Genomic DNA, 110,398 nt, shown 5'->3' with positions numbered 1-110,398 from the left:
TTAAATCTTGTTGGTTGGGTTTTAGACTTTTTAACTGACAGATCTCAGTGTGTGAGAGTAAACGGTTGTTTTTCCAAACAGCTGATCTCTTCTACTGGCTCACCACAAGGTTGTTGTCTCTCTCCTCTACTGTATATTTTGTACACTAATGACTGTCGCAGTACACAGGCCAACAGGCATTTCATCAAATACGCAGATGACACAGTCATTGTAAGCCTCCTTCATGGTGAAGAGGATTCCCATGGGCCTGTTGTGGATGAGTTTGTTTCATGGTGTGATCAGTCCTTCTTACTGATCAACACCTTGAAAACCAAGGACATGGTTATTGACTTCAGGAAGTCATCCCCCCATCCTGCGCTAACAGTGGTAAATGGTGCAGCCATTGAACTGGTGGACAGTTATAAGTATTTGGGGGTTGTTCTTGATAAGACTCTGTCCTTTGAGTCACATCTTGCTGCTACAGTGAAAAAGGTTCAACAAAGACTGTACTTTTTAAGGAGGTTGAGAGGTTTTAATGTTTCATCTGAAATGATGACTCTTTTTTATAAAAGTTTTATTGAATCTGTTTTAACTTTCTGTATCATTGCTTGGTACGGTAATATGTCCCTGAACAATAAGTCCAGACTTAACAACCTGGTTAAAGTGGCTGGCAAGATTTCAGGGAGGTCTCAGGTCCAGCTTGTGGACTTTTATAACAGGCAGGTGCTGAGGAAGGCAACCTCTGTCCTGTTGTGTTCAGATCATCCTCTCTTTAATGATTTTCAACTGCTTCCATCAGGTCGTCGTTATAAAGTGCCTGCAGTGAAGACAAAGAGACATAGATTGTCTTTTATACCTAGTGCTATTATCATAGTTAATAACACTAAACCATAAGTGTTGTTGCCATTGCACATTGCACTTTTTTGATGAAAAATCTAGGTTGTTTTATCAGGCTTATATTATATTATTTTGGTGAGTGTATGTGATGTGTTGGTTGTCTGTTTGTTTGTTTGTTTGTACGGACATACTGCAAATCAATTTCCCGTTAGGGACAATAAAGTTACCATTGAACCATTGAACCATTTCTAAGCTTGTTATGAACAGAACAGCGTGCTGCAATAATACAAGACCTCAGTAAGCCATGGAGCATTAAATAAAATTTAATCTTTCTTATTGCAGTCACAATCTTTTTTTTTTTTGTTATTAAAATGTTTTTTTTAATCTAATGATGCATATATTTTTGATTTACTACATTCAACAGTCTAGCCATTTGTTTTTCTGATATTTAGTCATGTCACATTAGAGTCAGAGTTTTTCCTGATGTTGACCATGACTCAAAAATCTCAGTATGAACCAGATCAGGGATTTAGAGACATGTTACACCCCTGTTAGTGTATGATTCTGAGCTCGAGTTACAAATCACCATCATCACTCCAACAGCTGAATCCTGCATCACCGGCATTGCAGTTAATACTGTTTTAACAACTTTATTTACTCAAAAAAGGACAAAATGCACAGCTATCTGTCTAAGGGGCAGGGATAGATCAGTAGGTAAAGTGGTTGCCCCATGATCAGAAGGTTGGGGGTTCAAATCCATTGAACAGCTACCCTGAGGTACCCCTCAGCAAGGTACCGTCTCTACACACTGCTCCCTGGGCGCTGCACTATTGAATAGTAATAATACACATTATTATTAATAAAGCAACACGTGTTCGTTACCTTTATAATGTGCGGCCCAATCATGGTTAGTACTATCACCGTCCATAGTTCTATCCCAGGTAAAATCCTCAGGCTGTTCGTTCCTTAACCCTTTAAACTCTGAACCATGAAATAATTTACAGAATATTCTTTCTTTCTTTTTTTTAATGGACTCTTTAGTGAACCTTCTGATGGAATAGAAATTTGCATATACGAGTTTTAATTTCATTTAATCTTGTAATATATTTCTTTAAAATGTATCATGCAATTTATTTATATTTATTTATTAGTCTTTTTTTGAGGGGGAGGGGGGTCACTGATGATGTGGACAACTCAAAAAGTCACAAAAACTCATTTATCAAATATGACACACTTGACTGGTTATTTTGATAAGTTGGACTCAGCTAATTTGGACTCAATAACTACTGGTGTAATGTACAGTAAACCTGTAAACCTGTATTTGAATTATTGATATATTTCTTTTCTTTTCTTTTTTGTGAAATCATAAAAAAATACATCTGAAATTGTTTGATTGAGTTACTAATCCTCTAAAATGTCGGGTTACAAAACATCTGCAGACTGCTGATGGGACCAAACGAGGGGGAAGAAAAGGAGGGTGAGCCGGAGAGAGTTGAAGATGTGGGGCGGTGGTGGTGATGGTGGTGAAGAGGTTGTCATGGTAACCACTTCTCCTGCTGCTGGGGGTGATGATGTAACACTGCCCATAGCTGGGTCTCTTTTCTTGTCCTTGTCCTCCCTACCTACGCTCTCACACATGCCTGCATGTGTGCGACGTGGAGGAGACACGCAGGGACAAAGCCAGTGTCCACTGACTCTACGCGACCCATTAACACTAAACGGCCCCTTTGAGCTAAAACCTGCTGCAGCTTAATCTCTCTCTCTTTTTTTTAATGAACAGATTACAGTTACCTTTTCTGTCTTTTTCAGAACAACAGATGCTTGTAGTTTCAAAAGAATCCACTGCTCTTAAGATAAAACAGCCCTCTCCTCCCTTTGGTCTCCCATAATCGCTGCTCCCCGCCGTACAGATCACATCATCAAAGCTGCGTGTGTGTGCACTCCTTGCATCATTAGACGACAAAAGGTAGAAAACCTCCGCATGGCAGTTAAAAGGATGTTGTAGTAACCCACAGTGCAGCCGATGCAGAGGATGATTCCTGCCACTTGAGGGCGTCGATCAGCTGCTGTGCTCAAAGGCAAAGAACAAAAACAACAGCTGGATTAAACACTTTATTCATAGAAATGTACCACAGGTTGGAAATATACATCAGTCGAAAACAAGGCGTAAATAAGGATTAAGGTCATCCTTTAACATCTTCACAGGAACTAGTACGTGTGACATTTTGGCCCAAACACAAACCATCAACACAACTGCATTCATACATCTGTTTAAAAAGCACATCTGGGATTCAATTTGACATTTTCAATTATGTTTTGTTTTCTCTCATACATAAAAAAAATCAGAACATTTTAATGTCTGCTGTATTTTTGTGCTGTGCTTTGTGATCCCATTCCCATCATTCACACCCAAAAAGCAGCAGTTTGTGATTGTCTTCATCTGTACAATAGCATAGTTTGAAGCCAGAGAGTTTGTTTTCTTCTTCTTCTTCTTCTTCAGGCTGCAGCTTCATATCTCTGGCTAAACAGCACCTCCACCACCTTGGGGTCAGCCAGGGTGGAGAGGTCCCCGAGGTCCTTGTCGTTGCGAGCAATCTGTCTGAGGATTCGCCTCATGATCTTTCCTGAAGTGGATGAGGACACGATGTTACACAGGAGGCAAGTAGAGGAAGATGATGCCGATTTATAAAGGTGTTGGACTGTTACCTGAGCGAGTTTTTGGGAGCGCTGGGGCATTCTGGATGAAGTCTGGTGTAGCGATTGGTCCAATTTTTTCTCTCACTGAGAAGAGAATGTAGAAAATAGAAAAAAAAATTAATGAAAAAAAATAAACAAAAGGCTGTTTTTATTTTGGAGCATTTCCTTAGCTTTTTTCTCAATTGCATGCAAGTGGGGCGATCGTGGCTGTGGGGCGATTGTGGCTCAAGAGTTGGCAGTTCGTCTTGTAATCGGAAGGTTGCCGATTCGAGCCCCGGCTCCGACAGTCTCGTTCGTTGTGTCCTTGGGCAAGATACTTCACCCATTGCCTACTGGTGGTGGTCAGAGGGCCTGGTGGCGCCAGTGTCCGGCAGCCTTGCCTCTGTCAGTGTGCCCCAGGGCAGCTGTGGCTACAATGTAGCTTGCCATCACCAGTGGATGGATGACTGAATGTAGTGTAAAGTGCTTTGGGGTCCATAGGACTAAGTAAAGCACTATAAAAATACAGGCCATGTACCATATAATAAAATAACTTACCCTGTAACATAAACAGTTGGCTGTAAATGAACTGCATATGAACTTTCATATTTGGCTATTTCAAAGCCAAATAATGAAAGTATTAAAGTACGATGTTCTGTTGGTGCAGAAACAGGAAGCATAAAAACGTTGGGGAAACCCATGTATTATACCCCCAAAGGGTATTTTTTTAGTTTTTCGGTTTGTTTTAACTGTTGTTAATTTTTCAAGAACATATGGAACATGCTTGAAAAATATGAAATTTTACAGCATGTAGTCGACTTCGATGTCCTGAGTGATTTAGATACTATAATAAAGACACTTTAACCTTTTGACAAGAGTGTATCCCTTACTGTTGGTCTTTCTTGATAAAGAAGTAAAAATAATAATAAGAATTAGACCAGACAATGTTTTTTTTTTCCACAACTGGGCAAGTTTTCTTAAGCTGTATTAATTTTCAGTCCTGTAAAAAACTGAGTACATCCTTACTGCTTCCATAGCAATTAAGTGGGTAAGTAGCATTTAATTACCATCTCATTGACCACCTCAATAAAAGCAAATTCACCCCAAGGCTAGCAAAAACAACCAAAGAGCTGCATGTCAGAGAGTCCAGGCCTCGATTAATATGTCAAATGTTGAATGTTCTGACTGTACAGTTAGAAAAAGACTGAATAGGTATACCTTTGGTTAAGAGGAATAGCGGGAGAAAGCCTCTTCTATCAAAAAGAACATGGAAGAACAGCTTATGTTAGGAAAGTTGCATCTTAACAAATGTTCTTTGGACAAATGAAACCAAAGTGGAGATGTTTGTCCAAAGTGTACAAACCCCACATTGGGCAAAAAAACACAGCACAAACACCTCACACGAACTGTCAAGTGGAGATGATCTGGGCTGGTTTTGCAGTCACAGGACCTGGGCACCTTGCAGTTTCTTAGTCCACCAAGAACTCTTTTTGTATATCAGGCCATCTGTCCAAAAGCTGAACATTTGGCTAAAATTGTCCAAGCACACCAGCAAATCCACAACAGAGTGGCTGAAAAAGAGAAGAATCAAGGTGCAAAGATCGGGTCAAAGTCCAGACTTAAACCTGATTGAAAGGCTGTGGCGGGACCATAAGAGGGCAACAAAACCTCAATGAACTGACACAACGCTGTAAAGAAGAGTGGGCCAGGGTTCTTCCCAAAGGGATGAGAGATTGATAAAGTCTTACAAAAAACAACTATGTCAAGTTACTGCACAGTTACTGCTTAGTTTTTCACAGGACTGAATCCAGCAGAAGTTGTATTCGTATTTAATTTAACATTTTATTTTAGATCAAATGCAAAACAAGAGACCACTGATACACAAAGATGCATGAATTTTAGTGGACTTTCCCTTTAACGCTAATCAAAGGTCTCACCCAGTCTCTTGAGCTCATCCACCAGCGTGTGACTGAACTCCCTGCTGTCTTTGAGGGTGACAAAGCAGTAGAGGGACTCTCCCTTCACCTTGTGAGGTCGACTCACCACCGCAGCCTCCGCCACAGCCGCGTGCTCCGTCAGAGCCGCCTCAACCTCCGCTGTGCTCATCAGGTGGCCTGAGGGGGGAAAAAAAGATATACAAGGCCATTGCAGAGATGAATAGCACAATTTCCTGGAGAGGCTAATAAATAAAAATGTACTGAGAATATTTAAAGTTATTTATGTCAAATTAGATAACAGCCTTAAAATAAGTTCTGAGGGACAGCACCGTACCTGACACATTCAGCATGTCGTCTATTCTCCCTGTGATCCAGTAATAGCCGTCCTTATCTCGCCTGCAGCCTGAGAGAGGACAAAACAAAACTTTATATGGGGTCTCGTGGTTCACTTTGGTGCTTTAGTGAGAAATTGTTCATGTTGAGAACTAAAACTCTATCCTGAGTAATATTCAGTCTGGGAGTGATAGCCAGCTAGGGCTGATTCTTGGATCTCACCATCTCCAGTCACATAAAAGCCTGGGAATTTCTTGAAGTAGGTATTTTCGAAGCGCTCATGGTTCTTGAACACAGTGCGCATTATTCCAGGCCACGGCCTCCTAAATACCTGAAAGAGAGGTGTTACTGCCATTGCTATTTTGAAATTTTATTTGCATCCATACACTGACGAGTTCAACAACAAAAAAATACACTACTTCTAATTTTTTATATAATTATTTAAACTATTTTTAAATAAAATAAACGTCACATCCAGGAAAAATACTTCCAGAAAGCATAAGAAGGTGAAGAATGTAAATGAAAATTTAAAAAATCTAAAAGTATTTGATTACATTTAGATAATAAACATGCCGCTGGTTCATTGGCCAACATTAACAGTGAAACATCGTTTTCGTCTTCCTCTCCTTTTTACCACACATGTATTCGTTGTTGCTCGATACGATCACTGTGACAGAGAGAAATGAGGCTGTGTTGAATTGAAACTTACCAGATAACCCTCAGCTTCACCTTCCAGCTCCTCTCCGTGCTCGTTGAGGATGGTCGGCTCCACCCCAAAGAAAGGGAAAGTCTGAAATATGAGTTTTGGATTTAATGTGAGATAACTGTTTTGTTTCATTTAATAACTCCCCTGCAGCTGCAGCGTTTCTTCCAGATCATTATCTGGATCATAATAAGAAGAACCAGGCTGCACATCCTGCCCTGCTTTTGTTAAATCATGCTCGCCATTTTCATGCGCACAGGGAAAAACCCTTGCATACCAGCACGACTTGAACTAATGACAGTCCTCACATGAAGGTATGTTTTAGATTTAGAAATGTCAGCGTGGAAGAACTGTTATCACTTACAGCAGAGCCTGGTTTCAGCGGTGTAGCAGCAGGTAGAGGAGTCAAGACATGACCTCCCTAAGGAGAAAACAAACATAAAACATCACAGCAACAAAGAGGTAATAAAGCAAAACATTTGATATGCCTTGTAAGAATATAATCAATCAGTGGTGTATCTATGGGTGGGCTGGGATGCCTGTTGCCCACCTATGAAAAAGAAAGCAAACAAAAAAAACAATCCCAGTCATGGCTTTTTTTTAAATGTCATTGATTATCAAAAGGACTACTTTCCTATTGGGCATTTTAAAGGTTTTAGTATATGCTCACTACAATTCAATTAAAATTATTAATACCTTTAATTCTTCTACTACTACAAGACTTTATATACTGTAGTTTAACTGTTGTATTTCAATATTGTGGGAGCAGTGTTTTTCTCTTATGTTACTTCCATGTTAGTTTCCAATAATTTAATTCAATTTTATTTATATAGCAGCAAACCACAACAGCAGTCACCTCAAGGTGTTTTATATTGTAAAGTAAAGACCTTACAGTGATATAAAGGAAAACCCCAACATTCAAATGATCTGCTACAAGTAAGCACTTGGCGACAGTGGAAAGGAAAAAATCCCTTTTAACAGGAAGAATATGTGACTGGTTTGGGAAAATCCCGCATTGAGGTACTATATATTTTTATCGTTTTATCCCTATTGACACATACCTAGCATCATCTTAGAATCTAAACACCTACACATCCTGAGAAGAGCTATCCCAGCTCATCATACAGAAGTTGTTTCAGACCCTGCAGTTCTTCTGAAGCGATACGCCTGAGTACGACTTCCTAATAACACCTCTGTAGTCAGTTTCTTGTTTCTTACCGTTTCTGTTTGCCAGAAGGTATCAACGATGGGACATCTGCTTTGACCAACCACTTCATAGTACCACTGCCACGCCTCTGGATTGATGGGTTCACCCACAGTACCCAGAATTCTCAGGCTGGAGAGGTCATACCTGATAAATCAAAAGATTTCCCTTAGATTACATCATTGCGTGGTATTTATCATGCTCTTTGTAGCTCAAAGTCTAAACTTTCTTACTGACAACAAAGAAGGAAACTATCTCACCTTCAAACTACAACTTCAGTGCTCTATGTTGTTTTTGCCTTACCATAATGTTGATACTGTGCTCTGTTTAAATAGTGAATTAAAATCTGACTTCGGTGAGACTTTGCATTTTTAAGCTTTCATAGCTGATAATTTTAATTTTTCATAATTGTCTATAATGACTCATTTTTTATGTATTGTTGAGAATGTTTGTCTAAGTAAGATTCTTTTAAATTCTCTTGACAAATAGACTATTATTTAATTATACTAAATATTTTCTATCTACAGTTCTACCAAACTTGTAATTAGTGATTTGGAATATTTCTTTTTGTCGCTACTGTGCCAACACTGTGCTCCGATTAATTATTAATTTTGAAAAATATTCTTATTAGTGCTGAGAGCTAGATGAGAGGATTGACCCTCCCTTCTATACTCAAATATGCAGCTCCAGTAACTAGAAGGTTAGCTTAGCTTCACACAAAGACTGAAAGCAACTCCTAAGCTATGCTAACTGGCTGCAAAGCTAGCATAGACATTAATCCTTATTAATGTAAACATAGTATATTAACAAACATGATTTTAAATATTATTAAATATGTTAACTCTCGTGAACTAAACAAAATAAATTAAGCCTTTATTTTATCACTACTTAGTAAATATTAAAAATGTGCTCATACTAATGCTTGGCTAATAGAGTAGTAGTTAAGGCATTAGCTTAGCAAGCAAAAGGTCGCTAGTGGGATTCCACTTGTGGGCATCAGGAATAAAATTGCCAAATTAAATGTGGTGGTACCTATTGTGGGAACTCTTTGTGACAAGGCAGCAGCTGAAAGTATCACACAGTTAATATTAATAATGCTAAATTATGATAAATTAATAATCTGAAAGAGGTCTTTTGTTGTCAATGCTTACAATAAGTACTTGGCTAAGATGTTAAACTTAGCTTTAACTTAGTACAAATATGACAGTCTATCAATAGTCAGATTAAAGCCCTTGAAGTTTTTGTCATAATACTCAAGTTAGATTTGCTTAGTTAAAATATTTGGTTAAAATAAACCATTTGTTTGTTGTTTGTCTCTTTGTTCAGAGAAAAATAATCTATTTAAACACTCAGTGTCTTCTGTTTTTATCCTGTAGTTTATAAGAAGAGGTTTCAATTATTCCCATATTGGGTCATAGCTCTAAATCTGAAAACACACTAACCAAATTGTTATATAAGAAGTGAGCAAGTTGACGGAGGTCTTTCCAAATCAAGAGAGGCACCACATCAACTGCACCACCTCCCCAGTAAAACTGTGGCGTTAAAGCCAAAATATCTTGGAGCTAACGCTGTTTGTAATTATCTATTTAACTGAGCTGCAGCAGATGATGTGTCCACATACTTCTGTAGTGGCTCACGTCCATACTTCATCAGCAGGCGGATGGCTGTAGGAGCTGTATAAAACTTGGTCACTTTGTACTTCTCAATTACTTCCCAGAACCGGCCAACATGAGGGTGAACAGGGATACCTTCAAACTGCAAAAACATGCAGACACATGCACACGGAGGTTTGGTTTTCCATTTTTTGTTTAATGTTCTATACATGTGACACCTTGCTGATTTGACTCACTAGGACGCTCGTAGCACCGTTTGCAAGTGGACCGTAGGTGATGTAGGAGTGTCCGGTGATCCAGCCAATGTCGGCTGTACACCAGTACACATCATCGTGGTGATGATCGAAAACGTACTTGAAGGTCATCGATGTGTAGAGCAGATATCCAGCAACAGTGTGGAGAACACCCTGTTTCAAGTGAGCAAAAAAATAATAAATAGGTCAACAAGGAGACAGAAGACAGCAAAAATAAGGGATCTGTTAATGTTGGCAGAAGAGACGTGTATGGAGGTGTGTTTCTATGCATATTAGTCAAGTTCTGTTTACACGCTCTCATAGTGGGAAGTGCCCATAAGGTAAACCATAACATTTTAAAGTTAAAGTTTATGTCTTGAGTGAAAGAAACATGTCTGTGTAAAAGAAAAATCCATAAATTCTGTGTTTTCTATAACAACACACACATGCACACACACAAATAGAATACACAAATACAACAGTGGAGCTTGCAGATAACTTTCAAGGATTACATTTGTGCCTCTCAGCAACAGAAAACCATTAATTCTCACTATTTCATGGCAGATTATGTAAACGCTGGCCCAGTTAAAGTCATTACAGGCTTATCATAGTAATAAATAGATTCTGCGATTTGTGTAAATGATAAGATTTCCCTCATGCCTCTTGCTGTGTTTGTGGAAAAAAACCTGCCTGCATGTGAACGTCTGCCTCACCTTGGGTTTGCCGGTGGAGCCGCTGGTGTAGAGGATAAAGAGCGGGTCCTCTGCATCCAGCCACTCTGGCTCACACTCCTCAGAGGAGTCCCTCATGGCCTCATCCCACCAAACATCACACTGTGAGTCCCAGGGGGTCTGAATGCACCACAACAGGAGGGAACAAATCAAACTCATAAACCGGATCATTACAGCTGCTTGCCAAGCACACCAGCAGGAGTGCAACATGCCAATTTCAACTCTAATTTAGAATGCCCTGAGGAGCTAAAGGCTAAATATTTGGAAAAATATGACAGAACCAATATTTTTGGTTCTGAAATATATTTTTCCCCCTGTAGTTATTCAAATAAAGACATAAATATGTATATAGAATCGTTTTACAATGTAACAAATATGTGTTTGTCACTGTGTGTTCATTTTTCGAGCTGACAAACCTGTAGTTTGTTGCATGCACCTCCACTTTTTGTCTTCAGTGCATGGTGCTTGATGACGAGGCATTTGGTGACACTAGCTGACCCTCTAAAAGAGAAAAAAAAAGAAAAGCAGTGAAAGGTAGTAAAAGCATAAAGTCTTTGCCTAATGGATACTGAGTGCATGCATGCTGCTCTGCTTTCCAAGGATTTGCAAATACTGGACTGGGGTCACATCTTGGTTCTTGTAGGTCGAGCGCCTGAAGTCCCATGAGATGAAATATTTTGTCATGTGTCCACAAGTTATTTATCAAGAAAAAAAGTTTATTTTTGGAAGTAATTACTGCTGTTTACTCCTTGTAGACTTAACGCAGTTCTTTCCTATATTAGGTCACTGTGAACAGCACAAATCTTGTATGTATACTTTGTGCACAAGATTAAAAAGCATACATTATATAATTTCAGGGGATCCATAGATGGGGGACCCACATACACATAAATGAACATATATACGTTCCTGAGCTTTATGTTTTTTTCTCATGTTTCTCAACTCTGTATTAGTATCACCATAACAGTAACTTAAGTAAATAAATTAAATACTGTGATTTGATGGTAATTATAACAGGGGTTAGGGTTGGTATGAAAATTTGACATAAAATGAGTTTTTTCACATATGGCTTAAAAGTTACCTCTAACCACATCTGTACCCCAGATACTCCCATAATCCTTCCCAGCATGCTTTGCTTCTCAGCTAACATTCCTCGTAGTCATGTTGCTATAGCAGATGAGCAGCTTGGGCTTCCCTGATAAAGGTGCTCCATGTTGCCCGGCAACCTCGTTAATGTAAAAGCCTTGCTGTATGATTCTTTAACATCTCTGATATCAGCTGACTGCTCTGTGTGCGTGCGTCTGTGTGTGTGCAGTGACTCATATTCCAGGGGCTGACTTCCATTACCAGCTGCAGCCAGTGTAACTAAGGGTGGTTACTGAAATCTGGGAAAGTGTAGGCTTTGTAAGCAGGAGCTACCTTTCCCGGCACTTCTCCAGAGCCTCGGTTGCAATCTGCTTCAGGTTGATCAGTTTCTCTCCTCTGTAAACACCATCTGACAGGAGACAGAGGGAGGAACAGGTAGAGGCAGAGAGCTATGATGAAGAAGTAAAAGTAAACAGCAGGGAGTCATCTTTGCAGCTTCTGGCAAAACAAAACATCTCATTGGTGCTGCCATTTGGCACACATATTTTAAACAGACACATTAGGAGCTACTGAATGAGTGAGGACCACAAAAGAACAATGTACACATCAAGCACAGTTAATCAGTGTTTAGAATAGAGATTGGTGGGTTTTGTTTTTGATCGTTTTTAATTTTGTGCTGAGTCCTGCTTTTAAAACCAAAAACAAAGCTATGTTTGTTCCTTTGTATATCTTCATATAACCAGATAGTGAAACTCTTAACATCAAGAGCTTCTTTTGCAGGAATATCTTGGATTAACTTAGGCAGCATTAACCTAATATGTTCTGTTTGACACAGAGAAAACTCAAACAGAAAGGCCCTGCAAAGGCGTAAACTTAAGATTGTCTTGCAGAGTGGTAACAGTGCTTACTAGTCAGCTACATCATAATCTGATGTGTGCAAATGGATAAAATGTACAGTTTATCCTTCTGCCACAACTTGGGAACCCAGGGACAGGACAAACACTTGGCTGCCTGAAGACCTACCTGCTGTCACCAGTACACTACTCTGGGCATCTACAATCCTTTCACACAGAGACTCACAGGAGAAACCTGCAAACTGAACATGCAAAGAGAAAAACAGAGGATGTTAGATAACAGAAACAATCATTTCAGGAGCATTTTCACGATTTCTTAAAGAAAGCACTTTTGAATTCTTTGTTTTCTAGTGAGAATAGGGACCAGGTGAAAGAGCAACTGGAGAGGAAGAGGTGAAGAAGCCAGGAGTAGATGCAGTAAAGCTGGATGAGTTTATATACCTGGGCTGCTTTGAATCGGATCATCCGAAGCACGATGGAGGTGAAGAAAAGAGTGCAGGCAGGATGGAGACGGCATGAGTTGTTACAGAGTAAAAGAAGATGGGGGCATTGACAAAAACACATGAGGGATAGAGGATATATTGGATAAAAAGGATGCTGAACATGAAGCTACCAGGCATTAAGAAAAGAGGAAGATCAAAGAAGAGGGCCATGGGTGTAGTGAGAGAAAACATGGAGGCAGATGATCCACTTTGGCAACCCCTAAATGGAGACCAAACGAAGAAGAATTCCTGGTTTTACCTCCAAATAAAGTTGTTTTGATAATCTTAATGAAGAACTGGCTAAATAACTACATTTTAAGGCACTTGCAGCAGGTGTGAATAAGGTTTTTACACAAAATCATCCAACCAACATAGAGCAACATTTAATGTATATTTGGAGCTGTGTTTGTAGCAATTCATTCACACTGGCTGTAGCGTCGTGTTTCAGCTGTACCAGATCTTGAGGGAAATAACTGGCTCTTGATCTGCCAAATTCTCCACTTTGATGCCTATCAGCTACTCAATAACTGTGTATGTTGCCTGTTTGGGACTGACTAGGTAGGAAAGGATGGGTGCTGAGAGAGTGTTTTTGCAACTTGTTTCAATATAGCAGCTTTAAATGCTTTTTATTTAGTGTGTGTAAGTTATTTTAACTAACATGAGAAATAGATCATAATTATTAGGAAACATCATTTACAAATTTAAAACTGAGTCAGAACCCTTGAGCCAGACTAGCAGATATTGCTGAGTACTGAGCCAACATATTCCTTTTTTTTAAAGGCTGGAAGTTGTAAGAAGTGTGGAGCCTTCTAAAATCCAAAACTAAGCTGTTATGTCTCTGATATTACACCGTGATGGAGTATGCTGCTCCTTCTCATCATCATTTACAGATTTAGAAACCTTGTTGAATTTTACATAACAAAGCAGACAGACATTAACTGCTCTTTTCTATGACTGTCATTCACATAGAATCCAGACAGGAGGTCTGGATATCTGGACAAGGTTAATGGTTCACAGAGCATAAAGTTTCAGTGTTGATGAAGCATTATGAATCCGGTCACTAAGGATTCTGGACTCAGCAAAATGTCACTGCATGATTGGCATTGGCTCTCCTGCAAGTTTCCATGGACCAATCCTTTTTGCTCATTCATGATTAATATTAGCAGTCATGGGATAATCTAAAAGGCTGGCGCTGTCCCAAAGATTGTTATGTTGCCATGCCAAGTGTTGTTCCTGTCGAAAGTAAATTAATCAGATCAAAACTGAGAGTTGTACAACAATGACTAAGCAAAGACAAGGTCACTTATATCTAACTCTGCCAGCCTTTGCGAGTTATAAAAAGCGCCCACTTTGGAGTCACATTCTAGAGTTATTTTAAGCAGAGCTACTAACCTTTGCATGGAAGAGCAAGGTTAAATATCTAAAAGTGTTGGCTTGCTTGCAGAATTGCAGTGACTCTAGTGCCTTCTCAAACTGGAAACAGCCAGCAACTGTCTGACCTATATACTAAGTGCAGGTGCTGCTGGTGCTGTGTTCATGTAGAAGACAGCTGATAAACTACTGGAGCAGAGCAGTCTGCACTAACAGAAGCAACAGCTCGGGTTCAGACAATGTTTTCTTGTGGAAATCAGAGCAGCAAGAACCAGCAGCCTACTTCCTGACAGTCTGCAAAAATGCACCATGCAGATGGCACATATGATATTAGAGAATGCTGGACAGGAAAAAAAAAAAGACTTTTCAGTTTTGTAAAATTGTTGCATATGGTGCATAGTCATAATAGTACTTACCACAATAGAGTGAACAGCACCTATCCTGGCACAGGCCAGCATTGTGTACACAAGCTCTGGGATCATCGGTAGGTAGATAGACACTCTGTCTCCCTTTTTCACACCTTAATAATATATATATATATACATATAAAACAAGTTACTGCCACTCTGTATCTCTGAAACTAAGTTTGTCAGCAAAATCTGTAAAGCTATACTTCTGTATTATAATCATGGACTAAATAATTATGGACTAATCATGGACATGACCATAAGCTCAGGTTCTCACCCATTTGCTTCAGCACGTTAGCACAGCGGCAGACATGGCTCAGCAGCTGGCTGTAGGTGATGGCCATTTGATGATCAGGTGAGTTTCCCTCCCTGATAAGACAGCACACAAGAGAGAAACTTTCAAATGTATAAATGTAGTACAAAACCTGTCTGTGATTCTACAGAGGTCTCTTCGTCTGTTTTGGTAAACGATTGCACACAAAAGTACTTTCCCACTTTCCCCAACAGTGTTGTCCGGTGAGTTCTTTGAGTTCACAGTAGAGATAACCTGTTCCTGTTTTTGCTAAGTCTATATTAGGCTTGGATGTTTGTCAGGATAGTTATTAGGAAAACAATTTGGCACACTTGAAGGGGCAGCAGAAAGCATGGTACCAAGCCAAATGGGAATGATGAAATAAATGACTGCACAGATGAAATTCTGCAACTGATAAATGACTTCAAGTTGTGATAGCAAATGTTGTAACTCAGCTCTATGTGAAATAGCCTGCATATATGTTGTCAAAGTCTTTATTTATTTTTTGGAAAATGTACAGCAGAGCAAACTAAATTTAGACATGGCGTTCCGCAGGGGTCGATCATGAGACCTCTTTAATTCCAACATTTATATGACTCCACTTGCCAAAATATGAGATAATCAAAATTTCCCATATTTAATCTATACTGATCTATACAAATACTATAGAAGCAGATTACTTTTATATTCATATGTGTTTATTTTTGATTTGTCACTTAAACTTCTTTCACTGCCCCTGATTTTTGTTGAAATGGGACTCTTTGCAGCATTTTTGCTGTTCTATTTTTAAAAAAACATTTTTTTGCATTCTTCTACCACTTTAGACAGTTGTTCAAATTATACTTGGACAAAGCGTGAGCTAAAGTCCCATGAGCGATCGACTGTTGCTCAAAACAAACCATGTGGAAATTGATAACTTGTCACCACAGCTGATAATTATAGTTTCATTACAGAGTGTACTAAAATAGTCACGGCAAACACGTAAGCAGGTATATCATACAAGTGCTTTGTTTTAGTGTAAATAGCATTAATGCTCTCCTACAGGTGATTTCCAGGATGCCAAGTTCCACTGAACCCTTACATTGCTGAGCGTGCAGAACAACCTTCCTGCTTGCTAAGCTTAAACAGCTGACAGAGCAAATAATAACTGTCATAATATAATAGTAAAACATCATAAAGTAGAGGCTTTATTGTAATATGACAAAGGTGTCATCAGCACGCAACTGCAGGTTCAAATCATTTAAATGACTTAAAATTTAAAGCTAGAATAAGTTTAAAAATGTAATGTGTGTACATTCGTCTATCAAGTGAAGTTAGTTGCTCTAGTTAGACTTTTTGTAGTTGATTAATCAAATAGAAATAGATTTTTGCATTATAAAAAAAATAAGAAATTGTTGGACAGATAGTGTATAAAATCTGTAAACTTTTATCTTCTGCTTCTGACACAAAGAAGAAGCACTGCTGTAGTGATGTGCGCTGCCTGTGGTTTCTTTTGGTGTTCTGGGGTCAGCACAGGGGACACAGCAGTTGTTTTTGACTGGAATACTTAGCATAACTCCAGGCAGCGTTTCCCATCATAGCTATTGTTTCCTCTGGGGGCATGCTGGTGCTTACCAGTAATAGGCAACCTTTTCACCAAGGCTCCTCTCCCTCACATGTCTGTCCAAGACATTATAGCACATGTTGGTTTTGGCTCCCTCCATGTATTTCACATAAACGCTCCCTTTCGTCACATCGAAGTTGTATTGCAGCATCGGTGCTGTTGCAGGCTTCTTCCAGAAGAACTCATCAGCAACCTCTTTCCAGAAAGCTAAAACAGAGGATACATTTTATCAGTGTTATGGATGCAGATAAGGCAGATTAGCACAAAGGGATACTGTATGCAGACAGGCTCAAAGAGATATGAATGGCAAGGAAGCGCTGCAAGCACTGCACTAAAAATACAGACAAGTTTGACCTACCTTCTGGATTCTCCAGAGACTTTTGGTACAATGCCAGATATGAGTTAAAGTCAGGCACATGAGCATCCTTCTGCAGGTCATTAAGAGGGTAGTACATTTTGTCCTGAGACTCAGGAACAACCATTTTGGAAGTACAGATGCAGACAGGCCTATATCATTGGAGAGTGAGTCAGAAAATGGTATAATCTGAGTCCCTGCTGGTCTGTCTGAATCCTCCTGGGTGAGGTAAGAACACTACAAGGCCTGTACTGAACCAACACAATTCAGCATGCAGAAAGACCCACCCCTAATCCCTGATCTGCATGCTCTGGCTCAGTCTGCTTAGAGTCAGGGCAGCCAATCAGCTCATGGAGTGGAGCACTCCCACTTTTTCATTGGATGAGCCATCCCTGGCCTGCTGATCACATTATGTTTCTAAGCAAGTGGGTGGTGGAGGAGGACAAGGAGGCGGTCTACCCCCAGCAGGATACATTTGTTTGAAGGGGGGAGGCTGATGGGTGCTGTTGGTGAAAAGAAGAAAATAATAATAATAGAGACGTATGCAACAATTATTCACTTTCAGAGTAAACAAACAAACCCTGCCCAATCCCCAATGCATGTCTGCTGTGAGAGACAGCTCCTGAATCCTTTTAACACTAACATTTAATAAAACTTAGTCTTTTAAAACATAAATTTCTTATGGGAAAGCTCACTGTAAAACCCCTGCTTCCACCCTGCTTTGCTTTAATTCTCTGACATTGCAAACATAGCACAGTTAAAAAATATCCTTAGAGAAAAGAAAACAATATTCCACTGACAAAACACATGTGGAAAACTTAAAAAAACAAACAAAACAAAAACAAATACAGAAATAATAAAAATATTTTATACTCGGTAGAAAATAAGTCATAACAATTTAACCTGAGACAAATTATTATTCGCAATTATATAATGTCTGCTTCTACTTTCAGCTGCTCCCTTTAGGGGTCGCCACAGCGGTTTATCTTCCTCTCACCCTATCCCGCCTATGTCACGTCAACATTCTCCCTGTCCTGCTTCACTGCATCCACGAATCGCTCTGCTGATGCAGTGATTTCCAGTCTTGTTAATCCTGGTCACTCCCAACGAGCATCCTCAACTCTGACACCTCCAGCTCTACCTCCTGTCTTTTTGTTACAAACACCGTCTTCAAAAACTGCAGGTCTCACCACAGTCTTTTTCATTCGTGCACATGTGTTCTATTCTGACTATAATTCATTTTCCCTGGAGTGCATACCTCCACTTCTCCAGGCTTTTCCCACCTGCTACCAACTCTCACTACATCAGAATATACGAAGACTCCTGACCTCTGTCTGTCAACCTGTTCATCACCACAGCAAACAAAAAGAAGCTCAGAGAGATCCCAGACGTAATCCCACTAAATTTATATCAGTATTTTTACTGCAGTATGTTGTCTTTTTAATGAGCACGTTTATTAAAGTAATATTAGATATTACTTAAAAGTTTGTTGTGAAGCATTTTGTATAATTTTGTTTGACCGTTTTTACTGCGTCTTTATTTCTTCTACTCTGTTATTCTGTTATCATATTTTAAATTAAAATGTTCATTATATATTTGCATAATTTTGTTTTTTGAATGTAGAAGAAATTTTCGCAAACATTCAACGTTGACTGACTTTGAGCTCCAACTTGAATCTGGGATCGATTAAGCGCAGAGACGTACAGACGTCACGTCGTGCGTCAGACAGTATGAATCGAACCTGAGCGCGTTTGTGTTGATGTCGGCTACCGCTGTCCCGTTCATTTCCTAACGCACCGGGACCAAACTTCAAGCGACAAGATGTTTCTGTCTGCTGCTGTTCGCTCTGCAGTGTCGCAGGCGGTACGGTTGTGATTTTTTATGGTTCTGGGGAAAGGTTTGGGTGCAATTTTCGATAACTTGGAGAAAAAAAATGCTATGACTCTTCACAAGGGCATGCAGTGGAGGCCGCTCAGCAAAATGACGTTGGGTAACACTAGCATGCTAGCTAAATTAGCTTTCTGCTGTCAAACTTTTAAAAGGCGATCGCTGGAAAGATGTGCAGCGAAAGGAAAACATACCCGCTAGAATGGGTTTTTAGCAGGCTCGTGTACATGCAGTTGACTTTAACTTCACCCTATATAACTGCTTGCATGCCTACTGTAAATTCACAGTATGGGAAAACAGCAATATTAATCACTTAATATTAATCTAGCTGGAAACTTGGATCAGATAACACTGTTTGCAATTTACATAAAACAATGATCTACGTAAAAGTGGCTCAGCACAAGAAGTTGTTTTCTGTATAATAACAGCTTGCAAAAACTTTAGATCCGTTAAATATCAATTATACTGCAAAGTTTCTACTAGCAAAGTAGTAAAACTACACATTTGTTACTGTACATGTACTTAAGCTATCTAAGGTATTCACTATGCAGAATGTCACATTTCACAGTCATACACATTACATCGTACTATCAGATCATAAATATTGATTATATAAGTATAATCACTCCAACATTGCAACTGGGGCTCATTTTAATTGTTTTGTATACAGCTGTGCAGCTTAAACTTTAATAATAAGGCATAATTTGTTACAAGATGTATATTTAATATTATGGTGATGTAGAATTGTTCGCAGCTTAAGATTTCAAGAAAATTCAGTAGTACAAACGTAGTACAATTAATTTCTAAATATAGTGGACTAGAAATAGAAATCTATAGATTTGGGGTTATTTAGTTTTCATATCTTCTTTCAGACTAGTGGGAAACGTTAAAATATACACGAAGAGGTTTATTTTACACAACTTTACCCACCTTTACACTATTGTGTCATACTTTATGTAAATATGATTTCCCAGTAACAAACATTTTAGTTTAGTTCCACTTCATCGCTTTAGAGGAAGATCTCTCAAAATAATTTTTTTCTCATACTAGAAAACAAAAATCTTGACTTTAGGCGCAAACTAGGACTGGGCGATATATCGAGTTTTTTTTAAAATATCGATATATTTTTATACGAGATATAACATGTGACAATATTGTTTATATCGATATAGTATATGTTACGTTATAATTATACTTGTGGAGCCGCAAGTTTGCCTCTCTTTCGTCCACTTTTGTCTCTACGCAACGTTACTCTGCCTCGCTTCTCCTTCACTGAACACAACTCCTCCTCCCCCATCGCTTCACCTGCAGGCTGCGACAAGCTGGACACGGCAAATCTCCATTAACGAGTTACCGCGCATCGCCCCGTGCGTGGGGCTGGACGGCGTCAACGAGCCCAGAGGGGCTGCACAGCCTAAAATCCTTTTATTTTCTCAAAAGTTGACAGCGCACCTTATGTATGTATTCTTGATGACCGCGAACCGATTTTATGTTGTACACGGCGCTCAGCAATCTGTCAAAAAAACAACATAATATTACCGTACTTCGTGTGTATAAGGACCATAAATGGCACTTGTTCAGAGTCATGGTTACAAAGAGGATTTCAAACTCCAGGCTGTCAGTCACGCAGTAGAACTTGGGAATAGAGCAGCTGCGAAATCTGTCTGTCTTTGTTATTATGCTCAGCATCTTTTAGTTTACATTTTGACTGCACAATTGTGAGCTTTTTGTTATGCACAAAAACAACATTGCTTTAGTTTATTTATGGAGCATTATTAATTAATAAATGCTCATAATTTATTTTTGAGTAATTTTTTCATGTACACCTACGCTGTATGTTAATAAAAGTGCCTGTGTGACATCTGGGAAACAGCTTTAACTAAGAACTCTCTTTTTGTTCTTACTTTATGGCTTAAAAAAAGTATCGAGATATATATCTTATATCGCCATCCAGCTAAAAAATATCGAGATATGAATTTTGGGTCATATCGCCCAGCCCTAGCGCATACCTTCCATTTTATTGCTGTATGTATTTTAAAGCTTTATTAATAGTATAGTTGTGTACAAATCAAGGCAGGCGCAGCAGTCACTATAAATTTTACCTTTTACATTGAGCCAGTCAGTCAACAATTACCTACAGTCTTTAGTCTTGCAATCTTTGGGTCATTGATGTGAGATTCATATTTTATTATGTCTAAGTGCATCAGTTCTGTTTAAAATATGACCTGAAGGAGTTTAATCTACAGACTAACATTTAAATTTAAATAAGAGGTTTAGAAAACTAACAGATGATCTTAAATCACAATGTTAATTTGACATCTGCAGTTTCACTCCTTCCAGTTCCTGGTTCATTTTAAACTTTAAACATTTCAAACTTTTTTACTCGAACACCTGTATTAACTTACCAAGGGCACACATATAATTTTAAAATGAAATTTAAATTACATAGAAATTAAGTTAACATTTACTTCAACATTATCCTAGTTTTACATAAAAACCTCATGTTTTTGGTTGCACCACTTGATATTTTTCGGTTTTAGTTATCGCTGAACTAACACAACGTAAACTTGGGTCTTAGTGAATGAACTCCTGCAAGTCATGAATTGGATTCATTATTTTTAACATATGTTATGCACTCAAAAGTATTGCATGTAAGTAGCATGTTTACTGTAAGAAATGTTGGCATTTGAGATCAGTTTGAATTTAGCTCCATGACATCACTAGGTATTTTACCTGTTTTCTTCTGTTTTGCAGGCCAGGAGTCTGCATCAGTCTGCTGTACGTGCTGGAGCTGGTGGCATTTTTGTGGTGAGTGGCACTTTCCGTTCCTCAGTGCACAAAATGTGTAGAAGGTGACAGACAAAAACAGAGAGTACATGCGGATGCTGTACACGCTGATGCTGTACGGGCTTTTTTTATACATTGTGTGAGCTCATCATGGTGGGTTACTATAGATCAGCAGCTCATGGAAAATTTTGTAAATTACAGCAACAATTTGTAGTCATTTCTAATATTATCTATATCTATATTACTGCTAAGTTTAATTGTTACTGTTCATTGTTCAACGCAGTCTAGCTGTTACTATGTCACACTAACATTGTTTTTTTTAGTTACACTGGGGCAGAAGTTGCAATGTTTGTCTATTATTGGAAAATGAATTATTCATGTTAATACATTTTTAGAAGGGTTAAGAAAAAGATTTGCTGATGGGCTTCATAAAACAGGATTAAATAGCAACACCATATCAGCTTTCTTTACTTGGTGTATGCATAAACAAATTTTCACAAGCATGGACTTTAATCACGAAACTTTTAGAAACTGTATTTATCCTCAGCTTGTCTTATTTCAAAAGTGTATTCTGTCTTAGTGAGTGCTGCTCCAAAACCAGGGTTACACAGGTCACGGGAGAAGTGGGAGTCCGATTTGCATGTAACAATTAAGGCAGAACGATGGTCAGAATAATGTCAGAAATGTTTAAATGTAACCATTAATATCAGATACAGACTGACCCATTACAACATTCTCCATCAAACTTACATCACGCCACAAAAATTAAATAAATATACACCAGAGTTTATAGAGCATGGAGGAGCGTTTGTGTTTTTGCACAAAGGTAAAGGCATTCTGGCATGAATTTTCCAACATTATGTCAAAGGTTTTAGAGCTACTCTTTCCATTAGATCCTCAAATATGTTTATTAGGGGATTTTAAAGGTTGGTACCCAATTATGGAAAAAGCCAACAGAAGTTCCTGGAACTGTCTCTATGCATTGTTAGAAAGTGCATAACCATTATGTGGAAGTCCGACTTCCAACTACCTATTTTTAGATGGATCTCAGAGATATATAGATGTGTCCCACTTGAAAACATCACCTACACGCTCAGAAACGACTATAAAACCTTTGTTAAGATTTGGCAGCCTTACCTGGCCTATATGAACACTATACCAACTCCTTTATTCGACTGATAGGATCAAATGCAAAGGTTTTTAGAACTTATAAACCTACTGTCACCAGTGTCAAGTATTGTCCTTATGCTGTATTTTTGTTATCCTGATCTGTTTGGGTGGGTTTGGAGATGTGTTTTGTCCATGCTTCACTAACTTGAAAATTTTGCAAAAAAAAAAAGGCTCAGCCATTAATTGAAGACACAGCTCTGCAGTATGTTTGTGCAGGATTGATCCCAGTGGTGTCTGTTTTCCGAAAGACCTTAATTTATCCAGGGAGGAGCCATTACAGCCACACGAAAACATCTTGTGATAGTTCCATGCAGTGGAAACTCTCCTTGGTTCCATAGTCCCCTGGTAGTAACGTTGTTTTTAACCTGTGCTTGATTTAAAAAAAATAAAAATAAAAAATGCTTATGACACTCTTCTTTAATTAATGCATTGGTTGGCTGCTTTAAATTAAAAAACAAAAAACATTAAATTTCTTTCCCCCTCAATTTTTTTATTGCACAAAGGAGCTTTGCTGCTCACAAGGGGGCAGTGTGTGCAGAAGCAGAAATAATAGTTGTCTGTGTTGAGTCTGTTCTCTCGTTGGGTAGTAGCACCTGTTTCCCTCTGGGCTTACATGATGAACTGTTAATATTTTATCAGATATTGTTTGCAGCTCACAGATCTGTTACTCACGCATGAAAGTGGTAGCTGTTGAGGAAAAATGCAGCCTCAGTAGAAGCTTCACAAGATTTAATACATACACAGATAATTATGTACCGAAGACGGTTATGTGTGTCTGTTATAAATAAAGTTTAATCTACTTTAATGTTATCCTTATTCTTTTTTAGCACAGAGATACTCCTGACAACAACCCTGACACACCTTTTGAGTTCACTGAGGAGAACAAGAAGGTGAGCCTCGCATCTGTGTTGAACAGTATTTTTTTAAGGATGCACTGATGTGGTTTTCATTACCAGTAATAGCAGATAATTGCAAGTATTGATTTTGTGTTATTGTACAAAAGCTGGAATTTCTTTTCAGAAATACCCAAGTTGATTGGCTTGGGATGTCTCTAGCTTTATTTTGTAACTAATTTAGTAGTTTAGTGCCTCTCCACCTTACTACACCAGACACAATGTATTTTCCTGGTATTTTTGTAGAAAAAAAGCTCAACGATAGATGGCCTACCTACTACTGTACAGTACACTACAATTATAGTATCATTTAATTCATGTATGTGAATTATATCAGGACTATTTCACTGTATAAATTGGCCTTATTGTTAAAATAAAAATGGGAAATACAGTCATGGAAAAATATCTTTTTCTGTTCACTGTAGAGGATTGAGGCGATCACTTCAATGTACCCAGAAGGACACAAGCAAGCAGCCACCATCCCCGTGTTGGATTTGGCCCAAAGGCAACATGGATGGCTCCCTATTTCTGCCATGAACAAGGCACAGTCATATTTTTAGTGTTTTCCAGCAGAGTGATGCTCGTCAAGCTTTTCTGACGATAACGAACACATTTTATATAAATTTTGTATTTCAGGTTGCAGAGGTGCTGGAAATCCCTCCAATGAGAGTATATGAAGTAGCAACGTTCTATACGATGTTCCTACGTAAGCCTGTGGGAAAATACTTCATTCAAGTCTGCACGACAACACCCTGCATGCTCTGTAACTCAGAAAGCATCGTGGAGGCCATCCAAAACAAACTCGGTAAGAGTGCTTTTCCATTTTATGCTGAGAAACCAATGAAGAGATGAAAACAGATGAAAACAAACTTTTTTTTTTATTGTGTATGTTTGAGATAAACAGAGACTGAGAACAAATGTATAAATATACAGTTGCCATTGGTATTCAAACAATATCAAGCTGTAGCATCAAACAAGATTGAAATCAAGCAAGGAAACTGTCAACAGACTTGAGCCTACATTCCATTTAATAGAGGACAACGTTTGTTCTTTAAGTCAACCATAGTGAAGTTTTACTCTTCCTTTTAACTCACATATGTGGCTAACAGCTGTGGCACGTAAGGCTTTAGTGCTCGAGTTAAAAATATTTGTTGTTTTAGTAAGACAATCTGTAGAGTGTCAGATGAGACTAGCTGAATATGAAGCGTTTCTCCATTTGGTTCTCCACAGGTATCAAAGTTGGGGAGACTACTCCAGACAAGATGTTCACTGTAATAGAAGTGGAATGCCTGGGTGCCTGTGTGAATGCTCCAATGGTTCAGATCAACGACAACTATTATGTGAGTGCTCGAGTCATCTGTGCAGATGGCTTCCATACTGAACGTTTTAACTAAATTAACCAAATTAGATTAAAGCTCAAACGAGTTTCACAAAGAATGTGTACAGAGAATTTATTGCTCAGCACAGTTTCTGGAGTGCTACTCTCATGTGGAAAACAGTGCAGGTGTGACACAGCCTGCAACATGGAAGACTCTAAAGGAAATTAAGAGCAGGGAGAAAAAAATAGAGAAATAATCAGCTATAACACGAGTGTTTTCTTATTCATTATATTAGTTTGGAAAAATATCAACTTCTTGAACCAAGTGTGATGTCAAAATTTTTCTTTTTGGATTCTTTTGTGGTTAAGCATGTGAAAATAATTCTACCATGGGAAATTTAGTTATTGCAAGCCGAGCTTAAGTGAATTACCCAATTAAAGATGACTGTGAAGGAGGAATCCTTCGCAACACCTCAGCTTGCTGAGGTATCATCATTAGCGAGAAAAGGCACGATGTGTTAATACCAAGAGTACCTTGTGCTGAGGATGGCATTTTCTTATGTGAATAATTAACACTCAAGCCATACACACAGCCTTTGGAGATTAGATTAATTCAGTCATCAATTACACATTTAGTTTTACTCAGGATGACACAGTTTGCAAATAAGAGCTTGAACTTGTGTCGGGTTGTTCAGGGGCTTCTAAATATGAAGGTAGAAGCAGCTTTGGAGCAGCACACAGGCAGTATTAATTAAGCAGACCACCCGATTCAGTCTTTGTACTTACAAACATTGTGAGATTTGAAAAAAATGCCATAATGGTTTTGGGCAAGTCTATATCATTCATTTTTAACACTATGGTTCAGCTCTGCAATATCATAAAGTAACTGTACTGTAAATAAAATAAAATAATTAATTAAAAAAAGCACTATTTGACACTTGTATCCTCTTTAGCACGACTTGAAAAAAAGCTAAATCTGTCAGAGCTGGTTTGAACTTTACTGACAGTTAAAGTCAGAGTTATTATTGGCTATAGTTATTAGTGGCCATAAAAAAACAATTGATTGGAAAACTGGGGATGGGCTGATCATGAAACTCTGGCCCGATACTGATGTTTAAAATAAGCTGAAGACGGTATATGTACTTTTTTTTTTTCTGTTTATCGTTTTTCTGTTGTTGTTTACTTCCTCTTCTTGGTTTCCTCTTGCAGCCAAACCAAAAAAAAATCTTCATTACAAAAATCCTTTCCTGTTTTAAAGTCGATTATCTGTCTGTTATGCTGTATACTTTATAGTCAGGGAAAACTGATATGATACAAGAGATACATATCAGCCACTGATGCCTATAAATATCACTGCAGATGTCAGTATTCTAGTTTTAGTGAACAAGGCTGATATTGGTTCATATTGGTAGGCTCATAGATCTTACTATTGATAAATTGGTGCTGCCCTGCATGTCCTAAAGATCAATAATAAGATATTTTGAAAGTTGGGAAAAGTTGCTGTTGGGTGAAATACAGTCACTGACTGACATGGTCAATCTGACATTGATGTAGTATTTATCCATTTATTCAATTTAGAATAAATCATCATAATTTCCTTTGAATTACAAAGATAGTATTTAAAGTATTCTCCTGTCTTTAGAATATAATAGATCTTCTTACAGATTGGAGGATGTGAAAATCAAAACATGGACCATCAGATGACCAAAAGCTAAGCTGCTCTCATCCCTTATTCTAGGAGGACCTTACACCAAAGGATATTGAGGATATTATTGATGAGCTTAAGGCAGGCAGAGTCCCTCCACCAGGACCCAGGTACGTGCACAATTTGCATAATAGATTCGTATATAATTTTAAAGTCATATGTGAACTGATTGTAGATGAAGACGTTTGTTCTTTTTCTATAGGAGTGGCCGATTCTCCTGTGAGCCTGCAGGCGGACTGACTTCCCTGACAGAGCCTCCTAAAGGACCAGGATTCGGTGTAAGATCGGACCTGTAGACATTTCTGGGCCACTATCTGCTTGCTACAAAGGCAAGCTGTCAGTGAAACTGTTATGGTTAAGTCAGATATATTGTGTAAATAAATTGTTCCTGTACATGTTCTCAAGGTGTCAGTGTCTCACTTACATGGATTCCAACAAGGAAAACAAAACTGGAAACATGAAATGCAGGATTTGTAGCAGTTGTTAGATTTCTAGATACTTCTAAGCAAAGCTGGCTAAAGGACTGGAATAGTAAAGCTTAATACGTCAATGTAGGCCTAAAACTAAATATTTTTTGTGCATATTGTGATACTACATAAATAGTATGTATTTCTGCCTCAGTAAGTTATGTGACAGTTTCCACTGTCATTGCCACTTCAGTGATGGCCACCTATGGAAACCTTATGAAGGGTTTTTACTTAAGTATGAATCACATCCTTTGTACACTCAAATTCATTCAAATATGACATCTCAAAATTACAACATAGCACATGCACAATAAGATGCATATTCCTACCATGTATGCCCCTATGGAAAAATCATGTGATTAAAAGCTCACAGTACAAGCTAAAGCTATTAGATGTTTGTTGAAGTACTACACATGCTAAAACAAAAAGTATAAAGCCTTTTAAATTAACATTAGCTCTACCAAATTCATTTTTGGTCCTTAATATTTTGTTCTGAATTTTACTGGATGTAAATATATTTTAGTGGACCAATTTTAGATGTATTTCAATTACTGTGGATCAGTGACATTTAAATTGTTTATTCATAAAGAAAACCTTTGGTAAACAGTAAATACCACCAGATATGCTGCTACGCATGGTGTAACAAATTATGATTAAATTGTAAAGTTATTTTACTACATGTTACCTCTATTTAGTTCATTTCAAATGTGGTTTATTGACATGGTTTCATTATATTTGGTTCTGGACATACATTTAAGACATTAATAGACACTACCTGATGGTTCTGACAGGAATAATATAAAAATTCTTTCATCTAGTACATCTCCAATTAATATACTCCAAACTAGACTGTGGGTAGTATCATTGTGACTGACTTTATTAACAAAAGAACCACATATTGACCTTAAGATTCAGCCTGCTTAAATACCTTGAAAGTTGATTCATTCAAGACATTACATGATAAACACAGCCCCCTTAGCCTTGAACAACACCCCGCTTCCTACAACTGGTCCTGTCGTTTCATTTTCATCCCATCCCAAGGCCGTTTTCATGTCTAGCCGGTACCCCTCCCCCACTTTCCTCGTACCAATACGCTTTCAACCCAGCTCTTCTCTGCAACATATAACATTATGCACGGTGACGCATGCGCAATGCATGCAACATGATGCAAATGTCACTGCGCAACCAATTCTAAGCTGGCTCACACACTGAATTGGCGGGCTAATAGGTCGACTTAACCAGATCGGCTAATTACTGAAACTGCGGCCTAAAGTCCGCAGCCATGCTCACGACAAAGAAGGAAAACGCCATTCCTCTGTTAACCTCAGCCGTGATCTTCGAGAAAGTTCCCACTGACCGCAGCACAGCAGCGGAAAAGATGACGTCAAGTGCCCATTCCTGTTCTCTCTCTCCCTCTCTCTCCCTCCTTTCGGTTCAAATACACACGCTCAAAAGCCACTTTGAGGTGCTACACACGCCGCTAACGTACAACATGTCTCAGCAAAAAGCGTATTCTTAAAATTAAAGATGCGAATTTACTCACGGCTTCGGTTAAATGAAAGTTAAACCGTTTGACACATACCCATCTACAGTCTATCCAGCAGACGCAGACCTTATAAGCTCGGTGGTGCTCTGGTGGTCACATGATTTCTCCCTACCAATGAGAATGACGCTTGCATGTTTTGCTAGGTTTTTCTCCGAGAGGACGAGCGACGAACGGCTTGGATGTTTTCAAAACCAGCGATGAACGTCACACAGCCGTAGGCTACGGTTAACGTCCAGTATTTAGGAAATTAACTGTTAATATTGCGCAATAGTCACATATAGCGGAACCTGAATGAGTCGGTGGGAACGTGTAACCCCTTTTAAAGGTAAGCGCAAAACGAGGTTTCTTGTTTGACTGCCTCGGATCAGGATGGGTAAAAAAATCCTAGCAATCTGGCTAAGTTGTACTGCAAGCTGGCTAACGTTAAGCTAACTTGACGTAAACTGCGTGCGAAAATGGGAATGTTATGTGTTTGCGTGGGCTTGGTATAGTTGTGCGCCACGTGCGTTACACACATTGAGGACTTATTCTACGCTAACTGAAATTTCCACCCCAGTAACTGCCTTTAGTAGCTCGGTGCTTTCAAAGCGAGGATACAGAGCGCTGATAGGAAAATGTCGGGGCGAAGCAGAGCGAGCTGGGTTAGCTTCAGACAGCCAGACAGCCAACGGGGCTGTGTAGGTCTGGGAACAAGCTCGCTAGCTAGCTTAGATTAAGCGCTGGGGAGGGGGATCGTTGTGAGGGCAGTAAAGGAGCTGCAGTGGGCTTTTGTCTCGGGCTGTGCTGTGCTCCCTGTGTTGACTTTGCTGTTTAATCGCGAAACGTGAACTTGAATTTGCCTTGTCCTGGCCAAGCACTAGCATTAGACAACATATTTACTCACAAGACGAATTTCACCGCCAGATTAATCAACTAACACCACAGCTCGTGTTTATTATCTATGTTCAAGTTGCGAATTTTAGCGCTCAACAACATTACTTTTTGATTATTGGAAGCACGAGCGGCATTAACGTTGGTGGGTGGTGGTTTCTGCAATGATCGAGCCAACGCCACTTCGTTTATTTACAACCAGCGTAGTTTGGCGGGACAGCAGCAGTCAATATGCTGTAAAATGTAGTTATGATTTGTAAATTCTCTCAAGGAACTAGCATAGCTATGAGAAATCCGGAGCTTGCGCCTCCCAGGCAGTGACTGTGACATCTTGGGGGTGTGTTGCCTGATACAAAAGCTGCCTGTCTTTACATGGCTATCTGTGCAGCAACCCGTCTGAATCAACCAAAACGTCAACCTGAAATTGAACATACGTTAAGTTAAAGAGTTTTATTGGATTGCAGCACTTCTACACTGTTAAATGAAGCTTTAAATTTTTTTTTAGAATCAGTCCGAAATTGGTCCTAGTGGCAGTATTTTTAAGTGACATCTGTCTCAAACAAAATACTGTGTATTCGTCTTATACTATTATATTGAATGCAGTATGTAGACAGTGTAATGGTCATATTGTAATGGTGTTTAATTAATCTGTTTTTCATACAGTTAAAAAAAAACAACAGTATTAAATGTAAAATATATTTTTTATGTCTTTGTTAAGGAACAGCACACATAAATACAGTTAACTGGCCAATAATTGTTTCATTTTCAATATTACAAGAAATGTTCATTTTGGGATCATGAAGAAGAATGCTATTTAGCACCACAATTCAAACATGAAGACGTGTCATGATCAGAGATTAACTAATCAAGCAGCTGCTTAAAGGTTACATCAAAAATAAAACCATAAGAAACCAACTGTCAGAAACACATACTCTTATTGTCTCTTTTGGGGGGCTTATTTTAATTTTGGAGACATGAATATTGACTTGAATACTGCTAGTGTTCTAGAAACCTCCATTTAGAATTTGACAGTTACTAAAATAAAACATTATTTGTTACAGTTCAACTGTTGTGCTGACAATTGATTGTAGCATCAGCTTGTGTCTGTGGCCTTTTAGATAACCAAATCTTACAGGAATGCATGAAAATACTCTTAAAACAGGGTGGTCTGTTTGTCATTTCGGTTAAAGTTATATTTAGTAATTTCACTCTTTAGCTGACCTTAAACCAGGAACTGATTAATTAAACTGAATGTGTTAAGATTATAGAAGGTTGTATGACAACAAGCATACTTCCAGTTCACCATGACACATCATAATTGACCTTGCTACTAAGGAACAGCACTTAAATACCTTAAATGGTGAGTCCTCAATGATGAGTAAATTCTTGCGCAATTGTAATTACAATTCCTTTAGAATTAATCTTGTTAAATCATTTTTTAAAACTTCTTAACCTCAGCTGCAATTTAGATAAATCACCAGGACCATGCTGCAATTATTTGCTTATTAACAATGTATTAAGGAGCAAGTTAGGATGTAGTAATACATGATACTTTTTCATATTAATGCTTTGTTAAATGTAGTCCACTGTTAATCTGCTATTCCTTTAGATACATTTTATATAGACAGAACAGTAAATAAAAATGTTATTCATAGACTTAAATTGGCAGTAGATGATTTTTTATCAATAGAACATATCACTCTCATATTAGGGAACATGATTCTTCAGGCATTAAAGTGCTGTCTTCTCCCTTGATTGATTGGTCACTGCTGTTTTGGACTCAATTGTACGTGGTGGGATTAGTAGGCTTTTCATTAGTGTGCTTGTGTCACCTCGAACTTTTGTTTTTTAAATACTCTTTTACTTTCTGTAATGAGTTTGTACTAACATCTCTCTCACTGGCAACTGAGTATCATGTGATGATGATTTGCCTGAGGATGAATGAGACCTCCCACGGCACTAAAGGTTATGACAATACGAGTAGGACACATAATTGACACTGCAGTATATTACCAAGCTCTTTCTTGCAGTGCGTCATGGGTGCCTTTTTTGTGGTGCGATTGAAGAGAAGATGCTTCTTTTTGTTTGAAAGGGTTTTCTTTGTTCACTTCAGTCTTCTGGTAGTTTAGTAGCTGACACTGATGAAGCAAATTAAATGATGGTGTCCAATAATAAATGTCAGTTTTAAGTAACAAAAAGGCACTGCCCTGGCTTTTGTTTATCGTTTTGTTCATTGCAAACATTTATTTAGTTGTATTACTTAATTGGTGATTTTAAAAACACATAGCCTCAGTGTAACGGTGTGATTCTCTACAAAAGATTAGGTTCTTTGGGGCGTATAGGTTTAAGGGTATATTAGGGCTCTCCAGTTAATCAAAATTTACATTCAATCTAATGCTTTAAAATGAGATTAAACAATTAAGGGAATTCCTTCTTTTATCACATCTGTGCACTCATTTGCCCTGTGTTATAAATCCATGGCACCTTTTCCTTTGCTGCGTGTGTATCAAATTCATGCTCCTCTGTTAAAGTTAAGACACAACCTAATGTGCACATCGCCATCGACACAGTCAGCACAAGCACTGGCATATGCTACATTCTAAGCTCTACATAAATTCCCAGCAGAAGCATAAAGTCAGTGTTCTGTCCTTCTATTAACCTCCAGACGTACTCCTTGACATGCTGTACCAGATTTAGATCATCTTTTGGTCAGCACTAATATTAAAACAATTTTAGTTGTCTGAAAACACTTTGGTTTTAACAAGTAGAGAAAGGAGAATTAAATTTGAAAAAAGCTGCTTTCATCTGCTCTCTTATTCACGAGGAATCGCTACAGTGGGTAACTCCAGATGTTGAATTTGGATGAATTTCTTTTTGTACTGGTTGCCCTTCATGACACAACCCCACAGGGATTTGTGTTTCTTCACAGCACTACCGGGGATCTCAGGCTTCTTAGGTGAATGTGTAAAGCACTACTGTGGAGCCACTGGAAAGGAGCATCAAATGCCATTCCCGGCTTTTGTACTGGCAATCTGTGCTTGATGCTTTTGTCTGTGATCTCAATGTGAATTGCCATAATTGAGCAGACTTGGGGTATGGGCTCCATGGACTGGACTTGTTGTGCTGCATCAGATAGAGGATAGATTGCATGGGGATCCAGAGAGTTTGTAGGTCAAGTCAATACTTTGAACTCTTCGGTTTTTGTTGGTTTTTTTTTTTTGTTTGTTTGTTTTACTTTTCATGTTCTTCCAGAGAATACTTATGGTGTGGTGGGATACATTGTCCTGCTGTTAGCTGCTACCAACAGCCATGGTGGCTGCTATTGGAGGTGTTGTGTTACTAATCAGCAATTTCAAAAACAATAAGTTGCTTGTTTGTTTGACTTTTCACCTCAAGATTTTAAATGAATCAGTCCCAAGTGAAATTAAAGATAGCATTAGGGTTTGGTATGTTCTACTGTTAACCTCTGTGCATAGTGTAACAATGGTTGGGTGGGTGGTGGTGTCAGTATGAGATATATATATATATATATATATATATATATATATATATATATATATATATATATATATATATATATATATATATATATATATATATATATATATATATATATATATATATATATTTTATTTTTTTTTTTTTTCATTGTTGACCCGTTAGTGGTTTTGATGTTGGGGTATTAAAATAATTTACATTTTTCAAAATAGCTGCCCAAACAAGTACTTAGGAGTAATAAAAGACTTGCACATGTTGACACACAAACAACACAAAAGGACAAGAGAAAAGCTGTGTAAATACTACTATCCCCTTCAAAGTTTCAGCATGTCACACTCAAACTCATCAAGACATACTCCAATGTCGTGTTTGTTTTGTTGTTATGTCTGCATTGCTGAAGCACCAGTTCACTTTCTTCTGTTTCTGCCTGGCTACCTTTGCTATTGGTGCGGTAAGACAGCTCAACATTTTTCAACTTAAAGTCTTTTTTGTGGGTTTCATTGACCTTTAGATATAATTTAAAATGAAAAACAAACACCTAGAATAATGTGAGGGAGGTAGGGAAAGGTAGGCTTAGTACATTAAAAACATGAATGGTTGCATGTCCTGACCAGTGGGTGTTTTTTGATAGTAAAGTTCCTCTTCAGTCTAATTGCATAAAGTCTGTGGTTGCATGTGGGGGTGAAAAGAGCCCCAGGCTCATGAGGACTCGCATGTCTTGAGAGGCCTGCAAGTTGGCTATGGGGTGAACAGCAGAATCTCAGAGCAAATGGTCAAATGTTACAGTTTGCCAAAAGTGGACCGGGCAATCTGGAGACAAAGGCAATCATTGATTGAAGGATCATTGATCCTTCCACAGGTTGATCTTCAGAAATCTAGCGGGTTTTACTTTCCTGAGATAGATCTTGTCTACCAAAGGCTCCATTTTGGCCATTTTGGTTCATGGTCCACTAAACAGTAAGAGTTTTTAGGGAAGGACTAGAGCAATTCTTCCCCAAATTCCCAACAAGCTGAATTTACATTGTTGTCAAACTGCAAGGTAAATGGGCACATTTCTGCCATTAGATAGCAGGCATTGCCCATTATTCCAGAACCCGTTGAAATTATAATGACATTAACCTCCTAAGACCCGAACTCTTCCACGGCATACATTTTTAATTTCTTTGATATTTGGGCATATTGGGGCCCAATGAATGTAAAAACAAAGAATTAACAGATTTTTTTATTTTTTTTTTTACCTGATTTTTCTTTTTATGAAAAATCAGAGCCACGTATGAGGATATTCATTTAAAATTTTGATAGAACAGTAGCCGTATAATGTCCTCGTAAATGGATATCAGGCCCTTGTAGAGCAAAATTGAGTATTTTGGTCTAAATAACCCAAAATGTGATGTCCACATATGTGGACGGCAGGTCCTAGGAGGTTAATGCACTTTGTCTGCAGTTGCCAGTCTGTCCATCCTTTCCAGTTTGGCTGTTTGGAAAAACAAAGCTCTAACTTCAGTCATGATCACACTGCACCAACCCTACTGGTTGTAATTGCATTGATAGTTCTATTATAGTGTATTTACTCACAGGCATATGACTAACTTTACTTTTAAAAATCTGCTTTTGATAATAAGCTGGCTGACACCTTCATCAAAAATGTCTACCACATGTATGGGGTGAAGAGCCAGTGGGCAGATATCGGTTGACATGTAGCTTGATGACGATCAGTTTCACAAGCCAGCTGGCAAATCTTTTTTTGTTTTTCTTTTTTTTTTATTTAAAATTCAACCAGTTTCCACAAGAGAATATGACCTGTTGTTCTCTGAGAGTGTTTTTGTTAGAACTGGCATATGATATGTTAATTTCCTCTTTCTCATTGATTGGAACTTGTTTGTGTTGCTCTTCCAAAGCTTTTGCTTTCATTTTCACTCATCCTTCTTTCCTTCAGACACTAAATTAGCTTTTATTGCTCGTCTACAAATCCCTTACAGAGTTTGTCTCATGGCGTAGTCAATTGCAGGTGAGACTTTGCCTTAAAGGAGGGGCATGTTAAACAGCTATTCAATTGTGACTCAACTGTCACAACTGTGTATCAATCCATATGTCACTGTGATATGACTTCCTGTAACGATGAAGTGTTTGATCTGCAGAAAAAAAAGTAATGTCATTAAGCAAGTTAAAACTATTTATGTTTAGACAGAGCATTTTGTTTTTGTATTTAACATTGTAGCTTTATGTCATATACTAATAAAGTGATCATCTGAATAATTGCTTCTTGCGGTCGCGCTGTGGTTGAGACATTAATTATAGAGCAGTTTTGGTCAGTTTGAAATATTTTCTCTGGCTGTCTTGGCAATATTTAATGCCAGCATTTATCTTCTGATCACACTCGCATGCATAGTGACAGGTCTGGATTCTCAAAAATCAAATTTTCCTCTTATTTCTGCCAGATCATGGAAATCAGATGGTGGGAAAGAATCTGCAGTCACATCAGTTTTACACGTGCCGTCCAGGCAGATCGTCATAAGAGGCACAGGCAGAAACGTGCTGAGAGCCATGCAGACGCTTGTAAAGAAATGCAGCCCAGTACACAGTTAATACTGAACTGAAAGTCCAGCTACGTCAAATTTTCAGATTTCTTAGATTGTTATTAGACTCCTTCCAATATTTTCTTGCTTAATAATGCAAGCACAAAGAGGGCTTGCTCTAAAAATAACTGGAAAACGTTAGCATGACATCTATAGTATAAAGCCTCTCCAGACAGACTATAAGCTTCTTAGAGAATAGGGTATTGACTAAGGTTCTGTAATGCCTGAGCAATTATGTAAGGGCATACGTTATTCCCTCTTTACAGTGCACTTCTTGAGAAAATTTGTTTGCATTACAGTTGTTCATTTGGATTATTTTTCATACAGTGGAAAGTACATAATACTTATTTCCAGTTTTTATTTTTTTTGTCTCCAGTATTATACAATATTTTGTTTTTGTAATTTGTTTTATTCCTTAACACAATGCCTAACTTGCCATATCAAATGTTTTGTGCGTTATGCATTTTTTGGGTGAGAAGTAATTTAAGAAAGGGGAAAAATAAGAGGCGGCAGATTAAAGGAGTAACATTCACATGGAGGTGGAGGGTTCTGAATGCAGATCGGTGCAATGGAAAATGTCTTAAGCTATTTAGAAGACATTCTCTTAGAGAACAAGAGAGAAAGGTATTAACCCTTCACGGGTTTAGGGTTAAGCCTAGACACAAAGTGATGTCTTAGATTTTATTTATTATTATTTTGGTCCCCTGATTGCAAAATTCTGATGGAACAAAAGCCAAAAATCTCTTGTCTTTAAAGCAGAGAGATTTGGGCTAAGGTCTGAGGTACTAGTTACTGATGACTTGGGCATCACTGAGTGAAGGAAAGTAATGATTTCATATGAGCTTAAGCTTACTAAATGTATTGGTTCATTTCATGTGAAACATAAGCAGTCTGTTTGAGACCTAAACTTGTGCCTTTTGTACTCGAGTCCTTCACATTGAGAGTTTTAGCTTGGCTATCTTTGGTATTTTGGGCCTATATGTTGTCTGCTTGGTCTGATCTTTGCCATATTGCAGCATTTCACAGCAACAAAGAACAATAATGACTTATGGTTGTAATAAAGCTGTTTTACTTTACTAACATTCTGATTGGGGTTCCTCTTTTTTTGTTTTGAGTGCTCACAGCAGGGCCATATCTTTAGGGAAATCCCCCCCAAATAGTCAGTTTTTTTGTTTTTTACTCTTCACTCTTCAGCAAAGTGAACACCACTGCCCACTGAGTATTGATAAATTGCCATTATTGGTCATTGAGGCTACTGTGGCTGCGCTTTAAGCTTTGTGATGGTGAAGATTGGTCAGCTTAGAAGATGGAGTGAAATTTAAAAAGGTTACAACAAATGTGACGGGAAAAGCTCCAAGCACAATAAGCCAAAGAAATTATCTGTTTCCTCTATTTGAGGCAGCTTAAAATTCTGTTCTGTATCACTTTCACTTCAACTTGTCGACTATACTTATTGGGTTGCAGTTCAAAAGGAGAAGCATGAAAGCAAGCAGTGTCATGATGTGATGTGCCTCAAGCTAGACCAGAACCTGCAGTTGGCTCCATCAGCCGAGTATCTGCGTCTTCAAGAGGCCTAGCAAGCGTGCGTTTGTGCATGTGTCTGTGAAGAGGGTGGAGCCTCCTGATTTCACAACATGTGCTGGCCTTTTCCAGCAGCTGAATGTGTGCAAAGTGTTGTTTTTGTTTGGTACGTTGAGCGCATTATCTTTGCGTGTAACGGCTTGATAATCTATTGTACGCTTTTAAAGGCCGACAGTTCGAGAGCCTGTGACCTTCCTGCGTGACTGTGAATGCACCTCATGCGCACAGGAAGGAAGGAACAGACTGGGTTGCAATATTACAATGCTGTAGGTTTTTAAATTATTAAAGAGCTCTTAAAGTTTTATTTTATGAATGAGCAGTGAGAGAGATATCTGTCTGTTGCTAGTTTATTGTGAAAAAAGACAATTTGACAGTGGGTGTGTTCTTTGCATTCTTCATGGACTGCTTTCACTTCACTGATGCCAAAGAAAGCAGTCATATCCTGTTTACTCTGGCTCGGTTTTGTGACCATGCTTTCGGAAGGCTGAGGACCCTCCTGCTGTAAAATAGGTTAATGAGATTTTCATTCACAGGACAATTTCAGTGGATTCCTTTTGGTTGTAGAATAAATCGCGTCACTGAGCTCTTTTTGAGTGGAGAAATGTGATCAGATTGTGCTAATCATTGGCAGTACTCTGCATGCTGCTTTATGCTATCCATGACTGTGCTAGTTTTCATTTTAAATGGGTTTAAAGCTAAGGTGAAAACGGGCTACAATTGAGATCGCTTAGGGTTATTATACAGGAAGTAACCTATCATATTCTCCACTGTATGTTTACATAAAAGTTAGGGTTGCCTTTGATGATGGGTTTTACGTCTTACTAACTGTTTAAAATATTTGAAGCAACGGCAACATAGCAATGTTGGCACTGTTTCTACTCTACCTGAGCACTCAAAGCACTTTATACAACTTGCCTCATTCGCCCATTCATAAAAGCGCTATTGTCTATGCTTTTTCTACATAAGTGCTTTCTGTCTAACATTCACACACATTTATACTCCAGTGGATGCACTGGAGAGCAACTTGGGTTTATTATATTGCACAAGAATATTTGGCATGCAGACTAGAGCAGCCAAGGATCGAACCACAAACCTTCCAATAAGTAGATGACAGCTCTACCTCCTGAGCTACAGCCAGCCCATTAAATTTAAAGGGGTTTTTTGTTATTAAAGTTAATTGCACATGTAGTAATAAGGAAAGACATTTTTATGTGGCAGAACTCATACATTAATCAGTTTCATTTTGTTTTTGTAGACACAATTGAAAACAAACATTTATTGATTAAATAACATGAAACCAAAGCAAAGCATGTGTTCAACATGCTTGTTTGAAGTATAATCAACTGTGGCCCTTTTCATGCACAAAACAGTTTAGAGCAGTTCAGATATGTTTAGAATTAACCTGCTGAAATTGGGCACAGTTGTTGAAATTCTTCATGTTTCTGCATATGATTACAGTAAAGATTAAACAAACTTGGAAGGGGCTGACTTATATACACTAATAAACCACAACATGAAAAATGTAGGCTCCTTTTGTGCCACCCAAACAGACATGGGAACTTTGGCAGATTCTGAAGGACACTCCCAAAGATTTCCTTCTTTTGACCTGCATGCAGCCACCAACTGCTCCAACAAGATTGTGTAATACAGCCCAGACTGCAAACAGAAACCAGAAATCTTGCAGTACAAAAAACCTTTTACCTTGTCTGCAGGTTCTGCATGTTGAAGATATCTGTTAAGATAAGTTCTTACACATTCTGGGGTGGTTCAGTTAGACTTGGATCGTACTCCCACCTTGAGTTTCCCTCAGCAGGTTTTGCAGTTTGGTGGGGCACGTTGTCCAGACAGGGAGGCCTTTTGGTACTGCTCCCATCTGTCTACAACAGCATTAAAATGGTGGAACATGTTAACGTCAGACGCTCAGTATGGCAGTGCATTGGTGATGGTTCATAAATATGTGGAACAACATGCAACGTGGGCTATGCAGTTTTTTTGTTTTTTGTTTTGTTTTTCTGTTCATGCTGTTCATGTACTACAGCTACAGATTAGCCTGTGCTGTACAGAAGGTGGAAGTAATAATAAACAGAACTTCTTCACATTGAAGTGAAACAGAGTGTTAAAAACAGTCGAAGTAGCATCTCTTCTATCTAACGCTAACTTTACAGCCCACAGCAAAGCATCATTGCCATCAAGCTATACACTGTCACCTTTTTGGAGGCCTGCACAAAGGTGCGTTAACATAGGCTCTGTGTTGGTTGATTTTATAGTAACAGAGATGTAAAAGGACGATACAGTACCTTAAATTCCCCATAACACACATGTGAATGCCCAGACCTAAGGTTTCAATGCAGAACATTACATTGAACCAAGGTAATCAATGTTATTTACCTCACCTCTTTGTGGTTTTAATGGTGTGGCTGTGGTGTATTATGGTCCATGGATTTATGTAGTGTTCCAGTATTGACCACTTCATCAAAACACTAAAGCACAGTAATATGAAATCGTGCAGGAGCACTGAGTGCACTGTAATGGACAAATCTAACCAACTGTCCTAAACGCTGTAAAACCTCATGTAATTGTTAAGCTAATTGATCTATTTTAGTACCAAGGTCATCCACTTTCAGTGTAAAATGACAGAGGGAAGGTAAATGGTTAACTCCTTTCAATGAATATCTAATGCTTCTGAGTTTGTGTCCTTTAGCTCCACACAGCCTCACTCTTTAAATGAAACGCTTTAGAATACAAATTGGTATTTAAAAAAAACAAAACATTAATATGCTGCATGTCTTGTGGGGCTTACTGTAAAAAAATATACCAGCTCTGAAAATGGTTGCTGTCTCTGCGTTGTTGATTCAAGGCATCTTGTGTCTTCTTAAGCATTAAGACTATAGTGTTGAAATAAGGAGAAGTTTAAATATTTTACTCAAACAGGCCTTCAGACAATTAACTGATTAACTTCCAGCTATTCAAGAGCAATTTTGGTATTTCATTGTTGACTTAAGAGGTTTAAATCAAAGGTAAAAGGTTGGTGTGCTATGTAATCTGTAGATTCCTCGCAGCATGAAGCTGAAGTTGCTTTTTCAACCTCTCCACACACACTGGTCTCATCTAAGCTTACTCTGGCACTGCAGAGCTGTGGTTTTGGCACTGCGCAGGCAGCCATGTGTCGGGCCTGTGATCGGATCGGCAGCTCATCGAGTTTAATAGGATTTGACAGGTGTAGATGGAGTCGTATCTTGAATGTCATAATGAAAACTGACACAATATTTGCCTCACAGTTTATTTTTCAGACTGTGGCCAGCTAGTTGCTCATATGGAACGGAATGGATAGGATTCCTTGTGGTTGTGACACCTTGTTAGCTGCAGATGTGTTTTGTTTCATAGTCATGTAGGTAATGTCTTTGCCACCAGGGGCTTTAAATCATTGCCTACAAATTCTCTGAAAGGAAAAGGAGGGCGTTTTGTTTTAGCAAACATGTTGCAACAGCGATGAGGCTTTTTTTAATTCATTTTTTTTAACATGTATTAAACAGGATGTTTTTCAGTTAATAGTTTTTGTTACCAACATGAGATGCATTTGTGTGGTATATTTAGCTCACTGTTATTAATGCCGAGTCTGATAATTGCTAATTCAAAGTCAGATTTTTAAAAAAAACATTTCCCCAATTCTCCATCCATACTGTGGATATCAATATTTCCTCGAGCAGCAACAGCTCTCCAGTGTTTGATTGAGTCAAGTGAGCTTGGCCATGTGGTGGAAATGAGAACAAGACCTACGCCTGGGTCCTAACCTTTGGTCTAATCCCTCCCACATTCCCTCCCCCCTCCTTTTAACCCGTAATCAGCAGTAAAGGCTTCATTGTTCTTGTCCTCTGCTTGGGTATCTGATCATTAACCTACATTCGGAGCAGTGGCGGTAGGCTTCTTAAGGCTGTCAGACTCTCTCGAACCAGTTTAGTGGGCATTTTTCATCAGTCCCGGTTAGAGCCTTATTCTCCTGCCAGTGAAGTTAACCCTATTTACATCCTCTCATGTACAAACATGTTATTTGACGAGGCTTTTATTTGTGTGCAAGCCATGTCCCAAGCCTCGCCCTTGTAGATTTAGATGAGTTTTTTTTTTTTTTTTTTTTTTTTTAAGTGATTTAAGTGAAGGATAAGACTGAAATTGTTCAGCACTCTGTCTTGCATAATAAAGCTCAAAAAAACTATTTCTGGTCTTTAAATGAATTTATTATGTCTTTCATAGTATTGATTTGGCAAAAGAATCTGGTGTTATAATAGTATTTGACATTAGCAAAGTAAATGCTGTATCTAATGGAGATGAAACATGAAGTGTACTTAGTTGTACAACAAAACTTTTTTTGTTGTTGTTGTAAGTGACTGAATACACCTATAAAAGTTGCTGTCGTACTACCAAAAAGCTATTAGCTTCAGTGTAGATTTGGCAGCAGCTGACTGGTACAGGTTTGAACAGTTACTTAATATTAATATCCACCCATGTTTTTCCCATGCCAGAGAGTTTAACCAGTGCTCTCCGCCTCTTTCCAGCAGTGAGCCAGTTTTATTTATGAAAGCCAAAAACTACTGGAACGAAGGCCAGACGCTCTGGTTGGAGGCAGCGTGTTTCGCCTGTCTGGGGTTAGGGTAGTGAGAGGTGAACGGCCTCCTCAAGGCATCCAGTGTCTCTTTTGCTGTTTGTCGAAATACGCCTTCAGTTAAGATGACCCAGTGATGGGAGGAAGAAAGCTGCACTTACATTGTGCTGGAAATGTTATGCTGCTTTGAATTTGGTGCATAGTTGAGTCAGGAGAATGACAAGAGAGTGACTTTAAGAGCCCAAAGATATGAAGGGCTTATACAACCTCTTTTTGTGACTCTGCATTTAAAAAAATAGACAGGTTGTGATTGCATTTTAAAGTCTGTTGCTGCAGGTAGTATTATTTCTTTTTATGTGTTAAAAAGTCCAAAATACCTCTCGTCAGGATAATGTGTCCAGAACCCAAATATGTTGTTTTTGCAATACGGCACAATATTTTTTAAAAACTGTGTTTTGTAAAAGAAGCTGTTTAAGGTGTTGATTATACCTGTAATTAATTGCTAGTATAATAAATTAAGTAACTGATTGTTGCTGCTCCAGGCACCATGCTTAAATGTTGTTGTTGTCACAGCTGACAATTATAATTTACATGTTTATTCCCGGGGGTTCCCCCCCGTATAAATTTTGAGCACCATTTTAAAAATATCAATTATACTGGGCAGAATGGTAAGCTAACAGCTCTTTATGCTTTTTAAATTGCTTGCTTACTTTGACCAGACACCACAAATCCTTAATTTGAATATATGGCCAGGCATTCATTACAGATACAAATGATAGACTCTTCCTGATATACTGCTGTTTCTTCTTTGTTTTTTGTTTGATTATTTTTTTCTTTCGTCTTTTGAAGGGGCAGAAAATAGAAGAGCCTTTATACCTCATAGATTTTGTGTAAGGTATTTAAGGACATCTAATTCAGCTTATAGTCCAGATATTTATATGTGCCATATTTATATTTATATGGCACTTTGCTGGGTATTGTTACCTCCCCTACCCCTCCAGTATCGGGCCTTTGCAGTTGGCTTTGTCCTGTTACTCATTAGGGAGTCGTTGTTGGAGGAGGAGGATGGAGGGAGCGAGTGAATGTGCAGCTGAGAGAGACCTCCCCCACCATTTAGCCCGATGGCGTGTAGGACCACAACCACGTGACCGGCTGTTTACCGTTGCAGCAGGCGTCGAGCGTCTCCTTGAGCATGTCACAGTCTTCCCTACATCCTATTGTAGGAAAAGCTGAATACATCTTCTCTGGATTTGTAATATTCATGATAATAATTAAGCAGTTTTTATTTCTACTGCAGTGTAACCCAGTGGTTTAGTCAGAGCTCACTTTTCATCAGGGGGTTTTTGGTATGCGTGTGTGCCTGCAGTCGAAAGTACAGCCACATGGGAGAGCAGGGGAAAATCACATGTATGTTCCACATGGTGTGTGTGAGAGCTCACAGCAGGCAGTACTCTCGCAGCTGGAGTGGAGTAATGTTTCTGCTGCTGGTGATGGCAGCGTACTCTGCTCTGCAAGCTGTGTGTCAGGCTCGGTGCTATTCTTAGCCCCCTTTCCCTCCCTGTCCCATCCTGCAGTCAGTGGATCAGGTTACCGTACTCTGTGTGCTCGTCATCCTTCCTGGCTACATCTCCACCATACACTCTCCTCCATCCTCCCCCAGTGAACATACCCCAACACCCCCAGAGTCTTTTACCACAATTCCCCTCTTAGACTGCTGCACTCACGCAAGGACACGCACTAGCAGCCGCTCTGCTGTCAGGGCCGGCGCACCCGAACACTACAGGGAAATGGTTGTTATTGTTGTTAGTCAGGAACCAGTGGAGTTAAAAATGCAGGAACGCTAGGTTATAAATAAATGGAGACAGAGACCAGCAGTGCAGCAGCACACTTGGCTTGGGATTTCGCTGTCTTCATTCATTCAGATTTAGAATTTCTTTTGTTTGAAATTCTTTTGAAATCACAAATTTTGCAATGTTATAGGTAAAGAAGGATGGTTAGTAAAGGGTGATATGTTGACCTCCAACCTTGATTGTTTAGTTGCAGTTTATTTTTATGGGAATGACTACAATACATGAACCATGCCACATACCACAGCATTTATGGCCTAAGCTATTTTTCAATGCCCATCCTTAGGTTGGGCTTTTTAAAACACATAAAAAACAACATACACAATCAGTGCACACATTAAGAAGCAAAATAAAATTTTTAATGAATACGTATGTATGTATGTATAAAGTGTTGGTCATTTGTCTTTTTAAATTGGAAATCTACTATACTTTAAACCTTTATAAACTTAATATGTCAATTAAGGCCACAGAAAATTGTCATTTTAATTTGATAAATCAGTCACAAATAATCCTAAAAATCATTTGCTTTCTAAAACATAACAGGAAAAATCTTCCTATTGTTGTTTCACTTTGGCATTTTGGACTGCTGCTCATTTATGAGAAGAAACTGCTAAGTAATTATAACCGAGATTTTTAGCTGGTATTTCAACAGATATATGATTATTGAAAATATTTCAAAGTGGCCCATGTGTTGTTAGTGCTCATCAGTGTCCTTTTCTGCTGAATTGTTAACCACAGTGATGGCGTTGAGACTGAGAAAACCAGCCAATGATTTTTGTAATCACATCTCTCAACCTTTTCCCACTCATGGGTTGTTGTTTTTTTGGGGTTTTTTTTTGAGGGGAGGCAGTTTGATAAATCTGCTTTAGTGATATTAAGTGGTTTGGAAAATTTTTGCTCGCACTGTTTGCCACAGTATGACATCTCATGCCAATCTAATCTCCGCTTTAGTCTCAGTGAACTGTAGCAGTCATCAAGGCGAGGTTTGATCTGGACTTGAAACAGCCTGAGGTTAATGGCAGAGCGTGCAGGGGCTTATGCAGCCCTGAGCTGCACATGAAACGCAGTAAACGCCAAATTGGCGAGTGCTCAAATACCTCTGTAATTATAGTCCCACCCTTCTCGCCTCCTCTCTGTGCCAGATTGGAGTCCTGTCAGCGTTTGTTTTCTGGTTTGGTCCTGGTCTGTCCACACTGCTTTAATACCCACAATACACCAGCCTCTTTACACCAACAAGTTCACTGTGGGCAGCTCAATTCTCCCTTTCAGCTGCGTGAATGACAATGCTGCTGCTTACTGGCTATCTGCTGACTAATGACCTCTCACTGGCCTCGGCTGTGCAGTTGGTCCATGGGTTTGGAAAAAACTGTACCTGTCAACACCACAGTATCACACAGGATCAACAAAGATCATAAAAGGTGTCAGAAGAAGCAAAATGTGGGATTACTGAAAGAAGTCTAGTTGCCTTATTAATGTCAAAACCAGCACGACTGGTTTCTCCCCGGAAAGGTGAATAGCATGTGTAACATGTGTACTGCTTTCCAATAGAGATTATTATGAGTGCTGATGTTATGGAGAATCACGTAGTCAGATTATGATTAAACTGCACGACGAGAATCGAAGTTTAAAGCCTCACAACAGCAAATTATTTCCTTTATACATTAAGTCAGTAAGTAAACACAAAAAATCTGTATAAAAATGTATTTTTAAAAAAAAAATAAAAGTATGTTGCAACTTCTTAAGAATGGTTAGACTGAGCAAAGTTTGGTTAGACTCTAAGAAGACATCATATCCAGTACCTACACATTACAACAATGCCATATTCAAATAATTCATGTCAACCTGAGAGTTGACATGAATTTTGACAGTCGAATACATAAAAAATGTCAACCACAGAGCAGATTACAGCAACAGCAGTTTCCTCCTTAACGTGCGTCAGTGTTGTCACTTTGTTTACGACAGACTTGCCTTTTGTCTTGGAGTAGCTGATTAAACTTTCAGTTGTGGTTTTTATATACATCCTAAAAATGGCCCCTCGTAAAGGTTATTACATGAAACATTGTGTCACTGTCAGAACATGCTTGTTGCTCAGCTTGCATCTGGATGGTGTCTAATTGAAGGCTTTTTATATGTTCTGATCCCTTCAAACCTGGTATGTTGGGCATCAATTGCTTGCACCGTAATGATTCTGTAGTGTGCCACAGGCTGTGCTTCTTAATGCTAAAGGTTTTAAATTAGAAGAAGCCACTTGCATCCACTTTTCTTCAATTTCAAAGGCGATATTTGCATCCTGTTCAGCATCCTTAAATGCTGAACATTTGGTAGTTGAAGACTCTTAAATATGACCACTTAATTTTAGAAAACTCACAAAAACATCACCTGACCTTGAACTTGTGATTAGCGTTTTGTAGACATGGAATGTAGTGGATATTACCATCACTTGTATACCTACTAACAGTGGACTTTTCACTACTAATAGTGTAGAAGCAATGCCAGTTTTTCAAGGATACTGGTTGCCCTTGTCCTTCCAATTTTAACCCTGTACATGAGGACAGGCTCCCATTAGAGCACAAGTTAAAGAGAATGAGGCCGAACTATGCAAGCAACAGTTTCGTTCCCAAGTAATCTTGACAGTTAATCAGAATTTTTTTCCCCTTTTATAATATGACAATATGATGATTAAAAACGCACAAGTTGACGTCAAGTTGACGTTAACATGTAAAATTGATATGTTAAATATGTATGCATTTTCCTGAAGAAAAAACTTGACTCAATTGCTTGTAATTGATAGATAAAGTGGGTTTTTAAAGCATTTGAATGGTAGAACCTCTCTTTGAAGGAAAAAAAAATGCAAACAGCCATAAATTTTGAGGATGGTCATGATTTTCAATTACTCGAATAGTAAATAAATTATAAAATCATTTTTAAATGACTGTTTCTTGTCTTATATTTTTCCTTGTTAGTACTTAAGTTTTCAATATACTCTGTTGAAGACATAAGCAGCTAGAAAGATCATGTCTGAGCAGTCATTCCTGTTATACTTCTTTGAAATCTGCTTAAAGTCTCATGCACAGTCGGTGCATTGTAAAGTCTCCAGACGTCTGTGCAGTCATAAGAAATTGGCAAGCATGCGGACATTCTTATGGACCCTCGCACTCACCTAATAATGACATTTACATCACTTAGACCCTATCAGACTTGTAGACCAGGCAGGAATAATCAAGGTTTTAGTGTGTAACATGCCACTACTGTTTGAATATGGTGGCAATGCAAGTAAAAGCTATTTGTCAGCCACTGAAAGTAGGAGAAGTTGTTACTACATACCAGGCTTTGGACCTGTGATACACATGTGCCAAGGTGACATTAGATGATACTGTGTAAACAGGAGAAACTTGCAAAGGCAAAAGCAAGTGCAGCTGTCAGAAAGTTCTCTGCGGAACATCTTTAAAATGAAAAAGAAAATACAGTCCAGTTCAAACCCAGGTAAAGAGAGCCTGTCGCAAGTAGTCCACATCATAGACAGTAGGGCTGCACGATCAATCGTTAGAAAATCGCGATCTCGATTCATACTTATGTGCGATCTCATTTCCAAATGACAACGATTTAAAAAAAAAAAAGAAAAAAAAAAAAAAAAAAGAAAAGACGACGACGATTGTACCGCATTTTGATCCGGGACGTAATCTGCATGAAAACAAGCGCTCACTCTTCCTGCTCAACAAATGACAAGGGCGGAGCCTTATACCACGTGATACAGAAGCTGTGCCGTGTGATGCTAAAATTGGCAGGGAAAAAACAACGGAGAGCACGTCAGGGATGACGAGAAAGTGACAGGAGAAAATCCGTCCCGGTCAACCACCCAAACATCAATAACGGGAACCTTATACAGCGCTTCCCTATACACGTCGAACTCCCGCAGGCACAAAGAAATTACGGAGGCTATCACTTATCACCTGACCAAAGATATGGCTCCCATCAACACTGTGCAAAACGAGGGATTTAGGAAAATGATCAACACCCTAGACAAACGCTACACAGTGCCATCCCGCAACTATTTTTCTATTGTTGCACTACCTGCTCTATACACGCAGTGTCGAGCAACGGTGGAGACGGAATTTCAAGCAGTACAACATTTTGCGGCAACGACAAAACGTGAGACATTTGTTGTTTTTATGTTACGAAGTTGATGTGCAGTTAATAAGTGCAATAAATATTTATATTGGAAAAGAAAATCGTGAGAGAATCGTGATCTCAATTCTAAGCAAAAAAATCGTGATTCTCATTTTATGCAAAATCGTGCAGCCCTAATAGACAGTATAAAATATGGATGTAGATTCTGTGTTTGTAAAGTGAAGCCAAAGCAGAAGGGCCACAAACCTGCATTCATTCTAAACTCCTTTTGAAAACAGACTCAGTTGTATAAAATCTTTCCTGTGTTTATGGGCTCATTTGCTAGTTTTAGGACATATTGAATAAAACATGAAGTTCTTTTTGTAAATTATGCAAATGTAGAGTGGTTAAAAACAAAGTTTATCTAGGATATCCTAGGACTGGGCGATATATCGAGTTTTAAAAAAAAAAAATCGATATATTTTCATACGAGATATAAGATGTGCCAATATCGTTTATATCGATATAGTCTATGTCACGTTATAATTATACTTGTGGAGCCGCAAGTTTGTCTCTCTTTCGTCCACTTTTGTCTCTGCGCAACGTTACTCTGCCTCAACTCTCCTTTACTGAACACAACTCCCCCTCCCCCATAGCTTCACCTGCAGGCAACGACAAGATGGACACGGCAAATCTCCGTTAACGAGTTACCGCGGATCGCCCAGTGCGTGGGGCTGGACTGCGTCAACATGTTAGCAAGCTAATGAGCTAATGTGGGCTGCATGGCCTAAAATCCTTTCATTTTCTCAAAAGTTGACAGCGCGCCTTAAGTATGAATTCTGGTTGTGCTTACTGACCGCGAACCGATTTTACGTGGTACACGGCGCTCAGCAATCTGTCAAAAATGTTTTAGTACGACTTTGGTAAACTACGGAGCTGCACCGCTTGATGGATTGTCGGAGCATTACGGCTACCGTAGTCTGGAGCCTCGCGGAGTAATACGTACTGTACTTCAATGTAATATTACCGTACTGTGTGTGTATAAGGACCATAAATGGCACCTGTTAAGAGACATGGTTACAAAGAGGATTTCAAACTCCAGGCTGTCAGTCACGCAGTAGAACTTGGGAACAGAGCAGCGAAATCTGTCTGTCTTTGTTATTATGCTCAGCGTCTTTTAGTTTACATTTTGACTGCACAATTGTGAGCTTTTTGTTATGCACAAAAACAACATTGTTTTCTTTTATTTATGGAGCATTATTATTTAGTAAATGCTGATAATTTATTTTTGAGTAATTTCTTCAAGTGCCTGTGTGACATCTGGGACACAGCTTTGACTAAGAACTCTCTTTTTGTTCTTACTTTATGGCTTTAAAAAAAATATCGAGATATATATTGTATATCGCCATCCAGCTAAAAAATATCGAGATATGAATTTTGGGTCATATCGCCCAGTCCTAGGATATCCTATTATTTAATGACTTAACAATCACGGGTCTTTACAAGGATGTAAGAAATGCTCTGATCAGGGCATTATAATGAGACTACTATTCACTGGATTGGACCATGGTGGCTATGTCCATACTGTATATTGTCTATGGGTGGGAAGTGATCTTTAAAGAGTCATTAAATAGTTCCCAGTGAATATGGGCTAGGATTCTTCCTGTGAAATGTCCTTTCCTACTTAAAAACCCAGAAAACATGCTAGCCAGTGCCAAACACTTTGTCACATTTTGTTGTCAGAACTTTCCTGTGAGAGATTGCTGATCTGATTATTTAATCATAAATTATTCAGCCTGGAACTTGCCAGAATTGTTGGGAACACCAGAGCTGTGCTATTTACTGAGATGGCTTACCCCTTAACACAAAAGCCCTGGTTGTTTTATGAATAAGTGCAATACTAAAACTGCTATCATGCTTGTTCTCTTCTTGGAAATTTAAATGTCTACTATGAAATTTAGAGTTCCCTTGTATTTTTGATGCCTATGAGTAATGGGGGCTGCCCCAATCATTTTGGAGGCTGCTTAACAACTAATCAATGGCTCTCAGGTTTCTTAATATAGAGTAAGAGTGGGACTTTTATAAGCAGCGGGAGGCTATTTCTGCTCAGTCATCATGGTACTGGGTGTGTATATGTGAGCGAAAAAAGGAAGCAGGGAAAGTTCATTCAAAGTACTAGATAATAGAGGGTCTCATGACTGAAAGCTGCAATCTTCATGTGGCAAGATAACTGACAGATGCCATGTTGGCTTCAGGTGCAGGCTCAGCTTCAGTGTTGTACTTTCTCTAAAGTGCTGGCACCCACAGTGCACCCCAGTGACTCTGCAGCTTGTGTTACTACACCGTCACAAACCACATCAGAAACGAGCTCGGTTACACTGATGAGTAGGCTGCAGGGACAACATACAGAGGGGGACGTTTTCCTCTCAGAAACCCAAGAAGTCCCTAAAGCTGTGATTCATGCTGCCTCATGTAGTTTTTCCTGCCGGTGCTTTAAGGTCAATCTCGAGAGATGCAATGGAAATTTCAATAAAAATCCCTGATTACAGATCCACTCAACCTACATCCTGAAACACAGCTGAGTTGCGCTCAGTGGCAGCACTATTTCATACCCTGCCCCTCCATTGCTCTGTGGGGGTTAAGTGACTTTTCTTTACTTGGCTCGTTTCCTCTGTAACACAAACATTTGCTGAAAGCCTATAAACAGTCTCTGAAAAAATGTTATTTAATTGTACCTGCATTTTAAAACCATCTCCTGCTCTTGCCACTGTCTCGTGCAGGCGTGCTCTGTTTGCAGCAAGAATTACTAGGTCAGGCTTCCATACAGGCAGTGATGTGGCAGGGTTGAAATCCTTCTCACTGCTGTTGTGGTCTCTGTCTCCAGGTGCATGATGAACCTACTGTGCTGTAGCTGTCTAAGCTAGTCAGGTTGCCTCACCATGGCAAAACCTGGGAGCGACAGAGATGGAGCCATGGTGGATAAGCAGGCGGGGAAGAAGGTATGTGACTCTCTTACTTCAAATAGAAGCTTCTATTACCATCCTGTGGTAAACACAAGGAATATTTCCTGCAAGTTTACAAAAGTGATACTTGTTTTCTTTACATTTTCTTGGGGAAATACTGTGCAAAATTGGACCCCAAATAATACACAGGTGATTCTAACTACACCTAAATGAATTCAGAGTTTGGCAGAAACTGTCAATATGATCACATGATCAATGAAAATGGCATTGAGTGACAGGGGTTTTTTTGTTTTGTTTTTTTGTTTCAGCTCTCAAACATCTGCATGAATGTTTCTTGGGTTTTAGAGCTCTGATGTGTAAACACTCATCACCCACTTGCTGAACACTAGCATCTGGGCACCAGCAGGGAGCACATCTAAGCTTGTAGCGGCATGATTCATTATATCGGCTTGTTCTGTAAATGTCAGTGCACTTCAGCTGCCATACATGTACATGTTGACATCGATGCGGTTATGTTCGGCCAACATTGTGATTTGATTGTATGTAGTTTACCAGTGATAGAACAAGATAAATCTTGTGGTTCATCAAAAGCATATTCTTAACACAGCATATATTTCTGTGGGGTTTTTTTTTCTATTGTGATACAGTACTCTACTTTAACCCAGAGATGCACTCGAATGTTGTGCGTGAGAAATATCTGACGTACTATCTCCTATATTACCATGCAAACAGGGCTTAATTGCCCTTTTCTACATAAATGCAAGGAAGCATTTGTGTCTGCCTTTATTTTCAAGGCAAAGGTACTTCACATCTTAGCTCTCATCTACTTTCAGCCGTGCCAGACACTTCAGCTTTGCACAGCTGGCACATTGCTTCACTGAGATCAAAGAAGCACCATGCTGCAGACATTTTCCTCCTGCCAGAAATGTATTTTACTGCACCAAAGTGCAGCACACTAAAAGTAATGGTTCTGAAAAAGCTTTGTCTGCAGATCAGAGTGCAGAATAACCCAGTAACTGAAAGACACTGTGATAATGGAGAGATTAGTGGTATTGCTGTGGGTTGTGTTTGATGCTGGAGTGTTTTCGCTCCACCTCCACCGTGTGTATTTTCTGTAGAATCAAATAGTTTTATATGTGCATGGAGTGGCTAAATTCAATTCAGGCATTGAAAACCAAAATTACAACCATAGAAGCAATCAGCAGCTGCAAGTGGGAGGGATAAAATTTAACATCTTGTGTCTTTTGAAGTGGGTGTTGTCGTCTTTTCTGCTCAATTATGGCTCAGATTTTGGTCACCAAAGAAATGCAAATTACCCAAATGAGGTGGTACTTGTGTTCAACAGGAAGCCACCCTGTATATGTAGGTAATTTTCTTTCTTTATCGTCCCATTTCAGGCTTTTCGTGGTCAACCTTGCTTTACGTGTTTTCAGTATTATAGCTATTAAATTTGAAGGGTTTGAGTTAGGAATTAGTTGTCACTGCAACATCAGTTAATCTGAGTGTCTCACTCAGTTTGTCTATAAAATGTCTGAAAGTTGTGATGCAAGTATGAGATAATCTACCAAAGCTGTGGGGGACGACCCTAAACAATTTTTGTCTGACCAGCAGGCTATATACAGATTATAATGCATTTGAGGACTGGAACTGCAGATATATTTTTGAATCGGATATGATTTAAATTGATGATCAGTAAAGGTGCTGTTATGCATTAAAAAGAAACCGTTAATCTATGAAGTCTGATGGTATTGAATGCTTGCCTGGCAGTGCAGGTTGCACAGGTGTGAATATTTTCACACTCCCACAGCACAGTGCCATAATAATCGACTTATTTTTCTTCCCTTTTTTCTCTTTTGTGTGTAAACTGATGGGGGGGAAGCTCCAGATCTTGTATTCTTCCCTTCCCATATGGAAAAGATATATATAAATCTTATAAAGGTTGTATCTGTCTTGTGTGAAACTTGTATGAAAAGCATATAAGAGTGAAAACAGATATAAGATCCCTTGAAAAATTATATAATGAAACTTGTATGTTTTGGATACTTACTAAAACAATGTATGAAAGTAATGAGAAAGTGGCCACTTTCATGAGTAAATCATGTAAGCCTTACATGATTTACTCATGAAAGTGGCCACTTTCATGAGTATTCACATATAAGTTTTTACTATTTCTTTTCCATATGGGTTGAGACTTCGCCTTGGGAACAACATTTAAGTGAGCCTCGCAAGCAGCACCCAAATACCGTATTGCAGTCGATGTTATCTCTGCAGTATAAGTCACGTAAAGCAGGAACTACCACCTGCGTACTAAGCTCGATCCTGTTAGCTGTCAAACTAGTTGACATGGCTTTTAAAATGAGACTGCCAGGGTTTATTTGAGGCCATTGCTCCTTTGTTTACATATCCAGACACACTCGGCACTCAACTGAGGCCACACCTCTGCCTCGTTTGACCCGATTTTAATTCTTTGTGTGTTTTATTTCTTCCTCACCTTTGACAGAGCAAAGACAAGTTGTCGCCTTTCACCAAAACTCCAAAGTTGGACCGGAGTGAATTGCTGGGGAAGGAAGGGAAAGCAAAGTCTTCCATGAAGCGCAAGCTCTCCTTCACTACCAGTCCGCCCCAGGCAGAGGAGCGAGACTCCGACACCGGTAAGGAGTGTTGCTGTTCCTCCCTCCAAACAGCCATGCTGCTGGCTCACTGCCATGTCTGTACACTGCCCCCTGGTGGCCTGCTGTCAAACAGGTCTTCAAATAGTCAACAATGGGTCAATATTGTTTCAAAAACGGGACCTAAGTCAGGTCTCACTGATGAACTTGTGGCCTGTTGTGTGTATTCTGAGATGGATGAAGAATCATTCTATGAGAATGTATTTATTTTTTAGTGTTACAAATGGTAATCAGGGCCTCCTACCCCACCTCCTAATATAACACCATGTTTTGTTTTGTTTTTTTCTACATTCAACACATTATGTCCTTATCTACAAAACCCATTTAAAAAGAAAGACCAAAACCAGCAGTGAACTATGTAGCCGTAGATATCCAGTGTATAAGTGAACTGTAAAAAGCCCCCCAAGAATCTTCACTGTTTTACATGTTCCCTCATTTTCAGTCCTCAATAGTAGAATAACCCTCTACAAATGCACTGCAATGCTGTATTTAACATTTGTTTGTATTTGTATTTTTACATGTTTTTATAAACTGCGCTGTAGAAAGACCTTTGCAGTCGTCTTGAACCTCACTGATGGTGTACAGATTTCCCAATAACTGTCACTATGTTGACGATAAAAATGCACTCATCTTAGCAGTGCAAACATGTCGTTCTTCCTCTCACTTGTGTAAACACTGTTCTAACCCCCTCTTTCAGTTAAAGTTTAACTATATGTTTATCAGATTCAAGGCCTAAAAATAGGTTACTGTATCGTACAGCTGTAATTATAATAAATAAACTGCATGTTTATGGACTGCTTGAAGTCCTGCAGGTTTGCCTTCATCTCCTCTGTAGAGCAAAGCTCAACATGATCGTTTTCATTGTGTGGTCCTGTGTCATTCTAACAGATGAGAACCCTCAATTTTGGAAGTATAATTTATGTCGCACACGTAATAAACTAGCACGGAGAGTGGCTTTGCCTTCCAGCAGCTTCCCCCGGTCCTTTTGTTGAGCAGCTGTAGGACGAGGCGAAGAAGCGACCCCAGTGACCGCCTCGGACCGGATCTCCTCTCCTGTCTGCTGTGTTGCCATGACTCATAATCTGTGCGTGGAGTGCGAGTGTGCCTTTGTGGCTGTCTGTGTTTGAGTTCATGTGAAGCAAGGAGGGTGAGAGAGAGCGAGCGAGCGTTAATGCAGTGCTTTCCCACCCTTCCACCCCCCCACCTTGCTCTCCTTTTCCTCCCCTCCCCCCCCTCCCATCCTCTCTGCTTTGCACTGTAGATGACTCAGACCCAGGCCAGTCGAGTGAGACCTGGGGAGAGAGATTAGTGCCTCCCTGCAGGATATACGCAGGTAATCGCTGCAGCCCGATCCTCAGCCCCCGCGCCCATCCACTTTGCGCTGCTATTCTGCTGTAAACACACATGCACACATGCACGCGTGTGTGTTTTCGCCTTGCATCTCCCCCCTATTACAGCTCACGCATGTCTGTTTAGTAACAACCGACCGGTGGAGACTGGGGGGGCCCGAGGAGTGCCATGGGCACTTGGCTGGCTTAAGAGAATGCCATCTTCTTTTTGTTTTTGTTTTGTTTTTTTAACTGTTTGTTTTTTTTGTTTTAAACCTCATGCTTGTCATCTGTTTCTCTGCGCGCTCAACAGATACAAGGGGAAGAGGAAAAATGTGATGCAGTCACAATGAAGTTGCATCTTGTAAAAGAGGACCTTTTTTGGTGTTTTTTTTTTTTGTAATTTGTCTCCAAACTCATTCTTGTTACAGATAAAGATGGACCAGACAAGAAGAAGGTGAAAAAGGAAGCTGGGGGCAAGAAATCCCAGGCACCCAACTTTTTGTTTGGGTATCCGCTGTCGGAGCGCAAACAGATGGCTCTCCTAATGCAGATGACAGCCAACAGTCCAGGTTTGTGTACTCGCCCTCTCACCTTGTCCTCAAGAAGGGTCAGTGTGTATTTGCTGCTAGATGAGTCATACTTCAGAACGTCTCTTGTTTTTGTTTTGTTTTTTAGGAATAGGATAAAAATCTTATCTGTGGTGTTTGTTAGTGATACTGTACCGCTGCTGTAGATTAGATCTGAAAATAGCTGACTTGGAGAGGGGTTAGGGTTACTGTGTTGTTTGGTTTTGTTTTGTTTACGTGTTTTCTAGTAGTTATTGCAGTTTTGGTTTTGTTTGTCTTTTGCTTTACTCATTAAAGGAGCTGTTTGACAGTGTTAAGCCTACAAAAAACTGACTCCAAATGAATTTGAGAGAATCGGGTCAGGATATTTGGGAATTAAGCAGTGGTGCTGGAAGGGGATGAAACTGCATTGTGGGGAGGCGGTACCATGCCACTTCCTGCTGCCGTAGTCTGTCTACTACAGGAGATGTCTGGTTTTGCTGTACCCTGTGCTATGTGAAAAAGTTACTTCCTCTTGATAAGTTGAATAATATTTGTCATTTCCTTTCCATTACGTTGTTGGCAGTTTTGAGAATTTTTCTTTTCCCCCAAATATGGTCTCTAGTCACTAGACCTTTTTTTTTTTTTTTTTTTTCTTTCTTCTTCATTTGTTCATGTATGTCATCCTTCGTCACCGGTGCTCATCAGCAGTCAATGAGAAATTGGTGACTGTTACAGTAGACAGTTTGAGGGGAATGATAACCCTCATTTGTTAGGAAAATGGCCTGAAATGTGCACACGTACCTTCTCCATTGCACAGTCTGACTGTGCTTTATATGATGCTATCTGTAATGCTGTAGCAACAGACTGCTGTGTTATTGCCAACAAATGGGATATTCAGTGGTGGAAAAAGTACTCAAATGATCTGATGTTTGTCAGTTAGTCCATTTCCATATCTTATTAAAGTAGCTCTGATAAACATTACAGTGCATCTTCCGGAAATCACGGAACTGCATTTGTCTGAATTTGCATAGGTATACATATGTGCATGTCCTCCAAAGTAGCCGACATCATGTAGCCGATGAAGATGATGGTGTGCACAGATAAAACGGAGGGACTGCAGAGTTCACCGCTAAAGGAGAGAAGTAAAAACATAAATAATAACATCAGTATTCAAAAAATGTGACGGCACACAGATACATTTTGTTGATGACAGTCTGCACAGCTGTGTGTAGGTTCTGTTTAGCACCAACACACAACCATGCCAGTCCCATTAGTGCTATTCAGTTTCCAATACTATGGCAACCCCATTTCATGTTTCATAGACCCATGCATGTTCTTTCAACTATTGCTGTTTGTCTACAGCCTGAATTTGTAGCAAACAGCAGTAGATCTAGTTTGATTTAGGTGAAGGTGCTGTCTTTCTGTCTGAGTGGACCAGGATGTTGTGAATTCACTGAACTCTGTACTGACACCATGCATTCAAACGTGCATGTGTAATGCCTAAAAAGGTCCAGATGCATATATGCTTACTCAGACATGGGTTTAAGCAGTCTCTCTCGTTCCCAGTAAAACTGGATTCACTGTAGTTGTTCAGTCTAGAGAGAAAAGTAGTTGTCTTAGTGTGTGATGTTCTTTTTTTCTGTCTCTCTTCCCTTCGAGCATCATTTAAGTCTTTTTCGCTCTCTCCATGTGTCCAGACTCTACACCAAGTCACCCCTCACAAACGACCCCTGTGCAGAAGAAAGTCCCCAGCAGCGCCTCGTCTCGGCAGAAAGACAAGGTCAACAAGAGGAACGAGCGAGGGGAGACTCCCCTTCACATGGCAGCAATCCGGGGAGACGCTAAGCAGGTTAAAGAGCTCATTAGCCTGGGAGCTGATGTCAATGTCAAAGACTTTGCAGGTACGACGCCCCAGGAGATGATCATTTAACAGCTTTCATCATGTCCCAGCAGGTGTTAATAATGACATTAGACTGAGTAACAGATGCTGATGCAAAGGCAATGTCTCAACATGAGCTGTAATCAGTCTGCGCATTACTACTGCTTATGCAGCTGTTGGTATGTCGAGTAGTAGAATTGAGAAAACAGCTGGTAAAAAATTTTTAAGACTCTTCTCCTGTCCTCACCAGGTTGGACGCCTCTGCATGAAGCCTGTAATCTTGGTTACTATGATGTGGCCAAGGTCTTGATAGCAGCGGGTGCAGAGGTGAATACGCAGGGTCTGGATGACGATACACCACTTCATGATGCTTCCAGCAGCGGGCACAAAGATGTAAGAGCTTTGAGTTAGTCTGTAACTGAAGGTCTTAAAAGTATATTGCACTTAAAATTGTTGATTAAGGACTCTGCACAGGTCTGTGTGAAATTGTTACAGAATGTAAGAAGGACATTGTCTCGGTGCACTTACAAAATTTGATTAAACATTTCTGAGAATCAAAACAAAAATACACAAATTGATTTAAATTTGGCTTATCACCAAACCCGGACAGCTTCCAGGCGAATGCTACTTTTAGGTCGCTCAGCAGAAGACCTGTTTTGTCTTCCTGCACTGCCTCTAAGATACATGGTGCATCTCCTTCAGCTTTTCAAGACGGTGACCTTTCAACTTTGTGGAATTTGTGGATTTGGCAGGGAGACATATTTGGCAAGTAGGGAGGTTGGTGAGCCAAGATTATGTCAACATAGCCAGAAAAACGTACGTGTTCTTAATGCGCTCTGTGCCGGCACAGGATGGCACGCATCACAGTTCAGGTCGTTTGTGCTGAATATTTTCCTTAGACGTCTCAGGATGTTAGATGAACTCGAGCGAGTTGTCAGTGTCACCTTGGGGGATAAATTTACAGTGAATAACAATCTTGCGAATGTTGACAAGCATGCTCCTGTTCGCACTCCTGTTCGCTCAGGAAACTGTGGACTCTGTAACTGAAACCTGCAAAAAACTTTTGTCATAGCTGGACACCCAGACACCCCCCCACCCCCCACCCCCACTATGAAAGCAGAGTCAGTCTGACAGATAGAAGTTGGCTGCTTAAAGTTTTGAGGGCTGTGGTGAAATCGTAGACCACACATGCAAGCGATCAGAATCTAGCCTAAAAACGAGCAAGCTAAAAATAGCAGCAGCACTGAAAACTGACCCAAGAGGATGACTTTAAAAGGGAGATCAGCCAAATTTTAGTCTGGTGTGCTTGTATGTATTCATGAGCCAATTCTTTTTTGATCGCACCTCTAATATAAAGGTTGCACAAGTCCATCCTTAATGCAGGAAGAGTCAGAGTGCCATTACATTTATATGTGGACATTGCATACATGTTTGGGGTTTTTTTTTGTTTTTGTTTTGTGGCTGTCTTTAAATGTTAAGTCAAATATTTATTTCTGTTGCATCAACTTGCAGAATGTAGTATTTTATGATAATAAGAAGAAGACGGCCACTCTTAGGTCATCGGCCAGTAAATTTGTTTTTAAGTTGTTCGAGTTTAAAAATGATCAAAATGCATCCGATTGCGTTAAAGTGCATTTTGTTACAATTTTAAATGCCTTGGTAAAATGTTAGATTTTACCTTTTAAAAAATCTAAGGCGTGTCTGTCTGTCTAGGATTTCTCAGTGTAATTGTTGTGTTTTCTGTAGATTGTGAAACTTCTGCTTCGTCACGGCGGTAACGCCTTCCAAGCCAACAAGCGTGGCGAGCGCCCGGTGGATGTGGCAGACTCTCAGGAGCTGGAACAGCTATTAAAGGGAGAAGGGGCCGCGTCGGACCATGATGACAGCTCTTCAGGTGATTGTCCCTCCTGTGTAATATTTATGTTTTGTTTCATCGACATCCAGTAATGTGTCCACTGTAAATGAAGCTTAAGTCTACTGTACTCCACAGAATCTGAAGACCCGCCATCTGTCAATCCATCCAGTGTCGATGACAACATGGAAGACTCTGATACTGAAAAGGACTCTGCCACGAAAGCATCGTCTTCCATGCCGGGGATGGATGAGTACGAATTTAAGGACGAGGAAGAGGAGGACAATCTCAGTAAAGCCCTGAATGACAGACACATCCTCAGGAGGGAGCTACGACAGCCGGAGAAGGAGGACAAAGACAGGAATCACGTTGCAGTAAAGCAAAGCAACAAGGGGGATTCCTCATCAAAGTCCAAGAAGCAGAAGACGTCTCGTGTCCACTGCAGCTCGGATACCTCCAGCGACGAAACGGAGAGCCTCTCAGAGAAGAGAAGCTCCCCCACCTGCTCTCATAGCTCGGAGAACGTCAAGCCGGACACGAGGTCGAAAAAGGACAATACTGAGCAAAAGGACAAAGGTAAAGTTAAGAGGAAGAGCAAGAGCCTGAATAAAAACAAGGAAAACCAGGAAGATGGGAAAGAAAACAGTAAAACGCTAGTCCTCTCTCTGGCAACAGTGTCTGAAAGCACAGAGAAGGGCCGGGAGGAAGACTCTTTCAAGATGTCTTTCAGTCCCAAAGATGACTCATCCGTCCACCTCTTCCACTTGTCAGCCATCAAATCTCCTAAACTGAACCACAGCCTGACAGATAAACAGACACCACTCAAACAGGAAAATGCAAAGATGTGCGTTTCCATCACTGACAGCTCGTGTCCAGTGGACGGTGTCAAATACAACCACTACACAGACGCAGACTACTGCACTGAAGGCTCCAGCACGAAGGGATGTAAGCACAAGGAAAAGAGCAAACATCAACAGAAAGACTCCAGTGTGGACGGCGATGATGGCCACTCGAGCCCCTACAAAGACGGCAGCATAGGAAACAGCATAGACAGCGAGGTTGCCTTACGGAAGACTGATTTAGACGGAAAAGTCGTGAAGAAGCATAAATTTAAACACAAAGAGAAAGACAAACACCGCAGGGAATATGAGGCAGAGCGGAGCCGCCAAAGGCAAAAGGAGGCCAGGAAAGACAGCCACAGGAATTTGGAATTTGACAGAGAGTTCTGGAAAGAAAATTTTTTCAAAAGTGATGAGACAGATGAACCTCTGCCAGTAAAAAAGGAAAGTGAAGACAACAGCTCGCTTCAGAAGACTGCTGATTCCTCTCCTGTGAAAGATGAGCGAAACCCAAAGGAGAAACACTCCGGCAGCAAGGAAAAGAGGCCAAGAGAGGAGCGAGAAAAAGACAAGAGCGTGAAAAAAGAGCGGAAGGAGGCGGCAGGAAGAGAAGAGAAGGTGAAGGATTCAAAGCTCAGCGAGCATGACGAAAAGGTGGACTGCCACGGCTCAGGGCGGATTCCTGAGGAGTCGCTGCAGAGCAACAGCATGAAAGAAGAGACAGAGGAGAAACCCATAAGTGGGATCACAGCTGATCAAGAACAGCTGGAGCCTGCAGAAAAAGGCTCACGCGAGAAAACTGACAAGAGGCTCCCAGGAAAGGAAAAGGACTCAGACAAAATGGAGAAAAGGCATCTTGACAAGGAAAAAAAGGTCAAAACAGAGCACTCTGACAAAACCGAACCACAGAACTCAGTGGATCGTTGGAAGGAAAAGGAGCGAGCGGGATCCATCTCTTCCGTTTCGCCTGGAGAGAAAAGCTACAAAGAAAACGAGAAGCTGAAATCTTTAACCACAACAAAAAAGCATGAAGACAGCAGGAAAAGTAAAGATAAGTTTGACAAACGGTCTGATAAGGAGAGGCAGGACAGAGACTATAATGCCGGGGATCACAGAGAAAAGGATCGCACAAGCTCTGATAGGAAAGGAAAACCTCTGGAGAAGACCACGGATCACAGTAAATCTGATCGCGCCAAAGAAAAGGACTTTGACAGGAAAAGAAGAGATAAAATAAAAGATGGAACGCTGTCCTCGACCTCCAATCTGAAATTACTTTTAGAGGAGAAGAAAAGCCATCTCTCTGAGAGCGGCAAGTCCTTATCTACAAAATCAAAGGAGGAAGCAGTGAGAACGCCGGAGAAGGATCGCGATAGGCGAGACCGTGACAAAGACTCGGATAGACACAAGGATAAAGAGCGACACAAAGACCGCTCCCAGCAGGCCAAAATCAGCAAGGCCAAATCCAGTGAGACGGAGGCAGACAAGGCCAAATTGAAAGCCCCACCAGCAATACGAGACACCAAACCAAAAGAAAAGAGACTTGTGAACGATGACCTGATGCAGACCAGCTTTGAGCGCATGCTCAGCATGAAGGACCAAGAGATTGAGCTGTGGCATCGGAAGCACCTAGAAAAACTCAAACAGAAAGAGCGGGAAAGGCTTAAACAGCGGCCTGTGGCAGATCCAGGGAAGTCCAAGCCTAAAGACAGAACAAAAACAGAACCATGTTTGAGTAAGGAGCTAACACGCTCAAAAAGCTCTGATACATCTGATGTCCACAGCAGAGATAAATCCCTGAAGGACGGCACTAGCCCCAGAACGGTGTCACTTGATGGGAAGAGTCTGCCCTCTATCAGCGCAAAGGTCATATCAGCCGTGGAAAACTGTCTGACGAGATCACCCCGTCCTGAGAATGACCGTTGTGGCATCATTTCCAGGTCTGTTTCTTTAGTCTCTGTTGCCAGCTCGGAGGATTCGTGCCAGGCAACGACATTAACTCCCAGAAATGCCGAATACGATTCTGATGTAAACATGGAAGCCTCAGACTCCCAGCCTGCATTTCTCCAGTCTTCCCTCGTCATTCAAGCTACAAGGTCGCCGTCTGTTCACGATAAAGACTGCAACAGTCTTCCAGATGTTTCACAAGGTAATCGAGTGATGTCCGGCAGGCATGAATCTCCTTACCTCAGGGCTATTCTGGATGAGGATGCCAACTCATCAACTGAAGGCAAAGCTGTTGAAAATCTGCCAAAATCCAACCTGACTGCGATCCCAGGAGAGGAGCCGAGAATGAAGGAGGCCTCAGAAACCGAGGAGAGCCTGAGTACACAACAAAATTCAAATTCAGTTACCGATTCAGTCACAGAGAGGGAAGGAAGCACTGCTGGATGCTCGACAACACAACTGTTAAATAAAGATCTTCCCAGTAAAAGCGTGACTCTTCCACAGTCCAGCAGCTCACAGTGCAGTAGTTCTCAAAGTGGGTCGGCGGAGCAGAAACCTCTTCCTCTATCTGAGCCTCCTGCTGTCCAAGACATCCAGTGTCAGATGGAGACTTCACAGGCAGAATGTGTTACTAAAGAATCTGATCAGCCGTCAGTACCTACAGCTTCTCAAGCTGCTGAGCTGTCAGCACTCACAAACACAAAGCTCTTCCAGCATAGAGAACCACTCCCGTCTTCTGGTATTGAGAATCAGCAGCAGGCCGAGTTAGTTACCACGGAGGTTTCTGACCAAAAAGACACACTCGTGGAGACCGCTCACGGAACAGAACCAGAAAATATGGAAACGGATGCAGAAAACTTGACAACAGAAGCGGCGGGGAGTCCCATACCGTCCACCAGCTCGCACATTCCCACCTCTGCTGCCAGAGAATCCTCAATGGGTTTCAGCAGATCCGATGAGTCCAGGCCTTCTCAAGAGGATGCAGATGCAAGTGGCCAAGACTGCAAGAAATCACAGCCTTCCAGCGACATCTCAGGCCCATGTCTCGATGCTCTTACGGAAAAGGAAAGCGTGTCCTGTTCGAGCCCTGAATACAAGACTGAAGGGACAGCAGATGTACCGCAAAGCTCGCACAACAGCGGTGGTGGTGCTGCTGTCTCTGCTGCAACTGAGAGTTCATCCGTTGAAGGCAGCCTGGGTACAGACAGCTCACCTGAATCCAAAGCGGAGTCCTCCTCGGAGCCCATGGAGGTCACGCCTGCCGAGGAGAAACCAGAGTCGTCCTTAGCTCTAGAAGAGCAGAGCCAAAGTGCCGTCCAATCAGCAGATCCAACAGACGTCAGCAGCAGCGCCTCAGGGAGTTCCTCTCCGCAATCCGGAGACCGGGAGTCCGACTCCTCAGGGGCGAAGCTCAAGATTCGCGCAGCAGACGAGGAAATGGACATTCACGTGCCCCATCCACGCAAGAGGAAGATGCCGAAGGTGTCGCTCTCCCAGCCGTGCTCCACCACTCAACAAGAGAGGGAACAGCAGTCGCTAGCGGCTATCGTTGACTCTGTAAAGCTGGAGGAGATCGAACCTTACCAGTCGGACAGGGCTAACCCATACTACGAGTTCCTGCACATCCGCAAGAAGATCGAGGAGAAGCGTAAAGTGTTGTGCAGCGTCGCCCCGCAGCCACCGCAGTATTATGACGAATATGTGACCTTTAATGGCTCATACCTCCTAGACGGGAACCCACTCAGCAAACTCTGTATACCAACTGTGAGTCATCATTGTTATTATTGATTTGATTTGATTTTTTAGACAAAACTGCAGCAGGGATGATGTGCATACTCTTTTATGATTCAAAACGAAGCTAGTGACCATTTGACCTTTAGTGCAAAGAACGGAGCACAATGATGGTTTGATCTCATTATGTTGGCTTCATAACATGATCCATAACTGCAGTTGAATATAAATTTACACTAATCAGGCAGCTCTAATTTATATATTTCTGGGAAGAAAAATCATTTGCTCTCCCTTTCACTGCATGTCAAAGTTAACATTAAATTTCTGTCACATCCTCTATCCCTGTTTTTGGCGGTCGTGTTAATCCGGCACGTTGCACCGCTGCAGCTGTGTTGAAGACGGGGGTCAGTCATAGATTATACAGGGGGAGGTTATACATTTTGAAGAGATGAGACTTTGTTGGAAAAATATTGAAAAGAGAATTAAATCTTATCAGTGAAACAGAAGAGTGACAAAAAGAAGTCTAGTAGTCAGATGAGCTAATGCCAAGGCGAGCCATCCATCCGTCCACAACACAATCATTTATGTTTTCACCCAAACTGTGAGCACACCATTGATGTCTTGCTGTTAACTGCTCATTTATTAAGGCTCAGAGCCTTAAGCATTTCATTTCCCATGTTTACCAGGACAGCTGATGCTCAGTTTTCTGCATAGACGCTAGGGCTGCCACAAACGATTATTTTGATAGTCGACTAGTCACCGATTATTTTTGCGATTAGTCGACTAATCAGATCATGCATCCATTGGACGTAAAACGTACAGCTTATATAAGAGCAGATGCTGCTGGTGCAATAACTATCATTAGCTTACAGCTTTAAGTTTTTAAGGTATGTGCTAACTAAAAATAAAGACAAGATGATAGTTTATTAAATTTTAATGACATTTGAAGATTGTTTCGGTGAAGTTTAATAAACTCCTTGCTATCTAAAATATAACAGGACACCAGAGTATATTCTTCTGATAATCAGCTGTCTGCTTGATGTTTATTCAGCTGTGTAAAAACTATAACTTTAATCTCAGCCAAACCGATTTACTCAGGAACAAATAAAATACTACAAAAAGCCAAACAATAACATTTTGAAGTTATCTAAGTGACTTATATATGTTTAACCTGAGTAGCGAAAGACAGCGGTGGGTTTGAAAACGATTTGCCGGGAGTCCGGTGTTCTCACGGGCTCTAGTGAGCCTTGCCCCCGGCTAGCTATCGAGCTAGTGGGTAACAGACGTCTCTGAAAACGTCGGAGCGCTTTTGAAAATATGTGGTGTCTTGATAAACTGAGCAGATATTTGAGGTTTACACAGCTACATTCTCGCCTGAAAATATGTTAAACGTTTATTTTGTGACCCAGAAAGAATAATAAGAGTAATATTAAAACTAACTAGCTGCCGCCATTGTTGGAAACTGAGCTGGGCCGCGCTATGAATTCTGGGACACAGTTTCTTCTTCTTCGGGGTTTAACGGCAGCTGGCATCCTTGTACATGCAGTGCTGCCATCTTCTGTTTCAGTCCGTTATTACACTCTTAAATCCTACTACTTATTCCTGCGTCTTTTGGGATCTTACAAAGCTTCAAACGACGCATCGACTATTAAATCAGTCGTCGACGATTTTGATAGTCGACGTAATCGTGACTAGTCGACTAATCGTGGCAGCCCTAATAGACGCACGGCATCACTGCTACACACCAGTACTAAACTTTAAATGATAATATTTTCTCATCTCTCAGATGTCAAACTGCAGTCCTGACCAAGTTTGTAAAAATCTTTCTCCTTTTTAAACGGTTCGTTTGGACAGATAACTCCTCCTCCGTCATTACCTGAGCAGCTCAAAGAGATGTTCAAACAGCAGGAGGTGGTCCGCATGAAACTACGACTGCAACACAGCATTGAAAGGGTACGTAGTTCTGCTGTTGGAGCTTCGCATTGTTAAATGTCGTCTGTGCTATGCCTGCAGTTATATTAACCATGACTGTGTTTGGTGCTGTGCTACATGTGCTTTCTTAAAAAGATTTGAGTTTCACGCTAACACACAAACGTTGGATTTATGACACTGACTGGATTTCTTTTTTCCTTCTTTAAGGAAAAGCTGATTGTTTCAAACGAGCAGGAGGTCTTACGAGTCCATTACCGGGCAGCAAGAACACTAGCCAATCAGACTCTGCCTTTCAGTGCCTGCACCGTTTTATTGGATGCTGAAGTGTACAACATGCCGCAGGATGTCCAGGTAATTAACACAAGGACATCCATGGGTTTATGTTTTACAGTCCAGTGTTTTTAGTGTATTTTGGGGAGAATTTGTGAGTTTATCATTTGTTTGTCTCATAGAGTGATGATGGCAAAACATCAGTAAGGGACCGATTCAACGCCAGGCAGTTCATGTCGTGGTTACAAGATGTCGACGACAAGTTTGACAAACTAAAGGTGAGCAGTGAATCTGAAATTATAAGGAAATGGTCAGAAATATCATTGCAGGAGATTTTTATTTTATTCCAAAAAATGTAGAAAGAGTTGTTTGTTTGTTTTAGATGGTCTTATTGTCTCATATGTGAATGCTTTTAATCTTTCAGTGATTGTATCCTGCTAGTTGTTGCTTTTTACATCTAAGATGCAGATCTCTGCCTTTCATGCATCTGAGATTTATCTTGTGACATCTTGGCGTCTGTGCTCAGGAAGCCAAGAGGCAGCCAGGAAACTAAGAGAAGGGTTAGGGGTAGCCAGAGAGCAGCGACTTCCAAGTTTAAAGCAAGGGGGATGTTTAGAAGTTAATTAATTGCATATGGCTTTATTCTCTGGAAGGGATGAAAAATAAATGTGCTAAAAGGAACCACCAACTACACTTCCTGACCATTTTATTAGGTACACCTAACTAGCACTGCATTGGAGCCCCAGAACTGCTTTAATTTTTCATGGCACAGATTTAACAAGGTGCCTGAAGCATTGCTGAGATTTTAATCCATATTGACATGATAGCATGACACAGTTACTGAACATCCATGATGCTCACGGTCCACCATATCCCAAAGGTGCTCTTCTGGATTGAGATCTGGTGACTGGGGAGGTCATCAGAGTACAGTGAACTCATTGTCAATTTTTTTTTTTTTTTTTTGAGGTTTGTAATATGGCACAAATACGTGGTCATTTGAGTTACTGTTGCCTTCCTATCGGCTCGACGCGGTCTGGCCATTCTCTTCTGACATCAGCAACCCTCAAGGTGTTTGTGTGGTTAAATGTCTGCAGATGGGCAGTTTCTGAAATACTTGTGAATCAACAACCATGCCACAATAACGTCAATTGTTTCACTTCTTCCCCATTCTGATGCTCAGTTTGAACTCCAGCATCTGACCACGTCTGCATACATAAGTGCACTGAGTTTCTGCCATGTGATTGGTTAACAAGTAGTTGAACAGGTGTACCTGATGAAGCACCCAGGGAAAGTTTCTCTGGTGTCGATCGATGGTGCAGTCCAGTTTTTTGTTTTGAATTAAGCGTGGAGGAGAGCGTTTTTGGGTTTAGCAGCAGGGTGGAGAAAAACGTTTCACTTTTTGGTTGCCTTTGTTTTTTCTTCCTACCCTCTCCTCCACCACTTCCTTCTTGGAGACACACTCTTGGTCTAAATGAGAACAGCTGTTGGATGAAGTCACGACCTCTTTTTCTTCCCTCCACAGACGTGTCTTCTGATGAGGCAGCAGCACGAGGCAGCAGCTCTGAACGCAGTGCAGCGCTTGGAGTGGCAGCTCAAGCTGCAGGAGCTGGACCCGGCCACCTACAAGTCCACCAGCATCTTTGAGATCCCCGAGTTCTACATCCCGCTCGTGGAGGTCAACGACGACTTTGACCTGACCCCGATATGAGCTGTAGGACAGACGCGCTTTGCCACAGCGGCAGCTAAATTGCTGACACGAGCGGGCAGCCTGCACAATCGGGGAACAGGAAAGGAAAAAATGTGAAGCACTTACAATGAGGCAGTGATAAAAAAGAGCACTTAAAAAAAGAGACCATTTTAATTCCAGAGCTCTTAGAGTCCAAAACAGGCCGCCCGCCCACGAGGACGGGGAAGGAAGACCGTCCAGGCAACAGACGTAGCCGGGGAGCCGAGACGAGAAGCAGGGCCAGGCGGTGCAGTGAGAGGAGGCGCCGTGTGGACGACAACACCTCATCAAGCAGGGTCACACAAGTGAAAGATTTCAATTGTTTTCAAACTGAGTGTTCATACATTGTGTACAGACTGTGCTCTTAATTTTTTTTAACTTATTTTATACATAAATTGTGCATTTGTAAATAGCCATGTAATTATTGTTTTAAACTTGTAAAAAAACAACAAAAAATGATAGATATTTTGATTGTAAACTTGTTCTGTCTGATGTTTTAATGGACCAAAGTTCTTTTTCCCCCCCTTTTTTCCTTTTTTTTTTGATATTGAGTGTCCTCTTTGTTTGTGATGTTGTCGTTGGCTTAAAATCTTAAGCATGTGTTGGCTTCGGTTGCTTCCTTTTTTTTTTTTTTTTCTTTTTTTTTTCTGTTTTGTTTTTGCTGTTTCTTCCTTCCTCATCTGGACATCCACGCCACAGCTGGTGTTCTTTGACTTTGGCAATTAAATGCTGTGCATGCGTTGCATTGTTTGTACTTTTTTCCTAAAGAGCTGTACTGTGGACTTAATTGTGAGGTTTACTGAAGTGTTCAGACTTTTTTTTTTTTTTTTTTTGTTGTTTTTCTTTTTCCCCTTTTTTGCGCCATTGTGTTATGTCCTTATTGTGGCCTCACTCCTCATGTTGTTCATTGTGTCTTGTGCACATTAAAGTCTGTTGTGGCTTCCAAGGAAACAAAAAACAACAAAAAAAAAATCATACTTTTACAGTTTCATTGTGAGATCACAACAAATCCTATTTTTTCAGCATAATGCCTTTTGAACGATAGTTCTAAAAAAGTCTATTTTAATATTTACTTGTTACATGACTTGTAGATATTTGTAATATATAATTGAATAAATTTTATTTGTTGTGAAATTACATTTTTTGTTGCTGTGATTCTTGGTAAAACCTATTTTCATAGTACAGCCACCTCAGCTGAACACTATTTAGTGGTAGTACTATGTTTAGCCAGTAGATGTCACTGTAAGCAGCGCTGCACCTCCAGCTGTGACTTTATTCTTTTTCCTGTTGAAAAACAGACGCAGTAAAATAAAAATAGCCCCTCGATAAAAGAGCAGTTTTCTTTATATTATTTATTATTTTAATTTTTATTATTTTAATCATGTCCTTATTGTTAAGCACGTTGCTCAGCACTTGCTGTTTTTAAACCACTATATACATAAAGTTGGCTTGGCTTGTGTTATCCTGCTGAGGCAGCCATCAGAAGGTGGGTACATTGCGGTGATAAAGGGGTGACATGGTCTGCAACGATACTCCGGCTCTGGCATTAAAACAATGTTTGTGTAAATGTTGCAGATGAATTCATCAGACCAGGCAACATTTTTCCACTCTTGGTGAGTCTGTGTAATGACCTCAGTTTACTGCTCTTAGTTAACTGGAGTGGGACCCGGTGTGGTGTTCTGCTGAAGTAACCCATCTGCTTTGACATGTTGTGCATTTAAAGACGCTCCTCTTGGTGTTGGTTTATTTGTCATCTAAAACCCGAAACTCATGTGACTGGCTTCAAAACAGTTTGAAATGTTAGAGCAGTCCTGCTCATACACGCATGTCTTTAAGCTCAGCTTAAAGCTGAGTTTAAGTTTCCTCCTTTAGCAGATGAAGGTGAACAGAGTCCCTTAATGTAAAGCTCTGCTGAAGCAAGTAGCTTGGGTGGAACAATGTCAACAAGCTGCTTACACACGATTGCATCAGCATTATTATTCCAGTAAGATGATATTTAAAGGAGCATAATTAACATGATAATACTGACAAACCTAATGTGTTTTAATAGTTTGGTTTTATTTGGCTCCAACAGATTTTATTTGTCACCTCAATCATTCCTGCACATCAATTTTATGAATGAAGGATTTACTGCAGGACCGTTACCTTCGACACCATAAGTTTTATCAGTGTGGAGCTTTTCCACTGCTGTAGTGTGTCTTTAAGGTATATTTATACATGACAGTGAGGAATGATGTGGCACCAGCCGCTCCTAAAACATTTTTAACCTGTCCTTGTGTTGCTCTGTCTTCATCTTGTGCGTTCCCCACTTTTTCACTTATTCTGGCCCTGAGAAATGCAGTTTCATGCCACAGTATTTTACATACGGCTGGAAAGACAAACTTGAAGCTTGAAGCACAGTTTAGGATATGTAAACACTATGCTACATATAAATTGTCTACTCCGCAATATTTTGGATTCAAATATTATAGTTTTAATCCTTATCAATAATTTTAAAGCCTTGGTTAATTGTTTTTTTGCAGCTTTTAAAATACAAATCTATTAATATCTTGCTGTGTTATAGGTAAGGGTTTAAAATCATCTGCAACTGTAACAGTAAAGTTACACATATCCGTCAATCAGTAATTATGATTCAATAATATAATGTGTAGGATTCTTAAGAGGGACACTTTGGATGAAAAGTATTTTTACTTTAGGTACATTTTCGTATATCTTGGTTTGGTTATACATCACAAAATAATTCTCTGATTTTTTTTACACTTTCTTTGACATATTCATATTCCCTCTGACACCCACAGAACTCATAACAAATGAAAATAAAATAAAATAAACATAAGCAATTGATTAAACTAATCTTGACAACTTTCAAACCTGACTTTTAGTCCAAAACATAATTTATCACAAATTTAAAGTTAATTAACCTTTGTTAAGATAAAAAAAAAAAATCCTAAATCCGATTAAAATTTTAATTTGCCTTCCTCCCCTGCAGCTATGGAAGTGGTGGCTAGTTGGGTCTTTGATGAAGTTTCACAAAAAGCCATGTAAACACCTGTGGAGTTAAACGCCCCATCAGAGGGTTTCCGCGGCGGCAACAAATGAGCGAAGGGTGGCGTCGCGGCGGGAAGTCTGATCAGCTTCACGGCTTCAGATAACCTAATGAGCAACCCACAAGGCCACTAATGAGAGTGGAGACAAAAGGGGGTATGTAATTGGGCAGGGGGTGGAGTGAAAAGTAAATACTTCCTTTGTTGTTGGGGGAGAAAGAAAAAGGCAAACATAACCCACCTGCGTTGGAAGAAGCGAATTTTACGCACGACACTTTTACGCACCGACCTCTCAAACTTTGCTCCGGGCTCATATTTACGTTTAAGGTGAGCTGAATGATTCATGCCCGTCACCCGGTGACTGTGTGAGACCCGAGACCCGGTGTTTTCCTGCACAGACGCCGGATAGAAAAGGGAGTGTGTGTGTGCCTTTAAGGCGCCCGACTGCCTGTCGCTTTGTGCTGCGGAGAGACTGACGCCCTCTGGACACAGTGGACACTTGAGCGGCGGCAGAACACCATCCTGGAGAGGTTCAAAGAGAGCACAGCCCCAGTCCTCCTTAAAAAAAAGGAAAATCTCGAGCTCGTTAACTGCGTTGTGGTAAGTTTGAGACTCTCTAATATCTGCATTTACTCGCTGTTATTTTTTTCTTTTCTTTTTTTGCGCACTCGATTCTCTTGTGGCTGCGTGCGAGTGAGACAAAGTTTTGAGCGGAGCAGGGGAGGGGAAAAAGAGAGGTGAAGAAACGCGTTGAGGACTCGGGGAGCTAATGTTCCTCACATGTTTTCTCTCGCCGTCATGCGAAATGCAACAATGTGCGGCAAGTGTTGAAGTGTAGGAGCAGAGAAGCGAGATGGGAGAGAGTGTTAAAGCGCGACAAAAATAGAAGGTGGTGAAGAAAGGGGGGAGAAAGGGAGCTGATGTTGCCAGATGTGTGTGTGTGTGTGTGTGTGTGTGTGTGTGTGTGTGTGTGTGTGTGTTGTTGTTGTTCTTCAGTAAAGTAAGCAGTGCTGGCTTTGAATGAGATGTGACGCGAGCGTTTTAGAAAAGTTCAAATTAAGACTTTACAGAAAGGCAAAGCAGTGAGTTCCTGCACACGTGACAGCACATTTGCATCTACTTTGGGATGAAACTTTATTCCTGTGTGCGTGTGTGTGTGTTTAACAGTAGAAGTTAGATGTTAACTCTCACACAAAATGGAGGAGAGCTCTCCAGTCGAACAGAGCTTCACTTTCCTCTTTTGGAATTAAACTGTTGTTGTTTGTTTGCCTTAATCCTCCATTCCTGATCTAAGATCCTGTGCTGTGTCTCTCATTGATGTAGGACTTTTCCCAGTGACTTGCTGGTGAGCCGTCAGGATGAGGCCCGGTGAGCTGATCCTCCCCGCTGTCGCCGTTCTCCTCTTCCTCCTTTCAATATTATCTCTGACCTCCGGCTGCAACAAAGCCCTCTGCGCCAGTGACGTCAGCAAATGTCTCATCCAGGTAAGGGATGCTGAGGTTTTCCCACACCTCGCGACCTGCGAGCTGCTTTTGGTTTTTGCACCTTAAACGTGGAGCCGAGTCCTGGATGTTTGTGGTGAGGCAGTGTTTTGAAGCGTGTGTGAAAGAACGAGTGTTTGCAAACAGGCTTTGCCTCCCTGAGGTAACTCTGTGGTTGCAGACACATAATCTCAGGTGCACTTAACTCCCGAATGTGATGATCTTCTCTGGAGATTAAAGCGGCGAAGTGCAGCCAAGTTCAAGCTTTTCATCCTCCAGGGTTTACAGCTGTTTTGTGTAAACAGGCACAGTTGTGTCTCTTGGCTAAAACACAAGTCAGGAGTTTAAAGTGACAGCAGTAGGTGGACGAGGAGTCCACTTTTTTGCCGCTTTGCTTCCATAAAAGCAGCAAAACTGTACAGCGGTGCTTCTTTGAGTGGTAGCTGAATTCACTGAGGGGAAATAATGCCTCCGCAGTCGGTCTGTTTTATACAAGTTCTTCTCGTAACAGTAAATATCCAACGGCAGCCAAAGTCGAGTCTAAAAATCTGCCAGGATTAGATGAAGATTTGGACCTGGGAACAACGATGGAATCTGTTGTAAAGAATGCAGATACATTCCCTAGATAATCCTGGAGGCGTCTGAAAGGGAGCGGACCTGTGAAGCTATCCAGCCTTCAGCTGATAGGGAGTTGGATGTCTTTCTTTCATTCTGTTCTGTTTGTTTGTATTTATTTATGTGAGGTTCTTTTAGCTCTGCTTTTAAAAATCTCACATCAAATTCATTCATGCTTGTTGACTTTCTAACATCACTTCCTTCATGTCACTTTTTCCTCACACGTTCGGATGAGGGGTTCAGCCCACGCGTTAACACGGATTCCTTCATGAATTCTTGTTTCGAGTTGGTTTTAGGAAGGCCAACTCTTCTCTTGATTTGACTTTCTTTCAGTTTTTAAGCTAGATTTTTGCTTGGCTGCTGTCCTGTAGGTCAGAGCTGTGTGTTTAGCTTTCCTGCCTCTTCCATTACAGTCTTTAAAGTACTGTCATTAACCTCAGTGGCTATTTCACCTGTTTAACCTCTTGTGAACGTGAGCTGCAGCTCTGTTTTGCACCAAACTCTATTCTTGGAGCAGGATGTTTGCAAGTAAAGAGAGGAAGCTGTTGTTGTTGTTGTTGTTTGTTCAAGATTTGGCTTTTAGATTGTTTAGCAGAAAAATTAATGTATCCAACAAAATCCCGAACATATTCTGCTTCCAAAGTTTTTCTTTTCTTGGATTTAGATTTATTTATTTATTTATTTATTTTTAATTTAGTTTGCTAAAACAAGACATTTTGAAGGTCTGGCTTTAGTCATGAAGACCAAACTCATTGCTTAATTAAATGAAATAATTAAATGTATGCAGTTTCAAGTTGATTTTAACCACTAATGTGGGTACCATGCAAAAAAAAAAAAAAAAAGCATTGCTGCAGGATTGCAAAATACATCAGTACTACAGCGCCGGCTTTAATGCAAAGGTTCAGGTTTCTGCAATTAATTAAGTTACCAAAAAATCTGCTTGGCATGCTGTGAATCAGAGCCCAGAGGGGTCTAAGCAGCCCTGTGCTCTTCCTCCGTTTTCCTGGTTGGTAATCCAACCTTTCCCCCTTTTGATCACTACGTTGCTTCAAGGAAAACTTTTCGTGCAGCAACTACCATCAGTACAACAAGACATGTAGGACATGGTTAAACGTAAGCCGTGAGCAGTGGGTATGAAAAGAAACAAGACTTAGAGGCAGGAGATGAATCCAAACTGTAGATATCGAAAATGACCATAAATCGCCCTGCAAGATCTTGTCTCATGGGGTGAGGATGATCATGATGGTGGTGGATCAGCCCAGAACTACAAAGGAGGAGCTCGTTGACGATCTGAAGGCAGTTGGGACCAGCGTCATCAAGAACACTATTGGTTACGCACTCTACCTTATAATGGACTGAAGTCATCACTCAATCAAACTTACAGATTCATCAGAGAATCGAATACTTATTTCCCACATTGTGTGCAGCTTTAGAAACTGTTACAAGGAATTTTATCTGTGCTGTTTTCACACATGCACCACAGCCCTCAACTTTTCTAAGAGGTACCCGCCGAGGATTTGTATGAGGGCGCGTGAGTATCTGATACAGCCAAAAGAGACGTCCTTTGGTCTTTAAGAGTTTGCTTTGTGTGACTGATGCACTGATGTGAGAGTAGTGCAGGTGATGGTGCGATGAATACAGAGATACTGATATTTTCAGTTGGGGAAAATGTGGCTGAGGCGAAAGGAAACTTAAGAAGGCGTCCCGAACTGATTCTACAAACATCTTCCTGAGTTCATGTGTGAAAACGCCTCGGGAAAATTGAGAAATCCTCACGTGAATCACTGTAGCCAGGAAATTCCTGGATTTTGTTGTTTTGCAAAGGTCTTAAATTGCTAAGTGATCTAAAAACAGTTGAGGAAAAATGAGCTCTCTTCCAAAAATCTTCATAGGAAATACAGCCTCTCGTGGCTTTTTTTTTTTTCTTTTCTTTTTTTTAAAGCTTACTTCTTTTTGGATTAAACTCCTAAACAAATCCCTTCTTCCTGGCTTGAGTTTCCCCAGAACATTTGAGTCCCTCTATTTGTTCTTTGCTTCCAGGTGGCTTATTTCGCCTGATGAATCACTGCTTCGGACAACAGCTCTGTAGCTTCCACGACCCCGTCGACACCAACTCGCTAGCTGTCAGAGGCGAGAGCGATTTATGTGTGTGTGCGCCGTGAAGGAGAAACTTTTCTGCCTCTCCAGCCCCTCTGTAGACGCTCCATGTTGCTTGTGATTAGTGGGATTTGCTGTCCGACGCTCACTTTTGCGCTCTGCTGCCATCTCAAGTCATTTGTCTTGAATTCCCTAAACCCCCACCAAGGGGTGGGGAAACATGAGAGCAGGAGGTCGAAGAGGAGGGAGGGGAGGTTAAGGTCAGGAGGAGGTGTGTGTGCGTCTGTGTGGAGAGAAACCTACAGTTTTGAGTCTAAGATGTGTGCAAAACTTCACAATCCAGCTCTGTCCAGGACTCTGCACACCAGGCTGTTTAGCAGGGTGGGGCAGCAGATTTCAAAGCTGAAACACAATAGCGGTCGCTCGGTGGGACGAGCGCATACTCACTTTCCCTCCAGAGCCCTTTTGTCTCGCTGCAGCCGGGCTTTGACTGATTGCAGCGGTTTCCACTTGAGAGCAAGGGTAGCCTAATAAGAGCTCTTTAAGCCGTTAAGATAACCTCATCCACCTCAGTGGGGAAATTGTTGGTAGTAGGGTTGCAACTACCGCTTGTTCTGATTAGTCTGTCCATTCGTTTTCCAGCTGTTTCCCAACAGCGTCAGGCAGAGGTGAAGGAGGTTCCTCGAGCCCAAAGCGATGTCTTCGAGCTTCTTTTGTCAAACAATATGGTGAAAAAGCAAAGAGGTTGAATTTACTATCACAGGAGATGAAGAGTTTAAGAAGCTTAGGCAAGTAAATCTTTAGTGTTTTTACTCTGTGAATGACTTTCAAAATTTATTCCATTTTATTGTTTTCTGGTAATTAAAAGCTGAAACTTTTGGTCCTTCTGTCCTGTAACTGTTCTTGATAAAGCTGTTTTTGTATGCTGTTAAATTTATATGAAATCTGCTTTAGGGTGATACCAGCCAAGGAAGAAAACTTGAAAAGAAAAGTTGACAAATAAATTGGACGAGACCTTGTTTCCTTTTTGTTTTCCTTCAGTAAAAAGAATGGAAACTCTACTTTTGGACGTAGTTATATTTTAACACTAACAGACTAATTATGTCTGTGCGTTAACTATAAAGGTAGAGCCAGAAGACAAATTGCTTGAATCAGAATAAAGGCAGAAGTGGCTGTGTCCAAATCAGTTTGCATGTTAGCTCATTTTTTTCAGCCTTCACTTTTTTTAATGACCTGTAATTTAAAGAATAAATCCAGTGTCGTATCACACAGTAATGAGGTCTGAGTGCAGGCCTTACAGATGCCATCTTTGAGCTGTTTCTCCAGACGGCCATCCCGTCCACTGTGATATTGTGCAGCAGATTAAGGCTCTTACATGTACTGATGGATTTAAGAAGTTGCCATTTCCAAAGACGAACTGTATTTTATGTCTTCTTCTTTTTCTTTGTGCTGTTGCTGGTGTCCTTCAAACCACTGGTGCTCTGGGAGAGAATACATTTATAAAGATTGTAGCTATAAATCTGAGTCTAGCTTCTTGATGTTGGTTTAGACAAATGATAATAAAGGGCCCTTACGTAACCTTCACACATACTGGATGATGAGGTTGTGCTCACAGATGCTAGGTGCTGCCTCTCAGCAGGCTTCTAGAAGTCAGCTGGTTGAGACAGTCGGTTTTTGTTAATATGTCCCATCTTCATGTGGGTGCTAAATGGAATTAAATAAAGTAAAAGGAAAAAAAATGTTTGAAGTGAATTGTGGTTTCTACTCCCGTAAATACCCAAAACAAAAACATGGAGCTCTAACTTAGTCTTTGCACATAGCAAAGATTGTAAAAACAGAGAGGTGCTTATTTTAAAGCTAGCTCCCTCTAAGCTTGAGCTCATTCTTAACAAATATAAGGTAATTAACATCACTTCTTAAATTCTTACCCCTAAACATGTGAGCAAGTTTTCCACAAAACACTCCTGAAGCGAAGGCTGGCTGGAAATCTGACGTGTAGATTTCCAGCCAGCCTTCCTTAAGTTTAGAAATGTAAGCTAATCAGTTTAATTTTAGCTTTATATTTGACACTTTCCCCCCTGTTTTGCCTACATCTTCATAATAAATAAGCAAATTTACTAGTAACTGCTAATGAAAAGCATTCTTGCTTTAGTGCCATACGTCACATAAAGACATGGTTCTTAGATAAGATTCACTAAAACGTTTCTTCAAAAGAAAAGGTGATTATGTACTGTTATATATTTTTTTATTTATTTATTTTTTTAAGTGGATCCAGCTAAAGTAGCAGTTAGTAGGCAGTTAGCCGTTACTGTTTTAAAGCCAGGCTAAATGCAGGTCTATGAGTCTCCTCCATCCTTTTTAAAAAATAATAATAATAATAATAATTTATATTTTTATACGTTTTGCCTGATTTAAGGCTGCATGTTTTCTTCCCAGGAGCAGCTGTTTAGTTTTTCATAATTTCACCCTTGAGAGTCATAATTACTCATGGGATCTGATGTTGATCAGAGGTTTGGGGATTGAGAGGCCAGTGATTAAGTGAGCTCTGTGTGTTTCTTGCAATCCCTCGATGGTGAGTCACTGAGGAGAGACTGTCTATGTGTAAAACATGGTTTCTGCAAAACTGCAAAGGAGACTCGGGAAGAAAGGAGTCATGGAGGGAGCAGCCCTGTCCTGTTCTCCAGGTGTTTTCTTCTCCCTCCCTCCTTCTGTTCCTCCCCCATCCCAGTGACCTTGACATGGAGGAATGTGCTCCCTGTTTAGTGTCATGGGGGAACAGGAGGGAGGAAGAGGAGCTCCTCTGGCACTCTCACTTGCTTTTTAAGCCCACCAACTGTGCTTTTTTTTTTTTTTTTTTTTTTTAGTTTTGTGTCGTTTTAACTCTAAATGCAAACTGCACTGCAGCATGGGAGTGCTGTTTCCATGTGTTTGTACAGGAGGTATTGCATCAGCAGTGGTTTCATGTTTTTGGATGTTTGCAGAAACTTGTAGCTTCCATCTAAGAAGAAGAGAAAAAAAAAAGCATCGTGAGCAGTTGAGCTCAAGCCTGTGTGTGCGTGCGTGCATGTGTTAAGCCTCTGTATGAGATCATGTCATTACAAAGACTTTTATATTTTCTTTCTTATTTGCACAGCTGTTGTTTTTATTATAGTTTTTTGTGTACTTTAATAAATGCTTTAGATTTCACTTCATGTACCAATATGAGGACCTGAGCTGTGAAAGTCTTTCAGGACTCTGGTCTGGAAAAGACTTAAGACTTTAAAGGATAGTTCCAGTTTGAATGTTTTGGACATTCAAAAACATCCACATGAATGTTTTTGAATGTTTGTCTGTTTCATGCAAACTCTATCATCACTGTACAGATATGTAGAAAATGAGTGGGACAGGAAAAAAAACACAAGATCTTTGCACACATTCAACTTTTAATAATCGTTGTTCATTTTGTTGTTAGTTTGTTTTGTTTTTTTAAGTCTCTGAAAATTGCACTTCTTTAAAATGTTTCAAGATTTTTTGGCATTTACCTGCAGACAAGCAAACCAGAGATTTTTGTCTTGCAAGGTCAAATGTGTGTGCTTTTATCTATCTTGTTGAAATCTGATTGGCCAGCATGGTTTGGGCTGTATTATCACCTGTTGCTTTGGCAGGATTTTTTGTTCGGTGTGTTTTTTTTTTTTTTTGTTTTTTTTTTAATTTCCTAAAGCAAAAAAAAGGGATTTATTCCCTCTTAGAAGTTAACCTGGATCTTTTACTTGTTAGCAAACATGAAAACCACTTTAATCCTCCTCCTCCTCCTCTGTGAGAATTTGGCAAAACCTTCCTAACAGGCAGAAAAATTAGTCTTAATAATTGTCCTCAAAAAGTCTGTGGGCCGACCTGGATGTCATGAGTGAGCATGTTCAATATCCAATTCTCCTTTAAGTGTTAACTCTCACCTGATGGGCTGGATTTGATCTTGTGGATTTCATTAGGATTCGTAGTTTCTGTAGAAAAACTTCTTTGGGGATTAGGGACTACAAGAGAAGTGGAATTTTTAGTTCCACTATAATCAAGAGAAGGGAGATGATGCTCTCTACAGCTGGCGTCTCTAAAATTGGTCAGCTTGCATAACAATAATGGCACTACTGCAGGAAAAAGGGTTATTTTTGCCCTAAAGTCAAAATGAAGACATCACTGACTAGCGCTGTTCGATATAACGATATATATCGGATGACGATATAAAAACGTCTATTGTTTCATTTTACGCTATCGTTTGTTTCGTGGTGTCGTAAAATAAACTGTTTATGGCAATATTTTTTTCATCGTTTTGATGGTCACTGTAGTGGCTATATTAATTTCTTAAAGTTCTCTCTTTCTCTTATATTTAATATAACCACACTACTGACGGACAAGCGCCTGTTTTTATGCGTTGTCGTTAGCAACAACGACAGTAAAACCATCGCGTGTCCGCTTGTTTATTTTCTACATAAACCTTTCACAATAAAGCTCAAGATCCTGTTGAGACTTTTCAAAAGAAACCGAATCACGTGAAAGAGTATTAAAAAAAAAAAAAAAAAAAAAAAAAAAAAAAAGCGGAAATATCCTTAGTTTTAATATTTGTTTGAATATAAAATAATTACTTACCACTTACAGATGAGACATTGATGGTGTGTTTGTTGAGCTTTGAGATCTCAACAAAACTGAGTCAACTGCTTTTGGTGAAGTGGGTTTTTTTGTTTGTTTGTTTGTTTTTATCACTGATTTTCTTAAATCTTGCCGCTGACACGTCCTCCATGCAGTAAAAATTTTAAAAGGCTAAAACCAACACTGAAAGTAATAAAAACTAAAATAAATTTTTTTAAATGATGATAAAATATGAACAGAAATCCAAAAAACAAAATAAAACAAACCCATCAAATTAGAAAATGCTGAACCATGGTAACCACTGTTATTGATTACATTATCCTCAAGTAAATTGTTAACATGTGGCTACGTGATGACTACAAGTACAAACATCATCAACATAATTAGCTACTTTATTGTGAATCAGTTGAATTCTTGGTTTAGTAAACCAAAGTTGTAACAAAGTGCAGTTTTTCTTTAAAGAACGTGTCAAATGTTTAACTCGATCATAAACCGAGACCTCTGATGTGACAGTGTGGATTAACGTGTCCAGACCTGCTGCGGTCATGAAAGGAAATGCCATTTCTTTTTCTTTTCTTTTTTTTCAGTTATTCGAGTCTGCGGTGACGTCTCGCATTCTTCGATGAATGCCACACGCAGAGCGCAGTCTTGTAATGGCCTGTGTGGGCCCTGTAATGTTTTAATGGTACGTCTGCTGTTTGAGCAGCGTGTTTGCTGTGATTTGAAGCTTCTGCTGCACCTGTCAGACACCTCCACATCAAATTCATCAGGACTGAGATGAGTTTAGTAGTCGGGTTTTGTTAAGCGGTGTTTAATGCATACAGTCCTGTGAAAACGAAGTACACCCCACGATTCAATGGCTTGTAGGGCTACTAAATAAATAATTATATTGTGTATGACTTTATCAGACTGCTGCATCACTGTTGAGGAATTCTTCTTTACGGCATTGCTTCAGTGCGTGTAGGGTGAGGTCCAGACTGGGCTGTAGAATCTTTTCTTTTTCAGCCTGTTGTAGATTTGCTGGTGTGTTTGGAACCATTGTCCTGTTGCTTAAGCCAATTTGGCCAGATACTTTCAATTCAGTTTTATTTATACAGCACCAAATCACAACAACAGTCGCGTCAAGGCGCTTTATATTGTAAGGTAGACCCTACAATAACACATGAAGAGAAGAACACAACAATCATATGACCCCCTATGAGCAAGCACTTTGGCGACAGTGGGAAGGAAAAACTCCCTTTTAACAGGAAGAAGCCTCCGGCAGAACCAGACTCAGGGAGGGGCGGGGCCATCTGCTGCAACTTTTTGGGGAGAGAGAAGGAAGACAGAACAAAAGACATGCTGTGGAAGAGAGCCAGAGATTAATAACAAGTATGATTCAATGCAGAGAGGTCTATTAACACATAGTGAGTGAGAAAGACTACTGAAGAAGACATACAGAATGCATTGACTAGAGTTAGGGCTGTGCGATATGACCAAAATCTCATATCCCGATATAAGAATTCTGTCGTCCTGATAACGATATAAATCACAAAAATGTAACATTTTCTGTAAATTCTGTGAATCTCGGGCAGCTCGACTTGTGGGAAGTGTTTCCAGCTGCGCGTCATGTAGCTGGAGTGGAGTGTTTTAACAGATGCATGAAACTATACATTTTTAGACAGTTGTAAAGGCCGCTGTTTTCTTTGTGAGTATTTATTACACGGCGTGCTGCGGGGAAAAGCCTGTTCTAACGTTTGAGTCTAAGGTTTATTTTTTAGCACCTGACGGCTCTTTTTTACTTCTCATCCGTAAATAATCTGCTCTTTCACGTGATTCAGTTTATTTTGAAAAGTCTCAACAGGATCTTCAGCTTTATTGTGAAAGGTTTATGTGGAACATAAACAAGCGGACACGCGATGCTGTTACCGTTGTTGTTGCTAACCACAACGCATAAAAACAGGCGCTTGTCCGTCCGTAGTGTGGTTATATTAAATATAAGAGAAAGAGAGAACTTTAAGAAATTAATATAGCCACTACAGTGACCATCAAAACGATGAAAAAACATTGCCGTAAACAGTTTATTTTACGACACCACGAAACAAACGATAGACGTTTTTATATCGTCATCCGATATATATGTCGTTATATCGAACAGCCCTAACTAGAGTCATATTTGACTCTAGAAAACTTCCATATACACAGGAGTTTGAATGAGGTGTTTGTGCATTCAGGTCAAACATCTCCACTTTGGGCTCATCTGTCTAAAGGACATTGTCCCAGAATTGTTGTTCAGAAGACGCTTTGCAAACAAAAGCCGTGCTGCCGTGTTCTTTTAAGAGAGAAGAGGCTTTATCCTTCAACCTTTCCAAACAAGCCATATTTGTTCAGTCATACTTTCATTGTCACTAACTTTAATATTAGACATCCTAACCAAAGCCTGTACAGTCTGCGGTGATGTCTGTATTGGACACAGTGGACATCAAAGTCACTCTGCTGGACAAACTACGTGATGACACTGTTCCACATAAGCGTGCCATTCTGCATTATAATGTATCAGTCGACATCTCACGTCTGTGGCTGGCATTATTGCTGCCATTCCTACATCATGGACAAAGTGTGTTTGTGCACAGGTCTCTGTAATGGTTTGCTTCTATGCTCGCTGTCCACACTCTTTATCTCAGTGGAAAAAATTACTGATGTGTAGCAAGTATACTTGTACAACCAGTACCATAATAATCAGGACAGCAGCCAGTACTATCCAGTGTTTTTGCAACGAGTCACGAGCTGTTGTTTCTGCTTTACTGATGCACGTTTGTGTTTTCTCCTGCAGGAGCTGTGCCAGTGTCGTCCGTCTGATGGGAACTGCTCCTGCTGTAAAGAGTGCATGCTGTGTCTGGGGAATCTTTGGGAGGAGTGCTGCGACTGCGTGGGTGAGTGCAGGGGACTCCGTTTTTATTAGCAACGCATTTTAAAGCTGACAGAAAGTTGGTCCGTATTGTTTTAGGTTTGGAGAACTTCACTGTTAGTTCAGGCTTCTGCACACTGAGCAGGTTGGTGATATCTGCTGAGCTCAACATGTGCGTAAGACATTAGTGTCAGCAGCGATGGATGTGTGTACCGCAGTGCTGAATTTGTTGTGAAGTTTTGTTTACAAGGATTTAATTCCAACGGTGACCAGCGACGCAAGACTGCAGTGCAAACACAAACACGCACACATACAGCACCACGTCACATCAGTGTTTTTGTTATGTCCTTCTGAACTGTATGACTCAACTTGAATCACCTCATCGCTCACTCTACACTCAAAAAAGGTGACATAAAAGCGCTGCCGTCCCCTCCTCCGTCAGAGAGAAATGGGGTGAGACATCAGGCCCCAGGTCTCCTGCTTTTTTTGCTGCCTTTTCTGAAGCATTGTTTTTGTTTTTTTCCTCCATGTTGAGAAAAAACATGGACAAATGGCTAATCGTGCATCTTTCACCACTGATTCAGGTTTAAGATGAGGCTTTGGGAGCTATACACAGTGCTGATACTGGACTCTGTTGTGAATCCTGCCTATGTTCAGAGGGTTGCATAGGGAAAAGTACCCATAACAATGAGAATACATGGCTTTAAGGCCAGCTCAAGACAGAGCTTGTTTCAGTCAGAAGTATTACACAAGTTCCTCTGTGTTGGGAAAAATGACTCTGTCCTCTTTATAGATCAGATTGACTTGAAGAAAAATGTGGTGAGAACTGTGCAGACTTCTTCTGAAACATTCATGGTGTGATGTGAAGCAGTGTGTGAAGGAGGAAGAAAAATTTGATGGAAGTGTTGTGGCATAGGAAGCAGAGCCTGTGTCATGCTTAGTTTATGCTACCCCGATTGTTTCGATTTATGGAGGGATTTGTCCACAGAGAGGGGTTTTCAAACTATGTAAATATGCTCCCGACAGTCGTCCAAAATCCATGCTGCATGGTGCTTGACATGGATGCGTGTTCGTTGCTGATTGGTTGATGAGTAGGCGGGGACAGGGAAGGTAGAAAAAAGAAAGAAGTTCAAAAAAATTCCACAGATTTCCCCAAATCATCTTCGTGTGCTAGAAGTTTACTATTCTCTGCACCTGATGGACCCACAGCAACCTAATCTGACCACAGGCGTGCTCTGCAGGTAGCCATGCAGTCCCAGGCTGCCCACACTGCCATTGGTGAACCATAAGAGCTCATCAGGGAACCCAGTGGCTAGCCTATTAGCTCAATCATTTAGCTTGTGTGCACCAAACATTAGTTACGAATGTAGATGATTCCAAAGATCTCAAGAGCTAAATCGTTGTCAGATGATCATCAGTGGTTCCAAGATTGCATTTTGTCAAATGAAATCCCAGTTTTGTTGTAAGAAACCCTGACGACTTGTCACAGCAAGTGTTAAACTCCCCCCAGAAAAAAGAAAGTAATGAGCACTATTGCTCATATTTTGACTCGTAAGGTAGTTCAAATAATTCTGACACTGATCTGTATCCATACCTGAACATGCCAGTTGAAGTCTCATTTCTGAGCTCTTTCTCCCAGTAAAAGCCTGAGAGCGAGGCTGTAATGCGCTCAACAGCTGAGAAGCACACATGTTTAAACCGCTGCAGTTTGCTCAGGGTGTTGCTGCTGTGATACCAGAGTGTGAGGTGAGCAGAGCCAGATATCAAACGTGTCTCGGCCTCCGTGCGGAGAGAACGACTGTTTATCAGAGCACAGGAAATTAAAGTAGCACTTCCACATATGGACAGAAGTCTCGAGGTGCTCCCGAAGATCAAAGGATGAAGAGGCCCCGAAGGGACAGAGAGGCCGAGCTGCTAAAACGAACTCTGGACTTTTGGTTAAAACTGTAACTCACTTCAAACCAGCAGGGGTGGTTTGAAAACCAGACTTGGAGGCAGATTGGTAAAAAACAAGAGAAACAGTGAGCAGAGTCAAAGTTTAAGAGCCTGACTCGGAGCTGTTAAAGCTATCCCACCTCCGCTACATGGCTGCACGACATCCAGACTGTACGAGTTGTAATTTAGCTGTGCATCTCATTATTCTCATTTTGTGTGTTTGACTCTCGCAGGTATTTTTGTGTCACTCTCATTGTTTTGTGTCCTTTTTGTATTTTATCTTGTAGTTGTTTGTGTGTCTTTTCTGAAATTCTTGCTTATTTTATTTCTTTGTGGTGTTTTTGCCTCTTGTTTTGTGGTTGGACTGTTCCTCTTTAAAGCTGTTTTGTACATTCTTTTCTGTGTCCTTGATAATTTGTTTGCATATGTGTGTTCTGCTTTCCATTTTGCATCTCTCGTTTGATATTTCTTTGTTTCTGTCTCTGGTGGTTTTGCGGCTCCCCCTAAATTTGTTTGTTTTGTAATTCTGTATGTAGCTTAGCATGTGGATTTAGCTTATTTTGCACTTCTTTTGGTTTTTATTTATTTACTTATTTATTTGGTGGAGGTTGTTTAACCCCACCCCCAAAATCCCTTCCTGTGGAGGGTGCCTGCATCTGTTAAGAATTTTATCCGTAGCCATTTTCACACGCTGCACTTGCATAGATTGAAACGCTCTTAATAACCTTCCAGATCCCACAAAGTCTGCGTGGCGTAGGAGACTCCCTCATCTAAATAAAACAGATTTCCAGAAGCGATAACACTCGCACACACACTGTTTAACATGTTGAAGCTGTGTGCTACGTGTGAGAGAGGACACCTGTTGACACGTCTTGATTCCCCTCACGCTGTTTGGAGTTTGTGCAAAAACGCAAGCACGAGGTTTGAGCTCTCGCCCTCGTAAACCAGTCTTCTCTCAAATCAGCTCCGACAGACAGATATTACTTCACGTGCTGACAAGGAAGCTTTATTAAAGCTCTTTCATGTGGAACATGAACACAAGAATCTGACACTGAGCTCTGAACTCCATCCTGCTGCTCCTGCTGCTGCTGCACAGATGTTACGTGCCGTTTTCCTCCCGGACAGGCCTTTTACAATACACCGAGGATGGCTTTTAGCTTTGAGCAAGTTTATACTCCTCATTTATGTTTTTGCTTCTCCTCCTTGCCGCTACCCTTATGTCTACTTTAAGTAAGTTTTCACTCTAAACACGCTCCCTGTGCCAAATTCCATCTACTTTGAAGTGTGTGTCTGAGAGCCGTTAGAGCGGCCGAGTGGAGGGGAGAGGACGGTTTATATTTTAGAGGAGGGAGGACCCATGTGTACATTTTATCGAAAACAGCTGTTCTGGCTCTGCTTTTAGCATCAGTTTTGTAATCCAATTCCTCTGTCAAACTCCGTTCTCCATAAAATGATTTAGTCATTAACTATAATTCACTTTGACTCATTTGAAGGCTTAGGAAGATCATATCTTGATGTGGGGACTTTGTCGAGTGATTACTACTGTATCTGGAAATTAAATGAAGTGTTAAAAAGGCCTTAATTGAGACGAGACGTTTTTGACAGTGGTGTGGTTTTACAGAACGGTCCTTTGTGAGTTGCTGTGTCTGTGTGTGTTTGACCGTTTAGCCTTTAAACCAGTCTTTGTATTTAAGATTTAACTGGATAATTCAAGACTGTAAAGGGGAAAATGTCTTAATGCTCAAAAATGCATATCTATTTTTGACATTACCTCACTCAGTTTTTCAAGTAGATTTGTGACCCACAGTCACGTCCTTAGTGATATATCTGAATAAAAATGACATAAAATGTTTACTCTTCACTTGAATTGCACAGTTCTCAGTGAGTAGGTTTACACAGAGCCTAATTTTCTAATTGTTCATTAAAAGACTGTAAATTATAAAAGAAGAGGGTAAGTTGTAGGATTTTTAATTTTCTTAATTATGAGCTAACATTTTTCTTAAGATCAAACATCAAAATATTAGACTTGGATTTTTATTTGCTTTTTTTTTTTTTGTTAATGAGGAAAATTATTAACGTTGTGGATTAGTGAAGGAGACAAACGTGTGTGAACCTTGAGCGCCCTGTTTTCTTGAAAAGGACGGGAATCTGACATTTGACTAATTTGTGGACTAGACCAAAAATTGACTAGACCACAGAGAAAGTTTACTAAAATATTTACTTGCACTTGTGCACAGGACCTGAGAACTTAAGAAAAGAAATCACATTGTTGCCTCTCAGGTGTTTTTGGAATGGTCATGATTCTCAACTTTTTTTAATAAAATGGAAGTTTTATAGGAATGAAAGTATGAAATAAATTTAGGGGAAACCCACGGAAACCTCAGTCTTGCCTGTTTGTACGTAGGATTAAAAGTCCTCCGTGCTGCTGTGTAGGACTGATAACAGTCACCAGAAAGCGTTTAACTTCCTGGTGACTTACCCCTATGAGAGTATCAGTCAGATTTCAGTAAAACAAGATTAATTTGTCCTGAGGACTGACTGTGAGCCTCCTCGACTTCTCACCAGATTTGAATTCTTATTCATTTGTGCAAAAGAGCTGATCAGTGACAAGAAAACCTCACACATTAAAATAACCTGTGATTGTGATGGATCATGAGCCGGCCCGTTCCTTCACTGCTGTTCTTTATTGCTTCTGTCTCTTTTTCTTTTTTCTTAAACTGTGTGAAAGTCTGCTGCTTTACGCTGTAGTTACACTGAAATAAACATGATCTCAAAGATTTCACGAGTTTTGCAACTATACAAAAGCCTCCATCAGAGAATTGTTGATCACAGCAAACACTGTATTATGTAAACTAATAAACCTGATTCCTTCCAGGCTACTGAGTGTAGTAAATGACTAGCATAAGGTCTAAAATTTGAATGATTTCAGTTAAAAACAAAACAAATGGCTCTGCATGTAACTGAATCCAATGAATACAATTGGACAATGTAAAAAAATTGAGGGGTAAAATTCTTTATATGTAAATTAATGGTCTTTGTGCCCTATTTTCCAAGTTCCATTGTTACTCTGGATAATCCAGTAACTCCAATAACTGTTACTTTTATATGAATTAATAAAACCTGACAGTGATGTCAGTGATGGGGAAATTGCCTCGTGAGCGTCAGACCTTAAATTTTATTTAGCTGCATTGTGTTGGTGAAGTCAGAGTTTCAATCAAACAAGACTTCCAGCAGTTTCTGCTTTCTGAGATGATTCCTGTGACCTGATCCTTCATTGTGCTCTCACTGTTTTCACATCAGGGATGTGTAACCCAAAGAACTACAGCGACACTCCAGCCACGTCCAAGAGCACCGTGGAGGAGCTGCAAAATCCCATCCCCTCGCTGTTCCGCGCCCTCACGGAAGGCGACGTGCAGATCAATATGATGGTCGTGTCCTTCCCCGTCTCAGAGGAGCTGTCGCATCACGAGAACCTGGTTTCCTTCCTGGAGACGCTCAACAGCCAGCACGAGAACGTGACCGTGCCTGGCAACAGCATCCACGGCAGCCACGACAGTCAAGGTAACGCCGCTACGTTAGCGTGGAAAAGTACCTGTTCACACTTTACTACATTGAGGTGTGATCATCAAGTTTGAAGGAAGCGTATTTCTGTCACTGAGGCCAAAAAAAAAAAATTAATTGGGGGGGAACTATTGCAATCCAATCAAAATTTGGGCTTATTATTATGTCAAAATTTTGAGTTGGAAATCTAAAAATTTCAACTTTATAATGAAAACTTTTGAGTTATTTTCTCACAAAACATGAAAGTATATTTTTATCTAATAATCAGTAAGTCCTAGTGAGTGAATAACATAAAGCAGCAGATTTAAACAGTCCAAAAAAAATGAAGCAACGAGATAAAGAAATGTGTATAAATTATGTTTCAGAGATGGGTTTTAAAGTTTTAATGCTTCCAGCTGCTCTTTAGTTTTTTGTAACTGGCTCGTTCTTCTAATGTGAAGTTTAAATGCTTTGTGCACACCGATGTATCAGCAATCGGCGTGTTTTGGTTTTTTTTGTTTGCTTGTTTCTGTGGCCGGCGGATATCCAGGCCAAGACTTCCTCTTCTGTCTGCAAATTGTTTACAAAAGCAGATAACTTTAAAAAATGACTTTTTGACAGATGCAATCTGTCCGTCTCCCTGCACACAGATGACTTACCTGCACGCAAGCAAAGCCCGCTCAAATATGATTGGTCAGTAAAACCAGTTCATTCAGTAAAACTTGGACTAGGAAATCGAAGCGTGTCCAGTAATAAAACTTTTTGTCATGCCTACAGATGTTCATATATTAATATACAGCTTTCTGATCATAGAGATTCATGCTCACGTAAGAAAATCGATGCTCTAAGAAAGATTCATAATCAATACAATTGTTGGTTTTAATAAAGTAAAAGATTTCTGTGGTTGTTTCAGTGTTCGGGATCTTTCAGGGCAGTTACTTTAACACATGTGGTCACAGTGGTGCCAAAACAATAAGCTGAATCACTGATCAATAATAAAATCAAAAATAAAGCAAGCTTGTGCAAGAACATTAATTATATGAGGTAAAACAAAAGACTTGCACATTTAAAGTTCAGTAAATAATTCCTCTGCTTTACATCTGTAATATTTTTCTTTATGGTGTGATGGACCACCAGGTGGCTCCAGGGGAAGTGAGAGGGTGATGTTTTGGCGCTTTGAATGTTCAGTTGTGTGAAGCCGTGATTAAAGTCGGAGTAAAATATTGGGATCTCTCATGTTGTCTTGACATACCTCCACAATGGCATCTTTGATATTCTAATAAGGGGTTATGTGGTGAGAAGCTACGTTGAGTCATCTTGGGTATGAATGTCATGGTAATTTGGGGCTTTTGAAGATTTCTTTAAACTGTTCTTTTTCCAGGGTCGAACGATTGTGCAGCATAAATCTTGACTTTAAAAAGCCAGAATTGGATGCACAAGTTTGAATTTACTTTTGGATTTTCAGGGTCAAAAGTATTCATACACTCAAATATTTGAATAAGCAGTGATGAATATTCTATAATGGCTTTGGACTTGACATGGCAAAGGTCTGTTAACTTCTTGTTATTAATCATGGTTGACTGCTACTACTACGCTTTGCCAGCAGAAAAAGGTTTTCACAGCACTCATCGGACTGACCGATACCTGGATCTGCACAGAGTTCCTTGTACTTTCAATCCTTGTTAAAGATGTATGCTGTACAATCATTCTCCCCTGGAAAGAGAAGGGTTCAAAGGAATGATTAAAAGCCTGAAATTACCATGACATTCATGCCTGAGATGAGTGTGTGTAAACCTCTGACCACAAATGTACATCAGCGAAACCACCGTATTCCACAGAAATTGTAACTAATGATGAGAAGCCACATGGTCCACTAAAAGCAGTCAGTCTTTTCCTAAATGTGCCGTCTCATATTGCTTTACGTTTTTGAATGGCTCACACAAAACACAAGACTTACTGCCATTTAATTTTTCCTTTGTTCCCATCGTCTCCTTGTTTTGTTCACATTTAGGCTCACTCACTGAGGGTAATAAAATGGGACCTGACGGGTCAAAGTCTTGAACTGTGACCAGTTTCGGTTGGATCAGACTTTTGCATCATTACAGCAGGACTGTGCTGCCAGAAGATCTCCAGCTAAGGGAATTGGAAGTGTTACGTTGCCATTTTTATTTGAATTTGAGGCCATTTTGGCTCTCAACCTCTATTGCTTTATTTGCTATAAAGCAATAATGAAAGCAATCCCTCAGCGCTGAGCTGTTAACTCATTAAGCTCACCAGAACACACAATCATACTTGACGCAGCAATTTTACCTCAGCTTTTAAGGAAAAGCAGGAAAATTGAGGGTTAAAGGTTTAGTTTCTTCTCTTTACTGGATCTGTGACTCACACCATTATCTTTGCGTGTTGTTCTTTAATTTCAGAGAGCATGTGCACTGTGGTCTACTTTGACGACTGCGTGTCCATTCGTCAGTGTAAACTATACTGTGAGTCAATGGGAGGATCCAAGTACCGCTGGTTTCACAACGCCTGCTGCCAGTGCATCGGACCGGAGTGCGTGGACTACGGCAGCAAGCTTGTGAAGTGCATGAACTGTCTCTTCTGAAGTGCGGGCACATATTGGTACCAAATGCTTGCCCCATACCGCAGGACTGGGGACAGAGGAAGCTATGACTGTTATGTGCTAGCATTCCTCAGTTACCTTGTAAAATGCCCCCTGCAGCCCTCCTCCTACCCCTGCAAACTTTTATTCTGCTGTTTTTGTTTCACTGTATATTTTTAGATGGGTTTTTTTTTATAGCATTTTCTTTTCTTTTTTTTTTTTACTAGAGTTGTATATGAATAATGTATTTTTACAATTATGGTCTGCTAAATCCCAGTCTCATGCCAAATAAAGATACGTTTTGGTGACTGTTTCCGTCTCTAAGAAAGTCTTTCATTATATATTCTGGGGAGGGGAAAAAATGTGTGAAAAGCTTATGGCATGAGTGAAATGGTAAATATTTGTCTTCCTAGTTGCCTGTCTCCAGCTCTTCTGTTGCCCAAGTCAGGAAACGCATCATTTCCTGGGGAAACAAAGTTGTTATTATACCATTCTGGTCCACAGGTGTTCCACTGCTCACCGACCGTCTCATGCAAGCAATGGTGTGGGGAGGGTGGGTGGAGAAGGGAACATTTACCGATGCCAATCTCTCACCGCCACACACAAATGCTCTTTGTAATGCCAGTACATTTTCAAAAGGCAGCAGGGTGCCCTATCACTGATTGTGTTCCCAATTGGCATGCAACAGCAGTTTGCACAGACTCCTCCACCGGCTGACACAATGAAACCTTGTTTGTCTTTTTTTTATATTGAATCACGACCTCATTTCACCACTGCAGCTGTGTGGTTTGGAGCCGACGGTGCCAACAAAGATCATCAGAGGGATAATGTGTTTCATATGTGAGGATGACCACCAGTCTTCTGGCTCCGACCGCAGCGCTCGGGAAAGTACACATGATTGAGAATAGCATGTGGTTTCACCAAATTTAGATTCTAGCTGCTTTTTAAAAACACAGTTTGACAGTTTCTCTTGTACACTGGCTTGAATAGCAGTGAACTTGTGGCTAAGATCAAAACGATACCACAGCCTAAACATACGCCATTAGTTCCAGATTGTTTTCAGCCAGGAAACCTATAAAGAAAATACATTTGTGGTAGGATCTCCAAATAAATGAAGCACCCACTTCTACCAAATACTAGACTATATATAAAAAATGAAGTAGTTTCTGGATGTTGGCAGACATGCCTTAAAATTGCATTAATCCTTATATTGAAGTCTATGAAAATGGTGTGACTTCTGACTTGATACAAGAAATGAGTAAATGCTTTTATGGTGAGTTTATGGTCTCCATGACTGGTTAGCAGTCTTAATGAATATAAATTGTTTCTTTTATAAATTATTACTTTAATCTGTAATTCAGGGGATTGAAAAAAAGTTTTGCAATAAACATTTAGGAATTTTTGCATGCACTCCAATCCTTTTCCGACACTCAACAGTAATTAATTAGCAGTTTCATGGCCAGATTATGCCTGCTCCCTTGTTTAAAAAATGCAAACAGATGTGTCATTGTCCAAACACCTATGGACATAACTGTAGCACAGCAGTGTGTGAACAGCTGGGATAGGTTCTGTGCTGCATTCAGGAAAAGCAAAGGCAGATGGAAGATTAAGGAAAAAGAAGAGATGCTTCAAAATAACCTGTGACCGAGACGAAAGCTGTGACTGCTGTTTGGAAGTTACAGTAACAACAAACTTGCTGAGGAAAATATGTGTTAGTCAAGGCATATATATGTATGTGTGTATGTACTTGTGGTTATCTTTTTTTTTTTGTGCAATGATGTAAGTTTCAGTTCTACTTAATGACAGAAGAATGAGCCATTGTAAGCTTATAGAGGCAAACCTATGCTAATAATGTGAGTATGTCAGGGCAATACAGGGCATGTATGTTGAGCCAGACAATAATGAGGTCTGCAACAAGCATTTCAGATACATCAGGAATCAGCTCTGTGGCCATTTGTGTTTGCAGGGGTGATTGTCAGGCAGAAGTCTCTGTGGACTATTTTTGCAGATGGCATTGTGATCTGTAGTGAGAGTAGGGAGCAGGTGGAAGAGAGCCTGGAGAGGTGGAGGTATGCTCTTGAGAGAAGAATAATGTGCTTGAATGAGAGGGAGACAGGTATAACAGTGAAGGTAGATGGGTTTAAGCAGCAAAAGTTTACAAGATTCTAGCGGGTTCTCATATGGTGTATGGTTTGGAGACAGTGGATTTGATAAAAAGATTTTCACTGACAGTGACCAGGATGGACAAGATTAGAAATCAGTATATCAGAGAGACGGCTCAGGTTGAGCAGTTTGAAGACAAAGGTTTGGTGTGATAGAGGCGGATGCTATGGATGGGGTAACATGAAGGGAACACATGAAACAAGAAGAGGACTATGATATTTCTCAGTTATAATTCTCCTGTTTTCCCCTCACAGATGTTTCACTATTTCTTTCACTTGAGTTAAACACGTTTCTGTTTACTTTTAACTCCATTTCCCGACACGCACTTGTGCTTGAGCGCAAGCGCAGATGGGTTTATTTGGTATACAGGCAGCCGGAAGCTATACTGTGAAATAAACGGAACGGGATAGTACTTGGTAAAGTTTCTCGCCTTTTGTGTTTTGCCTTATTAAATATAATGCAGCGGTTAGCAAATATAGTTTACCATCTGTAGCTAACTGTGTATCAGATGTTGGTTTTTGTTTGGACGGATCTTCGGTTTTTATCGCCTACTGATAGGCTGGCTAACCAGCTAGCTTAGCAGGATGGCAGCTAGCTGAACTGTCGTTAGCATATGGGGCCCTACGTTCAGAGGAGGGCAGCTCTCTGTGACAGTTTGATTGTAAATTCATTTTAAATTCATCGAAGATACAGAAACGAACCTTGCTATTTAAACAAGTGAGCAGATAATAAGTAGCCAGCTGTTCTAACGTCATTTTTAAGGAACCCAGCAGAAAATGGTGATTTAATTTGCCCAAAGCGAAGGAAGATTAAAAGAGAGTCAGGCTTGAATAATCTGTTTGCAACCAGAGTTAATTTAGGATACTTTAAAGGAACATGTGGCTGCTTATTTTCTTGAAAAACATGAATTCATCGCACCCTAATGAAGCTATTTCTGTTATGTATTGATGTCCATCATCTAGGAGATGTTAAACAGAGTTTTCATACCTGTATATTTTCACCAGTTGTCTGTCTTCAAACGATCATTTTGTCAGACCAGGTTAGTTGTAGACTAGCTTCCAGAGTGGGTTTGCCAGCTTCAGCTTGGTCTTTACTATTGAACTATGTGTAGCTTTTATTTGTTTCAGTCTTAGTCTTTTATATATGTAATACCGAATTTCCCAGAGGAACCCACCCGAGGGATTAATAAAGTTTTATCTTATCTTTTATCTTATCTTATCTTAATATGATGGATATTTGTAAGTAGCTCTGATAAGACCAACACAACACTGAATCATCTAAATATCACAGTCTTAAAAAAAACAAAACACTTGCGCTGAAGCCTCCTCATGTTTCTTCAGAATTGACTAAATTAGGAAAAAAATAACCTTGACATTTCCTGTGTGCACTTATTTTCTTTCATCTCCTTTTATAGATACTCATGACTGGTTTAAGATTAAGGTTTCATTTCTTATTTTATATCCCAGTTACCTAACATGTTTCTTTTTCACATCTAGCTTTAGTTAACTATAATAATCATGATGTTCAGCCTACAAAACCTTAGAATCAATAGGTGCAGTCACGTAATTTAACTCACTTCCTTAAACATGTGGAAGTACTCAGCACTTCCTTTTTCTGTTTACCGTCCACAGTGCGGACAGCCATTGGGCTGTTTCAGGTAGCTGTCTGTATACAGCCCATCACATGATTTACAGTAATGTGAGATGATGAGCTTCAGATAAGTCACTGTGTCTCTGACTGGTGAGGTGATCGTTTGGTTTTTTCCTACTCCAGCTGTCTGGATTGACATGTTGGATGCTGGATTGTTTGAATGACAGAAGCCCCATCTGGTGGGTGGACATTACTGGTGCAGTTGCATTTTTTTAGGGATTATCATCGTACTGTTTAGAAACAAAAGAAAACGACGACACAGGAAAGAGTTCTAGCTTGTTTTACTGTTCTGCTACCTTAACATCTAAAGATCGGTTACAGATCGTGATTATTTTACATAGATTCTCTCAGCTGTCTGCAAAGTCTTATGTTAAACATGTTTAACTTTAAGCAGTAAATTGTGTTATAACTATGTTGTTCACTTTAACAACTTGATCTTAAAATGAAGATTTGTTTTTGGTGGTAGACATACTTCTCTGACAATGATTGGATTCTGTTTTGAGTTTATCTGCATTGCTGTGAAAGCATATTTCTATCGTTACAGTGTGCTCTAACATAGAAAATTAAGCTCTGTTATACTGAACAGGTTGTAAAAGACAGCATACGGTATCCACAGGATATATCTAAGTCACTGGTCCTGAGATTAAACGAAAACATTAACAAATGAGCTAAGTGCTCTAGTCTGATTATATGGCTGAAAAGGTGCACAATTACTGATGTTTTTGTAGAAAAGATTTTTGAACAATGAGTTGAAACACTGGTTTAAGTCAGAATTTTGTACTTCTGCCCACTGCAGGTGTGATGGAGGGGTGACGTGTGAATCAGAGGAGTGATTAGGCCAAAGCAGCCATGACAGAGTGCTTCCTGCCCCCCAGTAGCAGCCCCGCAGAGCAGCGCAGGGCCGAGCACCCCGGGGGCGTGGCCCGCACCCCGAGCTCTGAGGAAATCAGCCCCACCAAATTCCCCGGGCTGTACCGCACCGGGGAACCATCGCCGCCTCACGATGGACATCACCACGAGCCTCCCGACGCCTACGTCTCCGACGATGACAAAGAGCACAGCAAGAAGAAGAACAAGTTCAAGAAGAAGGAGAAAAGGAGTAAGATGCTTTTTTGGGAAACATGGATTGAGGGAGGGAAGGACAGTATAGCACAAGTGAACTATTTGAGATTGCAGGCTTATTTTTGACTCTGAAAATAGCTCTTTGAAAAAGTTTTTTAGCACCAGGTGATCTAAATATATACCTGTGTAGAAAAAAAAAACCAGTTTTCTTGGATGTGGAAATATGATAATCTGGTTCTTCTCTAACATGCACTACAGCCTTTTACTTTTCCAGGCATTACCTGAAAAAACGTGCACGTGAGAACCCAAATGTTAGATCTAACATCTAAACTTTAGCTCCCTAATACAAAGTGTGACTGAAGTCCAGTCTTGGGAACAAAGAATTTAATTGTTTGGTGACTTCAAAGAGAGTGAGTGTGTACCCTGAGGACATTCTAATCTAAACTCCAGTAGTGAGAACTTCCCTCTTATCGTCTCCTGCTGTGTGCTATGTGGAAAAAGGCAACTTCAGACAGTATCGAGTTCTGATTAGACGTAAACTCTGATGTTGTCCAGAGTTTACATAAAAGGCCTCGTGTTTCCACGTAATGGTAGCCAAGCAGGGTGGCCAGAGTTTACTGAGTATATCCAACTCTGCAGTATAGATTGTGTTATCACCACTATCGCTATGTTTGCTTGTGCTTGAGTTATCATGTAATAAACTGTAGTAGCACCTTAATTCTAATTGTATTGTAGTATTATGGCAACCAACAGAGTACACTGTACAGTTGAAAGAAAAAAGTGCTTTTATAGTGGGTGCTAAACTGTGACACCCATCTCTCAAAATACTTCAGAAGACCTTTTTTTTCACTTACTTTGTGTTTATACACCACTTTCCCTTTAATGATTAGTTCTTATTATCGCCTGCTCTATTCCGCTGTGTTTTTCTTTTTTTGTTCTGTCTCCTCCTCACCTGCAAATGGTATTGGCAGATGGCCCCGCCCCTCCCTGAGCCTGGTTCTGCTGCAGGTTTCTTCTTGTTAAAAGGGAGTTTTTTCTTCCCACTTTTGACAAGTTCTTGCTTAAAGGAGGTTGTTTGAGTTCTCTTTCATAGCATTCATTTCGTGTCTCACTATGGGAACGCCTCCTGCGTGACCTCATCAGAAGCTCAAATACCATTACGCCAGCCCTTGCAGGCTGGCTAGGTGACGCCCATGTCAGGAGGGGCCAGTGCCTCCCTATATAATAGGCTGACATAGCGTCAGATGTCATTCAAAAACCTCTTCTCGCTTCTCACAGAAGCCTGTAGACAACTGTGCTATTGGGTGCTAAAGCTAAACTGTCCACAGATTCGAGTGAACAACTCGGTCGCCGGGCGCTTTGTTCCCAGCTTTTCAGTTGTCCACTAGCATACAAGCAGTAGCAATACTGTTCTGTAGCTAGTGCGGGTGCCAAGTAGCAATACTTTCACCCAGCGAAGTAGCAATACTTTCCGAAAGCGAAGTAGCAACACTTTGCTAATAAAGGTACCCCTAGCTTCACCATCAGGTAGCAATACCCTTCGACGCTAGTGGTTTTACACATTAGGTAGCAATACCTGTAGAAAAGTAGCAACACTTTTCACCCCACGTTAGCGAGGAATAGCAATATTCTCCGCACTCGGTGTCAGTCTCGCTAACGTGCGCAACCCTCTAGCTAACCATGGCTACGACGGCCAACGAAGTTGAAAAACTTTGTCCTTGCGGCAGGAAGATTTCTGCCTGGGATACACACCCCGTGTGTGCGGCATGCCTGGGTTTATCTCACGCTCAGGCTGCCTTGACACGCGCACAAGACTGTATCCACTGCGCGGCTTTCCCACGCAAACTACTCCGCCGCAGGCTAGCTCGCCAGGCTAACCTGTCGGGTGGCGACCCTTTGCTGTGTGAGGCTGCTGCGGCGCAAGGAGAAACTGAGATGCCCGATGATTTGGCCGCAACGCCAGGGCCGAGCTGGGCAGAGGCAGACCCTCAGCCCATCGCGACCGCTTTCCCGTCGCTGGAGGCACACGGAGATCGTGTGTTTTTCCCCGATGCTGGAGTCACCTGGGGAGGAGATGCTAACGAGGACGGAGATGAGTCGGCTGACTCGGAGCTCCTGCTGTCTGACGACGGCGAGGAGGAAGATTCCACCTCCTTGGCTAGCATCAGCTGGGCTGCAAAGCCCTCTGCTACTGGCGAGGTTGAAAAACCGACACCGCCGTCTCCCCTGGATCTCGACATGCAGGACATGTGCAAGCGCGCAGCCGCTAGGCTCAACATCCCGTGGCCCGCCATACAAACAGAGGTTGTAAAGTCTCGTTTTGACGGTAAGAAATTGCCGAAGGCGAAAAAGACGGGGTAGCATGTGTTGCCTGTTTTCCCTGAGCTACTCGATGAGATAGCGGTGACGTGGAAAGCAAAACCTTACAGCGAGAAACACCCCATCGTGGGGAGCTCCCTGCTGGATTGTGAGGGGATGGAGTCTATCGGCCTCCGCCAGATGCCACAAGTGGAGCCGCTGGTGGCGAGCCATCTTCACCGGAAGACGTCTCTGTCCTCATCAGCCCCATCTCTCCCCTCCAAAACAGACCGCTTCCAGTCTAGCCTTACAGATAAGTGCTACAAGGCAGCGGCTCTGTCAGTAAGAGCCCACAACGCCTCTTCTATGCTAATGGCTTACCAAGCTGAGCTAGAAGAGGACATGGCAGCTAACCCAGATACCACAGTGTGGGAAGAAATCTGCGTTATAACTGACCACGTCCTCCGCCTCCACAAGGTAGCCATACAGGCTACTGGGAGAGCCATGGGCCTCATGGTTCTTCAGGAGCGAGCACGCTGGCTCGGGCTCACCAACCTGACGACCAAGGAAAAAGAGGAACTCCTCGACACCCCTGTCGTCCCTCACGGTCTCTTCGGTGCGGCTGTTACATCCATGCAGAAGAGATGTGAGGAGAAAAAGAGAGATGATGAGGCTCTGAAACTCTGCCTGCCGAGGAGGGCACAGCACGCCGCCCCAGCAGCACCGCGCCAGTCATTCGCACAGGCAGCGTCTCGCCCGGTCCCCGCTTTCAGGATTCCCAAAGTGCCTAGGACGCAGGCAGCCTCCCAGGCTGCCGGGGCCCCTAAGAATCCATGGACTCGGAAGCAGTCTCCCCAGGCCAGACCTCAAGCGGCCCCTCCTCCTCCCCCCGCTGCCGCGATCGTGAGGAGGAAGAAGTGGCCGGCCTGACAGCCTCTCCTCTAGGCGGGAGCAAACCCAGTTTCCCCCCTTCATGGGCCACCCTGCCGCCTCCCAGCTCCGTTCCAGAGCAAGTTCAACGGGACATGTTCCACACAGAGTGCTTAAATCGGGCTGGCGTTCCTGTCACCGGACACGCCAGAGGGAAAGAGAGCCACAGTTCGCTGTGTTGTTTCACAAGCACTTCTCTCATGCATTCTGTATTAAAAAAGCCCCGACACGCTCATCCAGGCAGTTTGCCGAGGGCGCTGTCGAGTGTTGCAAAACGCATGAAAAAATCAAACATGCTGAAAAACAGAGCACCGTCTGCCATAACGCAGCCCGTGGAGACTCGCGTTTCCACGGCTGTGATGATGCCGATGAGCCCGTCACCTCGCTCGCCTGTGACAGAGGTGACGGGACACCGAAATGGCGTATGTTTCGCGCTGCGACCACAAGGGGGCGCCAAAACGCCATATTCGGTGGAGTGGCCAGTGAGCGCTCTGTCTCTCCACATGAAGAGCTGGGCCACCTGCACTCAGTCAGCATGGGTGCTGAGGACATTGGAAAAGGGCTACAGGCTGCAATTCAGTGTCGCTTCACCACATTTCAAAGAAATCGTTTACTCTCGTGCTCTGGGCGAGTCTGCCAGTTTTCTCCTGGAGGAAATTTCCACCTTGAGAGACAAAGGAGCTATAAGAGTTGTCCCTCCCGAGGAAATGCACAGCGGATTTTATTCAAGGTATTTCCTTGTGCCAAAGAAAGGGGGGAGGGGGATGAGAGCCATTCTGGATCTCCGTGCCCTGAACCGGCATTTGAGGACATACAAGTTCAGGATGTTGACGCACGCCTCGCTGCTATGGTTTGTACGAGCGGGCGACTGGTTCACATCAATCGACCTGAGGGATGCTTATTTCCACATCCCCATATATCCCCCACACCGAAAGTATCTGAGATTTGCTTTCCAGGGGATGGCATACGAGTTTGTAGTCCTGCCTTTTGGTCTCTCACTGAGCCCAAGGGTGTTTGTGAAATGCACCGAGGCAGCAGTGGCCCCGCTCAGGAAAAAGGGCATTCGGGTGGCCACATACATCGACGATTGGCTGGTGGCAGCCCCAACCCGCCAGGGAGCGACTTGTCACACAAATGCTTTCATACACCATCTGGAGAGTTTGGGTTTCCAGATAAACATGGAAAAGAGCACATTGACGCCAACTCAATGCATTACTTTCATAGGGCTCAGCCTAGACTCCCTTCGGGTGAGGGCTTTTCTGTCCCCGGAGAGAACAGCGGCCATACAGTCATCCCTTGCACTGTTTCGCAGAGGCAACACAGTGACCCTGAAACAGTGCCAGAGGCTGCTCGGTCTGATTGCTTCTTCTCTAGTGGCGATAACACTGGGACGCCTGCACATGAGAGGCTTTCAGCGCTGGGTGGGCTCGCGGGGACTGGACCCTCACCGAGACGGCCACCGTCGCGTGAGAGTCTCTGCAGACTGTTCACTCGCTCTCCGCGAGTGGAAGAGGCCAGGTTTCTTGTCTCAGGGCGTTGCCATGGGGGCAGTTTCAGCCAGGAAGGTGATTTCCACAGATGCCTCTTTTTTGGGCTGGGGGGCCACCCACGAGGGCAGAACAGTGAATGGGGAATGGCAATGGGGAATGGCAACCTGCTGTATGGGGACTGGAAGCTTCACCCGGAGGTGGTGAAGCAGATCTGGCTGCGATTCGGTCAGGCGACCGTGGACATTTATGGAGAATGCTCAGTGTCCCCTGTTTTACTCGCTGCACGATCAGAGAGCTCCACTCGGGGTGGATGCTCTAGCTCACGAGTGGCCGAGAACCCTCCTCTATGCTTTTCCCCCAGTGGCCCTCATTTCTCCAACTCTGGCCAGAGTGAGGGAGAGAAGTCACTATATGATCCTGATAGCCCCGCACTGGCCAGGGAAACACTGGCTGGCGGAGATTTTTCAGCAGCTGTGCGGCCCACCTTGGCCGTTACCACTACGCAGAGACCTCCTCTCTCAGGCACAGGGGGAAATATTCCACCCCCACCCAGAGAGGCTAGCTCTATGGGCTTGGCCCGTGAGTGGTTTAACCTGAACACGGTGGGGCTCCCTCATAGTGTTATCGACACTATTCAGTGTTCTAGAGCATCGTCTACTCGGACGCTATATGAGCACAAGTGGCGTGTGTTTGAAAGCTGGTGCTTAGAATCACAGGCAATCCCTTTTCAGTGCTCTGTGGCTGTGATTCTGTCATTTCTTCAGGCCCTGATTGATAAGGGTAAAGCCTTCTGCACCATCAAGGTGTATTTGGCAGCAATTTCGGCCTGCCATATTGGTTTTGAGGGAAAGACTGTTGGCCAGCATCCCTTAATATGCCGTTTCATGAAGGGTGCACGGCGTAAATTGCCTACGTCTAGGCCGTTGGCTCCATCGTGGGACCTTCCCACAGTATTGGCTGCGCTCTCCTGTTGCCCATTTGAACCCCTGGAACAGGTTGAGTTAAAATTTCTGTCCTTGAAGACGGCTCTTTTAATTGCTTTAGCTTCTGCTAAACGTGTGGGAGTGATCCACGCTCTCTCAGTGCATCAGTCATGCATTCAGTTCTCCTCGGATAATACGAGGGTCAGTATGCGGCTCAACCCTGCCTTTGTCCCGAAGGTTGTCGGCACATGTTCCCCTATAGAACTGCCGGCCTTTTGCCCACCGCCTTTCTCCTCAGAGGAGCAACAGCGGCTGCATACCTTGTGTCCAGTCCGTGCTCTGCGCATTTACATGGACCGAACCCAGAGTGTCAGACAAAGTGACCAGCTGTTTGTGTCCTGGGCTAAACCACATATGGGAAAGCCTGTGTCTAAACAGCGCCTCTCCCATTGGATAGTAGGAGCAATTGCCCTGGCCTGTACTAGCAGGGGCCTTCAGCCCCCTGCTGGCTTACGTGCGCATTCCACTAGAGGTCTGGCAACCTCATGGGCTCTCTTTAGGGGAGTTTCTATTCAGGAGGTGTGTGCAGCTGCATGCTGGACCTCACCTCATACATTTGCTAGGTTTTACAGGTTAGATGTGACAGCACCTAACCTAGCACATTCAGTCCTCAGTGCAGGTTCTTCCCGGGTGGGGGCCTCTCCCCTGTGAAGTGCTGTTGGGGACAGTTGTCTTCTTAACAGGCATGTCTGGCAATCCGGGAGTCAGTATTTCTCCCATAGTGAGACACGAAACGAATGCTATGAAAGAGAACTTAAGGTTATGTATATAACCCCGGTTCTCTGAGTAGCATGAGTGAGTGTCTCACCAGACCGCCCTCCTTGCTATGGAAGCGAGGAAGAGGTGGGCTTGTTTTGAATGACATCTGACGCTATGTCAGCCTATTATATAGGGAGGCACTGGCCCCTCCTGACATGGGCGTCACCTAGCCAGCCTGTAAGGGCTGGCGTAATGGTATTTGAGCTTCTGATGAGGTCACGCAGGAGGCGTTCCCATAGTGAGACACTCACTCATGCTACTCAGAGAACCGGGGTTATATACATAACCTTAAGTTATCTGTATTATTGTGGGGTTTCTGCCTTACATTATAAAGTGCCTTGAGGTGATTGGCAACATATAAATAAAATTGAATTGAGACCAAGAGGTTAAAACAGTGAGATAAACAGAAAATACTGACAACAGTAGAACACAACAGGACACACATTTATAATCAGACTTGGGCTGGTTTATGAAATAAGCACGATTTTATAGCTTTGCAACCATTTCCAAACAACCAGGAAATGAAGTCTGGTAATAAAAAGCTGTCAGATGTTGTTCTCACAGGCTCAGCAGGACAGGTTTTACATAATAGAAATCACTACAAACCCTATAATCTAGTTTAATTGAGCCAAAGATTAGATTACATTTTCAAAAACATTCCAACATTTTTTTTAAATATACGTTTTAGAGGGCGGCACATGGCTGTGTTATTCGTCAACAAGGAGAAAAATGTAGAATATTTCAAACCTTGTATTTTAACAACTGGGAGCTACCGAGGGAGCTAAAGGTCACATCAGTACTAATGAGGCGAGCTACTCCCACGTTTCCATCCTGATGGCTGCAGTGGTGAGAAATGTTCCTCTGCTGGGGATGTTTTTCACTGTCGTCCACTTTGTGTCATGATTTTTCCATGCCTGGATTTAGCTCCTACACCAGGATATGGTGGGAGAGAGGAAGAGATGGACAGATTCAGCACACACCCACTGAACCCAGCGAAGGTGTGTCTCAGGCAGCGGTGTGATACGCAGAGCCCATTCTTGGGGAAACCCAGCGTAGATAAAATTAGGAGGTTGAAAGTGACAAGGGGCCCCTCGCTATCACTTTAAAAAAAGCTTAGAGTGAGCTGTTCTGGAGAGGAGCGTTGTAAGGTGCAGTGGGAGCTATGCTAAATCAGTGGCTGACCTCTTTTCCTAGTCCTCATTCTCCCCCTCCTCTGCTATCTTCTCTCTCTCACCCGTTTCTCTTCCTGTTTCTGTTTCACTGCTATCATAGTTCGGTAATAGGACGGAGATTAGAAAACAGAGGTGCAACTCCCTTCAGATCTAACCTGGTTTCTGCCTCTTCTACTCTTTATTTACTTTCACAGCGGAAGGATACGCCGCCTTCCAGGAGGACAGCTCGGCAGAAGAAGCAGAGAGCCCGTCCAAAATGAAGCGCTCCAAGGGAATCCACGTGTTCAAAAAGCCGAGCTTCTCCAAGAAGAAAGAAAAGGATTTTAAGGTGAAAGAGAAGGGTCCCAAAGAGGACAAAGCCAAGGATAAGAAGTCAAAGGACCTGACAGCTGCAGATGTGGTGAAACAGTGGAAGGAGAAGAAGAAGAAGAAGAAGCCAACCACAGAGGCAGAACCGGTCCCAGTGGAGACCCCCACCTTCAGGCCCATCTTTGGAGCCCCGCTGGCTGAAGCTATCAAGAGGACAGCTCTGTATGATGGCATCCAGCTACCAGCCATCTTTAGAGAGTGTGTGGACTACATTGAAAATTATGGGATGAAGTGTGAGGGCATCTACCGGGTTTCAGGTATCAAACATTTTGATTTTACCTTCTTCCTTTTTTTTAAACAACGTCTCAAATTATGGCTCTTTTTTTTCTTTCAGGTATGAAGTCCAAAGTAGATGAACTGAAAGCTGCGTATGACCGAGAAGAGTGCCCATGCCTGGAGGAGTATGACCCTCACACGGTCGCCAGCCTGCTGAAGCAGTACCTCCGCGAGCTGCCCGAAAACATACTCGGTCGAGACTTGGCCCAGTGGTTTGAGGATGCTTGTGGTCGGCAGGTCGAGGCCGAAAAGGTGACAGAGTTTCAGAGGCTGCTGACCGAAGTGCCGCTGGAGAGCCGACTGCTTCTGTCCTGGCTCGTCACACACATGGACCACGTCATTGCCAGGGAGGCAGAGACGAAGATGAACATTCAGAATATCTCCATCGTCCTTAACCCCACCATACAGGTCAGTGGGAAGGAGATCAATCAGTGAAAATGCAAATGCGCCATTACATGGGAAAGGGAAGAAATATGCAAGAAGATCATGAACTGGGGCAGAGAACATCAATTTTCCAGCAACAGGCAAACTAAACATCAAATAATAATGTGGCGCTTTGGCTCAGGCTCAGATATAGATAAAAAAAAAACAACCCTCCCCCTAGCAACAAACCAGTGAATTTTATTGGATCAAAGAGTCAGTTCATCTCTGAAACCCTGGCCCAGTTTAGTGAAGCTAATTTATTCCCATAGGGGACATCTCTGTTGGTGCTCCACTTATTCTGAATCAGCAGCAGCAGCCGCCACAACTCTGTTAAATAAATATTTCTCCCACTTAATGAGCACAGTCCAGGGCCAGTTTAATCAGGCTAAATAAACATGCAGGAATTTGTATTGTGGAGGAACTGGTGCAGATACAATTCAGCTTTGTGCTCGTTTCCCTCTGGTGATCCGTGTGCCTCCTTTCCAGATTGGGAATCGTGTCCTTTACATGTTCTTCACCCACGTGAAGGAGCTGTTTGGGGATGTAGTCTTGAAGCCAGTGGTGCGGCCACTCCGCTGGTCCAACATGGCGACGATGCCGGCTCTGCCCGAGACCCAGGAGAGCATCAAAGAGGAGATCAGACGGCAGGTGGGTTCGGTCCTGTGGCAACTAATGACTGCCTATTTTAGTGTTTGAACAAATGAGTTTAAAAAAAAAAAAAGTTTCTTCTTTTGTTTTTTTAACATAAGCAGATGATGATTTTCCCTTAAAGCAGGTTTTAAAATGTTACAACATAGTACATAGTAATGCAGCTTTAAGGCCTTTTCTATTTATATTAAAGTGTCTTGTCAGCAGTACACATCTTTATCTTGGGTTTGTTTCTCAGTGTGCCAGAACTCACCTGTATATAAAAGAAAATGCCAGAAAACACGTCAGCTTCAGATGGTTTAGTCTGTCGATTTGAACCCCAGTCTCTCAGCTGAAGCTGTTTCTTTAACATTACAGAATGTTCCTTCGTGGCCTGGATTTCCAAAACAATAAAACATCCCAGAGGAGGCTCACACATCTCAATCCCTCCTAGATCACCTAACTTAGAATATACTGAAAAGTTATTGTAGATTTTTTTGTCCTGTAATGCTCAAATCATGTTAATTATCCACAGCAACTAACTTTATTTGTCATTTATAAGTGGTTATGCATGAATCTCAGACCGCCCTTTTTAAAAAGATTATATGGTTTATTTTGCTACTTAATACTTGGACTTTTTTATTCTCATATTGACTACTTTATTAAATGTGTTTGGCTCCTCTACTTGTCTTGAGCTGATTGTTGTCATCAAGTAAATATCAGCCAATATTTATGAAGGTATTTGTGTGTAGGAGTTCCTCCTGAACTGCCTGCACCGGGACCTGCAGGCAGGGGTGAAGGACTTGTCCAAAGAGGAGCGGCTCTGGGAGGTTCAGAGAATCCTGACCGCTCTGAAACGCAAACTGAGGGAGGCCAAACGTCAGGTAATCTGTCTATGTCAGTATTTATGTTTCTCTGGATACAATAGCTGTTCGTATACCCAGTAATACCAGTGAGGGTTTGAATTTCCACCTCTTCTGAGATGTATAGAAATTATAACCTTCATTAAGGTAGGAAACAGCAGTAAGATTGTTTCTTTAGTCTGTATTAAATTGAGCTGGGAGTCCTTAATAAACTATAATGTGGCCCTACACAGTAACAACAAAATGGCAAATTCAGATGAATCGACCAAGATTAAAGCATTGTCTTGTTATTTCATCTAGAACTACTTTCTAACTGTGCTGTATGTGTCTGCTCTCCGTGGGGCTTTAGGAGTGCGAGAGTAAAATAGCCCAGGAGATAGCAAGCCTGTCAAAGGAAGACGTTTCTAAGGAGGAGATGACTGAGAATGAAGAGGAAGTCATCAACCTCCTTTTAGCACAGGTGAGTAATTCATAAAAACACATCGATCAACAGCTTGCCAAGAAAACCTTTAAACGTCTCCTCGTTCTCTCGATAATCAGGAGAATGAGATCCTGACGGAGCAGGAGGAGCTGATCTCTCTTGAGCAGGTGCTGCGTAGACAGATTGCTACTGAGAAGGAGGAAATCGAGAGGCTGCGGGCAGAGATTGCAGACATACAGAGGTAAAAGAGGACAGTGATTAAATATGAGGTGTGAACAAAGAGTTCCAGTGTTGGAAGTGTAAAATTTATAATCTATACCTGATGTAAAAGTGGTCAATGTCCCAGTCAGGTACATTTTCTTGCGGATCTTTAGATCAGTTTCAGTGTGACTGCTGATTTCAGATCCCTCAGTGGACGTCTTGTTGTGTCCTTTGATTTGTGCGTGAAGGACCATATTGGGCTGTTTTCAGGACAACACTCTGGTACCATTGCATTGTGTGAACCCCTGTGAATGTCTCCTCATTAGCAGCAATACCCCTGATGACATTTGAGCCTGTTTGAGAGAAAAACATGATGTTTTCCCTCTGGTTTTATGGTCGAGCAGAAATGGTGCATTCACTGTCCACTCAAGTCCAGGGATTGTCCGTCTGCCTGGAGTGAGCTCTGTTGCCAGATAGAGGCATTATACAAGTATGTGGCCCAACAGGTGTATGGGTCTATGGGCCACTCTTGCTTGTGCTGTTGCTGGTCCATCAGCCAGTCACAGAGGAGAGCAAAGTGATAACACACAAAGAGCTGAAGTGAAACAGAGTGTTAAAAGCAATGAAAAGTGTCCACTGCAGCCACTGCCTGTGCTTTTAATACTCTGTATTTTGATCTTTGAAGTTTTTTTCTGCGGTTTTCCCATTCCCAGTGAACTCCAGTATCTCTCCCTGCTCTATTTCAGCTCACCTGTAAACCAGTCAACATTTGGCAGCCGCTTTAAGTCTTGCTTTAAGTTGCTTTAAGACCGTGTACGTGGTCAGACAAGTTTATGGGACCATGAAGTAAAACACGACATTAGATCCTAGCAGTAAGCCAGCATTGTGTTCCTCCGCAGTCGGCAGCAGGGTCGCAGCGAGACAGAGGAGTATTCATCAGACAGCGAAAGTGAGAGCGAGGATGAGGAAGAGCTGCAGATGATACTGGAAGATCTGCAGAAGCAAAACGAGGAACTAGAGGTGAGAAAGCATCCAGCCTCCACTACCTGTTGCGGTGGTCCTGCGGTGTTTGACAAAGTTGTGGTTATTCGTATTCCAGAAGCTCAGCATGCTTTTGTTTCTGGTAATAAAATAGTGAAAGTTTTGGCTTGAGTTTTACAGGATCTAATTCTGAATGTGTACTTTGTTGCCCTGAAGAACAAAAACACTCACCTGAACCAGGCCATCCACGAGGAGCAGGAGGCCATCTTGGAGCTCCGCGTTCAGCTTCGCCTCCTGCAGAGCCACAAGCTACAGCAGGAGTTGACCACCCAGCCGCCAGCTGAGCAGGCTCCACCCACACAGCCGAGCCCGGAGGCCCGCAGCGATGAGCAAACCAAGCGCTCCGTTGCTGCCGTGGCTCCTACCGCCGATGCAGCTGCTGCCACCACCAACGGAAAGGCGGCTAAGGATCCATCAAAGCCTTCACCAAACAAAGACAAGAGAGACACCAACATGTGAGACCTCTGTGATGCTTTTGATGGTCGTCTGTGCTGGTGTTCGTCTCTACCGTGGGCCAGTTGTCCTGCAGCGTTGCTCGCTATCCTGCTGGAGATTTCACATTGCAGAGCTCATTAGTGACCGTGTCCACCAAGTGGCAGACAAGGAAAAACCTTTTATATCGTCTTTGGTGTCCTAACCTTCTTTTTCACATCCTCATGCAAAAAAAACACCCTGAAAAAAACAAACAAATGCTAGGTTTAGCTGGTGTAGCGGACAACTGACTACCACCGTAAGAGACTAGCAGGGACCATGTTTTCAAATATGCAGTGCCAAGCCTGTATGAAGGAGGAAGGAAGGGGCAGGAAGGGGAAATGAAGGCAATGAGAGTAAGAGAGGGTAGATTGCAGATTATTTCTCACTGGTGAGCAAGTCAGGAAGCGATCACTAGACCACAGATGTCATCAGTCCCTGTCGCTCAGATTCGTCCCTTACCTTGATGCAAATTTGACTTTTTCTTTTGGATAGAGACCACTGTGCCATAACTTGAGGATGCCCCAGAGAACCACTGATAACAAAAGCTTTTTGAATGATGAAGAATTTATGATCGGTCTATCTATATATTATATATTTAAGTAGTATTCTGAAGTACACAGATGACTATTCAAGAAGTACATTAATTTTAAGTTGCAGCTTTTTAGTAATATATGAATATACAAATAAACATATTGTAGAGTCTCTGGTTTGTTTTCTTTTTTTGAACGGCAGATTCATACAGAGAAGTGTTGCACCTCGCAACTAACCAGTGGATGAAAACACGAACAGCCAAATAACAAATGTGTGTTCATCGCTGCACAACGCAGACAAACAGCTGGAGGCCACACTTTGCTCCGTAGTGCAGTCGTCTTCTCAGTTACCTTTGCCTGCGCTGCACTAACGAGGAAGAGCGGGAGATCATATTTGTCCAGTTTAATGAGGATGTAACAAGTCTGTGCTGATGATTTATTTTTTGCCTCCTATATGGGTGGAGACACTTTGTTTTGTACTCTTCATGTGTGGAGGTTTTCTTCAATCCTTTCATTTCACAGCTGATCCGTGTCTGCTGCAACGTAACGTCATTGTTCGATAATATTTAAGGCAGAGATGTGTCCTCATTTACTTTTTCTGTATATTATTGTAAAATTGCAAACATACTGTATTTTCAGCTCTTCGTGTTTTGTCTTCTTGTTGCTGTTTTCTTTTCTTTTTTTACCATTAATAACCTGTATGGAGTTACCCGAGTGCGACTGCCCTGCTTTGGTCACAGGCAAATCCATGCAATCTCATCTGGACTCCTGATTCCATGAAACTGCTAGAACAGGCTCAGAAGCTTCTCGTGAGGTTATTTTCATATTGTTCTGAGCTTTTGTAGCTGATTGTTACAGACAGTAATGCTGTGAAGAATAAAGTGTCAGTCTAAAATAATTATCTCACTGTCTCTTTTCCTCAAGTTTACCTTTTCACTCAACTATGTCTGGCTGGACATGTATTCCATATTTAGTACTTCTCATTTTCCATTACACAGTATCTGCCTAAATACAAACCTGAGCATCTCTGAGAGAATAGAAAGCTGGACTTTGACTCTGAAAACAAATTACTCAAGAGATAGTGGAACCACCCAGCTTTTTTTTTTTTTTTTTTTTTTTTGGTCAGGGTTTTAACTGGTTTCCGATTTGGAAACTAGGCTTGTCAAGTAGGACTAAAATAACTAAGACAACAACGGATGTTAGCAAGTGTCTTTTCAAAATTAAAGCTTGACTTGAATTCACATAACATGATGACCATTTTCTCTTGGAGGGAAGCAATGGTTGTAATTTAAAAGAGTAGATTTACATAGTCTACTGCATTTCAGGAAATGTTGGCTCTATAGATATACAATTAATATTAACCATAGAGCTATACATACCTTCACTGGGCATTTTATTAGGTACAACTTGTTATTACAAGGTTCTTATGTCTTCATGGCACAGATTGAACAAGGTGCTGGAAAAATTTAACCATAAAGATAATGACAGCATCACACAATTACTGTTGAGTGGTTGGTTGAGTCTCCTGTTCCACCATATCTGAAAGGTGCTCTATGGAATAGAGATCTGGTGAAGATATTTGGAGACATTTGAGTACCGTTAACAAAAAAGGGATAAAAAAGGATGTCTATAAGGATATGAACATGTCAGCAACAATATTCAGTTAGGTTGTGGTTACAAAGATGCTCTCTTCACCCAGCGTGTGCCAAGAAAATATTCCCCTCATTATTACACCAGCAGCAGCAGCAGCTTAAATTGTTGATAGAAGGTGGGATGGATCCATGCTTTCATGCTGTTTACAGCAGATACTGACCCTGCCATCCATATGTTGCAGCAGAAATCAAAACCTACCAGAATGTTTTTGCATTAATCATCAATTACTGGTGAGCACATGTAAATTGTAGCCCCAGTTTGCATGGTACAGGTTTGGTATTCACCATGTGAAGGAAGCCTACAGTATTCTACCTAAATGCCAGATATGGTCAATGGTCTTCATGGGTTAACTGTTATCTTACCTGGTGTTCTTTTTATTTTTTTAACCATAGATTTCTTGCAACATTTACAATTACTGTGTCACAGTCATTCCTCGCTCTTCTATGAAAAATAATAAAATCACAAGTATATGACTGAGAATTGCCTTATAAGTAGCTTATTCAGTCTTGATGGTTGTATTTTCTTTTATTTGTGGTCATTTCTATCATGTACCACAGAAACCTGCATAGCTTGTGACTCTGTGGTTACTGTCAGTTTTCCTCGGTGCTCTCCCCATCTTTCTTTGTTTCGTGATGTTGTAAAGTATGTTAACAGATTGGCCAGGTATACAAAACGGCTTGGCACCTTAATGGCCAAAATCAAGTTGATTTATAAGAAATGCCTTGGCCCATATATGGTAGTAGTTTGGGTGCTGAAAGTGAACGAAGTCTTTATCTTGTCAAAAGTCAGACTACCAACCTTGGTCGGTTTTTCAGTCCTAATGCAGTGTGCGTGCATTTATTCTGCCAATTCTCAGTCCAAACTGGCCCAAGTCCACTTACAAAAAACCCACCCAAACCTGGTAGCCATTACTGGGCTGGAGCCCACTCATTTTTGGCTGCCAGGTCACAGCCGGCTGTGTGATGG

General features: G+C 41.1%; 6 protein-coding genes across 8 annotated transcripts; 5 read left to right on the top strand and 1 right to left on the bottom strand.

The window, feature by feature from the left end:
* Positions 1-2,915: 2,915 nt before the first annotated feature.
* On the bottom strand, positions 2,916-28,576 carry acss2l (acyl-CoA synthetase short chain family member 2 like). 2 transcript variants are annotated; one of them, XM_084911770.1, is made up of 19 exons: positions 28,506-28,576; positions 16,700-17,199; positions 16,353-16,548; positions 14,724-14,815; positions 14,456-14,559; positions 12,356-12,428; positions 11,666-11,741; positions 10,663-10,747; positions 10,229-10,366; positions 9,519-9,689; positions 9,291-9,424; positions 7,684-7,816; positions 6,830-6,886; positions 6,472-6,552; positions 5,985-6,093; positions 5,764-5,832; positions 5,430-5,606; positions 3,523-3,597; positions 2,916-3,440 (listed from the first exon to the last, which is right to left on the bottom strand). In XM_084911770.1, the coding sequence occupies exons 2-19, from the start codon at positions 16,821-16,823 to the stop codon at positions 3,313-3,315; spliced, it is 2,022 nt and encodes a 673-aa protein (XP_084767896.1). In that variant the 5' UTR covers positions 16,824-17,199; positions 28,506-28,576; the 3' UTR covers positions 2,916-3,312. The 2 variants fall into 2 exon arrangements, with proteins under 2 accessions (XP_084767896.1, XP_084767897.1); XM_084911771.1 differs by lacking the exon at positions 16,700-17,199 and having other exon boundaries at positions 28,506-28,566.
* On the top strand, positions 18,439-26,856 carry ndufv2 (NADH:ubiquinone oxidoreductase core subunit V2). Its single transcript, XM_084911782.1, has 8 exons — positions 18,439-18,559; positions 21,338-21,391; positions 23,368-23,430; positions 23,859-23,975; positions 24,070-24,238; positions 24,664-24,773; positions 26,490-26,566; positions 26,659-26,856. Exons 1-8 carry the CDS (start codon positions 18,518-18,520, stop codon positions 26,750-26,752), a joined length of 726 nt encoding a protein of 241 aa, XP_084767908.1. The 5' UTR covers positions 18,439-18,517; the 3' UTR covers positions 26,753-26,856.
* An 18-nt stretch (positions 28,577-28,594) lies between the features above and the next one.
* Positions 28,595-68,366, top strand: ankrd12 (ankyrin repeat domain 12). Of its 2 annotated transcripts, XM_084911766.1 has the most exons (13): positions 28,595-28,794; positions 50,430-50,544; positions 53,009-53,159; positions 54,439-54,510; positions 54,937-55,077; positions 56,754-56,957; positions 57,186-57,328; positions 58,682-58,829; positions 58,926-63,334; positions 65,156-65,254; positions 65,441-65,584; positions 65,686-65,781; positions 67,026-68,366. In XM_084911766.1, exons 2-13 carry the CDS (start codon positions 50,485-50,487, stop codon positions 67,209-67,211), a joined length of 5,853 nt encoding a protein of 1,950 aa, XP_084767892.1. In that variant the 5' UTR covers positions 28,595-28,794; positions 50,430-50,484; the 3' UTR covers positions 67,212-68,366. The 2 variants fall into 2 exon arrangements, with proteins under 2 accessions (XP_084767892.1, XP_084767893.1); XM_084911767.1 differs by lacking the exon at positions 54,439-54,510 and having other exon boundaries at positions 28,596-28,794.
* A 2,043-nt stretch (positions 68,367-70,409) lies between these two features.
* twsg1a (twisted gastrulation BMP signaling modulator 1a) lies at positions 70,410-90,360 on the top strand. Its single transcript, XM_084911783.1, has 5 exons — positions 70,410-70,873; positions 71,597-71,757; positions 81,899-81,998; positions 87,209-87,469; positions 89,869-90,360. The coding sequence occupies exons 2-5, from the start codon at positions 71,632-71,634 to the stop codon at positions 90,048-90,050; spliced, it is 669 nt and encodes a 222-aa protein (XP_084767909.1). The 5' UTR covers positions 70,410-70,873; positions 71,597-71,631; the 3' UTR covers positions 90,051-90,360.
* Positions 90,361-92,547: 2,187 nt separating this feature from the next.
* Positions 92,548-108,677, top strand: ralbp1 (ralA binding protein 1). Its single transcript, XM_084911772.1, has 10 exons — positions 92,548-92,626; positions 94,657-94,959; positions 102,749-103,180; positions 103,258-103,607; positions 104,109-104,270; positions 105,002-105,133; positions 105,462-105,572; positions 105,653-105,774; positions 106,634-106,754; positions 106,932-108,677. Exons 2-10 carry the CDS (start codon positions 94,710-94,712, stop codon positions 107,232-107,234), a joined length of 1,983 nt encoding a protein of 660 aa, XP_084767898.1. The 5' UTR covers positions 92,548-92,626; positions 94,657-94,709; the 3' UTR covers positions 107,235-108,677.
* LOC146367940 (uncharacterized) lies at positions 98,191-102,742 on the top strand. Its single transcript, XM_084911769.1, has one exon. The coding sequence runs from the start codon at positions 98,194-98,196 to the stop codon at positions 101,272-101,274; it is 3,081 nt and encodes a 1,026-aa protein (XP_084767895.1). The 5' UTR covers positions 98,191-98,193; the 3' UTR covers positions 101,275-102,742.
* Positions 108,678-110,398: the final 1,721 nt, after the last annotated feature.

Source organism: Perissodus microlepis, chromosome 18 (assembly GCF_051167445.1).
Source record: "Perissodus microlepis isolate ML-2025 ecotype Zambia chromosome 18, ASM5116744v1, whole genome shotgun sequence".
Taxonomy (NCBI): domain Eukaryota; kingdom Metazoa; phylum Chordata; class Actinopteri; order Cichliformes; family Cichlidae; genus Perissodus; species Perissodus microlepis.
Note: the sequence above shows the minus strand (reverse complement) of the source record. Positions and strands in the feature narration are given on the sequence as shown.

Bases quoted from the DNA above. Each gene is read 5' to 3' on its own strand.
- ankrd12 (XM_084911766.1), top strand. From the start codon at position 50,485: ATGGCAAAACCTGGGAGCGACAGAGATGGAGCCATGGTGGATAAGCAG. The intron at 54,511-54,936 runs GTAATCGCTGCA...TTCTTGTTACAG, and splicing joins TCCCTGCAGGATATACGCAG to ATAAAGATGGACCAGACAAG. The intron at 65,782-67,025 runs GTGAGCAGTGAA...TTCCCTCCACAG, and splicing joins ACAAGTTTGACAAACTAAAG to ACGTGTCTTCTGATGAGGCA.
- twsg1a (XM_084911783.1), top strand. From the start codon at position 71,632: ATGAGGCCCGGTGAGCTGATCCTCCCCGCTGTCGCCGTTCTCCTCTTC. The intron at 71,758-81,898 runs GTAAGGGATGCT...TTTCTCCTGCAG, and splicing joins TCAGCAAATGTCTCATCCAG to GAGCTGTGCCAGTGTCGTCC. The intron at 87,470-89,868 runs GTAACGCCGCTA...CTTTAATTTCAG, and splicing joins CGGCAGCCACGACAGTCAAG to AGAGCATGTGCACTGTGGTC.
- ndufv2 (XM_084911782.1), top strand. From the start codon at position 18,518: ATGTTTCTGTCTGCTGCTGTTCGCTCTGCAGTGTCGCAGGCG. The intron at 24,774-26,489 runs GTGAGTGCTCGA...CCCTTATTCTAG, and splicing joins AGATCAACGACAACTATTAT to GAGGACCTTACACCAAAGGA. The intron at 26,567-26,658 runs GTACGTGCACAA...CTTTTTCTATAG, and splicing joins GTCCCTCCACCAGGACCCAG to GAGTGGCCGATTCTCCTGTG.
- LOC146367940 (XM_084911769.1), top strand. From the start codon at position 98,194: ATGGGCCACCCTGCCGCCTCCCAGCTCCGTTCCAGAGCAAGTTCAACG.
- acss2l (XM_084911770.1), bottom strand. From the start codon at position 16,823: ATGGTTGTTCCTGAGTCTCAGGACAAAATGTACTACCCTCTTAATGAC. The intron at 16,549-16,699 runs GTAGGTCAAACT...CCTCTGTTTTAG, and splicing joins GTCTCTGGAGAATCCAGAAG to CTTTCTGGAAAGAGGTTGCT. The intron at 14,560-14,723 runs GTGAGAACCTGA...TATATTATTAAG, and splicing joins TAACGTGCTGAAGCAAATGG to GTGTGAAAAAGGGAGACAGA.
- ralbp1 (XM_084911772.1), top strand. From the start codon at position 94,710: ATGACAGAGTGCTTCCTGCCCCCCAGTAGCAGCCCCGCAGAGCAGCGC. The intron at 103,181-103,257 runs GTATCAAACATT...TTTTTCTTTCAG, and splicing joins GGGCATCTACCGGGTTTCAG to GTATGAAGTCCAAAGTAGAT. The intron at 106,755-106,931 runs GTGAGAAAGCAT...GTTGCCCTGAAG, and splicing joins AGCAAAACGAGGAACTAGAG to AACAAAAACACTCACCTGAA.